Source organism: Gorilla gorilla, chromosome 10 (assembly GCF_029281585.2).
Source record: "Gorilla gorilla gorilla isolate KB3781 chromosome 10, NHGRI_mGorGor1-v2.1_pri, whole genome shotgun sequence".
Classification (NCBI taxonomy): domain Eukaryota; kingdom Metazoa; phylum Chordata; class Mammalia; order Primates; family Hominidae; genus Gorilla; species Gorilla gorilla.
In genome coordinates this window covers 89,064,727-89,208,905 of record NC_073234.2, presented here as the reverse complement: position 1 = coordinate 89,208,905, position 144,179 = coordinate 89,064,727, and the positions used below count along the sequence as shown (strand labels likewise).

Here is a 144,179-nt window from a genome sequence, read left to right as displayed (position 1 = left end):
AGCACTGAAGCAGGCAGATCACTTGAGCCCAGGAGTTTGAGACTAGCCTGGGCATCATGGTGAAAACCCTTTACCAAATAAATACAAAAATTAGCCAGGCATGGTGGCACATGGCTGTGGTTACAGCTACTCGAGAGGCTGAGGTGGGAGGATCACTTGAGCCTGGGAGGCAGAGGTTGAAGTGAGCCATATTCAAGCCACTGCACTCCAGCCTGGGTGACAGAGTGAGACCATGTTTCAAAAAGAGAAAAAAAAAGAAAAATATGAGGATTTAAAAAAAATCTCTCAGGATATCCTCTGTGGGATGATGAAATCTGAGCAAAGTCTTAAGAAAGTAAGTGATTTAATCACATGGATTTCTGGACTTATGCCAGAATAAATAAATAGCAAATGTTTAATCTTTTATGGTAGAACCAAAGAGGCCAGTGCAGCTGGCATATCTTGGTGGAGGTGACAAATAGAAAGCATAGAAAATGAAGTGAAAAATTTAAGGTGAATTTGGGGGAATAAGATTATAGGGCTTTATAGTCTACATGAGACTGACTCTTACTCTGAGTTAAATGAGGAATCCTGGTAGGGTTTGAGTTGAAGGGAGACAAGATCTGATATGGGGTTCCTACCCCTGCCCTTGCCTTGGATGGCTTCTGTAGAAGATTTTATAGTATTGAACTGAGAATAGAAGCAGAGAGGCCAGTTAGGTGGCTATTGCAGTCATCCCAGTAAGAAACAGAAGATATTTATTTAGGGAGGTAGTGAGAAAGTGCTGGATTGCCAGATTCTGTGACAGACAACGTTGTTGGGGTTGGGGGAAGGGAGATAAGAGTGCAGGATGACTCCAAAGATTTAGGGATAAGCAACTGAAAGAATGGATGTGGGTGTAAGCAGATGTAGGAGGGGAAGAACAGTGGTCAATGTTCTATATATTCAGTTTGAGACTTTCAACAAACAGACAAGTAAAGATATTGAGTAAGCAGCCAATAATTGAGTTTGAAGTTCAAAAGGAAGATCAGGCTAAAAATATAAATGGAGGATCACTGGCATGTACATGTATGTAAAATCAGGACACTGCATGAATTCACCAAGGAAAGAAGCTAATTCAAGAATAGAAAAGGACCAAACTGAACCTGGAAATCTTCCACCAATTCGACATTGAGAATATTGGAATAAAACAGCCAAGAAAAAGAAAGAACACCTGTGAAGTAGAAGCAGCTGCAGCAGGAGATAGTGGTATCCTAAATGGCGAGTGAGGAAAGTATATAAAGGAAGTGAAGAGGGAGTGAGCACCTGTGTGAGTGTCACTAAGAGAACCAGTAAAATGAGGACATGAATTCATCATTGGATTTTACAATATGGCAGTCACAGGTGAACTGGGCAAGAGCAGTGATATTGGAATGGTGAAAGAAAAGCCAGATGATAGGAGTCTAAGAGAAAAACAAGGCTCCAGGGATTGAAGAAATTGAAGGAATACAACTTTTCCAAGGAGTTTGACTGCAAAAGACAGTATTCCTTTAAGGTAAAAGCCATTCTCATTTTATAGATTAGAAAAATGACACGGATATAATGCATAAATAGAAACAGGATTCAAATTCAGACCTGCTTAATTCTTTCTGAAAGTCCAAAGAGTTGGAAAGTAATCAATCCATCCTTATTTTATGTGGTTTTGTGAACATTACGTGTTTTATTTATATAAATTACATAGCCCCAAACCTGGCACATTATAGATGAAAAGTACATGTTAGATTTCTTCTTTTTTTGTTTCTTATTCCTCTTTACTGTCTGAAATATATAGGGTCATTGGTAAATGCAAAGCAAGTATTTATTGCATGTGGAACAAATGATAATATCAAACATATTATAGCCTACTAAAAGAACATATGAAATTTATAACTTATATTTGTTCCTATAAAAGAGGTCTATAATAAATGTGTCTTACTTTTTTTTGCTCACATCTTACTCATTGCAAGATAAGAAATATTCTATCCTATCCTGAAGATTTGTATTAAAAATATGTAGATATAATTTTTAAACTTGTATTATTCTAAGAAATAGCTATGTACCTATATAAAGACTTTTTTTAATCTAAACCCTTTTACAACATATTTTTTACACTTTTTCATTTAATGACAGCAAAATGAATAGCATATAGTATAAGACTACTTACATTATTTAGATAATTAGTTTAGCCACCAAACACAAGAAACAAATTGAATCTAAGTGTTTACAAAATGATATTTAGGCTTCAGCAATCACATGTGGATTTTAAATTCCAACTCCCTGGAAAAAAATTACTTTTAAAACATATACATGGGATCAAGGTTTTAGATGTGTTCTGGAAATATTAACAGTAACAATAGTAACTGGTCTTATTTTCCTAGAACTTAAAAAAATAAATAGATTGTTTAGAGAGATTTAGATGTAGATGTAGGTACAGATAAGAAGATAACATATTTTGATATTGGAAGAGGTCCTTAAAACTTTTAACTTTGCAAATCATTTGTATCCCAGAATAGCAAAACATGCAAATAATCTTTTATTCAAAATTAGATACTACCTTGGGAGCGAGAATTCGGAAAAAGCAATAAATATGTAAATTTTAAAACTGCTTATGAGAGTTGGGGATCTGGGAAGCTGGTTGAGCCACAATAATCAGGAAATAAATCTCTGAGGGGGGTCATATCTGATCTGAGAGTAAATGGACAAAAAGACAGTTGTGCAGGTATTTTATGAAAGAGCTTCCCAAATATGGGTGAAGGCAAGTACAGAGGCCTTGAAAAATGACACCACATGATTCTGAATTTAATAATCAAAAAATAAAACTATGTGATTGGAGTTCAGTAAGAAAGTTAGAAAATAATGGGAGAGACAGTTAAAGAGGTTGACCAGACAAATTATGCAGGATCTTGGATGCCAAGGTAAAGAGGGTGAATTCCATTGTAATGGGAATGGAATCCTTTAAAAAACTGTTAAGCAAGGGATTTAGGTGATTTGATGAAGGCTTTGACAAAACCACTCCGGCTGATATGTGTAGAATGGGCCACAGTGGCCAACAGGACTACTTACTAGAAAGCTGTTAAGGTAGTCCAGGTAGCTGACAATAGTGGTGTGGAATATAATCTTAGCAGAGAAGAGGAAAATACAAAAGCTGGATATAGAAGTTATAACAGATGAAATGAATACATATGGAAGTGTATGACGGAGAAGAGTTAAAGATAAGTTGAACTGACTTGGTGAACCTAAATTTGAACAGATTGAGTCTGAGATACTAGTAGTAAAACTGCAGAAATACACTGAAAATAGAAACTTAAAGCTTACTAGGAAGATCAGATCTAGCCAGCCATACAGTTTCAGTGTCATCATCCTAGAGGGCATCATTAAACTATTAAAAAGACTACCCTTTGCCCGGTCACAAGAGTTTGGGGATTTTGGTGAAATACTTCCACTGTATAATGCAAAAGCTTGTAAACTTGAAGAAGTTAGGGTGGGAAAGGGAAGGGCTTCGAATCTAAAAGGAAGAGGTGAGGAAGAAGAGAGACTCAAGTCTCAAGTCTCTTCCTCCATTACCAGTGAATGCTATTGATACAGGAGCTAAAAATGAAATTATTTAGGTATATAGGGTAAAGGAGTCCTCAGCAAGGCTTCCCTTTCAACAAAAAGCAACCCCCAAGTGATTTCCTTTCTAACAAAGAGCAGCCTGTAAAATTTAGCTGCAAACATAGATAAGCAAGCTGGAAGCTTTCATGGGTAAACGTCAGCGCTGTGCCAATAGAAAAGGGCTACCTGGAAGCCAAGTATGTTCAACATGGAGACTCCATCTTCCCTTCCTTTGTCACCACACGTACAGTAGAAAAGCAGGCAACATGGTACCAGCCAGGTAGGGAACCCATCTGTATAATAAAAGATTGGGGTGGGGCATCCACCTTCTTTGGGTGCTATACAAATGGCACATCTAGTCCTAACCAGTTTTTCGTGCACTATGCAGATGACACACCTGGTCCAACTAATCTCTTGTGCCCTATGTAAATTAGACACAGCCTTCTCAAGCTCATCTATAAAACCTCCTGCACTTCATGGTGGACCAGAAGAGCCGCTCGGGATCTCCTCTTCCTGCGGGAGAGAGCTTTTCTCTTTCTTTCGCCTATTAAACCTCCCCCTCTTAACCTCACTCCTTGTGTGTCCAGGTCCTTGATTTCATTGGTGTGGGAAAATGAATCTCGGGTATTACTCCAGACCAAAGACGCTGCCTCTTCACCACCCTCTTCTCTGGGAAGAACCAGGAATAACATTATGTTCTTGTAGTATTAGTGATATAAGGTAAATAAAGTATATTGATAGATACTAGCTATTTATAGATGAACATAAAACTGTGCATTCTGTCCTCAATGAGTTATAATTCAATTGTAAAACAAAAACAATAGCCTTCTTGATTCTATTTAATTATTCACCAAAGCATAATATTTTAGTGGAAAGTTGTACAAATGAATTCGGAGTGGGATTTTCACTGTCTGACTACATAATCTTTCTTAGCAAGTTTCCTTCACTGCCTCTCTCCGTAACTGATTCTTTTCTCTCCATCCACCTCCCTAACCCTAGTGTATAGATGATCATCATCTTTCATTGTTTTCTCTGTTATATTTCTGCCTCCTTATTGTAGATAACTGCAGACTTTTTTGCTTCTTTAAATTTTTCAATCTATATTTTATAAAGATAAATCCATCAAAAGACCGGCAAAAAAGCAGATCGAACAAATGATCTTCCATAGAATGTATAATATGTGTGTGTGTATGTGTGTGTGTGTGAGTGTGTGTGTTGTTGGGAAGAGGAGGGCTGTAAATCCTTCTACACTAATATTTTTTGCCTCTGAGATATGAGCTATCTTTGAGTTAATTTTTATTATATTAAAAATGTGAAGAATCTTCTCACAACAGACACGTTCTCTGAAATCATAAAACAGTTAAATTTTCTATTTGAAGTGGCTTACATTCTAAATCTTAAGTACTCCTAAACTTAGCCAATAATCAGAAACTCACAGTCTTTCAAAAAAGCAGCATATAAAAACAATTAATTTGTCTCCATTTTAATTAAATGAAGCAATTTAACCAACTCAGCTTTTAAATTTAATAATTAGTCTAGATAGGTACAGAATGCTTTACTGCAGTGGCTCAATAAGAGACTGTAGGCAGCTGGCAGGAACGTTTCAACTCTATAGGTTGCTTCATTTATTCAGAAAGTGATAACAGGGCAGAAAATCATTAAAAAGTTTTCTTCTGAGATGACAGTGCATTTTTTCCAAGTTTTTCTCTGGATATACTCTAAAGGACATAAACCTCAGTCACATTTATAGTCTATTTACAAGAGTTCTTAGACCTGACATCAAGAGCACGTGTCATAAAAAAATATGAACCTCATCAAATTAAAATTTGTATTCTTCAAAAGACCTTTGAAAGGATGACATAATTTAAACTATAAAGATTTCTGTATCAAAAAATTTCATATATGCCACTAAACTATATAATTTAATGCAGTCTTATATAGAATATACAGCAGTCCAATATAATTGTGCCATTTCTAAAACAATTTGAAATAAAATATGATGAGCATTCCAGTTGTTTTCTTTCTTTCTCTCTCTTTTTTTTTTTTAGACAGGATCTTGCTGTGTTGGCCAAGATGGTCAATAACTCCTGGCCTCAAGCAATCCACTTGCCTCAGCCTCCCAAAGTGTTGGATTTATAGACATGAGATACTGCAGTTTGCCCATTCTGTTTTCATCAGAATAATTGGCTCTGATGAATTTGTACAGTCTGTTACATATTACTGAAAGCAGAAGTCTTCATGTCAGTCGCCAAAGTTATTTAATCCCCTACCTCCAAAATAGCAATTAGTTTTCTACAAAAGCTATATTGACATGAAGATGAAGAAAGGTTTGTCATGTGCAGATTACTTATTGGTAATTTGGGCAAATAAGAGAAATACATAAAGAGAAAGATATACAGAGACAGAGATTGAGAGATAGAGATGCAAGGACACCTTCTTATAGATATAACATAAGGTCTGAATAAGAGTAAATTAGCTAGCAGTGTGACTGAAAAAGAGGTGATAGATATGAGAAAAGTATAAGAATTCTTATTGTTCTTTATACAGTATTTTGTTTAAAAGTAGCACAAATGCAAAACTTTTGATAATACATTTCCAATCTGTAAGGCAGGTTACAAAAATAGAACAAAAGTTAAAGTATAATAGTAGAAGACTATGTTTGTAAATTTGAACACAATCAACTACAAGTAAAATTATCCAAGCAACATAATTCTTTGTGATTATGTGTTTTAACATATAAAAGAGAAATTATGTCTAATGAATATTCCAAATTACTACATATATTTTCAAAGATGTGGGTGATTTAACACTGGGATTAGTAGAATAGTTTTTAAATATCTACATTTTTCTTTAAAATATAAGCAAACTTAACATTAACTCATGATAGACCTTTGAATTTACTTTCACTAAAAAAATGAATTACCTATAATTACAGATTTCCACAACTAATTTTGGAATCCATAGGCAAAAAACAAAAAAAAGATTTAAAACTACATTTTACAAAAATATATTGAAAGACTAAAAATTTATCCTAGACTTATACGTGAAACATAAAATTAGAAAATATTTGAAAAACATACAAGAAAATCTTCAAGACCTAATACTAAGAAAACATTTTTGAACTTGGTATCAAAGTATGAGTAAAAAAATGATAAACTGTACCTCATCAAAATTAAAAACGTTAGCCATACATAAGACCCTGTGGAGAGGATAAAAAGACAAGCTGTGGACTGGGAAAAAAATCTTTGCAAACCACATATCAAACAGAAGACATATCTAGAGTACATAAGAAACTCAGTAAAGCAACTTATTAGAAAAAGGGCAATAGATGTAAACATATTTCACTGACTAGGACATTCTCGTGGCAATTAGGTATATCAAAATATATTCAACATCGTTAGTCATTAGGGACATGCAATTCAAACCTCTTGACTGTGGTGCTGATCACATGAATTTACAGATATGATAAAATTGTGCAGAACTAAATACACATACACATATACATATGAACAAATGCACATATACAAGTTCATGTAAAACTGGTAAAATCTAGATAATGTAGATGAATTACATCAATTTCAATTTCTTGGTCATGATATTGTATTATATATTTGTAAGATGTTACCATTGGGAGAAACTAGGTGAAAGGTACATAGAGTCTCTCTTTCAACTACATATGAATTTATAATTGTCTCAAATAAAATGTTTTTAAAATTCAGAGATAATTTTAAAAATGTATGTATATATTTTGAGGTTTCTTTAATCACTGTAACTGGTGATCATAAAAACAATGCTCAGGTTTGCTGCTTTATGATGAAAACAATTAGAAGCGAGCTTTTCATATTACATAATTAACAAAGCACATTACTTTGCTAGAATTTCATATTGAGAAAATAATATTTATAAAGTAGATTACTTTGCATATCAAGATATTCTTTAAACTCATAAGAAGTCAGATGAAAGTGAAGGAAAAAATATATGAGCCAAAGTACATCTTTCTACTCCAAAAGTAATAGATTTTTACTTAAGAAGGGTTTATACTTCCAAGGAGATAGTAATTGCTAATGGACACATACTTTTCTCCTTGACAGGCCTTTGCATACTAGTAGTTTCCTATATCATTATCTGTACTAAAAACATGGCTCCCTCAAGCTTAGCAGATAAGCAGTTAGAAGTACTTTTGGTAAAGTATTTCTGTATTTTGGTAAAATAGAGAATTTCTTAGTGAGTAGATGTTTTGCCATAGACCAGCAGATTAGGTTTATTTATACGAGATAGTAAATATTAATTTGTAATTTAAAATGTTTAGTATTTATGTAATTATATCATTTTTAAATCCATAGGCAAAAGTAAATTGATATTAATTTTAGACATATTGAATAAAAACATATTGCCTGGCTAGTTAGAAATATGGTTCTGAAACTCAGAAGAAAGTTGGTGCCAATAGAAGTCATCAGTATGACTTGCCAATAGAAGTCTCAGAACATTATGAGATCTGGTTAATTAGATCTTCCTATATAAAACTCAAGAACTGGTGAATAATAGGCCCTTATATAGTGTGTATTAGTCCATTCTCATGTTGCTATAAAGAACTGCCTGAGACTGGGTAATTTATAAAGGAAAAAGGTTTAATTGACTCACAGTTCCACATGGCTGTGGGAGCCTCAGGAAACATAATCATGGTGGAAGGGGAAGCAGGCAACCTCTTCACAAAGTGGCAAGAGAAAGAAATGTGTGTAGCAAGAGGGGAAGAGCCCCTTATAAAACCATCAGATCTCGTAAGAACTTACCCCCTATCACAAGAAGAGCATGGGGGTAACTGCCCCCATGATTAAGTTTACCCCCCCACTGGGTCCCTCCCAGGACATGTGGGGATTATGGGAACTACAATTCAAGATGAGATTTGGGTGGGGACACAGCCAAACCATATCATAGTGGCTATAATCAAAAGGCTAAAAAGAAAAGTGTGGCTGCGGTGTTTAACAAACACTTGAAAATTTAAATTAAAAGGGAAAGTCAAAGGTTGAGTGTGTAAAAAATAAATGTTGTTTGCCACTAATTGTACTTTCTGTCTTTCTATTCATTATCTTATTGAGTGTACACGTGGAGCCTAAAATACTGACAATATAAAGTAAGGCTGATTCAGTTTTAAAAATCTTTTCTCCTTTATTATTATGTACTTATTTGATTAATACCATGAAGATAAGTTTTAATTTAAGAAGAAAAAAAAGGTTGTGACTATGAAAAAAGTCTATAGCATATCAGTAGTTATAGCATTTCAATAGTGCCATTAAAACTTTATTTTATTTTAAATGGTTTTTAGCTTCAACCATTTGATTTCAAGCTAGATTTCATTAGTTCATTTTTGTTTCAATTTTGAGGGTAATTCGGGAAACTGCTAAAAGTTATGGAATCTTTCCAAAGGGATGTGGCTAAGTGCATGAAGTATTTACACACTGTTATCTACAACTGAACAACAGTATTATAGACTAACCATTAGATGCTATTGATTAAACTCTATTAACCATTTCATGAGCATTGTCTTTATCACATAAAGGGATCTTCGTATTACATATATAAGGGCATAATAAGTCTTATTGTTCTTATAAGTTTTAAAGTAGGTGTATATGAGAAAAATGGTATATAATAAAATTTACCCTTGAATCTTCCTCAAATAACTGTAATTAATAAAATAGCCACATACAGCAATGTGAATTATTATATTACTCTGAGAACTGCAAAATATATAATTCCACTGAGAAATTATATTCAAAAATTAAATTATTCAAGGGTTTGACTGCTTGGAACTTTCAGTAGTTCTCTGAATTGGCACTGATTTATCTAGAATTTATTGTGTGATTTGATTAGGTTTAAAGACATTAATGACTCTATTTGCATTGATAAAGGAGATACTGCTAACTCATTACAAGTAGTGGCAACAGATACTTAAATTATCACCCATAGGCATTTCTAATTAAGTGCTTATAGAAGGTAAGGCTTTGAGGGATCAGGTAAAATACTTGGTAAAAAATGAGTGTAACAGGCTGATTGGTTGCTTCTAAGTACACTGAAGAAGTTGGGGGAAAGAAAATCATATGGTCAGGGCTTTAAATAGTCTGCTTGAATTTCAAGTGAGTGACCAGAAAGTTTTCTCTACTGCCCTAAAATCAACACATTTTCTGTAGTCCCAAGATCAAGATTTTAGAAAATCAAACTTAAAGCCTAATGCTACAGATGGCTGAACTTTCATGCAAAATTTACCTCCCAGCCTCCCAGCATCTCTGATAAAATTAGGGCATTGATTGGTGTATTAGTCTGTTCTCATGCTGCAGTGAAGAAATACATGAGATTAGGTAATTTATAAAGAAAAGAGGTTTGATTGATTCACAGTTCCACATAGCTGGAAAGGGCTAAGGAAACTTACAATCGTAGCAGAAGGCTAAGGGAAAGAAAGCAACCTTCTTCACAGGGCAGTAGGAAAAAGAAGTGTGGAGGAAAGAGGGGAAAATCCCCTTATAAAACCATCAGATCTCATGAGAACTCATTCACTCTCATGAAAATAGCATGGGGGTAACTGCCCCCATGATTCAATTACCTCCCATAGGGTCCCTCCTATGACACATGGGGATTATGGGAACTAAAATTCAAGATGAGATTTGGGTGAGGACAAAGCTAAACAATATCAACTGGTAAGGTAATGGAGCTTGAAAATGGAGATAAAGGGCATATTGACAAAGTATTAATTTGGTGCTAAAGTAAATGCAGTTTTGGCCATTACATTAAGTGGCAAAAACCATAATTACTTTTGCACAAAATAATATTAAACTGGGGAACTTGTATCCCAGGGGACTTCAGTGGAAACTCTCAAAAGCAATTCTATGAGAATTAAATTTATGAGAGGAGTCCTGGCATCCTTAATGAGGACTTTGGCAGCTATTCTCCATAGGCCAAGATGGACAATGGGAACATATCTCCTCATATAAATTTGGGTCATCTCTGCCAGCCATGAAAGGAAAAAAAAACACAGAATGGGTGTTGTCTTAGGCTGCTACGACCAAGCTCATAAACCAAGCTCATAAACAAGAGAATTTTATTTCTCACAGTTTTGGGGGCTGAAAGTCCAAGATCAAGGTGCCAGTATGGTGAAGATTTGATGAGAGCCCTTGGCATGGTGTGGCTGTATACCCACCTAAATCTCATCATGAATTGTAATCCCCATAATCCCCATGAGTTGAGGGAGGGACCCAGAGGGAAGTGATTAGATTAAAGGGGCAATTTCCCTCATGCTGTTCTTGTGATAGTGAGTGAATTCTCAGGAGATTTTATGGTTTTATAAACGGTAGTTTCTCCTGCACTCACATGCGCGCCCTCTCTCTCTCCTGTCACCTTGTGAAGATGCTGCTTTGCTTCCTGTTCAATTTCTGCCATTATTATAAGTTTCCTGAGGCCTCCTCAGCCATGTGGAACTGTGAATCAATTAAACCTCTTTCCCTTATAAATTACCCAGTCTCAGGTATTTCTTTATAGCAGTGTGAAAATGGACTAATGTAACCTGCTTCTGGATCGCAGACTGTCATCTTCTCATTGTGTCCTTACGTGATGGAAAGAGGGCTAGAAAGCTCTCTAGGGTCTCTTTTGTAAGGGCATGCATTTCACTCTTTAAGCGTCTACCCTCATGACCTAATCACTCTCAAAGGTCCTGCCTCCTAATACCATTACCTTGGGAGTTAGGACTTCAACATATGAATTTGGGGAGACACAAACATTCTGTTCATTACACTAGTGTAAAAAGGTAGTTACAAATACCAGCTACTATCACATTATCATTTGCAAAATGAGGACTAGTAGAGTTTGACTGTTTTCCTTTTAATTTATAGAGTTTTGTGTTTGTATCTATTAACTAGTTTTATTTCTTACCCATCTTCCATCCCCCTACCATTTAACATAATATGTGTTCATAATAATAGACCTTATATTTCAGTATGTAAGTTATAAGATATCAAAGGAAGGAGTCTGACACAGTTCAAATGAGGAAGTTATATTAACCAAAGACTAATAAAAAAATTTATATTCTCTTTTAATGACAAGGTTAGCATGTTTTCAAATGTGTAAGGTAAAGATGTATCCCATTAGGCAAAACAATGAATACGTTATTATCATTATTTAGAAGTTATTCTGGTTGAGCAGGGTGCAGTGTCTCATGCCTGTAGTCCTGGCAATTAGGGAGGCTGAGGCGGACGGATTGCCTGAGCTCAGGAGTTCAAGACCACCCTGGGCAACATGGTGAAACCCTGTCTCCACTAAAATACAAAAAAATTAGCCGGGCGTGGAGATGTACACCTGTAGTTCCAGCTACTATGGAGGCTGAAGCAGAAGAATCACTTGAACCCAGGAGGCAGAGGTTGCAGTGAGCTGAGATGGTGCCAGCACCATTGCACTCCAGTCTGGGTAACAGAGTGAGACTCTGTCACACACACAAAAATAATAATTGTTATAATAATATAAATAAAAGTTATTCTTGTTAAGAGAGGTGGGAATGGATGCTAAATTGACAAAGGATAGAGGACGGCTTTGTACTGCCATAACTTAAACTGAAACTACATTTCCCAGAATTATTTCCATATATGGTTCATAACATAAATATGTTTTGTGAGATTTAGATTTAGCAGCCATATTTTTATCTTCTGAAAGTTGATGCAGGTTCACCAGGTACTGTGGCTGTTCACATGAATTATTGTTGGTCTGCTAGCAAACTATTGAGGAGTAGCACCACACCTATAACTCCTCTAGATCCTGCCAAATCTACCTCTTCAGCTTTTCTGAGTCTTCACTTAAGCACATGTGCAGTTCTTTGGGGATGTGCACTAACTTCCCCATGCCCCCACAGGATTCCCATCATTCTCACAGATTTCAGTTTTGTCACATTCTTGTTCACATCCGGTTTTCCTTTCTCACTGCTGCATTGGCTGACATGTAGCAAATTTGGTTAAATAATTGACACAGAAACACTGTCTGTGCACAGTCTCTTCCTCCAACATCACAACTGCCCAAGATCTGATTGCAATACTGTCTGAATCATTAATAGTGCCTCTGTTTTTCCTTAATGAACCCTCAATGAGAAAGAGAGAGAGAGAATATAATGATGGTGAAAAAAGCTGTATCAGAAAATGGTATTTTAATACTGCATTGCTCTGTGTTACCGGAAATAATGTAACTTATTCCACAATTTGGGTACAGGAGCAAGCAAACAAAAAACAAAAATTAGAAAGGCAAAAATAAATAAATAATGAAAATAAAACAGGTCAAACATTTTTCTAGGGTCCCTTTGTTGAACAATTAAAATACAAAAATGCCCTCCCTCAAAGCATCCAGTTTAACAACAACAAAAAACCCTCCATTACTCATTATTTAAATGGTATATTAAAGAATGTTGTCCTAGAGTTATAAATATCTGAAATGATTTAGTCTATATATTTCTGCCTTAATAAAGTACATAGCAGCTTTCCTTAAAAAAATGGATTAGAGAGCAAATTTAAATAATTACTGTATTGCTATACCTTTAACGATATCCTTTTTGGTACATGCAATAGCAATTATTATTTGTGTAATGCTTGTCTTGTGCCAAGAACTACACTAATTACTTTATGTTTATTAATTTTGTCTTCATAGTACTTTATAAAATAGGTACTATTTTTATACCAGTTTACAAATGGAGAAAGTAAAGCCCAAGGAGGTTAATTTGCCTGAGGAAATATACCTAGTAAATAAGAGAACCAGAAATTGAACTTAGGTTTTCTGATCTCAGAGTGCATATGCTTACTTGTTTGATAGCTATTTTTGAAATTCTCATTAAAAATCATTTGAAAAATATCAAAATATGAATCAACTCTAGCAAAATATTGGAGTCATTATTCTAATCTGTGGAATTGTCTTTTATAATTAGATTACCTAAGGAGATGATGAGGAGGAGATGGCAAGAGGAGTAAGATGAAGAAGGGCTATATGTTTACATATATGTAGTATAAACACAAATATATAAACCCAAACCTATACACACATATGTGTGTTTTATGTGTGTATACGTGTATATGTATAAAACGAATAGAATTACATAGTTGATAATAAAACATGAAAGCACTTCAAAGTGTTTTCATTAATTTTAGATGTTTCTTCTATCTGTAACCCTATTCCTAAATGCATAGTTATCCTGCTATATCTTGTTGTTCCATTAATAAATATTGTCTATCAATTTCCTACCACAGAAAATGAAGTTTTAGACCACTCATGCCGCATCAAACAAAAACATTTTCCCTTATCACATTCTTTCAATAAAGTTTAATTAGAGTTATTTAGTAAATATTATGGTTTACATTATCATAATCATGTAAATATTGGTTACATCTGATTTCTATAATGTTCTGAAATGATGTAAATTGATAGGGATTAAATGTTTATGTTGTCCAGAGAGAGCAATTAAAATTTGGGGGCATACTTCCTTTTTTAATTTCTATCATCAAATATTCTCTGAATTTTAATACTGTAATATAGGCAATGAAGTTTAATGTGTGTGTGTATGTATATATATGTGTGTATACTGTATATACATACATATATATACAAAAACTATATATACACATACATATACAAAAACTATAACATAAAAATATATAAAAACTATATATATACATATATACTATATAACTATATATATACAAAAACTATATATACTATATATTTTATATAAATAGTATGTATACTATATATTTATATACAGTATATTTTTTATATAGTATATATACTATATATATATTTATACAACAATGTTGTATATTTTTATACAACAACAATGTTGTTGTTTCTAGGCAGTATTTTTATCTCTGAGCTCAACAGAGCAAATATCACCATAATATAAACATGTTTTTTGTCAGAGTTGGGAGTTGGTAGTTATAGACAGTCACTTAGTGCTGCCCAGTAGTGAAGATCTGTGTCTTACTTGCCCTTCCACAAGTAAGACAAATATATATATATTTTTTATATATATAGCGAGGGAAGAGAGAGACCCTCTCATATTGTTTTATGTTGTTTTATACTCAGTTCCTATTTAAAAAAAAAAAAACAAGGAATTAAAACCAAAGACAGGCAGTCCAGCACCAGGCCCAAAACCAGGCCAGGGCCTGCCTGGCCTAAACCCAGTAGTTAAAAATCAACTCATAACTTAGAAACCGATGTTATTCATAGATTCCAGACATTGTATAGAAGAACATTGTGAAACTCCCTGCCCTGTTCTGTTTCTCTCTGACCACCGGTGCATGCAGCCCCTGTCACATACCCCTTGCTTACTCAAACCAATCACGACCCTTTCATGTGAAATCCTTAGACTGGTGAGCCCTTAAAAGGGACAGGAATTGCTCACTTGGGGAGCTCAGATTTTAAGGCAGTAACTTGCCAATGCTCCCAGCTGAATAAAGCCCTTCCTTCTACAACTTGGTTTCTGAGAGGTTTTGTCTGCGGCTCATCCTGCTACGATAGTATATATACTATATATATAGTATATATATATTAGTATATATAGAGTTTATATATATAAAAATAGTATATATTTTGTACATATAGTACATATGTACTATATATAGTATATAGTATATAAGTATATATTTATACTATATATACATATACAGTATATATACATATAGTATATTTGTATATATACACATATATACGTATATGCTATATATGTATATATACACACAAATGTGTATATATACACAATATATGTATATATAACACATATATACACAAATATATAGTGTGCATATATATAGTATACACACATATATACATACATACACACATTAAACTTCATTACCTATACTAGAGTATTAAAATTCAGAGAATATTTAATGTATAATATATAATATAATGTATAATATATAATGTTATATATAGAATATATAGAATACATATATACACACATATATATGTATGTATTTTCAATTTGAGGCATCCCTCCTGCCACCATGCCTCTGTCTCCTCCAGTCTCAGTAGCTTTATCACTACCATGGAAATTATTTTCCTCATCATGCTGGGATTTCTTTCTCCTTTCTCCTACATGGGATGCCTGTTTCATAGATCCTATGATCTTTCTTTCCTTCTTTAAGCCTCTCAATATCTCATCTTGCAGGAGCATGGTCTTCAGCAGCATCATGATAATGGTCCCACGTGAGGTAAAAACTATTGTAGATATACCAAAAATTCCTAATTTGTCACAGAATTCTGAATCGAAAATCACTCTAAGCATTTTTAGACCAATCCTTCTACATTTCCACTTTGCTTCTCAGAAAGCTCATAACATTCTTCTGTTCATCCTTTGTATTTGACTTTGCTTTATTTATTTAATAATATCTTTGTTCTCTTTCTGGAAACTTTTCAATTTTTTATCTTTAGATCTTAAAATATCAGGATGAGATACCTTGGTGATATAGGTTTTCATTTATTGTGCTGGACTCTCTCTGGATATTTTCAATCTGAAAATGCAAGTACTTACTACCAGGGAATTTTCTTGTATTATTTCTTCCATAATTGCCTATCCTCTGTTTGTTTGTTTGTTTGTTTGTTTGTTTTGTTGTGACTTTTTGGAATTCTCTAATCTCTACTCATTTTCCAATTCCTAAGTGGGATGTAACATCTCCTAAACTAAGTCTGTTGTTTTCTTTTTTATACTCTCCCGTCTTCCATCATATCATATCCTCATTGCAATTTCTGCAATTTTCTTACTTTATTGTATAATATATGCTGTATATATACACACACTTATACATAACCCTCCATATTTATCATTTATTTTGTTTCCCACATTTACTCCATATCTCCTGAGTTCTTTTCTTCTGCTGTTTATTTAGTGTTCCAACTTTTATGTTAAGTGTTCTTCCCTATGTCTGAATCTGGGATATTATTTATATTTAGTGGTGAGACATTTGAAAGCTGATTGGTACATGACAGCTGGCATGCTTTAGTTGCTGATGGTAAAATAATAAGTTGATCTCTGCATTTGAAGTCCCTCAACATTCAGTGAATATTTTCTTTTCAGCATGTCACTTACTTTTACTTAATGTTGTTGTTTCTAGGCAGTATTTTTATCTCTGAGCTCAACAGAGCAAATATCACCATAATATAAACACTTTTTTTTTGTCTGAGTTGGGAGTTGGTAGGTATAGGCAGTTACTTAGTGCTGCACAGTAGTGAAGATCTGTGTCTTACTTGCCCTTCCACAATATGTAACTGTATTAGGCCATTCTTGTATTACTGTAAAGAAATATCTCAGACCGAATAATTTATTTAAAACAGAGGTTTAATTGGCTCACGGTTCTACAGGCTTTACAGAAAGAATGGTGCCAACATCTTCTCAGCTTCTGGGGAGGCTTCAGGAAGCTTCCAATCATGGCAGAAGAAAAGAAGGGAGCGGGCATGTCACCTGGTGAAAGCAGGAGCAGGAGGGAGTGGGGGTGAGGTGTCACACACTTTTAAGTGACTAGATCTTAGGAGAAGTCATTCACTATTGCAAGGACATTACCAAGAGGATGGTGCTAAACCATTCATAAGATATACACCCAAATGATCCATCACCTCCAGGAAGGTCCCACCTCCAACATTGGAGATTACATTCCAACATGAGATTTTGGTGGGGACAACATCCAAACTATATCAGTAACCCACTCATCTGACTCCACTTTAGGAAAACACATCAGTCCCTTCAAAAGCTCCTAGTGCCTTCAATTCCTGAGCTTCTTCAGAGTTCTATTCTGCAAGCATAGCATCAGTTTTCTGTGATTTATTGTATCATTTAGTATTTTCCATACACTTCCTGTTCGACTTTTCTGCTGTTATTTTCTCCTATTGTTCTTTCCTTTTGAGAACTGCTTTTTGAAATTATTTTATTTGTACTATTAAAATAATTTTGTTGAGAGAGAAGACATAGCTATGTGCAATACTTAGTCATGTTAACAAGAATTTTTTTAATTTTAAACTTAGCAGTCAATTTATATTGTCTATATAGTTTAATTGATGTGATTTGTTATAAGAATAATTAGAAATCCAAGCCAGAAAATTTCAACAAGAATCTTGGTTTTAATTTGACTTGATTAAATTATCATGTCAATTTATTATCTCTTGTTACCAAACAATTTACTTAACTAAGGTAATCATATTTTACTGGGTATAGAATTTTATTATAAGAAAAAGACAACCTAAATGACTGAGATGGGAAACACTATGCAAATTAAACTTAGTTTCCATGATAATACAGAGATTGTTTCTATTTTAAGAAACCACATAAAAGCGTAACACAAAGTCCATAATTTTTGTAAATAGCATTAATAATTAAGGTCTATTAATCATTAAATTTAGAGATAATATAATAAAGCCCTAGGAGCAAATTCCAGCTTGGGAAATAAATGATTTGGAATCAGTTGAAAGAATATTACCTAGGATCCTGTCTAGTATTTAGAATTTGATTTCTGTTTTTGAGGTAGGAGTAAGAACATGGAAGTCTCAGCACATATTTCTGAACCCTTTTCTAATTTCTTAACAGCGTAACTCAGCCATACAAATTATCTAATTTCCTTTAGCCTACTAAAAGTATCCTCCCACGTATCTTTCATTTCTCATCAATTCTTCACTGCCCAACAGACTCTGACAGCTTGATCTTCACAGGTGTTGAGGGTTCTCACACCAACTAACGTGAGCAAAAAAAGGAAGGCCCCAAACTTCACATTTCCTGTGTGACATAGAAAAGACCATTCTAAATAAATATAACCACATTAAACAAATACAACTAAAGAAAACTTTAAACAAAATAAATGTGAACCCTTGAGGATATGCAATTAGAGTAATTTCTAAGAGAGTACTGGAGGGGCAAATAGACACCGTAGGGGCACAATGGTCATTAGGCAAATAGGCAGCTCACCGTCAGGGGTAAATGATGAAGCTGAGGCTCAGAACTCTGTGGGTGTGTAAATGGCTAAACCTATTCCCAAGAATGGTAGACATTGTGATGGACAAAAGAGAAGCAGATTCATTTAGACTCCTTTAAGTAATTTAGAGTAAGTCTAATGAAACAGAAAGACTCGAGTCTTCATGAGACTATCCCTATAGGGACAGACACAGCTCCAGATAACACAGGTATAGCTGTAAAACAAGTAGAAGAATGAACAGTACTTGTTGAATGATTAAAAATTATGCATACTGTCATAACTCCATAACAAATGAAAGCTAGCTTGGGTCAATGTTAAACTTCAGTATATACTTCTAAATTATCTCTATCAAATGCTAAAATGTGTTAATATTATTTACAATAAAACCAGAAAAATAAGTATACTTCTGGTACTATATATAATGAAGATCTTATACGAACAATATCTAGTATTGGAATAATAAAAGGGAGTTTCCCAGTATAATGTTTATGGTATTTAATTAGTATTCTATAATTTTGCATGAGATGAAATGGTTATGAGTTAAAGGCTATGAAAGCAAGTGACGAAGAAAAAGAAAAATTTTGTGAGAGCACCAGTACAATCTCTGAAGATGGACATTACAGCAAGTGTTAAGTATATCACTCAGCTTTTTTAAACTCTCAAGAATATCAGGCCTGCATTTTGGGGACATTTGAAAGACTGAAAGTCTGTTTTTTCCTGGCTTTGACAATTTATAAACTCCAGAATTATGTGCAATGGCTGTGCATGATCAAAAGGCAGACACTACAAATGAGGTCGTTAAGTAAGAGAATACTCCAGATAAAGCCAGGAAAATGTAAGAAATATAAACAATGACAACAAAAGTTACAGACACTCTCAGTTCAATAGTAGACAACATTTTGGTGTCTGGACTAATTAGTCAACGAGAGTCAATGCTGAGCAACAGCAATCAGCAGCTCATAAGACAAACATGGAACTTAGGCATTATAGCCGTAAGTTAATCCCCAATAATATTTCTCTTAATTGCACCGAGTTTGCATGTAGTGACATGATATTTTCAAAAGTTGAAAATGGTAAGTAAAAACTAAAGTGGAAAAAAATCTATAGTTTTTGAAAAAGTCACTTTGCAAATAACATTTCAAATTAAAATATTAATACAAGTGAAAAATCTCTACTGCACACAATAGGATCAAATAAATAAGTATACACCTAGGCTACTTTTTGCACAGAATTATGCAGTAAAAATACATTTGACAAGATATTTCAATACTTCATTCTGTCTCCAGGGTAGTAGCAACTGTTCTTATCATTTTCCTGATAATAATAATAGATCTCAACATATATCCTGTTGCCATGTACTATTAGCAATCATTTAGAACAGCAGCCTCTTCAGTTGAGTAGGTAAGACGCAGCAGGATTTAGAGTGAGTAGCCAATAATCAGCAGGTTTATTGGATCTGCCAGCATGTAGATTACTTTAAAACTTGAGCCTGCTGGGATTTTGTTTTCTGAAGAGCCTCTTTGTATTTTTGGTGTTGCTTTTGCTATATTGTTGTACTAGTGAATTTCACAGAAGCACACACACACACTATCAAGAAATTCTGAGACCTAGATCAGAGGGAGTTAATTACTCACCAGTAGTGGTCGTTATCAGTGAGCTTCCCCTTAACATTGGGGAAATAAGGATTGACAGTTGTAATTATGTGGTTTCAAGAAAACCAATTTTGTGAGTACATTTTCAGTATCTCCACTTATATGCATTTATTCATTGCCTCAAAGTTGGTTGGCTTAAGAAAAAACATCTTCAAATACGACAGAGTAATAAGTTGTTGACACTGGAGAATAATGGAAAAAAAAGAACAATTAACTAAATGCTTTTTCTGTCTCCTAAACTTTTTAAACAATAGTGAACCTGACTTTAAAATAGGATTTTGTTATTATGATAGCTAATAGCCATAAATTATTGAGGTTTACTCTGTTCTAGACACTGTGCAAGAAAATAGCATACATTATTTCTAATCCTCACAACAATCTATTAAGATAGTTACATTTTCCACATTTTTGAGCAGGGAAAAAATAAGTCTAATTTAAATAATTGTCCCATAGGACAGCTAGTTAGCATTCAACCAGTTCCTAAAAGCATAGTGGTTTAGAAGGCTAAGAAATCTTAAATGATCCACCACGGAGTCACAGTATTGCTGCCTCCTTTCGGTAAAAACGATTATGAAAACACTGTTGTTATAATAATATCAAAAGGTTTTATGCAAAAAAAAAAAATGAACTACAACTGAAACAATAAGGAATTTGTTGTCTCAATAAACCAAGAGGCAGAGATTGACTTAGAAGGTTAATATAATTATCAAAGACTCAGTTTGTTTTTGTCTCTCCATTGTGCCATCCATAATTGTCTTTGTTCAAGGCTGCTGCAGCAAGTATAAGATAGATGCCAGCAACAACCCAGGTGTACAGCTTAACTTATTATATCCAGTGGGGATAAAGGAAAACCCTGCCACAACCATCACAGAGAAGTGTTGAGCTTTGCACTAACTGGGCCTCTCCAAATAGAAGTGTCAAAGCTGTGTACTAATTGTTAGGACATTTCTGCATATCACTACAACAAACAGGAATAAGACTGAACAGCTTGTGTCTTAGAAAGGACCTGGGCCTGAAATGATAAAAGTCTTGGTGTTTTCAAGGAACTCCTAAAATGCCAGTGAGACTGAACATTGTAAGAAAAAACTGAGTAACCCAGGTAGTAAACGTGTGGAATTATAACAGTATAGTCATCTCCAAAACAAACTATGGTATTTGGGGATAATAGTGACAGTCAATGTGTTTTGTTCTTGTTGTTGTTTGTTTGTTTTGAGACACAGTCTCCCTCTGTCACCCAGACTGGAGTGCAGTGGCATGATCTCAACTCACTGCAACCTCTGCCTCCCAAGTTCAAGCGATTCTCCTGTCTCAGCCTCCAGAGTAGCTGGGACTACAAGCCTGCACAACCATGTCTGGCTAACTTTTGTATTTTTAATAGAGACAGGTTTTCACCATGTTGCCAGACTGATCTCGAACTCCTGACCTCAGATGATCTGCCCACCTCAGCCTCATAGTGCTGGGATTACAGGCGTGAGCCACCACACTGGCCAACAGTCACATTTTAAGTTGCGTTAAAATCATTCTGTGAAAAAATAGGGTTATTAGAACTTAGATAATAAGCATCTTTGACATCTGGCAGCAAATTTGCTATTTGAGAGGTCATCTTTCAAAAGATCATCATTCAAAGATGTATAGGATGAATAGAATTTTGAAGACAAGATAATTCAGATTGGACTTTTGGTTCTTTTTCTTGGGTGAAAGCAGAGGTATTTTTCCATAAGGAGTTAGCCTCCTACCTCAATGACCACTAATACTACCAAAACCCAAGTGAACATTCATGGTGTGGCCCAAGTGGTCTTCTTAACTATGAGGAAATCTCATACGGATATTCACAGTTCTTCTGCATCCTCTCCCACTAGGAACCAGGAGTCTACATCAACAAAATATCTTTGACATCTAACAAGACAACACAAATATTTTCTTAACAATTTAGAGTATGTCCGCTCCTACTCCATATTACAAAACAAAACGCCTAATAACAGTCAAAAACTCCATCTTGATAGCTAACATTTATGGAAGGCTGATTTTAACTTAATAACTTCAACTTTTCATCTAAATTCTGAAATGTATTAATTAGTTAAGGCTCACTATTATAGAACAGAGTGCCTAAACCACAATGTCATTATCCTTTCTGTAATTGGTTATATGATATTTGAGACAGGTACATAAAATCCCCTTGCATTATGAAAATTTATTCAACAAATGGCCCTATTAATCTCAATATTGCCATTTGTCATTTTAGGGACTGTTTTTTTTTTGTTTGTTTGCTCTTCTTTGGTTAGGACTTTGCTCACCTAATCATACTGTGTCCACCAAATCATATTATGCCCTATTATACCCTTTAAAAGGGCTGAAGAGAAGGACGTATCTCTAGATTCAGTTAAACAAATGATGAAATTCTAAGCAAATGATCTTAGTTATAGACACAGTGAACCTTGAATTTACATTATCCTTATTGCTTAGCTCCTAAGAACTCAAAGCCATCTTTCTTTCTCAACTTCTACAGTTGCTAAGGATTTAATGGTATGTTTTGTCATATTATTTCTGGCTTTATTTTAATCTTTATTAATGTGTATTCATTTTTTAAAATTAATTGCAAAATGTAAATCATAAATATTTCTGTATCAGCCACCTCAAATCATTTTTGGCGAAGGAAATTATGTAAAAGTCAATAAACAAAATGACTGAATAAGTATTTCAAAGATTATTATCTGAGCATCAGCCTCAACCTCCTGGGCTCAAGCAATCCTCCTGCCTCAGTCTCCCAGGTAGCTGGGACCGCAGATATGCCACCATGTCCAGCTAATTTTTTTTCTATTTTTTTGTAAAGATGAGGTCTCTCTATGTTGCTCAGGCTGGTCTCAAACTCCTGTACTCAAGGGATCCTCCCACTGTGGCCTCTCAAAGTGCTAGGATTACAGGCATGAGCCACCATGTCCAGCCAAAAATTGATTTCTAAATTAAAGAAAAAAGTTAACTGACATAACATCATCTGTATTTCTTTTCTCATTTTTGTCTCAATGAAATGCTCACTTATAGGCAGTAAAGTTTGTTGCCAAAGTGTTGATTTATTCATAATGAACAGAAATATGAAAAATGTACCTCCTTAAGATAAGTTTCTTTTTTTCTTAAAGACCAGTATGATAGTATGATATAATTTCTTTTTTTTATTATTATACTTTAAGTTTTAGCGTACATGTGCACAACGTGCAGATTAGTTACATATGTATACATGTGCCATGTTAGTGTGCTGCACCCATTAACTCGTCATTTAACATTAGGTATATCTCCTAATGCTATCCCTCCCCCCTCCCCCCACCCCACAACTGGCCCCAGTGTGTGATGTTCCCCTTCCTGTGTCCATGTGTTCTCATTGTTCAATTCCCACCTATGAATGAGAACATGCGGTGTTTGGTTTTTTGTTCTTGCGATAGTTTACTGAGAATGATGATTTCCAGTTTCATCCATGTCCCTACAAAGGACATGAACTCATCCTTTTTTATGGCTGCATAGTATTCCATGGTGTATATGTGCCACATTTTCTTAATCCAGTATATCATTGTTGGACATTTGGGTTGGTTCCAGGTCTTTGATTTTGTGAATAGTGCCGCAATAAACATATGTGTGCGTGTGTCTTTATAGCAGCATGATTTATAATCCTTTGGGTATGTACCCAGTAATGGGATTGCTGGGTCAAATGGTATTTCTAGTTCTAGATCCCTGAGGAACCTCCACACTGACTTCCACAATGCTTGAACTAGTTTACAGTCCCACATGAAAAAAATGCTCATCATCACTGGCCATCAGAGAAATGCAAATCAAAGCCACAATGAGATACCATCTCACACCAGTTAGAATGGCGATCATTAAAAAGTCAGGAAACAACAGGTACTGGAGAGGATGTGGAGAGAGAGTATGATATAATTTCTTTTAAAAAAGCTGAAATGCCACTTTTTCACCATGACTGTATCAAGCATAACTACTAAACAGGTTTAAAATAATATAGAAAAATTACCTCTCTGCAGAGCCCATTTTTTCTTTTCCATACATTTTATAGTGAAGAATAATTTAACAACATTTCAGTGTCCTTAATGGACAGTTTTAACTAACAAAAGTATGCTTCATGTTTTGACCATTACAGAATCATAGTTCCTATTTTACTGGTAAGTTCTTCAGTGCTGTAAAATCAATGAAGTCATGTATACTTTAATTCAAAAATAATTATGAGAAGTTTATATTTAGCATTGTGATGGGTTTGTAAAAGTGGCAGATAAAAATACACCAGATAATTTATGCTCAAGAAAATAGATAATTCTATTGAAAATTATCTTTAATGTAGTTTGGTAAAAATATGACTAAGGGCCAAAAAAAAAAAAAAAAACAGTGCTATAGAAACAAGTGGTAATAAAGAGAAGAAAAAATTTCATCCTATTGTCTCTAAAAATTTGGGGAAGAAATTAGAAAAAAGAATAGAGTATGTTATTAGTCTAGTTAGAAACAGTAAAAGAGCCCATGCTTGCTGCAAATGAGTTTGTCAAAAACATATTTTATCAATAGGAAAATGAAATATGGCAGATTATCTAATATTTTGACAAGTAACGTAATTTTCAAGTCACTATTTCATTTGATGGCCAGTCTATTTGAATAAATAGACTTGTTTGCCCAACAATATAAACACAAAGTCCAAAACTGTTTTTCACACATTTCAGGCTGACATTTATGGAACACCAGCTTAGTGCCAAGGTATGTCTAATTCCATCTCAATAAAAATAATGTATTACAAATAATCACTGAACAAGCCATTCTGTTAGTTTTTCACTTAGTCATCCAACAAACATTTACAAAGCACTTATTGTGTGGGTGGGTACTCTGACAACTACTAAAGATTCAATAATAATTAAAAAAAGAAGTATCCTCTGCTATATTGTTATTAGTGTCATGAAGTAATATGCTATAAAAAGAGAGAGATGGAGCTATAAAAGTTTATAATTGATCATTTGATCTGTAATCAATTAATTAGTAATTAGTATGTGGGAAATTACCTCTTTCAAAGTGATGGTTTCATGAAAAACAGAAGCCTCAGGTAAATGGATGGAAGAGAGGTTGGAATATTATAACCAGGCAGCAGGAATAGTGCATGTAAAAGCATATTTTGAGAGGAGGCATGGTGAATATGAGGAACTAAAAGAAAGCCAGTGTTGCTGTCGTTAGGGAGAATGTGGTGTAAATGAGGTTGGAGAATTAGGTGGGTACCCAGATATGCAGAGCACTTAAGTAATGTTTAGGCATGTTGTCTTCACCCTAATAACAGTAAAAAGCCATTAAACCGCCCTATGTATTGGGGTAATATGACCTTATTTGCTCACTTAAAAGACTGTTCTGGATTTTTAAAAAATTGAAATGGGTAAATATCAATGTTTTTGTACTGGGAAGGAAATGGTGGTAGCTGGGACCAGGGAAGACTGTGAGATTCATAGTATTTCATGTAAGTGTTCAAGCTCATGAGATTTTTTAGTAAGCTAAATCAATAACATTTTCCAGTGATATGGATATTGGGGTAAATGAAAGGCGATGTCATAGATGATTCTTGGGTTTCTGGTTTACATAACCTGACGGATAATAGTTCCATTTGTGAAGAAAAACAGTGGTAAGGGATTATGTATGTGGGTAATGATCATAATTTTAGTTTCTGTCTTTATTATGTAAGAGTGCCTTCGAGATATATAAGAATTAATGTTAATTACACAGTTATATATAAGTATCTGAAGCTAAAAGGCCATTCTTATCAGATAAATGTTTTTGGTTTTTTTTTGACTAATATATATGAAAGTCAGATATAAAGAAGGAATTGCCTAGGAGAATACTCTAGCTTGAGACAACTTGAGACCTTGGGACTGAAACTCAAGAAAATCTACCATTTTGTTGTAGATTGCAAAGGATGAGAAGTATGAGTAAAATCTGGAGAATTTTGAAAATAAAATACAGTATAAATAGAGTGTTCTGAGAAGGTGGGAGTGTTCAGCAGTAATTTATTCATTGACATATAAATAATTATTAACCTTGGTAAGAATTTTATCTATAGAGAGATAGAGGCTGAAAGACAGAATGGTTAGTGAGGGGGAGATTAAAAATAAAATAGAGTGAGGCAGAACATATGGATAAGATGTTTTAGAACTTTGCTCCAGGTAAGAAAACATACTAAATACGATGTGAAAAGCAAGATTTTGTTGCATTCTTTTATTTTTTTTTTCATTTTGAATAGGATATACTTGAATTGATTTAAAAGCCAACATAAATGATGCAACTATGTGAGAAACATGGGAAGTCAGAATTTTATTGTAACATGGGGAAAGAGGAGGGAAGCAAATGCCACTAATAATCATAATGATATAAGCTAATTAACAGCAAGCCAACATTTAGGAGCTGTACATATGAAAGAAATCTGAGGCACAAAACAGTTTTATATTGTACAAGGTCATCTTTTCGGAGTAAATGGGAAGAAACTGAAAGCTGGAAATTGGAAGAGAGTTAGAAACGGGTCAAATAAGAGATGGGGAAGAGAGCCAGAAATGTAGGATTGCAGAACAAATTGGAGACCCTAATTAAGGTTGGTGGTTAAAAATTTATAGTGGAAAAAATTTTGTCCTGTTAGGGGAAAATCTCATGAAGCAATTGGATGATCAGGGTCAGTCTTGGTGAAGATTATTCAGTTCATAGAAGATGAAATTTCCAATATGGATTTGAAAAAAATTCAGAGAGATAATTGAAATTTATATACCTAGATATACTCATGAACAAATGGATCATAAAATCAATAAATGAATAAAGCTGAGTAGGAAAAAATGAGATAGCTAATAAACTTGCAAAATGTGCCAATTTCAAGAAACTGTAAATCTTGATGAAGTAAAAAAATTGATAAAATTAGTTGAACAAGACTGAAGGAAATGAGACATTGGCCATAAAGTGAGATTATTGAATTAGTGATTTTTGAAGATTGAGCAGATTTGGGTTATGAAAAGGCTCAAAGTCTGACCGTGAAAGTAAGTGACAAGTGAGAAGCCATAGAAGCTCATTAAGAAATTGTAAAAACTAAAAAGCTCTGCAGCTGGACACATTGTGTACATGAATGTTAATGTCAATCCATATGAAGTTAGGGCTTGGGATAAAGAAAAATATCTAAACCACATATAAAATATTTGATGAGTGATGGGAACTAACTGAAAGTCACAGATGACAGTGTTAAGAAGAGGAAGAGATTGGTGTAGCTCAATGACTTGATCTTAAAATGATCTGCATTTCTTTCTCTTTTCTTTTTTAAATTTTTTAATTTATTTTACTTTTATTCAACTCAGAGATGGAGATTATTTTCTTCTGAAAATGTGTGCAGGATTAGTAATATGGAATTTCTAATGGAGAATAAAAAGAATGCCAATCTTGTGTGTTACCTTTAAAGCACATGGTTTATAAAAAATAAATAAATAGTCATCAATTAAGCACTCTTCAGTTGAAGTGATATTCTCAGAGAGAAGCCTGATTTCTGTTAAGGAAAGAAAGTTAAAAGAGTGATCTAAAAGGAGAGAAGGAAAGTTACACATTATGAAAGAAAACAAACCTTAAAAAAAATTTAAGGTTAATATTGAGAGACAAATAGAAAGGTGAGATATTTGAAAATTTGATTTTAGAAATCTTTTGCGAGCCAAGGAGGAATCTATCTTGTTTTGTTTGGCCAGAATAATAAAGGCACAATTGTAGAGTAAATACTGAATATGTGAGAATATACATATAAAAATACATATAAAATATAAGTGTATTGTCTATCAAACCACTATATATGATTTGGCACCAAATGTGTGGAAGCATGGTGAATAGAACATCATTTTGTCAAAGGAAGGGATTGCTGAGGCCTTGCAGGAGATAAGAAGTCTTAACTTGGCTTTGTATTGGAAGTTATCAAGTATACATTTTGTCTTAAAGGCAATGGAGAAGTGTAAAAAGGGAGTTTTAAATAAATGTCTGACAATTAGACAATATTGAATAAAACCACTCTGAAAATAAATGGAGGATAGATTAGAAGGTGACATGCTGGAAGATTAAATTCCAGTTACAAGATAGTTGAAATAGCCCACTCATTCACTATCTTTAGCTACCTTTAGTCCTAGGGATCCAAATCAGGGATCCAAATCTGAGTAATATGTAATTCATTTAATTCAGGAGGTCATAGTTTCTTGTTAGGTGGAAGACAGTGGTTGGGGAAGGAAGCTGATAATAAAACAGGGTTATCATATGCTCTCTCTAGGCAGTGTTTGGGCTGTTTAAAAATTCTTGTGTAATACATTGAATTATCGTTCCCAATCTTCGTTACTTCCCTGAAATATATGTAGGATATATTTATCCATTGTCTTATACTTCCATATGACTCACAGGAAGTGAGAAATACATTCCAACTTCCACTGATTTGGGGCTTGCTCATCTGTCATGCTTGCTCATATGTCAGCTAGGAAGATATGACAAAAGACCAATTCTGAGCATAGAATTAATTTAAAAGGCATTATGGGTATACATGTAATCTTCTTGGAAATCTACCCTCTTCCTTGAGAGCTTTATATCTCGAATAGCACTTGCTCCTTCAACCTGAGTCCTCAAATAAGAAGATATGTGAATATATGTGAATAAGACCTGAATGTGACCTGCAGTCCATAGGTAGGCCCAACTGAACTCAACCAAACCCACCCCAGCAGTCACACATAGCTCAGAAGATCCCAGCAGAAGTTCAGCTAAGAAGTGTATGTTTTTTGTAGTAAACCATTGAGTTTTGTGACTATGTTTTATGTAGCATTGTTGCAATAATAAAGAAATATTACACCTTGGCTTTTCTCTTTTGAGAGATATACAGATAGATACACACTCACCCATACACACATATATATGTACATATATGTATAATATATACATGTACATATAGGTATATATGTTTTGAAATTGTTTGTATAACTCTATATATATAGTTTGAAACATGTACCTATTCCCCTTCTACTAAATGTTAAGACTAATTTTTATAGGATATGTGATAGTATATTTATTTACATCTTTCACAATGGAAGATCCAGTGGTTTGTAAAAAATAAATACATACTTTTTAATTAACATTCAAGACATATTTAAACATCTTTTGATTTGCTCTTTTTAATTAAAAAAGTATTATTCTACAAATATAGGTTTTCTCTCTTTTCCTTCATATGTAAACTTTCTCAAAATCCTAAAATCTATAAACAAATTCTTCTTCCACTTTAAATATTCACAGAACTACTCTCTGTTGACAATCTGTGTTAGACAATTGCTGATTAATTAGATACTGCTATCAAGTGTGAAATATCTGGAGTAAAAAAACAAGTGTCCATTTTTTTTTACAATTACAAATTGTCCAAATTATGGGAAGTGAAGGAAAATAATGTACTTTGCACCAGAATCAGTACATTATTGGTTTCCTAAATTACTAAATGACATTGCACTTTAATAACTTTTTTTCTTTTCCAGTGCATTAAATAGAAAATTGTTGCATACTCTAAGTTTAGAGAAGGTATACAATTAGCCTTGCTTTTATATAAAATTATCACATCACTATTTTTTAATGGTATCCAACTAATTAGATAGATATTCATTGTGGTTATCTACTTGTATTGGCTACAATGAGAAATTATTTCTGTTTCATTGGATGAAGTCTAACATTCACTTATTTCTCTAATAAAAGAGTGATTGAAACGGATTAAAAGAAAACTTAAGAGTTTAAGAAATGTTTCATGAATGACCTGAAGACATTGATATATGACCTCTTAGATGAAAGAAATGTCCTATTCTTTCTGCCCATGTACTGGATGCTTTTCTATCTGAAAATATGAGTGGTTAATGTTAGCCTTCTGTAGTTCTGACATGTTATTTGAGGTTAGTGCTGGGCAAAATTTTGGATACTTGTTCTCTAAACTTTCAATTGCCTAACTTTTAAAAAAATCCTACATTCTTATTTCTCTTTCCTTTATAACTGTCTGTATCTTAGCAAAGAAGAGAATATTGTGGACTTTCAATGTATTACAATTATAAAGAAAAAGCCATTGATGAAACTCCCTCTATGAAATTGTGTGGATAAAGAACACTGGCAATATTCTATTTTTTCACTTAAAACACAGCATGTAGAAGAACTATATTTACACAGATACTAAACCTTACATTTAGTATCTCCAGTCCAATGTGAAGAAAAAACTAAGGATCATGTCAGATCAAAATTTTAGTAAGCAGAGTGACAAAATTTGTAGATGGTATCAATCCTTAAAAGAGATTTTCATAGGCTTATGCTTTGCCCAGACAGAAGGAAATGATAGGTTAATTTATGATCATCTCCTAAAGTTAATATTGTACAAAAAGGCAATTATGTCTATGGTATTAATTACCTGAGTTGATCTGCCCAGGTAAGTGAATACAGTCTTCCCTTGGTATCCATGAGAGATTTGTCCCAGCAACCCATTTCCCGCCATCCCCACACCCCAACTCTATGGATAACAAAATCTGTGGAAGCTCAAATCCCTTATATAAAATGGCCTAGTTTTTTCATATAACCTGTGCAGCTTCTCCCATATATTTTAATCTCTGTATTACTTATAAATAGCTAATATAATACCTACATATTATTTCATGTGTGTGAATTCAATGTAGTTCTTACGGCATGGCAAACTCAAGTTTTGCTTTTTCAAACTGTAGAATTTTTTTCTGAATATTTTTCTAACTTACATTCGTCTTATCCAAAGTTAAGCATATGAATTTTAGCAGTTTTATTTGAGGATCTTTTACCACAGAGGACCTTAAAACAAGTTTTAAGATTTGCTTCCTGCAATGCTATACATTATCCGGCAGGAACAATTCTTATAACTATATTTTTGTCACCTAAAGTTACTTACTAGTTTTTGTTTTTGGTTTAACGGCTGTAGCTCCAGGATGGTCTCTGTCTCCTAACCTTGTGATCCACCCACCTTGGCCTCCCAAAGTGCTGGAGTCTCACTTTTTTTTTTTTTTTTTTTAATCACAGACAGCATTCCTTTCTCTTTGTTCTCACATAGTGGAAGGGGCAAGAAATTTATCTGATTCTTCTTTTATAAGGGCACTGATATGGCTTGGCTCTGTGTCCCCATCTGTCATGGGTAATACTGAGTGTCAACTTGATTGGATTGAAGGATACAAAGTATTGACCCTGGGTATGTCTGTGAGGGTTTTGCCAAAGGAGATTAACATTTGAGTCAGTGGGCTGGGGAAGGCGGACCCACCCTTAGTCTGGTGGTCACCATCTAATCAGCTGCCAGCGAATATAAAGCAGGCAGAAAAACATGAAAAGGAGAGATGGACCCAGCCTCCCAGCCTACATCTTTGTCCCATGCTGGATGCTTCCTGTCCTTGAACATCAAACTCCAAGTTCTTCAGTTTTGAGACTTGGACTGGCTCTCCTTGTTCCTCAGGCTTGCAGACAGCCTATTGTGGGACCTTGTGATTGTGTAAACTAATACTTAGTAAACTCCCATATATAAAATAATCTCCCATATATATATATTTGTATCCTATTAGTTCTGTCTCTCTAGAGAACCCTGACTAATACACCATCCAAATCTCAAGTCAAATTAGGAGGGGCCTGGTGGGAGGTGACTGAATCATGGGGGCAGACTTCCTTTTTGCTATTCTCGTGATAGTAAGTGAGTTCTCACAAGATCTGGTAGTTTGAAAGTGTGTAGCGCTTCCCCCTTTACTCTCTCTCTCTCTCTCCTTCCACCATGATTGTAAGTTTTCTGAGGCATCCCAGCCAGGCTTCCTGTAGACCCTGTGGAAACATTAGTCAATCAAACCTCTTTTCTTAATAAATTACCCAGTCTCAGGTAGTTCTTTACAGCAGTATGAGAACATGCTGTTACAGGCACTAATCCTGTTCATTAGTGTTCCAGCCTCATTACTTGATTACCTATCAATGACCATTCCTCCTTATACTATCACATTGGGGGTTAGGATCTCAACATGTGAATTTGGGTCATCATAAACATTCAGTCTACATTATTCTGTCCTACCTCTGTGACATAATCTGCATTGTAAGAATGTTATAGATGAAGAAACTTGAAAATACAGGATTAATTTTTCAAAGTAAAAATGGTACCTAGAGAAAGAGTAAAATCTAATTTGTGTGAATAACCTTGAACTGTTGGCTACATGAATATAAATATGGGTATTTGAGATAGAAAGGAGATTCAGAATATAAGGCTATATATAATAATTCCATATATAAATTAATAAAGTAGTTGCAAACTATTAGGAAAAGAGTGAGCATATACTCTAAGAATTATGAAGCTGGAAATTACTTTAGATGGCATCATTTGTACCCACTTCATTTTATAAATAGTAAAGTATGCATGTATGTATAAAAATTTGCAACTATTGGGCCAGGTGCGGTGGCTCATGCCTGTAATCCCAGCACTTTGGGAGCCTGAGGTGGGTGGATCATGAGGTCAGGAATTCGACACCAGCCTGGCCAACATGATGAAACCCCATCTCTACTAAAAATACAAAAATTAGCTGGGCATGGTCACACACCTGTAATCCCAGCTACTCCGGAGGCTGAGGCAGGTGAATCTCTTGAACCCTGGGAGGTGGAGTTTGCAGTGAGCTGAGATCACACCACTGGACTCCAGCCTGGGTGACAGAGTGAGACTCCATCTCAAAAAAAAAATTTCAACTATCCTATTATGTATAGAATTACTTTTACTGTATTAATCATTAGTCAGCTTACTTATACATAGTGACTGACATACCCTACTATGATCTCATCCTTGTAGGCAGGTGGAATTTATCGATAAATCAGCCAAGCTCAAGGTACATATGCCAATAACACAGCCATATTTTTTATAAATTTGTACTAGAGATGTACATAAAATTTTTTTAATAAGTTGAAGAAATTGGATTAGCTATCTCAAAGATCTATGTACATTTTAAAACTCTGTTATTTTATTTGAAAATATTCCAAGTCTTTCTGGAACCATATCTAACAAAGAAAAAGGAAGAAATATTTTCAAAAATTATTTAAGTGTATTAAATTTAACAATTCTGGTCTCTGGAAATTATTGCATTCTCCCCTGAACATGAGAATCTTTTGTAAACCTGTGAGTGTCAAAATGTGTGACTAGAATAAGTGTTCATTACCTGTGTTATGACACACAATATTTATAGTAAGGTAAGTAAGTACTGTCTTGTTTTATGCTTCCATGTGTAATTTTAAATAACTGAATTTAATATAATAAAAATAATTGAATTTCTAACAAAATTTTAAGTAGATGTTATATTTAAGTGTCTTATATCCTATTAAAAATTTTAAAGTGTTAAATTTTTATATTTTTACTTACACCTGAGCAAATCAATGACAAATAAATCCTTAAGGCAACATTTTATGAAGATAATGAAAATATCAATACAACAGTAATTTAATAACTTGCAAAATAAAATATCTAAACTAGACATGAAGCCTATAACAATGATACAATTACTTATGATACCATTATTCTGGTTATAAAAATCAATCTTTCACTGAAATAAGAAGTTATATCTAGTTTCCTTTTTTCCATAAATGCTTTTGCCTTGGATTTAAGTAGTTTAATATTTTTCTTCATAATTCATACCACAGTGATGGCAAATGGAATTTTTATAAAGCAAATCACCAAGGCAATGTATGAGATTCATGATTTCAATAGTAAAATCATCTTAAAGGATACTGTGGGGGCAGAATCTAATGAATTTTTAAAAAAATAAAAACCTCATGTTGAATTGAACTCTTTATTATTATGTAATGCTCTGTCTTTTTTGATCATTACTAAACTCTGTTTTGTCTCAAATAAGAATAGCAACTCTTGCTCTTTTTTGTTTTCTGCTTGCTTGATTTTTCTTCATCCCAATACTTTCAGCCTATTTTGTCATTTCATGTGAGATGAGTCTCCTGAAGACAGCATACACTTGGGTCTTGATACTTTATCCAACTTCAAATTCTGTTTCTTGTTAAGTGGAGCATTTAGCCCATTTATGTTCAAGATTAATATAGATATGTGTGGATTTGATTCTGTCATCATGCTGTTAGCTGGTTGTTATGCAGACTTGATCGTGTAGTTGTTTTATAGTGTCTGGGGTGTGTGAACTTAAGTGTGGTTTTGTGGTGGCTAGCAACATGTTCAGCATTCTCTTATGGATCTATTCTAAGGCAGGTGTGTTGATAACTAATTCCTTTAGCATTTGCTTGTTTGAAAAGGACATTATTTCTCCTTGGCTTATGTTGCTTACTATGGCTGAATATAACATTCTTTGTTGAAATTTATTTTATTTAAGGATGCTGAATATAGACCCCAATGCTTTGGGCTTTTAAGATTTCTGCTGGAAGTTCCACAACTAACCCAGTGGAATTCCCTTTGTAGGTGACCTGCCCCTTCTTTCTAGCTGTCTTTAATGTTTTTTTCTTTTCATGATGACCTTGGAGAATCTGAGACTTTATTTCTTGACAACGGTTGTCTTATATAGTATTTTTCAGAGGTTCTCTGAGTTTTCTGAATTTGAATTGCAATCTCTTTAGCAAGATTGGGGAAATTTTCATGAACAATATCTTCGAATAGGTTTTCTAAGTTGTTTACTCTCCCTCTCTTTCAGGGGTGCCAGTTAGTTATAGGTTTGTACTCTTTACATAACCCCATATTCCTCAAAGCTTTAATTCATTGTTTTTTATTCTTTTTTTCTTTATTTAGGTCTGCTTAAGTTGATTCAAAAAACTGGGCTTAAACCTCTGAGATTCTTTCCTCAGCTTGCTATATTCTGCTGTTAATACTTCTGACTGTGTTAAGAAATTCTCATAGTGAGTTTTTCAGTTTTATCACATCAGTTTGGTTATTTCTTAAAATGACTATTTCATCTTTGAACTCTTGAATATTTTTATTGGATTCCATAGAATTCTTGGATTGAGTTTTAACTTTCTCCTGAATCTCAAAAATCTTTGCTGCCATCCAGATTTTGAATTCTGTCTGTCATTTCAGCCATTTCACTCTGGTTAATCATTGCTGAAGAGCTAGTGGGATCATTTGGAGGTAAGAAACTCTGGGTTCTAGAGTTGCCAGAGTTCTTGTGCTAGATATTTCTCATTTGTGTGGGCTGATATTCTTTTAACTCTGGTGTAATTTGCATATATTTAGTTGGTTTTATTTCTAGATATTTTCAGAGGTCTGAAGTTTTCTGCAAGGGTCTTAATTTGTGGCTGAATTCTTCCCATTGGTTTTATTGGGGTTATATTAGCAAAGTATTTTTGGTGTTGTAGTTTGGGCTGCAATCCAATAGAAGATGTTATACAACTCAACTTCAAACTACGCTACAAGGCTACAGTAAATAAAACTGCATGGTACTGGTACAAAAACAAACACATAGACCAATGGACAAGGTTAGGGAACCCAGAAATAAAGCCATGCACCTACAACCATCTAATCTTCAACAAAGTTGAGAAAAACAAACAATAGGGAAATTACTTTCTATTCCATAAATGCTGCAGAGATAATTTGCTAGCCACATGCACAAGATTGAAACTGGACCCTTCCTTTACACCATATACAAAAATAAACTCAAGATGGATTAAAAATTTAAATGTAAAACCTAAAATTACATGAACCCTAGAAGAAAACTAGAACATACCACTCTGGACATAGGCCCCGGCAAATATTTTATAATGAAGACTCCAAAAGCAATTCTAACCAAAACAAAAATTGATAAGTGGGACCTAATTGAGCTAAAGAGTTTCTGCACAGCAAAAAAACAAACAAACAAAAAATATATATATACACACATATACATACATATGGAGTAAACATACAACCTACAGAGCAGGAGAAAATATTTGCAAACTATGCATCTGACAAATGTCTAATACCCAGAATCTATAGGGTAAACAACCCCATAAAAATAGGCAAAGAATATGAACAGTCACTTTTAAAAAGCAGACATATATGCAGCTAACAAACATTTGAAAAAATGTTTAACCTCACTAATCTTTAGAGAAGTGCAAATCAAATGCACAATGAGATACCTTCTCACACCAGTCAAAATGGCTATTAAAAAGTCAAAAAAAAAAAAAGATGACAGTGAAGTTGCAAAAACAAAAAAAAAAGAAGAAAGAAAAAACTTATATACTGGTGGTGGGAATGTAAATTATCAGCCACTGTGGAAAGCAGTTTGGAGAATCTCAAAATACTTGAAACAGAACTATTTGACCCAACAATCACATTACTGGGTACATACCTAAAGGAATATAAATTATTCAACCAAAAAGACACATGCACACATATGTTAATCACAGCACTTTTCACAATAACAAAGATGTGGAATCAACTTAGATGCCAATCAACAGTGGACTTGAAAAATAAAATTTGTACATGTACACCATAGAATACTATATGGCCATAAAAAAAGAATTAAATTTTGTCCTTTACAGCAACATGGATGCTGCTGGAGGCCATTATCCTAAAGGAATTAATGCCATAACAGAAAACCAAATACCACATATTCTCACTTATAAGTAGGAGCTATACATTGAGTACACATGGATACAAAAAGAAGAACAAGAGACATCAGGGACTACTTGAGGATGGAGACTGAGAGGAGAGTAAGAATAGAAAAACTATCTATTGGGTACTATGCTCACTACCTGGGTGATAAAATAATTTGCATATAAAACAACCACAACACCCAATTTACACATGTAACAAAATTTTGCATGTATCCCCTGAATTTAAAGTAAAAGCTGGAAGAAAAATTTTAAATAAATGAATAAATAAAAAGATAAAAATCTTAATATTGGTCTTCATCAGTATTCCTAGAAAAATATATTTAATATTAATTTGATATTTATGGAAACATTCTTAAGGAAATTAAAGAAAATCACATTTTATTAATACAATGTAGTGTATCCTTTTAATGCAGAAAAGAGGTATTTTAACATTTATTTATATTTGTTATTTTTAATTGGCTTATAACAATTGCACATATTATACAGTGTGATATTTTAATATATGTGTACAAAATGTAATATATCAAATCAGGATAATTAGCAAATCCGTCTCAAACATTTATAATTCTTTTGTGTTAGGAACATTCATAATCTTCTCTTCAGGCTATTTGGAAATCTACAAAAAATTGTTGTTAACTGTAGTCACTCTACAGTGCTAAATAATTTTACAATGTAATCTTTATCTAGCTGTAATTTCATATCCATTAACCAACCTCTTCTTTTTCCCCCTCTCCATTATCCTCCCCAGCCTTTAAGAAAACCCAATTCTGGCTGGGCGCGGTGGCTCACGCCTGTAATCCCAGCACTTTGGGAGGCCGAGGTGGGCGGATCACGAGGTCAGGAGATCGAGACCATCCTGGCTAACACGGTGAAACCCCATCTCTACTGAAAATACCAAAAAAAAAGCCAGGCGCAGTGGCAGGCACCTGTAGTCCCAGCTAACTCGGGAGGCTGAGGCAGCAGAATGGCGTGAACCCGGTTTGCGGAGCTTGCAGTGAGCTGAAATCGTGCCACTGCACTCCAACCTGGGGACAGAGTGAGACTCTGTCTCAAAAAATAGTAATTAAAATAAAAAACCCAATTCTATTTTGTTTCTTCTTCCTTTGTAAGAAGTCCCTCAAGCTGGGACTTCTTAGTCTTCATACTTGTAATAAGTGTATTTATGTTCTTTATAAATAAGTCGGTTTTAGGTATTCTAAGAACAGAAAATAAAGACAGAAAATTGGTACCAGGAGGGTGGTGTCGCTAATAACAACTGAATACGTGAAAACAGCTGTGAAACTGGGTAATGAGCAGAAGAAGGTAGAATAATTTGAAGGAGCACAATAGAAAAAGTTTAAATTGTTGTGAGAGATTTGAAGAAAAGAAGACTACGGAAAGTTTTGAACTCTTTAGAGATTAGTTAAGTGGTCATTACCCAAATGCTGATAGAAATATGAGAAATAAGACCATTCTGAAGAGGCTTCAGATGAAACAGGTAAACGCGTTATTGGAAACTGCAGTAAAGACCATCCTTGCTATGAACTGACAAAGAATTTGGCTGTGCTTTGAGCTAGATTGGTAACGTTCGAATCTCCACAAGTGTTTATCATATGAGAATAGGCAGGGCTTTTTATCATTTTATGTTTCAGTTTTATCCATCAAATGAGGATAACAAATCACTTTACAAAATTTTTTGCAATGATTAAATGATTTACAATATGTAAACTGATTATAACAATAGCTAGTACATTTTAAGTACTTTATAAATGTTAGGAGCTAGCATTATGATTGGTGTGCTTGAAAAGGGATAGCAAAAATAATATTTCTCGAATATTTTCATTAATCTGTGGCCCTTGTTTTTACATAGGGCACTCTGGTTTCATAAAAAAATAGAGACATGTTACCTTAAAGTATATTCATCATATTTAGGAAACACTTAATTCATGGAAAGATTGCTCTATTCAATGTAGCATTAAATCTCAAAATATTTAAAATACTTTGAAAAGGCAAAAATTGTATTTGGTTAATTTTAATAGCAAATAGAATCATTCTATAAATAGTGGCCACCAGTTTCTCTATACCTTTAAAGAAGAACAAAACTGTAAATATTTAATGTATGGGTAATTATGAAACAATGAGAGAAATAACTTGTTATGTATGAAAGAGAACTTCTTGTAATACAGATAATGTAGCTTATAAAAAATATTGATTTTTTCTCTTCTCTGCGTATAGTAATAGATTCTTAATCAACTGCATATGCAGAGAACAGTTTCTTCTGTTTTCTTCTGTTCTTCTTCTAAAATCACAACTGCTCATGGCAACCATTTAGGCCCCAAACTTAAAAAGAAATTTTAATTATTCTTGATGGGAATATTTCAAAAGTATATTTAAGTTTCACTTCTCATTTAAAAATTATATTTGTCACTCATTACCTTTTTTTAAATAATGAAAGTCAACCTCCTTTATTTGGTATATGCTTCCTAGAATTCTCCAAAGCATCCTTCTTTTCTCTTCGCAAACATTAGGCATTTCTTATTCTATAGTATCTTATATCACAGAACTGTTTCTTCTCATTTTTCAATTTGTAGAGCTGTCTCTAGTGAGTGGTAGATAATTGTACATAATAATCATATGCATAATTACATTTATGAGTATCCATCATTACACTATTATAGTATGATATTAAACTGATTATTACAAAAATAGTTATATATGAGATGATGGGACTATTAGCAAAGTTGAGTGATGAGTGAGTATAGCTCTGTCTTATTTAAAGTTGTGTCTTGAAGGAGCAGTTGGAATTAACCCTACTATAAAAAACGGGAGGGCTGAATATAGAATATTCTAGGCAAATGCACATGTATGAGAAAACCTCAATGCTGTTAACAAGGTTATATATACATGGAATTTTAAAATACTTGACTGCTGTGCAAAACCATGAGAAGGAGGCCTAGTTTTTAGGATGTTAAATGATGTGCCAAAGAACTTGCCCACAGTGTTGTGAAGGAATGTGTTTGTAGCACTGATCATAGGACTTAATCAGGAACATCTTTTTAGAGTTTTATTTTCATCTGTTTACATATTATTTCCCAGAAGTTGTTCTTAAAATGTAAAAGCATTCAGCTCAATCCAAATATGTCCCATAAATATGTTTCAACAGTCAACATAAACACAGAGAGAGAGCCCTTGAAACTATTTAGGCATTTATTACCATTGGAAAATGTCTAGACTTACTGACACAATTGTATTAGCTTATCTTTCATGTAAAATAATAAAAATTTCTAACACTCACAGTCCTCTAAGTAAAAAATATCTACTGAAATGTTGCATCCATGAATGAGCAAAGGAATTAAAAGTGTTATTACAATTTTTAATAAAAACAACGCATTTAATACCAACACATTTTTACTAGGCAAGTGTGTCATTCTGTTTTTGCATCTCTATGAATAAATACCTGAGACTGGGTAATTTATAGAGAAAAGAAGTTTAATTAGTTCACAGTTCTGTAGGCTGTACAGGAAACATGTTGCCAGCATCTGCTTCTGGCTAGGACCTCAGGAAGTTTACAGTCATGGTGAAAGGTAAAGGGGGAGCAAGCACGTCACATGGAGAGAGTGGGAGCCAGAGAGAGAGAGAGAAGGGCAGGGGGTCCTAGATTCTTTTAAACAAGCAGACCTCACATGCACTAATTGTTTGAGAAACTCATTTATCACCAAGGGAATGGTGCTAAACCATTCATGAGGGATCCACCCCCATGATCCAATCACTTGCCACCAAGCCCCACCTCTAAAATTGGGAATCACATTTCCACCTGAAACTTTGAAGAGACAAACATCCAAAACATATCAGCAAGTTTAAATGAAGTAGCTGCACAAATGCATTAAAAAGTACTTTGTCATTATAGGCACACTTTATTCTTCACATCAAGTTTTTAAAATTATAAGTAAAAAATTTAAAAATACTGATATTTCTTATAGAGTTTAGTATACAGGTTAAGTATCAAATTCATATATATATGAATTTATATATATATAAAATATATATATTTTTTTTTTTTAGACAGAATCTCGCTCTGTTGCCCAGTCTGAGGTGCAGTAGCGGGATCTCGGCTCATTGCAAGCTCTGCCTCCTGGGTTCACGGCATTCTCCTGCCTCAGCCTCCCTAGTAGCTGGGACTACAGGTGCCCGCCACTATGCCCAGCTAATTTTTTGTATTTTTAGTAGAGACAAGATTTCACCATGTTAGTCAGGATGGTCTCGAATTCCTGACCTCGTGATCCGCCTGCCTCGGCCTCCCAAAGAGCTGGGATTACAGGCGTGAGCCACCGCTCCTGGCCCATAAATATTTTTAAAGAGTAAATGCCCTAGAAATTATTATACTTCTATACTCACTAAAAATTGTTATTTTCTGCTTCCTCTTTAGCAGGTGTTTATACCTCATCCTTAAAAAATATTATCAGTTAAATTATGTTTCCTCTGACATGATCTGAATAGTGATTTGATATATAAAATATATTGGTAACAAGTTATGTGCAATACTTAACTGTCACACTTAATTACTTAAATTCAGCTTTTCCTGCAAAAATTCTAGGTAAGAGGCAAACTGACTCAGCTAAAGCAATTGCTATTTTAATAACAACATCACATATACAACAAATTTTTAAGTCCCCTAGAAATCACATCATTTTTAGCTTGAAAGTCATTATAAAAATATAGGGTATAAATTAAGTAGTGTTTTGATTTGTGAAAATATGACTCTTAAAATTTTTTTAATTAACAATATTCTCCTTGGAACAAATATATTCTCATTACTCTAGAACTTTGTTTAATGATTGAGAGGCTAGATAAACTGATCTTTGAGTCTCATTTCTTCTAAAAATCATGATTCTATCTTCTGTTTTGTTTTTACATTATTTTTAAAAATGTCTACATTCATGCAATGGTCAAAGGGCTTACCAACAAATGATTTTATTTTTCTTGCCATTTTCTGGGTCCCTATGTGCTTCCCTACATTCATTTTCCTCTTGCAAATACCATCAAGTCTGTAAACTGGTCTATTCTAAAGGAATTCCTTAAGGTCACTAGCAAGGGAGCTAGCTAAGAGCATTCTTAATTTTGTTCCATACAGCACTTTCCAGTGCTAATTGTGGTGCCTGGCTTCATATAAATGCATTACAACTTTCCATCTTCTCTCTGTAGCTCACAATAGTTATCTAACTCACCATTGTTTCATTTAATATTCTTTGCTTCTGGGTGTTTTTTTATCTCAAGGCAGCTAATATATGTTCATATTGCCAAGTAGAAGAATCATTGTGCATTCAATTTCTTTTTTCAGATGCTATTAATTCCAGACACAGATGGAAAACTTCCTTCCATTGCAACCACACAAGAGACCATTTTACTCAATAACAGCCTTTCTTTTTAAGGCTGAAATTCTTTTATATATTTGGCAATGCAAATTCTGTTCTCAAAAGTATTTAGCTTATATTCTTTCATTGTATTGACTTTATTCACTTTGATCTACATTTAAAAGTGTGTACTTTTTTTCCAAAGTGAAATAGAATTTCAACTCTATTTAAATGATTATATTTTGATCTTTGTTTCATAATGAAAAATGAGAAATGAGGCATGGAAGTATCTGGGTAATAAACTGAATATTAGTTTAGTCCTTCAATAGGTAGTGAAATAATAATACATTTCCTATGTATTATTGTACTATCACAGTTTATTAAATTTTATGTCTTGTCACAATTTTTATTTCAGCCCACATTAAGCAAACTATGTGTTTTAAAAGAAATTATGGCTAATTTTAGCTGTAGTAGCTTAGCAAAGAGAGGGGAGGAAACAAGAGTTGAATAGGATAGTTTTTGGTGGAGGAGACAAATTGGCAGCAGGTGTAGTCAGGGCATCAAACGTATTTTAGACAGCAAAGTTAGTCACAAGAGTAAAATATCTGAGACAATGGAATAAACCAACAGGATTCTCAAAACTCAATCACAGGGGCTATCACTATAAACAGTCCTAAGAAAATACCAGGTCCAAGTCAGTAAGTGATAGTGAAGTCAGGCAGCCAATCTAGGATGGGTATGATGAAGGCAAAAAGAATTATCTGTAACTGCTCCTATACTTCTCTACTCTAGGCTTTGGCTTTAGAGAGTGCTACATCTCAAAAGCAGGTTAAAAAATAAATAAACATATGAGAGAACATATGGATGCCTATGTTACTCAGGATCTAATGCTCAAAACTGGCATGAAATCATACATAACCAAAACATCAAGTCTCCTAACACTGTTTTGGCCCCCGAGAAATCTTCTTTCTCGTCTGTTGCAATCATGTCCAAATTAAATATTCGTGAGTTGTTTCATTGCTCTCATAGGAAACAGACATGGTTTAATAAAGAGAAAAGACAATAAAATCAATAAATTTTTCAGATAGCATAAATACAATAAATTCTTGCAAAATAAATTGTTATAAAAAGTTTTAAAAACCTAAAAATATAACTTTTGGCTATTTAATTTTAAGAAAGAAATTGAAGAAAAAAGGTAATCAAAGGTAGTACATGTGAAATATTCAACTAAAGTAGCATTTCAATATTCCAAGAAAATTAGAACAGAAAAACAAAAATTACTTGCATGACTGAGAAAGAATTATATACAAAAAATCCAAATGAATAACCCAATCATTATTTTCAGATTCTTTCCTGGCTACTATCAATCAAGGTAAATTTTCCTTGAAAAAATATAAATAGTAAATTGAGCTATTTTCTGATTTCTTTATAATACTATACCTTAAAAACAATTAAAAATATTTAAGAAGTACTGAATGGATTTATATATTGCTAATAGATAGTAAAAATTGGAATATAAGTAAGAAAGTTGCATATAATAAAAAATTTCAATAGCTTCTATCAATCATTATATATGATTTTTTACAGGCTTTAAGTATGATATCAATGGTTAATATCTGAATTCATATAAGGTCTGAAAAATTATATTGATAATTACTGTTGTTCCTGTTTCAATAGAGCAAAATATATCTAAATTGAAATTACTTAATGACTATCTTAGAATTATAATGACTCAAATATATAATTGGGCGTTATTGTCAACAGAACACAAATGATCACAAATTAGCAATTACAATATTATTATTTTGTGATTTATCTGAAATACAAATGTATATTATATATAATAATTTGCAATTTATGTTTATTTCTTTTTTATATGTATACTTTAAGTTCTGGGATACATGTGCAGAATGTGCAGGTTTGTTACATAGGTATACACGTGCCATGGTGGTTTGCTGCCCCCATCAACCCATCATCTATATTAGGTATTTATCCTAATGCTATCCCTCCCCAAGCCCTCCATCCCCCAACAGGCCCTGGTGTGTGATGTTCCCCTCCATGTGTCCATGTGTTCTCATTGTTCAACTCCCACTTATGAGTAAGAACATGCAGTGTTTGGGTTTCTGTTTCTGTATCAGTTTGCTGAGAGTGATGGTTTCCAGCTTCATCAATGTCCCTGCAAAGGACATGAACTCACCCTTTTTATGGTTGCATAGTATTCCATGGTGGATATGTGCCACATTTTCTTTATCCAGTCTATTATTGATGGGCATTTGGGTTGGTTCCAAGTCTTTGCTATTGTAAACAGTACTGCAATAAACATATGTGTGCATGTGTCTTTATGGTAGAATGATTTATAATATTTCAGGTATATATCCAGTAATGAGATTGCTGGGTCAAATGGTATTTCTGGTTCTAGATCCTTGAGGAATCGCCACACTGTCTTCCACAAGGAGCACATGCTTCTGAAATTACACTCCCACCAACAGTGTAAAAGTGTTTCTATTTCTCCATATCCTCTCTAGCATCTGTTATTTCTTGACTATTTAATGATTGCCATTCTAACTGGCATGAGATAGTATCTCATTGTGGTTTTTATTTGCATTTCTCTGATGACCAGTGATGATGAGCTTTTTTACATATGTTTGTTGGCTGCATAAATGTCTTCTTTTGAGAAGTGTCTGCTCACATCCTTCGCCCACTTTTTGATGGAGTTGTTTGTTTTTCTCTTGTAAATTTGTTTGAGTTCTCTGTAGATTCTGGATATTAGCCCTTTGTCAGATGAGTAGATTGCAAAAATTTTCTCCCATTCTGTAGGTTGCCTGTTCACTCTGATGCTAGTTTCTTTTGCTGTGCAGAAGCTCTTTAGCTTAATTAGATCCAATTCAATTTTGGCTTTTGTTGCCATTGCTTTTGGTGTTTTACTCATGAAGTCTTTGCCCATGCCTATGTCCTGAATGGTATCCCCATAAAGCTACCATTGACTTTCTTCACAGAATTAGAAAAAACTACTTTAAATTTCATATAGAACCAAAAAAGAGCCCACATAGCTGAGACAATACTAAGTAGAAAGAGGCATCATGCTACCTCACTTCAAACTATAGCTGGAGGCATCATGCTACCTGACTTCAAACTATACTAAAAGGCACAGTAATCAAAACAGCATGGTACTGGTACCAAAACAGATATATAGACCAATGGAACAGAACAGAGGCCTCAGAAATAATGCCACACATCTACAACCATCTGATCTTTGACAAACCTGACAAAAACAAGCAATGGGGAAAGGATTCCCTATTTAATAAATGGTGTTGGGAAAACTGGCTAGCCATATGCAGAAAACTGAAACCGGACCCCTTCCTTACATCTTCTACAAAAATTAACTCAAGATGGGATAAAGACTTAAATGTTAAGATCTAAAACTATAAAAACCATAGAAGTAATTTATATTTATTTCTAATAATACAGATATCACTGTTCCAGCAAGGAACACCAAGACATGTACAATATCATTGAAATACAGCTATATTTCATATTTTGTGGACTTTCTGTGACACAAAAAACATATCATTCCACATGTGCTTCAATTCTGTTTTTATAGAGGTATATTTTACATGGTAGAAAATTATATTACGTGTCATGTAACAATTTCTTAGCCTCCTTCATAACTTTCAGGTGAACCTTCATTTGTATTCTTGCCCAAATGTAGATAGACATCACGGCAGACTTGATAATCTGAAAAAGTAACATTTTGGTTAGAATTTCTTTTAATAGATTTTTTCTCCTTGATCACTCTTTTTACATCAACTAATTATGAAAATAAAACCAAAACCAAAGATATTTAGAGATTTAACCATGATTCGTGTTTTGGGGATTATATTCATATATATATTTATTTATTTGAGACTCAGTCTCACTCTGTTGCCCAGGCTGGAGTGCAGTGGTGCGATCTCGGCTCACTGCAATCTCTGCCTCCCAGGCTCAAGCGACTCTCCTAACTCAGCCTCTTGAGTAGCTGGAAGTATGGGGACATGCCATCATGCCCAGCTGATTTTTATATTTTTAGTAGAGACGGGGTTTCACCTTGTTGGCCAGGCTGGTCTTGAACTCCTCACCTCAAGTGATCCACGCACCCCAGCCTCTGAAAGTGCTGAGATTACAGGCACAAGCCACCGCACCTGGCCTATGGTTCATATTTTAATGTTTCTCTGTTATTCACTTTATCAACCCTGGTTTGTATATTAAACTAAGATCCTACAGTGTTAGAACTTGTTCCAGTTTTTTCCCATGTGTCTACTCACTTCATCAGTAAACTAGTCCTATTTTTCCAACCAAATACACATGAATTACAAAGGAAATGCTGTATCTTATTTAAATTAGCTGATGTAAAACTTATATGAATAATAAAAATGTTCTATCATTATATTCCCTCACTAAATATACTTTTCTAAAAATAATAAAATTCTGTGAAATAATTAATGGTCTTTGAAAATTTGAAGAAATTTCACTTTTAAATTAAGACTTTTTCCCAAGTCAAACCAATTATTTAGAGAGTATAGACAGACAAAAGGTTTGAAGAAAAATTTTTATATATTTACAGTAAGCATATCTTTATACATCAACACACATAGACTCTCATGGAGTAAAATATGATACCACAGGGGATATCTATGATAACTTGAACTGTGGCAGTTATATTCTTCTGGTGAGACAAAATAATACTTTCAATAATTGAAAGTAAGAACTAAAATTTTCAAAGCATGGTGCTAATATCCATCTCTGTCCCCAAATGCAAATTTAAGATATGCCAGTTTAAACTGGAAATATACTTTTTTACAACATTTTAAGAGAACACAGTTAAAATAAAACACATACACAATATTTCTAAAGTTTTCAGTTCACTGTTACTCAAAACCTAAAATTTTGTTATTGCATCCAGAAATAAATTTAATTCATATTTCATGTTTCAGTCAATGAAACAACCACTAATCCTTTAAAAACTAAAACAAGAACATTTTTTCTCATTCAGGCATTTAATTAGAACTTCAAAAATAGATTAATTGTAATTGAAAAAGTAATAAAATATAGTTTGGCATTTTTAAGAGGAATCTAAATTAGCATGTTTAATGAAGTTACACTATTTTTTTGCTTTGTGAGTATACTTAGTCCCTTTCCAAGTCACAGAGTTGAAAAACAAATAATCTGTAAAAGCAAATAATTTTCTTTCTTGTAACCATTTGAAATGGTAAGATCTATTAAAGCAGTTTTCATTTATTTATAATAACTATATTTTAAAATAATCATTTCAGAGAACTCTTAAAACATATACTGTTGGTGGGAATGTAAACTAATGCATGTATGATGGAAAACTGTATGTAGGTTTCCCTAAAAATGAAAAGTATAATTACCATATGATCCAGCAATCCAATTACTGAGTATTATATCCAAAGGAAAGGAAATCAGTGTATCAAAGAGATATTTGAACTCCATGCTTTCTGCATCTTTATTCACAATAGCAAAAATATGGCATCAACATCAAAAGATGTATGGACAAAGAAAATGTGGTATGTAGTCACAATGGGATACTGTTCAGCCATAAAAAAAGAAGAAAATCCTTTCATTTGTGGCAACATGCATGATACTGGAGGACATTAGGTTAAGTGAAATAAGTCAGGCACAGAAAGATAAATATCACATGTTCTCACTCATATGTGGGAGCTAAAGGAAAATTGAGCTTACAAAGGTAGAGAGTGGAGTTGTGGTTATTAGCATCTGGAGAAGTAGTGGGAATAGGGGGGACAAAGAGAGTTTGGTCAGTGGATATAAAGCTACACCTGGATGGGAGGAATACATTCTAATGTTCTGTAGCAGTTTAGGATGAATATGGTTAAAAATAATTTAGTGTATATTTACAAACGCTAGAAGAGAGGATTTTTAATGTTCACAACACGAATGATGAATGTTCAAGGTGATAGATATGTTAAATACCCTGATTTGATCATTGCACATTGTATACATGTTTCAAAATATTGCACTGTATCCCAAAAATATATATAATTGTATGTGCCAACTAAGAATAAAAGGAAAATAGAAAAGAAAAATAAAACCTTTGGTATCTTTTATATTTTTATTTATTTTCCTTTGCTCCCAGAGATATTTCATTTTATGTAACATCAGTTTTCCCACCATTTTCTTGTCTGTAAAACCACTAGAGAAAAATTTAAATTAGCATAACTCTTTGAATCTCTAGATAAATACTAAAATTAACTGAATGATCAAATATACATATAAAACATGACCTAAATAACTTCTTGTTTAAAATAACATCTGGCCAGTAGCTGTTAATTCAGCTGCTTCTAAATCTCATTCATTTACAAAATATTTCAGACTTCCAGTAAGCCTTCTTCTAAGTATAGCACATATCAAGACAAACTTTATTAATAAATTCAGGGACATACATTTAATTTAGAAGAAGGTGGGAAGACTATAAACAAGAAAAACAAAATCACACACAAACAAGATAGCATCAGTTAGTGATATACACTTTGGTAAAAATAGAAGAGAGTATTGTGATACTGAGCAATGGAGAATACCTTTAAATTGATTGGCTGAGAAAGATCTGTCAAGGGCCATGGTTTCAGACAAGACATGCATATAAATATTGAGAAGCCAAGGAAGAATATTATAGGCAAAAGGAACAGCAAACACAAATGCTGTGAGCTCTCTGAAAGCCAATGTGACTAGATTGATAACAAGTGTAGAAATATTTCGGGGATTTCTGAGAGAGGAGCAGAAAGCAAATACTTTTACATTACTACAATAATTTTTGATATTATTATAATTATACAAAAAGTCACTAAAAAGTTTTAAATGCTTGCATGATGAGTGATTCAACTATTTAGTGTGACTGATGCTTGGAGAATAGCATAAGAAGGAAGCTTACACAAAGACCAGTGAAGGCTATTAATATAGTCTCATCTAGTTATAAACATGATCCAGCCAAGTATGTTAATGAAGCAGTGGAGGACAAGTGAAAGAATCTGCGATATATTTTGGAAGTAGAGATGAAAATATTTTCTAAAGGAAAGGTTAAAAAGTATGAAAATCAACAAAGATAATCAATTTTTTGGTTTAAGCAACTAAGTTAGTACTGGTGTCATTTACTAAGAAAGGGAAGCATAGGGAAAAGACACATGTAGAAGAGAAAATTATGAGTTCCTTCAGGATGTCTTGAATTGGACAGACCTAATAGTTATCTAAATGGAGATGTCAAGTAAGCTGTTGCAGAAATGAGGCTACATTTTGGATGAAAAGTTAAGGCTGGAGATAGACATTTGAGAGTCTCAGCATATGGGTGTTATTTATAGTCATGGTACTGCATGAGATTGCCTGAGAAAGATGACATATTCAGAAAAGAAAAGTAGGCTTGATGATCGAGTCCTGATCTAAGCTCAAATGACGTAAAAGGAGCATCAGGCACCAGAAAATGAGATGGAGTGAGCAATAAGCTAGAAGAAAATAGAGGGTGACAAGGAAACAGAACATGAATAAATAAACTGATGTAAGAATACAAAGTAGTATTTTTCATTAAATGTTGCTGATACATCAATTAAGCAGTTTATTGCAGTAGCAGGGATGCAGTGAGGAGGGAAGGGTAAATGAGAAAGTACAGGCAGTAAGGATAGACCCTTCTTTCAAAATGTATTCATTCATTTATGTTTATGAAGAGGAATTGTGGAATGAGACAGTATTTGGAAAAGAATGTTACGTTGGAATAGCTAGATAGATAATAGATTAGATAAATTATAAAGAATAGATGACTGATAATAAATGATAGATTAGACAGATATTTTAGACAGGTGAAACTAGAACAAGTTTGTTGATTGAAAACAATAGAGACTATTCATGAAGGTAAAAGAAAAAAAGCAGGAACGAAATAGTTTAGAAAATGACGGAGCAGAGGTGTATGCATATGCATGTGGTTGTTGAAAATACTTAGAAGTGAGACTGAGAATTTAGGAGGGTCTTGATGATACAATGTTATTTTCTTAAATCTCAGTGAAAGACTTTGGGATGCTGGAGAAGGGTGCAAAAAGGGGATAGATTAATCAATGTACAGATTAGGCTTTTTTTTTTTTTTTTGAGATGGAGTCTCGCTCTGTCACGCAGTCTGGAGTGTAGTGGCAGTATCTCAGCTCACTGCAACCTCCACCTCCTGAGTTCAAGAGATTCTCCTGTCTCAGCCTCCCAAGTAGCTGGGACTACAGGCATGAGCCACCACACCCAGCTAATTTTTGTATTTTTAGGACAAGGTTTCATCATGTTGGCCAGGCTGGTCTTAAACTCCTGACCTCGTGTGATCCACTCGCCTCAGCCTCCCAAAGTTCTGGGATTACAGGTGTGAGCCACCACCCGGCTGTACAGACCAGTTCTGAGAGAAAAAGCTGGATGATGGAATAAATGATAGATGACCTGGGAAGACAGGACATAGGCAGCGACTCAGGAAAACAAAGCATAATGGAAGTAGTACTGAATATTTCTTGGACACGACTTCTCAAACTATCTGTGGTGAAAGATTATTTTGCCTGTCTGCATCATAGAAGGATAATTGTTAAAAAAATGGATTTCTAAAAAATTATCACATACTTGTATGTTACAGCAATGGCATTTTCTAGAAATGTTTGTAAATACTCCAATTTCTGTAGTAATTCTTTGTGGGTCAGTAACAAAATTTCTCCAATGGGTATCAGTTTGAGAAACGCCTTCTGTAAGATAGTCTTAAACAAGTGTAATTAAGAAAAGTGTTCTTTTTTTTTTAGTGTGAATCCCATAATAGTAAAATTTAGACAAACTACAGCACAGTTATTCAGTTAGAAATTTTATATATTTTTTGTAAATAATATACACATACTCAGGGCTAGTATGTTATATAATAATAACATTTAAACAGAAAAGGACAGGGCACTCACTTTAAATACACCTGTGGCATCACTGAAGAAAAAATGAAAACTCTTAATGAAAGCTAAGGCTGTCAGAAAATGTAAAGCAAAAAGTAATTTGCACTAATGATAAGGCAGATAAATTTGGATTTTAAAAAATTACTTAGGCTTTATGTCATTCTGATTATGTTAATGTTATCTTTCGTAATACTTGTAAGATCTAACACCTGTCTCAGTACATGTGGAGTCCAAAAACTGAATGATACTCCTCAGTCATGAATACTATTATACTTACCATAGCTCTACATTTAGACAAATGTTTCATATTGTGGAGAATAACTGGTAATGGAATGGTAGGGTTCTAAAGAGAAGCCAGTAGTATTTAGGAGGATTTGTAGGGTGCTGATGAGAATTTATGCTTCATAGAAGTAGTACCTTGACTAAAACTAGTAGGCTATGAAACATTAAAAAACCTAATAGGAACAAAGCCGACTGAGCATTTAATGCATTTTCCTCCATGGACTATTCTGTATTTATTCAGAATTACATACAGCAAATCAACTGAGGAAAAAAAAGAAGATTTTATTTCAGTAGGGAAAACACTCAAAAGCCTAAAATCTATTAAAGATTAGAAATTGGCTTGGAGCTTTGCATGTTACCATGTCAACTAGGAATGTGACTTCCCATTTCTTTGAAAGTAACAGCCGTTAATGTTTCCTACTGTGTGCCCATAAAATACCAAAAAAGACAAACTCTCTCTCCTTGCACTGTATATTTTCAAGTCTAAGTCATGCTGAAGTTGAATAAGAAAAGAATTCTAAATTGGGTGAGTTTATCTTTTGATACTAGCTTAGGCAAGACTTTATTGATTTATTATTTAATACTTAAGGACTGAAATATTTGCTAAGATATGCAAATGTGTAGAAAAACTATGGGCTAGATTTGAGATTTTATGCTTGTTTGAGAAAGGGTGACGTTACCAAGCAGGTTTAAAGGCCAGTGTTGCTAATTAATATTTATTTCTAAAGACACCCTACTCAGTCTACTTCATTCTGGCTTGTATATTGACAGACCATATATTGCCTTGTTTGAAAATTTCTGAGACTGCTAGCTATTAACCAAATCCATTTTCTTCTTCTCTGGCACACAAATGGCCTCATTTCTCAGGCTTATTCAGAGTTAGACATAGCTATAGAACTGAGTTCCCACCAACGGCACATGAGCCATAATGACGTGAGCCATTATGGTCCAGTTCTGGTCCATTAAAACCACTTATGCAGTCTATTTTTTGTTCTTTCTCCTTATGACAGGTGCATACAGAGAATAAGAAATATCTGTGCATTGGTAGAGATATAATAAATCGGAGCCTGGGTCATTGAATGAATTCATGGATAAAAGATCATCTGCCTCCTGTACATTTAACAATTATTGTTTTGGGAGCAAAAAATATATGTAAGTGTCTATTGTGTTAAGCCATTTGTTTGGTCCTATTTCTATTGCATTTAGGCTATACTAAGCAATACGTATTTACAGTAATAGACATAAGAACAAAACGATAACATGGAACAATTTTTCTACATTACACATTATAAGTAAATGTATTAGTACCTGGAAGACACACAAAAAGCACATACTTCTGAAATTATATAATGCAAGAACCAAAATAACAAATTTAGAATGCTGTTCACATTCTTAATGAATTTCAAGGCATTTGTTCTTATAAATGAGAAAACCAAAACATAAGGAATAAATCAGAAGAGATTAAAAGGTAATAACATAAGTCCAAAGTGAAAAATTATTTCTTAAAAAAGACTGCATTTCAGGGAAATAAAATAAAATTTGGTGCTACAGAAAACTGAATCATTAACCTCAAAAACAAATGTGAGAATCTCTCCTAGAATGTGGAGAATAAAGGGTAATGAATTTCAAATGTTGAAAAAAGAAGAGTGACAAATGTAAAGGTTAGATAATGTAGTGAAAGGTACCAATAATTTCTGTATCAGAAGCAAATGACTAAATAGCTAAAGATTTCAAGTGACAGAAAGCTGATAATGATTTCATAGTTTGCTCAGGAATATCAACAAAAATGATTTATTATGATAAAATTTTGAACTAAAAAGATAAGAAAAACATTATTTAAGCCATCACAAATGGAAAATAAGAAAGACAAATAAAGTAATGGATACTACTGAAGAAAGGTCAGTGGTTGTTGTGATATTGCTGCACAAACAAAATGCCAGAATTCACAATGCACAGTTTTCAGAATATTGACTGAAAAAAAATTGTGACCACCAAATGTCAAGCCTTGCTAAGTAGTCACTTGTTTGAACTCAATAAAAAATAAAAATCTTCTCATGTCCATAATGTTAAAAAGTTTTTCTCATTCCTTTCTTTCCAAAATTTAAGATATGTGTCTAATGAAAGGAGATTAAAGGTAGAGAAAAAATGTAAAGGACAATTACAGTGTAAGTGAATAAAGTTAAGTAGTAAAATAAAAGATAAATGGCAAAAAAATTATAGTCATTTTTGTTAACCTGTCAGAAAAAGATGGCAGATGGTAAAAATATCAAATACTGAAAAATTTTATGTATGTAAAATGACAGAGTATTAAGAAAAATCTTTAACTGGTTTGAATAGAGCAAAACAAAAGTGGGCTAAATTTTTTTTGTTGTTATAGGTTTCATGCACGTCCGTGTGAAGAGACCCGTCAATAGGTAAGCCAAAGTTAGTATTTTTCTTAATTTTATCAACTAGAAAAATACAGATTAAAAACAACTTTAAAAAAACTATTAAAAATCACTTTGGAAAAGATTCAAGCAAGTAAGAACAAAACCAAGAAAATTTAAAAATTGAGGCATATAGCAAGCTTGCAAATAAATGCAACACAACTTGTATCAATTAAAACATTAAATTTTAAGGAGTTGTACTTATTAAAATAAAACAAAGTGACAAAAGGTAGAATATAACTACATGAAATAGTTATACCTGAAATTAGGTGACATTAAAAAGTTAAAAATAGGTACATATATGGTAAACAAAGCAAATGGGTGACATTTCATAGTATAACATGTTTTTCCTTGAAGGGCTTAGTATATGATATTAGTAATAGCTGCATTTAGTGAGTTTTTATACTGTACCAGTGACTATTCTATAACTTTATGTTTATTAACTCATATATAGTTCTAAATTATACTTGGTATAATTTTTGTTTCCAAGATAAATAAATAAATAAAGCGAGTTAATTTTTTCAAAGACCATGTAATTGGAAAACAGTGGAGTTCAGACTGATATCCAGGCCAGATAAATTCAGAGCACAAGATTTTTAGTTTTATATTTCTCTAACAAGATAAAATTGCCATAAAACTCCTGTGCCTTAATCATACTGCATTGGCTGTAAATATGCAAGTAAGTTACAAAAGCAGTTGGAAAAAATAATGATACCTCTTTTAGACTTTGATATGTGTGTTTGTAAGATGTACATAATCATAAATAGTAATAATTAAACCAATAATAGCAATAGCAATTACAATTTAATAATTTAATAAAAATTATTTTCTTCTATGCAATATACTAAGTACTTTACAAATTTCGTTTAGCCATCATAGTAGTTTTTGATACAGAAAAATAAAGCTAAAATAATTTAAATAGGATTTATCCTGAGACAGAAAGTGAGTGATTCAAGGTCACATAGCTGTTAAATGAGGCCAACATTTTACCCAGAACTATTCTATGCCAGACCTGTACTTAACATTGTATTATGTTCTAATAAAATAATAAGGTGAAGGAGTGTATTAAACTCTATACCATAAAACAGGTCCTTTTGTCTAGTAACCATTAATGTTTCAAAGCCAGGAATTGCTTATTAGAGTTCAACATGCTTTAAAACACTGAAGCTGTTGAAGTCCTAGTCTTCAACCTCAATGCAAACATCTTGAAGTCACCAAAAATATTTTTAATCTACCCTCTTGTACAAAAGTAAATGTCTTCTTAGAGAAAAGAGATAATTAAACAGTAGTTTTAGACTATTTAAACATTAACAACTACATCCTAAATGTCAAAACTAATGCATCAAATATTTTCAAAAGAAAAATCAGTAAAATGTTAGTTAATTATGAATGAAGAGAACATTAAAATAAATATAATGAGAATTCGATTTAAGAAACTGGAAAAGGAATAACATAAAACTATGTGTCTGAAATTGCATTAAAGCAAAAAATTAAATAAGTTGAAGGTAAAATATATAATTGATAAATACATTCAGGAATTATTTATCTGACTAATCAATGAAATGAAGAAACCTGTGGTAAAATAAGCAAGGAAATAAAAAGACTTAAAAAAGAGAATTAAAATAGGTATTTAACCTCAGAATAATGAATAAATAAGAAAATAATTTTAAAAAATTAAAAAAACAGTAGAAGATAATATTACAGATAATTCTAGCTACAAAAGTAAAAATCTTAATGCAGTGGTCTTTTTTTATAGAAAAACAATATGTTCTCAATTTTATTTAAAAATAAGGTAGATGGGAATGAAAATAGAGAATATATATATATGTATAAGCAAAAATAGTCAGCAAAATGCTGTTAGTTTGTAGTAGAGCCAGAGCCTATCACAGATCATAAAATTTCTTTGTCTCTGAAAGAGGAGAAGAAAACATGGGAAGCTTTTTGATTCATTTCATGAAGAGGTAACAACCTGACACTGAATTCTGATAAAGACATCACTAGCATTCTGTGAAACATAACCCCACCACCACCATTAAGTTTGCATATTTAATAGGATTGAGTTATTACTTTTATTTTGCAATCAGAAGGATAAAGAATTATTGGCATAAATCCTAAAATTAAATAATGGTTCTTATTGGTATATGATAAATGTTGTAACTGGTTCACTGACACACTCCAAATAGAGGCCTATGATGGTTGTTTCAGCTTTATTGAAATATTTTATTTTTCTGGTGAAGGTTAGAAAAACAGAACAATAAAACATCCACTTATTTGGCATTGACTGTGAAATATGGTATGATCTGCAATTTAGGTTCTCAAAATAATAGATTTAAATATTAGATCTAAAATTCAGTATCTACAGTTATAAACAAATTCTTAATTTTCCCCTTTGTGATGCACAAAGACCAAATCACAATCATCTTTAAAGGTCTTCATAAATGATTACTAGCACACAGGGACAAGATATAGTTTACAAATAGAAGAAAGATTTGACCATACTTTAGAAGACTATTCAATGAAAACAGTAGACAACACTTACTTAATAATAATAATATCAAAAGCTCTGTGCTAGGTATTTTTCTTGGTGCTTTGAACATATTACTTTGTCTAATTCTGATAACAACTGAATTGGTAGTGTTTCTCAGATAGGAAACTGAAGCCCAAAGAAGTTTAGTTACTTGTTTGAGAACATATCTAATAAGTGCCTGGGCACACACACATGCTGTCTTGCTTTGTTTGGGTTTGTGCTTGTGAGTATACACCATAAAATATTAATATCAACAGTAGAAAGTTAAAGCAGAAATTGCCATTATTAGTGGGATTTCAACGTGGAAAACCATTCAAAGGTGCAAATGCTCTATGTACTACTGCTTCTTTTCTGGCCCTAATTCATCCTATTATAATACTTAAGAGATACACAAAGCTCTGTTTTTCCCATTACTATTTCCCTTAGTGGGGCCACTGCCAAACAAGATTTACAGAGATCCGTAGAGCAACTGATGTTCTTGGTAAGACTGCCCCTCCCTTGGCCTATATGCTGCCTGCTTACAAACTGTTAAACAGATTAATCCTAAAAAGGAAGCTATAATTAGAACTGATTACCCAATTTTCCCTAAGAAACCATCAGTACTAATGTAATCATTTTATAGTCCTGTTTATTTTGGAAACAACTAAAATCCCCAAACTTCCACAATCACCCATATGTCTCTATAGATCCCCTAATTGGACCCAATGTCCTAACATTCCCTAACTCCCAAACACAGTCACTGTAACTACCCTCTGTTAACAGCAAATCTCTATATCTTTACTAAGTCTTCTCTCAGTGTCTGAATCTGACTGTTACTCAAGGAGTCTACATCTCCTTAGTGTTCACCAAGACCATTACTCCTATCTTAAAACCTCAATTCTTTCTGCTTGGTTTATACTTCCCACCACCTGTCTTTCAATGCAAAGTCTATGCACATTGCTACTTCACTTCCCTGTCTTTTACACCGGAAACTGCAATATCCATATAGGTAAACTTTCAAATGCCATGGCTTGTCACTCCAATGACTGGCATTTCCAATGACTTTTCTTCTAAACTATTTTAGTTTCCCATTCTTACTGGCAATTAGTGCCATTGAAAATTACTGCCATTTAAAACAAACATAAAAAATGTCTTTATCAATGCTCATTCTTTGCCATCTACTTCAACTTTTCCATCTGAGTCTACTATCCCTTTGTCAACTAAGCTTTGGACAGTCTAGGACCTCATTACATTGGAACCTTTTGGTATTCATGACCCAATACCTTGCTTTTCCTTATTTAACTTGTTTTATAACTTAGATTCCATGAAACATTATTAGAACAACTCTTTTAAATATACCATCCATTGAACTGATTTAATTTTCCTCTATCATGCTCATCTGATATACAAGATACTAGTGACCCTCACCAATATTTCTGGCCTTCTTGCATCCTGCATCTAAGAGAATACTCCACTGCTTTGTACTGACCAGCTTTGACCAATAGGACATAAATGTGTCATATGCCACATTTTAGTACAAATATTATAGAACCAGTGTGTGATTCCCTATCTTTCCTCCTTTTTGCTGAGCAATCACTAAAACATGTGTTGGTTGAAGGTGCCAAAATATCAAAGCAATTCCAAATACTGAGCTCACACAGGGAGGAATGTTTCCCTGGAGAGGATCTGGATTCACATCAGACTTTATGCAAATTACATATTTTTTATAGAAAGTCGGTGTATAAGCGACTCACACTGCTGTAAAGATACTACCCGACACTGGGTAGTTTATAAACAAAGGAGGTTTAATTGACTCACAGTTCTACACCTCTGGGGAGGCCTCAGGCAACGTACAATCATGATAGAAGGGGAAGAAGGCAACTTCTTCACAAGGAGGCAGGAGAGAGAAGTGTGTGGAGCAAAGGGAGAAGAACCCCTTATTAAACCAACATATCTCATGAGAACTCACTCACTACCATGAGAACAGCATGGGGGAACCACCCCCATGATCCACACACCTTTCACCAGGTCTCTCCCTAGACATATGGGGGTTACAGGGATTACAATTCAAGATGAGATTTGAGTGAGTACAGAGCCAAACCATATCATTATGCCCCTGGCCCCTCCCAAATCTCATGTCCTCATATATCAAAACACAATCATGCCTTTCCAACAGTTTCCCAAATTCTTAACTCATTCTAGCATTAACCCAAAAGTCCAAGTCCAAACCATCTTTGTGAATGCATATAACTTAGTGCTTTTAAGAGCACTGTATTAGCCAGGTTTCTCTAGAGAGACAGAACTAGTAGGATATATATATAATAGGATATATATATATAAAATAGGATATCAAGTTGACATTAGGTGGACTTTTGATGGTTAATACTGATTGTCAACTTGATTGCATTGAAGCATTGATCCTGGGTGTGTCTGTGGAGGGTGTTGTCAAAGGAGACTAACATTTGAGTCAGCGGACTGATATATATATATATGACATATATGTATATAATATATATACATATATGTCATATATATACTGATATATACTGATATATATATGTATATATATATATCAGTCCTAGTGATCCACTAGCAAAATTTTTGCTTCCTGTTTCCATGACATAACATTCTTCTGGCCTAGAGATCCATCACTCCTAGTGACCCACTAGCAAAATTTTGCTTCCTGTAGAAGATATACATATATCTCCCTAAGAATATCTATATGTATATCTCCATAGGAGAATATATATATCAATGTATCCTCCACAAGAGAATATATATATATATAAATATATCCTCCACAGGAGAATATATATATATATAAAAATATATCCTCCACAGGAGAATATATATATATATAAAAATATATCCTCCACAGGAGAATATATATATATAAAAATATATCCTCCACAGTAGAATATATATATATAAAAATATATCCTCCACATGAGAATATATATATAAATATATCCTCCATAGGAGATATATATATACATATATATATATTTTATATATATGCATATATATTTATATATATATGCATATATATATTTTTTATATATATATTATATATATATATATATTTATCATTCCACTGAGTCAAATGTTAGTCTCCTTTGACAACACCCTCACAGACACACCCAGGATCAATGCTTTGTAGCCTTCAATTCAATCAAGGTGACAATCAGTATTAACCATGAAAAGTCCATCCAGTGTCAGCTTGAACCCATAAACATCTCCTGAGATTATACATAATTTTCAAATAAAGACAATAATAAGATCATAATTATGCCTAATACCACTGTCCTTCGTACAACAGGAAATGCACCAATCCCCAACCCAAATACTATTACATAAAGTTAAAAATACTTAAATGCTGTGAAGTCAATAAATCTTATATGATAAAGGAAAAATAAACTGAAGATATTTTCTTAGTACACGTGTCTACATGCACAAACATATTTTTAACAAGGGAAGAAGGAAATACCATGACAATTACAGTCTCCATTTCTGCAGCTGGTCATGTAGTCATGGCTGGTATTTATAACTATCTTCTTCTACTATCCATTCTGTATTCCCTTTGCTTTTAGCAAGCACCTCAGCAGTTTGTGTTTTTTTTTTCCTGGTAGAGTGACCCAAACCTTCATTACTGAAGGGTCTGGGCCATTTGTAGTCCTGCCTGGTTTGGGCCGTTTTAGTTTCCCACTGACCTTAATCACAGGGCATGGTAATACTAAGAGACGCCCTAATGGATCTCCTGTATTCCATGCATACTCTTCCTTGCCTCTGTTGTGTAGTAGTAGACTGATTTCACCTTGATAGTCTGGTCAGTCACCATAGCCAACACTGTAACGTCCTTCTTAGCCTGTTGATTTAAAGGTAGGAGGACACCACAAAGTGTCCAGGTGGCAATCTTAACTTCCAGTTTAATGGAATCGTTGTTGTGTCTCCTAGTGTCAGCATTCCTCCTTCTGGAGCTAGGACCTCTATGCCAGCAGAACGTTATGTCATGGGAACAGGAAGCAAAAATTTTGTTAGTGGATCATTAGGAATGATGGTGGGTGGTGCCACTTCTACTTCCACCCCGTGATTCCTGGATCCATAAGTCCTGGCTATGGAAGAAACTACCATATATTGGATGCTGATTCAGAACATACAAGGACTTCTGGAAAACTTTGCCCCAGCCCTGCAAAGTATTCTCACCTAGTTTGTATTGTAATTGTGACTTCAAAAGGCCATTCCACTGTTTTATCAATCCAGCTGCTTCGGATGATGGGGAACATGGTAAGACTAGTAAATTCCATGAGCATGAACCCACTGCCACACTTCTTTCGCTGTAAAGTAAGTGCCTTGTTCAGGGCCAATGCTGTATGGAATACCAGGTTGGTGGATAAGGCATTCCATTAGTCCATGGATGGTAGTCTTGGGATAAGCATTTTGTGTAGGATAGGCTAACCCATATCTGGAGTAAGTGTCTTTTCCAGCGAGGACAAACCTCTGCCCTTTCCATGATGGAAGAGGTCCAATATAATCAACTGCCACCAGGTAGCTGGCTGATCACCCTGAGGAATGGTGCCATATCGAGGGATCAGTGTTAGTCTCTGCTGCTGGCAAATTGGGCACTCAGCAGTGGCCATTGCCACATCAGCCTTGGTGAGTAGAAGTCCATATTGCTGAGTCCTTGTGTAGCCTCCATCCCTGCCACCGTGGCCACTTTGTTCATGGGCCCATTTTGCGATTACAAGGGTGGCTGGGGAAAGAGGCTAAGTGGTGTCCACAGAAAAGGTCATCCTTTCCACTTTATTAAAATCCTCTTCTGTTGAGGCCACTCATTGGGGAGCACTCACATGGGATACAAATATCTTCAGTTTTTGACCACTCAGAGAGGTCCAGCCACATACCTCTTCCCCAAATTTCTTTGTCACCAATTTTCCAATCATGCTACTTCCAAGTCCCTGATCATCCAACCAAACCATTGGCTACAGCCCAGGAATTAGTATATAATTGCACATCTGGCCATTTCTCCTTCCATGCAAAGAGCACAACCAGGTGCACCACTTGAAGTTCTGCCCACTGGGAAGTTTTCCCTTCACCACTGTCCTTCAGGGATGTTGTAGAAAGGGGCTAGGGTGCTACAGCTGTCCACTTTTGGGTGGTGCCTGCGTATTGTGCAGAACCATTTGTGAACCAGGCTGTAGTTTTCTCTTCCTCTGTTAACTGATCCTAGGGAACTCCCCGCGAGGCCATCAGTGCAGACTGAGGGAGAGAAGGGAGGGTGGCATGAGTGGAGAGCATGGGCATTTGAGCCACTTCCTCATGTAACTTGTGCCTTCAGGACCTGCTTGAGCCCGATCATATATATATATACCACTTCCATTTGATGACAAAATGCTGCTGTGCATGACCCACTTTATGGCTAGATGGGTCAGAAAGTATCCATGTCATGATAGGCAGTTCAGGCATGGTGACTTGATGACCAATAGTCAAATGTTCAGTTTCCACCAAAGCCCAGTAACGGGCCAAGAGCTGTCTCTCAAAAGGAGAGTAGTTATCTGCAAAAGATGGCAAGGTCTCAGTCCAAAATCCTACAGGCTGCCGCTGTGATTCGCCTATGGGGGTCTGCCAAAGGCTCCAAACAGCATCCGTATCTGCTACTGACACCTCAAGCACTATTGGATCTGCTGGGTCATATGGCCCAAGTGGCAGAGCAGCTTGCACAGCAGCCTGGACCTGTTGCAGAGCCTTCTCCTTTTCTGGACCCCACTCAAAACTGGCAGACTTTTGAGTCACTCAATAAATGGATCAGAGTAACACACCCAAATGAGAAATGTGTTGCCTCCAAAATCCAAATAGGCCCATTAGGGGTTGTGCCTCTTTCTTGGTTGTACAAGGGACCAAATGCAGCAACTTATTCTTCACCTTAGAAAGAATATCTCGGCAGACCCCCACCACTGGACCCTAGAAATTTTACTAAGGTAGAAGGTCTCTGAATTTTTGTAGGATTTATTTCCCACCTTCTGGCATGCAAATGTCTCACCAACAAGTCCAGTGTGTTTGCTACTTATTGCTCATTGGATCAATCAGAATAATGTCATCAATGTAATGTACCAGTGTAATATCTTATGGAAGCAAAAGGCGATCAAGATCTCTCCAAATAAGATTATGACACAAAGCTGGAGAGTCGATATACCCCTGAGGTAGGACAGTAAAGGTATATTGCTGGCCTTGCCAGCTAAAGGTAAATTGCTTCTGGTGGGCCTTATGGACAGGAATGGAGAAAAAGGCATTTACCAAGTAAATGGCTGCATACCAGGTACCAGGAGTTGTGTTAATTTGCTCAAGCAATGAAACCACATCTGGTACAGCAGCTGCAATTGGAGTCGCCACTTGGTTAAGCTTACAATAATCCACTGTCATTCTCCAAGATCCACCTGTCTTCTGCACCTGCCAAATGGCAGAGTTGAACAGGGATGTGGTGGGAATCACCACTCCTGCATCATTCAAGTCCTTGATGGTGGCACTAATCTCTACAATCCCTCCAGGGATGTATTTTTTTTTATTTACTATTTTTCTATGTAGAGGCAGCTCTAATGGCTTCCATTTAGCCTTTCCCACCATAGTAGCCCTCACTCTACTAGTCAGGGAGCCAATGTGGGGGTTCTGCCAGCTGCTAAGTATGTCTATGCCAATTATGCATTATGGCACTGGGGAAATGACCATAGGATGAATCCGTGAACCCACTAGACTCACTGTAAGTCAGACCTGAGCTAAAACTTCATTAATTACATAACCTCCACAAACCCCTGTTTTAACTGGGGGACCATAATGACATTTTGGGTCTTCTGGAATCAATGTCTGCTCAGAGCCAGTGTCCAGTAGTCCCTGAAATGTCTAATCATTTCCCTTTGCCCAATGTACAGTTACCTTGGTAAAAGGCCAGAGGTATTCTTAAGGAAGGATAGGAAAAAAGTCACTGCATAAATTGTCAGTAATGTAGTGGGGTTCTTCATCAAAGGGATCCAGCCTCCCCTTCATTCAGGGGGTTTGGGGTCTGTAAACTGGCTCAAGTCTGAAAATTGATTTAGAGGCCATGATTCTCTGTGTTTATAATTCAAATTAGTCCATTCTCCATTCGACCTAGAAGCTTTCTGCTTGTATAAATTAAGTAGGAATGCAGTAAGCTTCCTATCAATTTCATTTCTTGGAACACTGTGATTGATTAGTCAATGTCAGCAGTCCACATGAGTTAAACTATTCTGATTGCTGCTTTGCCTCTGCTGTTCATTACGGTAGCTACGTCCACCTTGCCTTTGATCACTGAGTGTGGCCAATTGGCCCCTGCCACCTTGGGATCCAGTTATTCCCATTGTATTTAAATTTTGTAGTCGAGTGACTGTGGTTCCCACTGTTAGATCTGTCATACAGAGAAGAGAGCAATTACAGGGCTCTTCAAAACTTCAGGTGCTGCCTTCACAAATCTATTTCACAAGGCATTGGTCAAAGATATATCTACAAGGCACTGGTCAAGAGTATATCTTCTGGGCACTCCCAGCTGGGATGAGTAGGTCTAAAATGACTAATCCATTCCACCATCCCAATCTCCCTAAGCCTTTGCACCCCTTCCTGTACATTAAACCAAGAGATCAGGCATTTGCAGCTTGCTCATTTTGGGCCATCTTTTAATCCATATTTCAGCTAACCAAGCAAATAAACTATTAGAACTTTTTTTTTTTTAGGTGGAGTTTCGCTCTTGTTGCCCAAGCTAAAGTGCAATGGCATGATCTTGGCATGCCACAACCTCCACCTCCCAGGTTCAACTGATTCTCCTGCCTCAGCCTCCCGAGTAGCTGGGATTACAGGCAAGCATGCACCACCATGCCTGGCTAATTTTGTTTTGTTTTGTTTTTTAGTAGAGATAGGGTTTCTCCATGTTGGTCAGGTTGGTCTTGAACTCCGACCTCAGGTTGGTCTTGAACTCCCGACCTCAGGTGATCCACCTGCCTCAGCCTCCCAAAGTGCTGTGATTATAGGTGTGAGTCACTGTGCCTGGCCTAGAACATTTTTTAACTCCCCTAGCTGCAACATTAAAAGCAGAGTCTCTACTTAGTAGGCCCAAATCAATAAATCCAGCCTGATTCAACTCTGCTCCTTCCACCATTACCCCGTACCCTTAATATCCATTCCCATGCCTGTTCTCCAGATTTCTGTTCATATAGAGAACTCAAATAGTTCTTTTTGAGTGTACCACACCTCCTCATGGGTCACACTCTCAACCTCACCTCAAGGATCCTACCATGACTTTAGGCCTAGAAGTAAAGTTTAGATCTAGAAGCAAACAGGGGTGTTGGGGATGGCTCCTGAAGAGAATCAACATTATTTGGCCTGGCAACTGCCTCAGGGGAGGCCATCACTATTGTCTCAGGAAGCACAGGGCTTATCTCCTCAGACAAATGTGGAAAGGCTGATGGCAGCATGGGTAGGGGAGGGAAAGTTGCCACTACTGGGGATGAGGTAGCTGTTCCTTTTGTCAAAAAAACGTTCATCAGAGTTTACAAGCTCAGTGTCTCCAACTTCATCAGGGTCCTCTCACACATCCCTATTCCAAGTTGCAGGGTCCTATTCTTTTCTAATCAATGCCCTCACTTTAACAGGAGACATCTGGCAAGGCTGTGCATGCCCATTTCATTGCAGGTCAGCCATTCGCGTGATAAGACCTTGTATCTGTTTTTCCATACTTTTAGCTCTTTCTCTACAGGAGATAAGTCTCACTCAGGGCAATCTTAGCAGATTTGAGGCTCAGTATCTGCTTCTGAAGCTAAGAGACAGAATGCCTGAGTTCATCATTTTCTTTCATTACTTTGTTCCCTGAACTTTAGGAGCAACCAACCAGCTTCTTTATGTTCCTTGGTTCTCCACATATGGTCAAAGGTGTTATGTATAGAGTCACTCAACTCCTTGCCTCTCATGAGTGGTGAATCAGGAGTGTCAAATGCACTTATTTTGCATAACTTTCTAAACAGTTTATGCCAAGAACTATTGGCGTTCTCCACACTGTTAGAAGTAGAATCCTTAGCATTTTGAAGTCTAATCATATTAAGCAGCCAACTCCAGAAACCCCAAAACCAACAAAAGAACTCCATTCTTAATATTCTGTTCCTCTAGAACCACTCCTGGTACCAAAACCTCTTTTAGTAAGGGTTCTCTAGAGAGACAAAACTATTTTATATATTCATATATATTTATATATATATATATATAAAATAGGATATATGTATATAAAATAGGATATATATATAAAATAGGATATATATATAATAGGATATATATATATATATAAAAGGGAAGTTAATTAGATATCGACTTACATGATCACAGGATCTCACAATAGGTTGTCTGCAAGCTTGAGGAGCAAGTAGAGCCAGTCTGAGTCTCAAAACTGAACTCGCAGTGTGAGGTTCGAGGGCAGGAAGTGTCCAGCACAGGAGAAAGGTGTCAGCTGAGAGACTAGGCCAGTCTCTCCTTTTCACATTTTTCTGCCTGCTTTATATTCTCTGGCAGCTGATTAGATGGTGCCCACCCAATTAAAGTTGGGTCTGCCTTTCCCCATTCACTGACTCAAATGTTAATCTCCTTTAGCAACACCCTCACAGACACACCTAGGGTCAATACTTTGTATCCTTCAATCCAATCAAGTTGACACTTAGTATTAACCATCACAAGCACCCAGGTCACTTCTTGAATGCTTTGCTGCTTAGAAATTTCTTATGCCAAATACCCTAAATCATTCTTCTGAAGTTCAAAGTTACACAGATGTCTAGGGCAGGGGCAATATGCCACCAGTGTCTTTGCTAAAGCATAACAAGAGTGAACTTTGCCCCATTTCCCAGTGAGTTTCTTATCTTCATTGCAGACCACCTCAGCCTGGACTTCATTGTCTATATCATTATCAGCATTATGGTCAAAACCATTCAACAAGTCTCTAGGAAGTTTCAAACTTTCCCACGTCTTCCTGTCTTCTTCTGATTCCTCCAATCTATTCCAACCTCTGCATGTTACCCAGTTCCAAAGTCACTTCCACATTTTCTGGCATCTTTATAACAGTACCAAACTCTACTGGCACCAATTTACTGTGTTCGTCCATTCTCACACTGCTGTAAAGATACTACCCCAGACTGGAGAAAGAGGGAAAGAGCCCCTTATAAAACCATCAGATCCTGTGGGAACTCACTCACTATCATGAGAACAACATGGGGGAAACCACTCCCATGATGCAATCACCTCCCACCAGGTCTCTCCCGAGACATGTAGGGGTTGTGGGGATTATAGTTCAAAATGACATTTGAGTGGGAACCCATCCAAACCATATTAGTCAGTAATATATTGAAATCAACCATACTACTACCTAGAAAATCTCTATTCCTGGTTAATTTTAACTGTCGGTTTATTTTCCTTCTAGTTGAGTTAGGACATGACAGGAAAAAATTTATAATTTTGTTGACTGGTTTCACATTAAATTTATGACCATAAATCTCAGTGGCTTTTTCTATATTTTTACTACTTTATTGCTACAACTCTTCAAGATGACCATTTCACAGTTCCGGCTCTCCCTCCAGTCATCCAATTTTACCCTATTATCAGTTTGCATCCCTTATTTTATTTTATTTTATTATATTATTTATTTGATTTTATTTTACTGAAGATCTAGACGCCATGATGAAGTAAATGCCAAATCTTCCACTCTCAATATACAAAGTCTACCAATCAATCTAAATTTATACTCACATGTTCTGCTTTTCTTATTAAAGTAGAATAGCTATTCTTGCTCCTCTCTAAGCAAACCACCAAATTTTACCTGTATAATGGAATCTCATCTCTTCTAATAATAATAATAATAATAATAATAATAACATTGTTTCTAGAATTATCTTTTCTGTTTGCATTAATGCATTTTTCCTTTTCTTGGATCACTTTCAAGAACATACAGACATGTATTACGTATTCTTTTTAACATTTTAAAAAACATTTTGACCTTTTTAACCCCTTCTCTGCTCCTCTTTTCAGTAAAATTTCTAAAAATAATTGACATCTTCAACCCACTGAAACAATTCTAGTCAACATCACTAAGAAATTTAATTTTACCAAAACGAATGATTAGTTCAGTCATCAACTCTCCTAACCAGCTAAGTTCTTAATTTGATTTTGCATGTGTGCTCATTTTCTCCTATTCTCCTGAAACACTTTTTGAGTTTATCTTCAGGGACACCATTATCTTAGCCTTACTATTAAATTGCCATCCTTCCTTAGTCTCTTTCATTGGCTCCTCTTTCTTTGCTTAAATTCTAAATATTAAGAGTACCACAGGGCTTAGTCAAAGATCTTGTTTTCACTCACATTCACTCTCTAGATCTAATCAAGTCCTGTACTTTTAATATGTCTAAAAATAGATGAGTGCCAAATTTGCATTTCTATTCTAAACATTTCCAATGAGCTTGCAAGCCAGATATGTAAATTCCTGTTTGATGTCTTCACTTGGGTGCCTGATAGGCATCTGAAATATAACGTGTCCAAAACACTTTCTTATCAAATGCAAACATTTCTGAATTTTACCCATTTCTATAAATAAAGCCACTGCCTAGCCTATTGCTGAAAAACCTAGACATTATGTTTAATTCTCTAACTTTCCTTAGGCCAGCAGGCAAGTTATAGCCTGGTCTTCTTATGATGATAACAGTGGTGGAAGAGAAAAAGTGAAAATCTGTGATGTTTCTTTAAAGCCAGACTTGAAATCAGCACTCTGTTACTTCTGCCAACATATCATTAACCAAAAGCAGCTTAAAAGAGAAGACTACATCAAAGAGTAAGACTTTGAGCCAACAGTTTTATCCATCACACAATATGTCTGTCAATCACTAGTAAAACTCTACGTTATTGTTAGAGTTCTAAGAAATAACAAATGATGCTTTTTTAGTAGAGGTTTTTAAGTGTGTAAAACATTTTCACATGCATTTTATAGTTATTGATAAAATTTGGATGTGTATACCTGCCAAAATCTGATATTGAAATGTAATCTCCAATGTTGGAGATGGGGAGTGGTGGGAGGTGATTGGATTATGGAGGTGTTTTTCTCATTAATGGTTTAGCTTCATCCCCTTTGGTACTGTTCTTGCAATGGTGAGTGAGTTCTCAGGTCATTTAAAAGTCTGTGTTACCTTCTGCCTCACCGTTTTGTTCCTGCTTTCACTATGTGATATGCCTGCTCCTCCTTCATCTTCTGTGATGATTGTAAATTTCCTTTTTTTTTTTTTTTTTTTTTGAGACAGAGTCTCACTCTGTCACCCAGATTGGCATGCGGTGGCACGATCTTGGCTCACTATAAGCTCCGCCTCATAGGTTCATGCCATTCTCCTGCCTCAGCCTCCCGAGTTAGCTGGGACCACAGGCACCCACCACCACACCCAGCTAATTTTTTTGTGTTTTTAGTAGAGACGGGGTTTCACCGTGTTAGCCAGGATGGTCTCGATCTCCTGACCTCGTGATCCGCCCGCCTTGGCCTCCCAAAGTGCTGGGATTACAGGCGTGAGCCACCGTGCCCAGCCTGATTGTAAATTTCCTGAGGTCTCTCTAGAAGCTGAGCAGATGCCAGAGTCATACTTCCTGTACAGCCTGCAGAACCATGAGCCAATTATACCTTTTTAAAAAATAAGTTACCCAGTCTCAAGTATTTCTTTATAGCAACGCAAGAACAACTAATATGATTTGGCTTTGTGTCCCCACCTGATCTCATCTTGCAGTGTAATCCCCATGTGCTGAGGGAGGGACCTGGTGGGAAGTGATTGGATCATGGGAGAGGTTTCCTCCATGCTGTTCTCATGATAGCCAGGGAGATCTCATGAGATATGATGGTTTAAAACGGGCACCTCTCCCTGCACTCTCTCTCTCTCCTGCCACCAAGTAAGATGTGCCTTTTTTCCCCTTCACCTTCCATCATGATTGTAAGTTTCTTGAGGCTTCCCCAGTCATTCAGAACTGTAAGCAAATTAAAGCTATTTTTTTTATAGGTTACCCAGTCTCAGGTGGTATCTTTATAGCAGTGTGAAAAGGAACTAATACAAAGAACTGGTACCAGTAGGGTGGGGTACTGATGTAAAGATAACCTAAAACTGTGGAAGCAACTTTCGTACTGGGTAACAGGCAGAGGCTGGAACAGTTTGGAGTGCTCAGAAGACAGGAAGATGTGGGAAAGTTTGGAGCTTCCTAGAGACTTGTTTAATGGGTTTGGCCAAAATACTGATAGTAATATGGACAATGAAGTCCAGGCTGTGGTGGTCTCAAATGAAGATGATAAACTTATTGAGAACTGGAGCAAAGGCTATACTTGCTATGCTTTAGCAAAGAGACTGGCAGGATTTTGCCCCGCCCTAGAGATCAGTGGAACTTTGAATTTTAGAGAGATGATTTAGGGTATGTGGCAGGAGAAATTTCTAAGCAGCAAAGCATTCAAGAGGTGACCTGGATTTTTCTGAAAGTGTACAGTCACGTGTTCACAAAGAGAAGATTTGAAATTAGAACTTACGTTTAAAAGGGAAGCAGAGCATAAATGTTTGCAAAATTTGTAGCCTGACCATTCAGTAGAAAAGAAAAACCCATTTTCTGGGGAAAAAAAAATCTAAGCCTGCTGCAGAAGTTTACATTAGTAATGAGGAACCAAATATTAATTGCCAAGACAATGGGAAAAATGTCTCCAGGACTTGTCAGAGATCTCTGTGGCAGCTCCTCCTATCACAGGCCTCAAGGCCTAGAAGGGAAAAATGGTTTTGTGAGACAAAGTGCAACTCAGGCCATGGCTTCACAGGGTGCAACCCCCAAGCTTTGGCAGCTTCCACATGGTGTTGGCCCTGTGGGTATGCAGAAGACAAAAGTTGAGCTTTGGGAACCTCCACCTAGATTTCAGAGGACGTATAGAAATGCCTGGATATCCAAACAGAAGTCAGCTGTAGGAGTGGAGCCCTCATGGAGAACCACTACGAGGGCAAGAGGGGAAATGTGGGGTTGGAGCCCCAACACAGATTCCTCACTGAAGCACTGCCTAGTGGAGCTGTGAGAAGAGGGCCACCATCTTCCGGATCCCAGAATGGTAGATCCACCAACAGCTTGTACCATGTACCTGGGAAAGTCACAGACACTCGATGCCAGCTCATGAAAGCAGCTGTATGGGCTGTACCCTGCAGAACCACAGGGGCAGAGCTGCTCAAGGCCTTGGGAGCCAATCCCTTGCATCATTGTGCCCTGGATGTCAGACATGCAGTCAAAAGAGATCATTTTGGAGCTGAAGATTTAATTACTGCTCTGCTGGATTTCAGACTCACATGGGGCCTGTAGCCTCTTTATTTTGGCCAATTTCTGTCATTTGCATCAGGAACATTTACTGAATGCATGTGTCCCCACTGTATTTTTGAAGTAACTAATTTGTTTTTTTTATTTTATAGACTCTTAGGTGGAAGGGACTTGCCTTGTGTTAGATGAGACTTTGGACTTGAATTTTTAAGTAAATTCTTAAATGAGGTAAGACTTTGGGGGATTGTTGGTGAAGGCATGATTGTGTTTTGAAATGTGAGAAGAACATGTGATTTAGGAGGGGCCAGGGGATGGATGACATGATTTGGCTCTGTGTCCCCATCGAAATTTAACGTCAAATTGTAATCCTCATGTGTTGAAGGAGGGGCCTGGTGGGAGGTGATTGAATCATGGGGGCAAACTTCCCCCTTGCTGTTTTTGGGATAGTGAGCGAGTTCTCATGAGATCTGATGGTTTAAAAGTGGTACTTTCCCTTATGCTCTCTCTCTCCTGCCACCATGTAAGATGTACCTTGTTTCCCCTTCACCTTGTACCATGATTTGTAAATTTCTTGAAGCCTCCCAAGCCATGTGGAACTGTGAGTCAATTAAACCATTTTTTTGTTTGTAAGTTACCTAGTCTCAGGTAGTATCTTTATAGCAGTGTGAAAATGGGCTAATACAACAGCCCAATATAGTTATCTGTATTATCCCGTTTGATCCTCAAGGGAACATTGTATAACGTGCATATTTTTATCATTTTACAAATCAAGAGTTAATGGATCGAAATGTAAAATATCTTTTCCTAAATTACTCAATTATATTTGAAAAGTTCCTGGAATTTACTACTCTTCTTTACATTCTAACCATGTCCTCCTCCCTTTTGCTTTCTTTACTGTATCATATTTTCTCCATAACTGATTAAAACAAAACAAAACAAACTTTGGAATACAATATTTTATAAATTGTCTATGTGTAAACTAACAGTTTTATACTTAGTGACAAATACGTATCTATGTTACCAATAAAACTTCACTTAATAAATGTCAGGGTGATTCTTATAGTCAGCTGTGATAGATGATGCTGCTACTATTGCATGCAAATTATTTAGTGAGATCACTGCCAAATCAACGTTCTTTCCTATGTATCATTTAAGAAGTCTGAAACAGATTACAAAATAAAGTATCCATGCTTTTAGAGTGTTATCATTATGATACTTGTGTCTAGAAGTTAGATAGTATAATGGGATTAAAAAAAAATTGTAGTCAAAATAGTGAAAAAAAGATTAGGCTTTTGCTCAGAAAACAGAATTCTGTCCTTGTTCTGTTTCTTAGCTATTGATGAGCAAAATGTACTGGGCTTCTTTTAGTAAACAGATTTTGGCTGTCTGAGGAAGGTATAGAATTTTTAAATAAAGAACATTATTTTTACATGTAGTAAGAAAATAGGAAGATTTGTTATTTTAAATCACAAAAAAATAGCCTTATTCATCCTTAAATCTGTAGCATTATGAAGAGAGGAGGCATACACACACTAAGTGCCCCAATCATTTTTCTTCCTGCTTTTCACCTGAGCTTTTAATCTCAGTCCAGCTACAAAGGCTACTAAAAGGGTCAACCAGGACCTAGGAGTAGCTAGCAACTGTGGCTAGAGACACACAATCAGAGGTTTAAAACGTTTCTCTCCGTAGTGTTGAAGGCAAAATTCAAGTCACCATGCCATAGCCATAGCTCTGCTCCAGGGTGCAATTAATAAGCAAAAGTCACTTGAAAACTCTAACTGTAGGGAAATCCATCATTTGAAGATCAGTTGTGTTCTGTTTTGCATTATTTTCACAATACCTAGTTAGTAAGTGTTTGAAACCTGGTAACCAATCATAAATATTTAATGAATTAAATCAATTAACTTGTGTGAAGTTTTCACAAGGAATAAGGAATGAAAACAAATTTAGTGGAAATTATCAGTTATATATTTTGTGAAATAAAAAATAAAGAGGAAAATAATATTTTAATATAAAGTTTCAAAATTTTTGTAAGTTATTATCTTAGTCTATCTGGGCTGCTATAACTCATTCTTCTGGAGGCTGAGAAGTTCAAAATTAAGGCACCAGTAAATTCGTTGTTTGATGAGAGCCAGTGTCCTGGTTCATAGATGGCACCATCTAACCGTGTCCTCACATCCTGGACTAAGCAATTTGTCTCTCTCAGGCCTCTTTTATGAGGGTGCTAATCCTATTCACTGGGACTGTACCCTCATGACTAAATCAACTTTCAAAGGCCCCACCTCCTAAAGTCATATTATCACTTCAGGGGCAAAAATTTTAACATATGAATTCAGGAGGAGCACAGATAATCAGACCTTAGCAGTTATCATGGATTACTTAGAAAGTGAAAAGAAAAATAAAATTCTTAAATAAACAAAATAAATGGTTTACATGTAAGGGAAAACATGATTACTTGTGGACTTGGGAAAAGATACAAAATATAAAGCTCAGAGAGCAGGGCTGTATAAAATGACTCTAGCTGGAAAAAAAAAGAAAACCTAGAAGAAAAAAACCAGATATGTTTTATAACAAAATCAAAAATAAAGAAAAATGTCTGCAAAGCAAACAATTTTGAGAGTTGAGTCAATCCATAAAAAAATGGGAAGAAGTTGAAAGAAACATCAGCTTTTCAAATGAAGATATATTTGGGTTCCTATGATTCACATTTTACACAGATAAAATATGTAGTTGATAAAAAGAGCTGAGTTCTTAGTGTCTGAAAACCTAGGTTCAGATACTATCTTTGACATTGCCTGATTTAATAATTTATGACACATAATTTAAAAATCAAGAGCTAGATTTTTCTCATATATAAAATAAGTATAAAAAATTATATGACTTTTACACAAGAATACATAAATATAAATTTTTACATGACTACAAATACCTTCAAATCCATTATCTCATTTGCAAATTACTTAAGATTGTAATCTTCAAGTATATATTAACTTCCACATTTTCAAAGAATGAACATGAGGGCTATTTAAATAAGTAGTACTGGAATTGGAAGAAAATTCCAATTTCAATTCATTGTCAGTGGTTTCTGAATATATTTGCAATACCATCTAAGCTCCTTACCTAGCTTACAAATACGTATAATATCAGATCACAGTCTTCTCTATTTTTCAATTTATAATGTTTTTCCTTCTTACTTACTATCCTCTAGGAAAGATAGTCTTCTCTATGGATCCAAATTTTGCCAATTTTGTTCCTGCCTGCAATTTCTTCTAACTTTGCATGGTTAATTCCTGGTCATTTAGATTTGATTTCTTCCTTAAGTACGTGATATAAAGTAGCATCTACGAAGTCTATCAAATCCCCTTACTTTAATCCTTTGTAGAATACTCATCACCATCTGATAATTCCTTGGGTCTTCATTTCTTTCTTATGTGTTGTTAACCTCACTCTAGAAATAATCTCCATGACTGCAACAAACTTGACTTTGTTGTTCATCCCTGTTCTCAGCATCTAGAATGGTGTCTGGCAAAGAGTTGGTTTTCAACATATGCTTGTTAAATAACCATATAAAACTTACAATGTGAACACACTTTTTTTGGTATTGGGAAATAGAGTTTCAGACAGGTATACTACCTTACGCAATAATACACAGCCAGTATCCTGGGTCTGAGTTCCATTGATTCTCTACTTTCCCATGCTAATTAGCACTACTTTATCTTTCTCACTAGTTTTATGACCACAATTCACAATTCTATGTTTGAGCTTACTGCAAGTAGCATAAATCTATTCTATTTCTATAAAGTTGAGAAATATTTTGAGAGTTCTAGAACAAGAGCAGGCATCCTGCCAACCAAATAAAAGGAAATGTTGGCAAGTTGATGAGGATCAATTGTTCCCTCAAGTAATAGAAGCAAAAAAACAAAAAGTATACATATAAAAGAAATATTTTTAGTCAGAAGAATCATAAAGGTACCTAAAACTCCAGATGGGAAAGTGACATTAGAAGGAGTTAGATCAAAAGGCTTATTGATTTTTACAATTCCAAAGTGCTGTTTCTAGTAGTTTCAACACAAGCATGAAAAAGTGAACCAAGAATGGTCACAGTTTCTGATGGATATTTAAAAGCAAGATATTGACTAAAAAGGTTAAGAAAAACAGTCATTTCTCATGTTAGAAAGAACCAAAAATATTACTTAATCCACTCACTTTGATTATGAAGAGGAAAGAAAGGTTTCTAATTGTAAAAACATTTTAAGTTAAATATGATAAGAGTATCTAACATTTTCGTAATATTTAATAGCTTATAAAACCAATTAATACTCATTCTCACAATTAATACTAAACCTTTTGCAATGTGTATTTTTAGTTCTTTTTTTAAAAGATAATAGTACTGGTTTCAGATCTAACATATTAAGAATTTGGAAGTCATTACTCCTGTCTTCAAAACAAAAAAAGCTGGACAAATAAAATGTCAATAACTTTTTTTGAACCCATCAGAGAACTGAGGTCACAAAGCAAATGGCTACCATAAAATCTGGAGAGACAGACACATCCAGAGAGATGAAAGGTCCATGATTTGCTCACTTAAAGTAGAAGCTGCTGAATACCATAAGATGGTAGGAAGAGTAAAATTACTTAATTAGTAATATTGACTAGTTCTTAGAGGGTGAGTGGGGGCTAGCATGGGATTAAGCAAATACTCTGGCAATAATCATAGTGGGGACCCACATTCTTATTAACTTTCCTCCAGGAACTTCACAAGGTTTTCATGTCCATAATTCAAAAATTATACTCCTTGTGGCTATAACAGTGGGAGGAAAAGAGTAATCACTATGAAACCCTCATAGATCCTTCTCCCTAACAAAAGCCTAGTCTCTAGGGAAAAAGATGTCACTAGTGGGCAGTACTGAAACCTTATCCCAGCTAGAGTAAGGGAACATTGTCTCACTCTAGCCTGCCACGGTCTTCCTGTCTCACCCAAGGGGGAAAATAAAAATCCATAGTCAACATGAAAGATGGATTTAAATAACTAGACTGGGAATACTGCAACTAAGGATGGAGAGAATGTGAAGGAAAACAAAAAAGAGAGAGAGAGATCCCTTTAGAAAACAAAAAACAGAAATACTCGCAAAAGCCACACTCTTGAGAAGCAGGCCTATAAGAGACTTGATGTAATCAGAAGATTATAGAACACTCCTTCCCATACTTTAGCATCATGCTGAGACAGAGTAGAGATGTACTCACGTCCCCCACAACAGCATTTTTTCATAAATTTCCACTGATCACAAAACCCACTCCACTACCCCACTGCTAATAATCCTTTTACTTAAAGAATTCCAGGAACTGGAATTTAGGAGATAACCAAGGTTGTGGAGTCCCCCACCTCAGGAAGGAATGCTACACAATTCATTTACAGCCTTGTTGCCCCCGTCAGACCACCAGATGGCCCATTACTCAAGATAAGCATTGAAACCAGATAATGCAGCTCTGCATACCCTACCCCTCATAGCCCAGCCAGGCTGCCCAGCCCAGTTTGCATACCATACTCTTGATGTCAGTTCCCAGACTTTGTCTAATAAAAAAGCTCTACAAGCTCTTTTTGGAAAGTCAGTCAAGGGATTATCCTCTTTCATGTGCTTCCTCCCTTATGCCTGGGCATAAACTCCAATGAAAACTGTTTTGGCCTTATGTCAATTTCTATTGCATTGAGAACTCAGGAACTCAGGAACCTGTGGTGGGTAACAACACTGCGTAATAGCAGTAGATTACAGAGGAAATGGCTGTAAGACACAGACGCTCTCAGAGAAGCAGTACAAAGCAAAGCCCAAAACCAAGAAGGGAGACAAAAATAAGGACACTAGAGGAACTTGAAATATTTGTTACATATAACTATAATAAACGTTAGATTCATCCCCAACTCCTAACCAGATTAACATAAACCCTCACACTATAGATCTATTACCCAGTTCCTACTACCAATACAACTTTCACCCCCAAAAAATTGTAAAAGATGTAAAAAGGCAAGAAAAAACACAGTCTGAGGAGACAAAGCAATCATCAGAACCAGATTTACATATGACACATAGGTTGTAATTATCAGACATGGAATTAAAAATAATTATGGTTTATATTCTAATCTCTAATAAAAAAGTATACAGAATGCAATATTATTAAGATAATATAAGCAGAAAGATGGAAGCTAAGATAACTAAGGAAAATTTTGTAAACCAAAAACAACAATGGCAAAGAAAAATGCTTTTGACAGGTTCATCAGTAAACTTAACACAGTTGAGAAGGAATCAGAAAGCTTGAAGATAGGTTAATAGAAACTTTACAAACCAAGCCAGGTGCAGTAGCTCATGCCTGTAGATGCCTATAATTCCAGTACTTTGGGAGGCCAAGGCAGGAAGATGGCTTGAGCCCAGGAGTTTGAGACCAGCCTGGGCAACATAGCAGGACCCTGACTCTATAAAAAATACAAAAAATAGTGGGACGTGGAGGCATGCACCAGCAGTCCCAGCTACTCTGGAGGGTAAGGCAGGAGGATCACCTGAGCTTGAAGAGGTTGAGGCTGCAGTGAGTCATGATCGTGCCACTGCACTCCAGCCTGCATGACAGAGTGAGACCCTGTCTCAAAAATAAGAAAAAGGAAGAAACTTTTCTAAGTGAAACACAAAGGAAAAAAATATGTATCTTTAGGGAAGTTAAGTAACCTTAATATTCTCATCTGGCTAGATGCAGTTGCTCCTGCCTGTAATCATAACATTTTGGGAGGCCAAGGTGGGGGATCTTTTGAGCCCATGAGTCTGAGACTAGCCTGGGTCACACAGTGAGATCCCGTCTTTACAAAAAAAAAAAGCTAGTATTAAAACTCAGTATCTCAGCATCCAAATTTTACCACCTACTTCTACCTTTAGTTATCTTATTCTATTGTGGTAGGGATATCATTATCTATCAAAAATAAGCATAATGGAACGTGAGTTTTTAAAATAATTTTCCTGAAAATTTAGTAATAATCCATAATGTAAAGATAAATATACTTATTTAGGGGAGGAGAAGAAAGGAGAGAAAGTAAATACATACCATTAAATACATAACAAGCAAAAAAAATTTATAGCAGTTGAAATTCTCATTTCTGTAACATGTCACAAAGTCATAGTTTATATTTACCTTTTTCTTCTTCTATTATTCATGACCTCAGTCCAAACTTCACCTGTTCTGGGTCTTAATGGAGTGATTTATGTCTTCATTTTTATTGTGTTGAATACTGAGTCATCTTAAGTTTTTATCCCACTTTCAATACTTGATATAGAAGTAGTAAGAGATGCCAAAAAAAAACACATGAATTTCAAACCTTGTTTATCTCTTTCCCACTTTGTAGCAGCAAGCCCAATATTCTTTTGATAGTTAGAAGCAGTTATCCCAGCCAGTAGCCTAACCTCCCTATGTGTTTGGTCAATGTCATGGGGCATCTACCATGTCCAGGAGGCAGTTTAAACTTCCAATTAAATGTAATCATTGTATATCCATAGGCAAAATCATATTTCCTTTGAAAACTAAAATCTTCAAACCCACATAGCTTAAAATTTTTTGAATCTTAAGGAAGAATCGTTTGAGTGGATTATTAGCTTTAGAATAGCAAAAGTATTCCCACTAGCATGCCTTGGTTTCCAGAGTTGATAGTCTCACTATGGAAGAAATATCCCTATATGTTGAACACTGATTCAAATAAAAGTATGATGCCCTTTCTTGAAGGATAAGATTCCATCCAATCTGAATGTTGTCTCCTACATGATATCATAGTTGATTATTCAGAGTATGATTCTAAAATTCTTCAAGATGAGCTGCTCTGTAAGAAATATTGTATCAGTGAATTTCATGGAATGAGTCCATTGTATATTTTATTTTGCTATGAAATGAATTATTTGACCAGAAACAATGTTACAAAGAATACCATAATGGTAAATAAGGCATTCTAACTCTACAGATGGTAGTACTAGAAGGAGAAATATGAGCTGTAAAATTAAATCCATACTCAAAAACTATTTATTCCAATGAGAACAAATTATTGCTTCTTCCATTGTGGAAGGATTCCAATGTAATCAGTGTGCCAGTGAGTGGAAGCCTAGTTCCTTCAGAGAATGAAGCCATATCAGGAGCTCAGAATGAGACTATGGTGCCTTTTTAAAAGGAAACCTACGTTCTTGAGCCCATGCATAACCTCCATCTGTGTCATTATTAACATTTTGTATATAAGACTACAGAGCAAGCACTAAGATGTCCAGGAGTAAGATGATTAACTGATATACACAGAATGTATCATATTGTCTATCTAATCAGTGAGAGTCTAGTCTGCAATGGATGGCTTTTGGTGGGCACTCTGGATCCAAAATGTAAATATCTATCCCTTTTGTTTCTATTCTGAGAGGTTCTTCCACATATCTCTTCCCATGACCATTTTGACACTAAATTTCCAACCCTGCTGGTTTCAAACCTCTAGCCAGTAGGAAACCCATTAGCTGTTGTTCATAAATCAATGTATATTCACATTTCTAGTCATCTCTAAAATAACAAATTGGGCAATAAAATGCACTGTTTGAAGATATGTTTAGTAGAAAGAGTTCTTTCATCTCTTTCTTTCAAAAATACTTCTTAATGGAATTGTACTGCTGCAGAAGTACACTTCCAGTTGGTATCATGTGGATCCATCTGAAAACTAGCAGTCATAATGATCTTCCTATCAGACTGTAAATATGAATTGAGGAGAGAATGAAATGTAATAATAGCAGATGAAAAAGGAACATAATCTAGTTACTCATGTAACTTATTTGTGTTCAGACCGGCTTCAGCCCAGTCTCTTAACCACTGTGTACACTTGAAAAAATATAGATGCTACACATGCCTAACATTATGGTTTGAAGGGAGAGGGATACGCAATTCATGAAGGGCAACACACGTGGTATGGTCATTGGAGGCCCCATGACATTCTGTCTCTACCACAGTCTCTAAGTAGCCAGAAGCCATTTTCCAAAAGTGAAATAATTATCTCCAGAGGAATGAATGGATTCATACTAGAATCTTAGATGTCTGAACTGTGATTCCTCTATGGAGGCTCTCCAGAGGCTTCATAAACATCTTTATCAATAAGCACAACTCAAACTGCTGTTTGTACTAAACTGTAAACCAATTTGCTGCTTAATTGAGAAACATATATATTAAACAATGCTCTTAGTGATGTGGTTATTTACCTAATGTTGCATGTTCCTATCTTACTATTGAGACTGTGAGAGGTTATGAATAATACTTGGTGCGGCACTATCATAGAGAATTTTAACATCAAATCCTCCGGCTTGTAAAAGCCCAAGCAGTAGAATCAGACTGTAGTCTGAGATACCTGCAGAGATTCCCTTGATCTGCATCTGGTACCTACACAAAACCAGCAGCTTTATGGTTTTCTGAGTTAGTGAGTTAGCATAGTGCACTCATATGTAGTATATGCTGTCATTACAATACCAAATATCCTAGGAGTTTCATGTCTCTCTTTTAGTGGTGGACAGTAAACAGTAAAGTAACTTCTTTTTTTATTTTACTTTAAGTCCTGGGATACATGTGCTGAATGTGCAAGTTTGTTACATAGGTATACATGTGCCATGGTGGTTTGCTGCACTTATCAACCCACCATCTAGGTTTTAAGCCCAGTATACGTTAGGTATTTGTCCTAATCCTCTCCCAACTTTAACGTAGCTTCTTCTTTACCTTGGAGAGAATGTACAGACATGCTTACATCATTGATGTATACCTCTCTCCCCTTCAATACAGCAGGCTCCCGAGATTCTCTGGGCATTTAATCCAAACTCTTAGCTTACCTGAGTCTTATAAAGCTAACTTAAGTACTTGTTATTTCCTTGTCATCAGATTCAAAATTAATTTAATGTCATTCATTTAGGGCTCAGTATGAGTTCTGTTATATGAAAACAATAAGGTATTTGAGGAATATATTAGGGAAGAAAGAAAGATAGTTGCTATATCCCTAAGACAAAGTTTTGAATGTGTTGTTTTATCCCTACTAGGCAAAAACAAAAAACTTCTCATTATCCTTGAAAATTGGTATAAAGAAGATAGAGTTGTCAAGTCAATAGTTGCTTGCCAGGTGTCAGGAACTGTCTCGAATGTTTCAAGAAAGATGCTAAACTTAATGAGGTTAACTAACCTCCTGATTATATTTAATATAATCCAGAGTCAATTACGAAGATCCCTCAGCCTGCTCCAAAGACCAAACAGGGACTGTAATAGGGAGGTGATGTCCACAATGCTGTATCTTCAAAGTCTTTGATAGAGGCACTCATCTCTCCCCCACCACTGCCAAGGGTGTGTTAATGTTTTATTGTTTCAGGTTTACTATACTCCTAGAGAAAGAGCTTCCATTTGCCCTTACTAACAAAAACACCCTGTAGCCACATATCAGAGAGCAAGTTTTATGGGTTTTATCAATTGCTGAACAACTCCACAGAAATACCTGGGCTCTGCAATATGAACTTGAGACAAAAATTATATTTGTCACTTGACAAGCATAATCGTCTCCTTTAGCTAGTGGAACAAAGTGGTCTTTTAAGTCCTAAGGAATTCAGTTCAATGCCGGTGTACCAAGTTTGTAAATTGGCTGAGGTCTGGAAACCTAACATTTGACTAAAATTTGAACTCAATGGTGAAAATATATAACTTCATTTTTCTAATTTTAGTCAGTTTTCTGGTCACCAGGTCTGGAGATATTCCTAGTATCTAGATCAAGTAACATTGTAATAGGCTGTTAAACAGTTTTATCCTAGGTACACATTACTCAGCAAGCCATTGCCAGTTATCCCTGAAGATCAGAACATTCTGATTACACATTATCTCTATCATCCTCTTTAGTAAATGGGCCTACCGTGTCTCTGATATTTGCATCATGCCTCTTGGCATCTGCTACACCAGGATCCCATGATTTCCTTTGAAATCAGAGAACCTGTCTCAATTACATCACGTATGGAAGACATCTATCACAGATATTTCTGGGGAAACTAGCACTGCCGTCTACAATGTATCTCTCAATATCTTGCTGAATAAAGTTTTTTTTTTAAATACCTTTGAGGAATGGGTACTGGTAACACATTATAAAGCTGATCTAACATCCATATGTCCCTAATACTTTGGATTCCTTATTTTGCTTTAGACAAGAACAATTTTGTCATTGCAAATCACTGAATACACTGACCACCATTTAGTCCAAATTTTTGTCAATCAAAGAGTAATATATGAAAGCTACTTTAAGCTAAGTTAAACACACTAAATCCAGCATGAAAGTTAAACTCACTTTTGTGTATAAATTTGTCCTGGTCCTCTGAGGTACTCTGTTATCTTTATATTGAGAAACTTAGAATCCATTTGCATGCATATTTCTTAGGTTTCTGCTAAAATAATAAATAAAATTATAAATTAGAAAAACTTTACAGTTTTTTTGAAGTGAAAGCTGTTTCCTCCCATGTATATTTTACTTCTATCCTGGAGTATGTTAAGATATAACCATAGTTATATACTTGGAGGCAACAACAGTGTGTTGGGGTTTGTTTGCTGTTTTTGAGGATAGTAAGCATGACCTCACAAGACCTTTGTCACCAGATGAGGATATTATGGAGTTTTTAAGCAAGGGACATTTGCCTCCTCAGACTTGAGAGAGAACAAGTTGCTTCTGCTTACAAAGAAGGCTCAGTGCAACTAAAGTTTTCAACATTCTCAGCTTCATTTTAGTCCACACAAATGTTATCATTCTATGTCTCAAGGTCATAATTCCTCCCAATTAATTACCCCTGAGTTTCACATGAGAGAATTGACAAGGTTTGGAATTCAACTTATATTGTAATTCTGCAACCCACACAATTGAAGTTTACGTATGTGATTAAGTAATATCAGCTCTATGAATACGAGACAGAAATTACAGAAAGCAACTAGCGCCCCAAAGACTGGAGAAAAATAAGGAAAGAAGTTGTAACTATTAAAAACTAGAGTAGATAGTGGTTCCTTGGAGATGGGATCCAGTTTTCTAAAGAAAAGATGCTATGTAGATGATGCCTCAGGAGTTTAGGGGAGGATTCTTTGATTCTGGTTCTTGAAAAAGAAAAGAGAAATTATAAAATTCTTAGAGTCAAATGGCAATAAAAAAACCTCTATAAAAATATATCAAATGTACCTAAAGTGGTGTTTTGTTAAGAATGTGTAGTTTTACATGTTTTGTCAGAAAACAAGATCTGTATGAGCTAAACTTTGAAGCCAAGAAGCTAGTAAAACAATAACAGAACAATCCAAAAGAAGAAAGGATTAAGAAAAGAATCAAGTCAAGGGAAGAAATTAATTATATAAAGATACTGAAAGAAAGGAATATATTTTTAACAGAAATTTAAGAGACAACCCTAATTTAAAAAGAAAGAGTAAAACCAAGATGGAGAGAAAAGAGAGAATTAAATAGTAGTCAAAAATAATCTTTGGGAAAGCAAAGAAATTCTCCAGTTAAATTAATTGTACAGTGAATATATAGGACTTATCAAGAATCACAATAAGACATGCAACCTACTGAATTTTAAAATATTTCTACAATGGATTTTAAATTTTTATACTTTTAATGATCAATGAGAGCTAATTGAATGGATTTAAATACATATATTAAAGTATTATAGAATAAAAAGTAGGTCTTCTCAAGAGTAATGAAATTATGAAGTAAGGATGAATGGGCCAAAAACGCACAAAGATAAAATGTATAAAATGACCAATGCAGATAAAAGTTACAAATTGAAGAATGTGATAGATGATATTATTCAATTCAGCATTGTGTTAGTCCAATTTGGAAAAAAAAAAACTAAGACACAAAAGTCATTACACTTTTCAACATACCAGAGGTAGCAGACACGTATAATAAAATTGTGAGAATAGCAAATTAGAATAGCTAACTTTTATTCATTGTTATGTGCATGAGACTGTCCTATTCACTTCCTTTCTAGTCATTTGCTTAACCTCTCGAGGCAGATATTATTATCTAAGTTTTCAGAGAAGAAAATTTGAACAGAATGATTAAGTAACCTGTTACATATTATACATCAGAGAAGTGTCAAAAGTACATGTCAAGCCTGGGAAATTTGATTTGAGATCTTAAGTTTTGAGCATTTCTGCTATAGCTTTGGTGGTTATGAGGGTATGCCTGTTCAGTTAGATGAAACTTTTTAATAGAAAAAAAAATGAACTTGGTTTTTCATTGTCTCCATTCTTACTTCTTTTATAATTATAGAGTTAGGCTTAGAGAAAACCAAAAAAGTGTCTTTAAACATATTAATAACAGGTTATATAAAAGGAAAAAATCAAGTGGAGATCTTTCCTCTTTGTCATCAAACACAGCAGCTTGTTTTTTTCATGCTGATTGAATTGGTGCTTGTTTACATAAAGTGTGACCATTTTACACATTTTCAACTTCTATTTCAGAGAAGTGAGCATAAAAATGCTGACATAATCTTTTCATTTTTATTATTTTTTAAATTTTAAAATATACTATTTTGTGACAGGTCAACACTAGAGGTTATAGAACAAGATTCAACAAAATAATAAAATGAACTAGATACAATTTCAGTGGCCTTGTGAGGCTTTTCAGAATAGAGGTTAACCACCAAATCCCATTTATACTCATTACCTTCATCATCTTCTGTTAAGACAAGCCCACAATCTGCTTTCTTCCCTTCTTCACTGCCCTAAAGTTATTGCTAGTACTAAATTTTCTATTTCTTTTCTCCTCTCATCGTTATGACTTTAAGGTACAGAAAGGGGTTGATCTACCTCTTTCAACACTCTAGAAAATTATAATAACAGGCTTCAACAACCCGTGATACCAAGCAGAAGAAAGAATACCTGGACTTGAAGACAGGTCTTTTGAAATAAAACAGGCAGATAAAAATTTAAAAAGGAAAAACAAAATAAATGAAGAAAGCTACGAAAATTGTGGGACACCATTAAACAAATATTTGTATTATGGACATTCTAGAAGAGAAGAGAAGGGAAAAGGTATAGAAAATATTTAATAAAATAATAACTGGCTGGGCATAGTGGCTCATGCCTGTAATCCCTGCACTTTGGGTAGCCGAGGTGGGTGCATCACCTGAGGTCAAGAGTTTGAGACCAGCCTGGCCATCATGGTGAAACCTTGTCTCTACTAAAAACACAAAAATTAGCCAGGTATGGTGGCTGGTGCCTGTAATCCCTGCTATTCGCGAGGTTGAGGCAGGAGAATCACTTGAACCCAGGAGGTGGAGGCTGCAATTAGCCAACATCATGCCATTTTGCTCCAGCCTGGGCAACAGAGCAAAAATTCCATCTCAAATAATAATAATAATTATAATAATAATAACTGAGTAGTTTCCAAGTTTTATGAGGGAGATGGGCATCTTTGTCCAGGAAGCACAAAGAACTCCCAGTAGCTTCAACAAAACAATTCCTTTCCAAGGCACATTATAGTCAGGTTGTCAAAAGTCAAAGACAAAAACAGAATTTTGAAAGCAGCAAGAGGAAAGCATCAAGTCACATATAAAGAAATCCCCATTATATTAACAGCAGATTTCTCAGCAGAAACCTTACATGCCAGGTGAAAAATGGGATGATATACAAAGTACTGAAAGAAAAATAAAAAAAAAATACTGTCAGCCAAGAATATTATACTCAGCAAAGTTATCTTTCAGAAATGAAACAGAAATAATACCATTCACAGGCAAAAAAAGCACTAAGGGAATTCATTCCCACTAGAACAGACTTCCAAGTTATGCTCAAGGGAGTCCTACATCAGAAAGTGAAAACACAATAACTTCCATCATGAAAACATTTAAAACTATAAAACTCACTGTTAGAGCTGATGCACTAGGGAGAAAGAGAAAGAAATTGAGCTTATTACTACAGAAAACCACCCAACTTCAAAAACAAATAACAAAAGAGAAAGTAGCAAAAAAGGATCAAAACAACCAAAAAGTGATTAATAAAATGACAGTCATAAGTCCTCATCTATCAATAATAATCTTGAATATATGAAGGTTAAATTTTCTATTTAAAATTTATAGACTGTCCAAATAGATTAAAACAAGACCCAACTATATACTGGCTATAAGCAACTCATCTCATCTATAAAGACACACATACACTAAAAATGAAGGAATAGATAAATATATTTCATGAAAACAGGAACCAACAATGATCAGGAGTATCCACACTTCTATCAGACAAAACAGACTTCAAGTCAAAGTTGGTAAAACGAGACAAAGAAGAACATTATATATTACTAAAATGAACAACTATATGCCAATATATTTAAAAAACCTAGAGGAAATGGATAAATTCCTGGAAAGATAAAACTTACCAATATTGAACCAAGAAGAAATAGAAAAACCTGAATAGACCAGTAACTGGTAATGAGACTGATGTCTTCACTGCTAAATTCTACCAAACATTTAAAGAATAATTGTTACCAATTATTCTCAAACTATGTCAAAAAACTGAAGCAGAGGGACTTCTTCCTAACTCAATACACATGACTAGGATAACCCTGATATCAAAACCAAACAAGGATACAACTGAAAAAGAAAATTACACGCCAATATTTCTGATGAACATAGATGCAAAAATCAATTACATACTAACAAACTTTGTCCAAAAGCACATACAAGGATAATGCATCATGAACAAGTGGGTTTTATCCCAGGAATTCAAGAATGTTTCAACACAAACACATATCAATAAGTATCATACATCACATCAAAAAATGAAGGAGAAAAACCCATATAATAATCTCAATAGACAGAAAAAGCATGTGATAAAATTCAACATTCTTTCATAATAAAAGCTCTCAATAACTTAGGAACGTACCTCAATACAATAAAGGCCATATATGGAAATCTACTGCAAATATCATTCTGAATGGGTAAAAGCTGAAAGTATCTCATTTAAGAACTAGAATAAGGCAAGGATTCCCACTCTCTCCACTCTTATTCAACGAAGTACTGAAATTCCTACTGAGAGCATTAGCCAAAAGAGAGAAATAAAAGGCATCCAAATAGGAAAGAAGAAAGTCAAATTGTCCCTGTTTGTAGATGATGGGAGAGATAGAGTCTAAAGACTATAAAAATTTCATAGAAATAATGACAAATTCAGTGAAATTTGTTACAAAATTTGGACACAAAATCAACATGCAAAATTCAGTAGCATTTCTAAACAACAACAATGAGTTAGCTGGAAAAGAAATGAAGAAAGCATTCCTACTTACACTTGGTACAAGGATAAAAATACCTAGTAATAAATTTAATAAAGGGATTGAAAGATCTCTACCAGACGAACTACATTACACTGATGGAAATAATTGAAAAGGATACAAACAGATGAATATGATTTCATGTTCATGGGTTGAAATTAATATTATTAAAATGACCTTACTATTCAAAGCAATCTGTAGGTTCAATAGTTTCTATAAAAATAGCAATGACATTTCTCAATATGGAACCACAAAAGTCCTCAAATAGCCAAAGCAATTCTGAGAAAAATGAACCAAGCTGAAGGCATTACACTACCAGACTTCAAAGTATACTACATATTGTTTTGGCTAACGTTTTGTAAAAGTATTTATTTAGTTTATTTGTATGCCATCATCAAAACAGTATGGTAATGGCATAAAAATAAACACATAGGCCAATGGAACAGAATAAAATATCCAGAAACTAATCCAAATATCTATAGCCAATTGATTTCTGACAATGACACCAAGAACACTCATTGGATAAAAGACAGTGTCTTCAATAAATGGTGCTATAAAAAAACTGGATATACTTATGCAGAAGAATAAAACTAGACCTCTATCTCTCTCCCTATACAAAAAATCAACTCAAAATGAATCAAAGACCTAACTGTAAGACATGGAAATATAAAACAACTAGAAGCAAACAGAACAAATCCTTAGGACATTGGTTTGAAAAAGTATTTTATGAATAAGACCTCAAAAGCAGAGGCAAAAAAGCAAAGATGAGCAAATATAATTGTATCAAACTCCAAAGCTTCTGCCCAGGAAAGATAACAGTCAACAGAGTGAAGAGACAACCTACAGAGTGCAGAGACAACCTACAGAATGGGATAAAAATATTTTCAAACATTCATCTGAGAGGGAATGAATATCCAGAATATACAAGGAACTCAAACATCTCAACAAAACAAAAAACAATCAACTCAATTAAAAATTAGGCAAATGATCTGAACAGATCTTTCTCAAAAGAAGATATACAAATGACCAACAATTATATAAAAAATGCTCAACGTCACTAATCACTGGGGAAATGAAAATCAAAACTACAATCAAATATCATCTCTCTCAAGTTAGGATGGCTACTATAAAAAAGACAAAAAGTACAAATGTTGGTAAGAACAGGGAATAGGGAGCACTTATACATTGCTGGAGGTAATGTTAACTATGGTAGCCACTATGGTGACTAGCATAGATGTTCCTCAAAAACTACAAATAAAGCTACCATATGATTCAGCAATTCCACTACTGGGTATATATCCTAAGGAAAATAAATTATTATATTGATGCGACATCTGTACCTGCATGTTTATTGCAGCACTATTTGCAATAGCCAATAATATGGAATCAACCTAGGTGTGCAACAACCTGATTAATGGATAAAGAAAACATGATGTATACACACACACACACACACATATATATGTACCTTGTAATATATACATGGTAGTATATATATATTACCATGTAATACTATATATATATATAACCATGTAATACTATATATATAACCATGTAATACTATATATATAACCATGTAATACTATATATATATAAAACCATGTAATACTATATATATAACCATGTAATACTATATATATATATCGTATATATATATATATATATATATCGTATATATATATATATATATATATACACCATGTAATACTATTCAACCAAAAGGAAGAATAAAATCCTGTCATTTGTAACAACACAGATGGAACTTGGAACAGGAGAACGTTATGTTATGTGAACTAAGCCATGAACAGAAAGTTAAACACCTTATCTTTTCATGCATATGTGAAAGCTAAAAAATATTAATCTCATAGAAGTAGAAAGTAGACAGAGGTTACTAGAAGCTGAGAAGAGTCAGGGGAAGGGCAGCATAGGGAGATACTTGTTAAAGGATACAAAATTACAGCTAGATAGGAGAAATAAGTTATAATGTTTAATAACATGGTAGGATGAGTTTTATGGTCATAAACAGCTAGAAAGAAAATATTGAATATGTCTAACATGAAAAAATGAAACGTTTAAGATAACAGATATTTTAGTTACCCTGATCTGATCAGTATGCATTATATATCACTATACATTATGTATATGTATTGAATCATTACTGTGTACACCATAAATTGTACAATTATTATGTGTCTTTTTTAACTCTTTAGGTTAAAAAAATCATTTACTAAAAAAAAATTTTAAAGAATGTGTCCTTTTTGTCTCTGCTTATGTATGAGTCTGTTCTCATGCTGCTATGAAGAAATACCCTAGACAGGGTAATTTATAAAAAAAAGAGGTTTAGTTAACTCAGTTCCACATAACTGGGGAGGCCTCAGGAAACTTACAATTTTGGTTGAAGGCAACTCTTCACAGGGTGGCAGGAGATAACGAGTGCCAAGCAAAGGTGGAATTCCCTTATAAAACCATCAGATCTCATGAGAACTCACTCACCATAGAGAACAGCATGGGAGAAACTGCCTCCAAATTACCTCCATCTGGCCCCACCTTTGACACTGGGTATTATTACAATTCAAGGCAAGATTTGGGTGAGGAGACAGAGCCAAACCATATCATTCCATCCTTGGACCCTCCCAAATCTCATGTCCTCAAATTCCAAAACACAATCATGCCCTTCCAACAGTCCCCCAAAATCTTAACTCATTACAGCATTAACCCAAAATTCCAAATCCAAAGTCTCATCTAAGACAAGGCAAGTCCTTCCGCCTATAAGCCTGTAAAATCAAAAGCAAGTTAGTTACTTCCTAGATACAATGGGGATACAGGCATTGGAAAAGTACACCCATTGCAAATGAGAGATTGGACAAAACACAGGTGCTACAGGCCCCATGCAAGTCTGAAATCCACTAAGGTAGTCATTAAACCTTAAAGTTCCAAAATAATCTCTTTTGATTCCATGTCTCACATCCAGGTCACGCTGATGCAAGAGGTGGGCTCCCACAGCCTTGGGCAGCTACACTGCTGTGTTTTTGCAGGATATAGCCCCCATCTTGGCTGCTTTCATGGGCTGGTTTTCAGTGTCTGTGGCTTTTCCAGGCTCACGATGCAAGTTGTTGGTAGAATACTATTCTGCACTCTGGAAGATGGCAGCCCTCTTCTCACAGCTCTACTAGGCAGTGTCCCACTGGGGACTCTGTGTGGGGGCTCCATCCCCATATTTCCCTTCTCCACTGCCTTAGCAGAGGTTCTCCAAGAGGGCTGCACCCCTGCAGCAAACTTCTGCCTGGACATCCGTCATTTCCATATGTCTTCTGAAATCTATGTGGAGGTTCCCAAACCTCAGTTCTTAACTTCTGTGCACCTGAAGGCCAAACACCATGTGGAAGCCACCAAGGCTTAGGACTTATACTCTCTGAAGCAATGACTAGAGCTGTACTTTGGCCCCTTTTAGCCACAGCTAGAGCTGAAGCAGCTGGGATGCAGGACACCAGGTCCTGAGGCTGCATAGAACAGGCAGAACATGGGCTTAGTCCACAATGCTATTTTTTCCCTCCTAGGCCTCTGAGCCTGTGATGGGAGGGGATGACGTGAAGGTCTCTGACATGCACTTGAGACATTTTCTCCATTGTCTTGGTGATTAACATCCAGTTCCTCATTACTTATGCAAATTTCTGCAGCAGGCTTGAATTTCTCCCCAGAAAATGGGCTTTTATCTTCTATTGCATCATTAGGCTGCAAATTTTCCAAACTTTTATGTTCTGCTTCCTCTTTAATCCTTTTCTGCTTAGGAATTTCTTCCGCCAGATACTCTAAATCATCTATCTCAAGTTCAAAGTTCCACAGACTTCTAAGGCAGAGGCAAAATGCCGTCAGTCCCTTTGCATAGCAAGAGTGACCTTCACTCCAGTTCCCAACAAATACCTATCTGCATCTGAGACCATCCCAGCCTGGACTTCATTGTTTATATCACTATCATCATTTTGGTCAAAGCCAATCAACAAGTCTCTAGGAAGTCCAAACTTTCCCACATCTTTCTATCTTCTTCTGAGTGTTCGAAACTGTTCCAGTCTCTGCCTGTTACCCATTTCCAAAGTTGCTTCCACATTTTTGGTATCTTTATAGCAGCCGCCTACTCTCTGCAGTACCAGTATATTTTACTAGTCTGTTCTCATGCTGCTGTGAAGAAATATCTGAGACTGGGTAATTTATAAAGAAAAGAGGTTTAGTTGACTCATTTCCATATAGCTGGGGAGGCCCCAGGAAACATACTCTTGTGGTAGAAGGCACCTCTTCACAGGGTGACAGGAGAGAGAAGGAGATGAATGAGAGAGAGAGAATGAGTGTTGAGTGAAGGAGGATGCTCCTTATAAAACTATAAAACTATCAGATCTTATGAGAACTCACTCACTATCATGAGAACAGCAGCATGGAGGAGACTGCCCCCTTGATTCAATTACCTCCACCTGGTCTCACCCTTGACATGTGGATATTATTACAATTCAAGGCAAGATTTGGGTGGGGACACAGAGCCAAACCATATCAAAAAAAAAAGTGTCCTTTTTGACTATGCTTGCATTTTCACCATTATTTTACATAAAAATTATATCCAGTGGTATCTCCTTAGGTTCACAGTGAAGAAAACATTCGGGTGTCTCTAAATATTTTGATATTTTAAAATGGAAATTAGTAATCATATATAAAGTGAGAATTCACATATTCTTTATAAAGTATTCAAATTGAAAATTTGTGGTTGATTGTCTTAAGAATAAAGAAGCTTAGAAAGCACATCACTTGCTTGCTGTTTATTCTTTCTTAAGTAACCTGACTGAAGACTCTCTTTAATACATTTACTCTAGTTAGTGGAAGAAAAAGTACACATTACTGATGTATCTAGAGAGCCACTTCTTTTGTTTTTCTCTGGGGAACTTATTAGATAAAATTGTGAATTTGTGCTCATAATGTATCTATAGCAAAATCAATTCCATGCCTGCTTAGTTAGGTGTTTTCTTTAATCTCCAGGTATAAATATTTATCTGTCTGCTTGTTGAATTCTCCACAAACATTCAATAAGGTGACATTTTTAAAAAAATATCAATTTTGTTCATAATTTTGAGCAGTAGTTATTTATACTTCTTACCAAACATTTCTAGTCTCCTTCTGGGCCAATGGTAGGGTTGTATTTTCCTCTCCCCATATAATTATGGGCAAACATAGTAAAGCCAAAATGACTTGTGTCACTCCTGGGTAAGGGCTTTAAGAACTAATGCATAAGTACATGATGCTGCACTTTCATTTCCTAGATGCAGCCTCTTTTCACTTAGGGCCTTTGGTATGTATACAGAATAGAACTTCCTGCCAACCTGTTTTGGGAACATAACATTAGCAGATAACAAATTTTGATTGTGTTTAGCCATGGAAACATGGATGCTATTTTTTTAATGCATAACCTATAATATAATCTATCCTAACAGACACATGTAAAAATCTACTTTTCTTGTTTATTTGCAAAATGTTGATGTAAAATATATAGTTACCTTTCCTGTATTATATATTCTAGGCTTGGTTGAAGGGTTACATACTTTTTGTCATAAATACATTTGGTTATAAACAAATTAAGTAAATATATATGTGAATAAATAAAATTAGAAATTAGAGTGAAATGAGAGCAGAGAGAGATAGTAGAGACAATGCAGAAATGATATATTGTTTAACATATACAGTAAGGTTAGTAAGAGCTTATTGGATCTACAATAATTTTGAGAAGTGAAAAAATCTAATGTAATATTCAACCAGCAAATCTTGCCTCCCCTCAGCAAACAGTGCTTTATTCTTACACAACATTCCCACTGTGGATGATTTTTGAATATTTGTAAATCTTTCCATCTTAATCACTGTGAGAAATTAGATTCAGAAACACCTTATTTTGTAATATACATCTCAGGCCCCCAAACTAAATACAGTATTTATAAGGTTACTAGACATAGAGAATGCAATGTCTTCTTAGGAGAAATGACTCATGTTTATTTTGGTTAACTCATGTTTATTTTGGTTGCTTACACCAGCTTTCATTCTCCTGCAGGAAGAGAGAAAGAGAATTTGCTAGATTATAACACATATTAAAGCAATGCCCAATAGGAGAATAAAAGTCAAGTTTAAAAGAGACCTTTGCTGAAGCTGAATTCAGCATAGATTTGATGGACTTAAGAAACAGAGTTAGCAATAAAATAACCCAAGGATTACAGAGTACTCTTCATAGCATATGTTCCACTTTACCACAGTGAGACTCCACCAACATCCTTCATCTCCTACTCCATTAGATTTCTGTATCTCAGGTCTGCCACTGCTAGAATACCACAGCAATGCTGTTCTTACTAGGCCTTCCCACCTCCTAAATTTAATTATTGCTATTGTCCACATTTGTCTTGCAAGTATATCTAGTTTTAAATTATTTTCATTAATATACTCTTTTAGTTTTCTAATTCATTGAGTAAATATGAAAGAATTGTTTTTATGCTGAAAGGCAATAAATTTACAATTTACTATCAAAACAGCTGCCTCTTTTAACTGCATTAAAGTTGTATTTGAACACTTGCCTTCACTTAAAAAATCTACGCTACAAACAATGGCAAACAATTTTTAAGTTACAGTTAAATAATCTTTGAGATGACAATGAAAATGATGATATTAATAGTATTTTCCTTGTTTTTGTCAGTAGCAAATAAGATAATACATACATAATTAAGTTGCCAGATAAAATACAGTTAATTCCTATTTAATTTGATTTTCAAATAAATAAGAAAACATTTTAGTACGAGTACATCCCAAGTATTTGAATAAACCATACTAAAAAAATTGGAACATATAAATACAAAAATATTATTTTTATTTATATAAAATTCAAATTTAATGAGGTAACATCTATTTTTATTTGCTAAATATGAGAACTATATACATAATACTCAACACAGTACAGGATGTCTTAGCTAAGTGATAGCCACTATTATTACTATTAACATTTCTTGAGATGTTACTATAATTTTATTTTTTGACATAAGTATGATTCAGCATTATTAGAAACATAAGCCACTATATTCTTCTAAGATATATGTATAAATTATTTCTTCCCACCTTTTTCTCTACTTACCTATTTGCTGCATGCACTTCACCTAGATATTATCTTCTTCATTTAATACTACCTATGGCAGACTGACTTTTAAGTTCCCCCATGTCCCTGCTTCCTGGTATTCATGACCTTGTATAGTTCTCTACAATGTGTTGGAAGCTATGGATTACTTCTAGTAAATAGAATGTGGCAAAGATGACAGTTGGTGATGTTCACCTGTGTACGTGACTGGGTGATTACATTACATAATACTATAGTGCCCACCTTGCTGGAATCTCTCTCCCTAGCTAGCTTTGAGGAAGCAAAAGATCAAGTTGAGGATACCCAAATGGCAAGGGACTCTGGGTAGCTTCTGGGAGCTGGGGTGGTTTCTAATTAACAGAGAGTCACCAACTAGAGACCTCAGTCTTAAGTCTACAAGGAGCTGAATTCTATCATGAATCTGGGTGAATTCATAAAGGTATTGTTCCCTGATTTTTCATCGTTTGAGTATCAGATGAGCTGCAGCCCTGGTGAACATATTGAATGCAGCTTTGTAAATCCTAAGTAGAAGATGCAGCTAAGCCATGGACAGATTTCTGATACACAGAAACTGTGAGATAATAAATGTATTTTTAAATCACCAAATTTGTGATAATTATTACTCAGCAGCAATAGATAAATAATATCATATCTTCCATTTAGCTTACTCTTTGCCTCATCTGAAAGACTGACTTAAATTCCACACTTGAAAGTCTTGGTAATTCTTTGTGCTAAACAATGAATTAACTCTTGCTCTGGCCTCATATAACATTTGGAATATATTTCTCTAGGATTTATTCAATTGATTTACATTTATTTTCACACATTTTAATCTCATCTATAAAACTAGGATGCTAGCAGCTATTTTGTTAAGTGTTGTTAGATGTGGCTACTTGAGACATTGCCTAGCAGTCAATAAATAATGATGTCTTTCTGTCCCTGAGTTTGGTTTCCTTGAGAATACAGATTTCTGATATATTTGTCTTTATAGCCTCAGCTCATGGCATGTATTAGGTACTTAATAAGAATTAGATCTCATTAATAACCTACTTAGTAAGTTTTTAAAAATGTGTTTAGATCTTTTCCCAAAGATTTTCACAATTGTCCTAGCCAAAAATCTCCTAACCATGTATCTGTGAGAAATATGAATTTTTATGGGGGAGGGAGGATGTGGAACACATTGCAAACTTCAGATCTTTAGCTATCTTATAAATATAGTTAACTAATGTTTATATTAAATAGCACAAAACTATGTATGACCTTATGTATTATGCCAAGAAAACTTTCCTTATGATTCATATAAAGAGTAAAATACATAAGCATCTTTTGACTTTTCACTGAACATCATTTTAGTTGCAAGCTTGAATACAAAGCTCAAAATACAAAAGTAGAAATGAAGTGGTTTTAAAGTAGCTTTCTTACCAGACTCTTTATTTCTTGACTTACTTTTTTCATCTATCAAATTTCTTAGTAGCTGATTACGAAGAAGTATTAGTTTTTCATTGGCAGCTAATTGGGAATTGATGATTTGTAGGCATGGGGGAAAAGTCAAGAAAAAATTTTAGTATAGAATGTAGGGTCTTATGATAATTAAACAGCAAGTATTGCAACACATAAAACATATAAAAGTTGCAAAGGCTCCAACTACAAGTTTCAAGTCATCAAATAAATTTCAATGTGATATAAATCACCATTATTAAGTATATTATTAGTAAGTATATTATAAGTAAGATCATGTTTTTAGATCTCTAGTTAAAAGTCCAGTTCCTGGTGCCTAGAAATATTATCAACTTTAATATCCAGGTCTTTGACTATGATAAATGCAGTGATGACAGCATATTTGAACAGGTGCTTTGGGATAGTAATCCTTGGGTTGAAGAAGTAGTTTACTACTCTTTTTCTTATCATTTGTTCCTTTTCAAAATGAGCTAGCGTATTCATAGCCATTCTGATTAGCCTCTTTTTTTTCCTTCAGTGCAATCAGCAAATAGATTATGTGTACTGCCATTCCAATTTTATTAGGTTCATTTTGTATGACTCTGGATTTTTGGTTTAAATTCCTTTATTGAAATCAGCAGCCTTATCATTTCATTTCATTCAAGAATAGAAAGACCATCATTTTACAAAGTTGGCAGCTTTTCTGCTTCAGAGATTCTGTAATTTAGTTGGCTACTCGAATAGGGTTATATTTCATGTATGCTGAATATACCCTTTATGCTTGTGTTACTCCTTAGAGAACTCTCAGACAAAATAAAGTAGTTTATTGCATAAGAGATGGCAATTGCATTGACCATTAACCTCAATAACTTGCAAAGGCTATAGAGAAGCTTATAAAACACTTTGTAGTCAAGTTTAAAGTGGTACAAGATGTTTGTTCAAGCTGAAGCACTGACATATAAAAAAAGTCTTATATTCTCTCTTCTAGTGAGCAGACCTATCATTTCAAACTCAAATGTATTTTGTATGTCTGTATAGGAAAGTGAAAAAGTTTGCCTAGGATAACCTGAGGGATTTTGGCTTGTGCATTTAGCTGTTGTGTACATGGAAAATATTTATTCATATACTACAATATTGTTTCAGATTTTCAGAGTTCTAATTAAGATGCAGATAAACTTTATACAAATAGTAAATAGCCTCTGTTAAGTTTTAATGCAATGACCATATTAAAAATGCACAGATAGGTGCATTCTTTACGTAACTGAAAAATCAGATAATTATTACCAAATAAATATAATATTTATACTTGTTCAGCATAAATAAAATAAGAAATCACTTAAACTATAATTTTCTTTAGGCCACTAATGTTCATTTAATTTCTGCTTTGCAAGCAAAAGCACATATTATTTTCCAATTGCTTTAGAATAACACTTAATTGAATTTATAATTTCTAAAAATTACACTATTTTTCTAGGTACAGTATATGTGAATATTAGTATTTCATTTTAGAGCTAAGTTAAAATAGCTTCAAAACAAAATAAATACAACTTTAAACATTGATTAATAAAATAAACTATTAGTAAAGGTAGGTTTAATATCAAATAAGTAGTTTGCAAATAAAAGCTATTAGCAAAAAAGAAAACAAGAAAACTGTGTACTTTCAAATGTGCATTATATAGCATCACTATTTTTGAACTTATAAGTCAGGTTATGTTCAATTAAATAGACACTGGGTAAACTGATAGCTTTTTTACCAGCATTTTAAATTATATTTGGAAAGCATCAAATTACTTATATAATATAAACATTATACTGTTCTTTAGAAGAGAAATTGGAATTTGGCAATAAGCAAGTATATAAAGGTATAGAAGGGGACAGAAATAAATAAATCTTAAATATTTCTCTAGCATATGTAATCTAAACTACTTCATAAATCTGGACAAAATGAGATATATAACAAAGAGGGAGCTAGAAACCAAAATGTAAAAGTAATGTTATAGCTGCTTTTTAGACATTTACCAATCTTTGTAACCAATGGCTTTGACTTTTAAAGGCTGCTTTGTGAACAGAGGACAAGGCTTCAAAACCAAGAAAAGTTTCAAATTGTAATTGGGAAGCTAGCATAAAGTCAATTCATTCAGTGTTCTACCCTAGGTGAATGAGTAGACTATAAGATCCACTCAATTCTCAGTAAGGAGATAAAAATGGATCTTATTTACTTTGCAGCTATTGGAAATGAAATTGTTTTCCTAATTTTTTCAGATAGTTTACTATTCATGTGTAGAAACAATATTGATTTTTGCATGTTTATTTTGTATCCTACAACTGTACTGAATTTGTATATTCTAACTTTTTTTAGTGATGACTTTAGGGTTTTCTATGGATATAAGATAATGTTACCTGCAAATGGGACAGTTTAACTTTCTTCTTTCCTATTTGGATAGCTTTTATGACTTTATCTTGGTTAATTACTCTGGCTAGGACTTCTAGTATTATGTTGAATAGAAGTGGAGAAAGTGGGTCCCATTTACAATAGCTACAAATAATAAAATACCTGGGAATAAGTTTAACCAAGCTTGTTGTATTAGTCTGTTCTCATGCTACTGATAAAGAGATACCCGAGACTGGGTAATTTGTAAGGAAAAGAGGTTTAATGGGCTCACAGTTCCATGTGGCTGGGGAGGCCTTACAATCATGGTGGAAGGTGAAAGGCATGTCACATGGCAGCAGACAAGAGAAAGAATGAGGACCAAATGAAAGGGGTTTCCCCTTATAAAACCATCATATCTCAAGACACTTATTTACTACCATGCGAACAGTATTGGAGAAACTTTCCCCAAGATTCAATTATCTCCCACCAGGTTCCCCCTACAACATGTGGGAATTATGGGAGCTACAATTCAAGGTGAGATTTGGGTGGGGACACATCCAAACCATATCACATGTGAACACTGAAAACTATAAAACATAAATGAAGTAAATTGAAGAGGACACAAATTAATGAAAAGCAATCCCATATTCATGGATTGGAAGAGATAGTATTGTTAAAATGTCCATTCTAACCAAAGCCATCTACATATTACTATAGCTTTGTAGTATATTTTGAAGTCAGCTAGTGTAATGCTTTGTTCCTTTTGCTTAGCATTGCTTTGCCTATTTGGGATCTTGTGTGGTTTCATATAAAAGTTAGGATTTTTTTTCTATTTCTGTAAATAATGGCACTGATGTTTTGAACCTATCAAATCTACAAAGCTATAGTAATCAAAACAGCATGGCACTGGCAGAAAAGCAGACACATATATCAATATAATAAATCAGAGAATACAGCAATAAATCCACATATTTGCAGCCAACTGATTTTTAACAAAGACAACAAGAACACATATGGGGAAAGTATGGTCTTTTCAATGAATGATCCTGGGGAAATTGGATATCCACATGGAGAAAAATGATACTAGACCACAGTCTTTCATCATATGCAAAAATCAACTCAAAATAGATTAAAGACTTAACTATAAGACCCAAAACTATGTATCACTAGAAGAAAACAGGAGAAAACTTTCAAGACAGTGGTCTGGGTAAGAATGTAATTGATAAGAAAACCCAAAGAACAAAACAAATAAACAACATGTTTTGTTTAAACAAAAAGACAAATGGAATTACATCAAACCAAAAAACTTCACACAGCAAAGAAAACAAAAATCAACAGAGTGAAGAAGGAACCTACAAAACAAGAGAAAATACTTGCAAACTATACATCTAACAACAGGTTAATATCCAGAATATGTAAGGAACTAAAATAACTCAATAGCAGGCAAATAATCCAATTTAAAATTCAACAAAATATCTTATAGATATTTCTCAAAAGAAGACATTCAAATGGGAAACAGGTATACGAAAAAATGTTCAACATCACTAATCATCAGGGAAATGCAAATGAAAACCACAATAAGCTATCACTTCACTCTAGTTAGAATGGCTATTATCAAAAAGACAAAAGGAAACAAGTGTTAGTGAGAATGTGGAGGAAAGAGAACTCTTACACAGTGTTGATAAGAATGTAAATAAGTATAGCCATTAGGAAAAATAGTATGGAAGTTCCTCAAAAAAATTAAAAATAGAACTACTATGTGGGCCAGGCATGGTGGCTAATGCCTGTAATCCTAGTATTTTGGGAGGCCAAGGTGAGTTGATCACTTGAGGTCAGGAGTTCAAGACCAGCCTGGTCAACATGGTGAAACCCCATCTTTACTAAAAATACAAAAATTAGCCAGGCATGGTGGCACACACCTGTAACCCCAACTCCATGGGAGGTTGAGGCAGGAGACTCACTTGAACCTAGGAGACAGAGGTTGCAGTGAGCTGAGATCATGCCACTGCAGCCTGTGTGACAGAGTGAGACTCCGTCCTAAAAAAAAAAAAAGAACTATTATGTGATCTAACAATCCCAATCCCACTACTGGGTACATATGTAAAGGAAAGGAAATTCATATGTTCAAGAGATATCTGCAGTCCTGTATTTGTTGCAGCATTATTCACAAGAGATATCTACACTCCTGTGTTTGTTGCAGCATTATTCACAATAGCTCAGACATGAAATCAATGTGTTTATTAGTAGATGAATGGATTAAAAAATGTGATCTATATACACAGTGGAATACTATTTAGCCATAACAAAGAAAGAAATCCTATCATTTACAACAATATCAATGAACCTGGAACACATTATATTAAATAAAATAAGCCAGACAAAGAAAGACAAATACCACATGATCTCACTCAAATGTGGAATCTAAAAGAGTTGATCTCATAAATCTCATAAAAGTAGAAAGCAGAAAAGTAGTTACCAGAGGCTTGGGAGAGGAGAAGGGAAGGGAAATGAGGAAAGGGTGATCAATGAATACAAAGTTACAGTTAGCAAGAATAAATGCTGGTGTTCCATTGCACAGTAGGGTGACTATAGTTAAAAATAATGTATATTTCAAAATAGCTAGAAGATAAAATTTAGAATGTTTTCATAACAAAGAAATGATAAATGTTTGAGGTGATGGATTTGCTAATTACCCTGATTTGATCATTACCAAAGTTTACATGTATAAAACATAAGTTTGTCTTCCATAAATACATACAGTTATTGCATATCAATTAAAGAGAAAGTAAAACATAGAAACATAGATGATGAGAAAAAAAAACCTATCTGCTTCAGCCTTATAGGAAAAAATATATATGAGATATTTTCTATTATTAAATCTCTAAGATGTAATGTATACTATTATAGAAAGAGAAATTCCTTATAGAAGAAATAAGTTAATGTACATTAATGCTTATTGAAGGATAAGCTTTATGCTGGTAAGAATTTTTGATGTTGTTAATGATGTTTAACACACAGAAGAAAACAGTCCCTGCCACATTACACTTGATTAATAAATATTTGATGAATACATGAATAAATTTAGCTCTTCTGGGAAGGCAGAGACTAGAAAGCTGAATATATTTTTAGAAGAACACAATTTCAACAAAACCTATTGTGGTTATCATGGATAATGCATTACCAAATCTAAGTTTAAATCCAAAAATTAAAAAAAATTGATAATCTTCTAGTCTTCAGAAGAAAAAAGAAAATGGAGAGAAACAGTTAACGTTTTGGAAGAGAGTAACCACTAGCCAACAAGTCTATATTCAGCACCATTTTCCTTCAAAAATGAAGTAGAAATAAAGCTTTCTCAAACAAACAAAAATTGGGGGAACTGAGCATAAGCAGACCATGCAAGGAATGTTAAAAGTTCTTCAGAGAGAAGGAAAGTGATATAGGTAAGAGAGTGGAATCTAGATAAAGAACAGAAGACAATATATTAGAGAAAGAATAAGTCAAAGTAACATAAAATATTTCATTTATACTATTCTTAATTGCTCCAAAAGGTGATTGTTAAAAATAATAATAGTTACAATGTATTCTGTCATCTTATAGCATATGTATAAGCAAAATAAACAAAAGCAATGTTATAAAGGATGAAAGCAAGAAATTCAGCAGACTTAGACTCTGTCATAAGGCACCTGCACTACCCGTGAAGATCTACAGTATTTTTTGAAAATGGGCATAGATTATTTTAAAAATGTACAATACAAACATCAGGACACCAAGTACTTTTAAAAAGAGGTATAACTGATATGCAAAGAGAGAGGATAAAATGGAATTATATAAAGTGCTCAACTTAAACCATAGAAAGCAGAAAAAGATTGAAAAAATGAAGACAAAGAAAAGCAAACACCCAGAACAAAAAGCCACTACAAATATGGTGTCAATCCACATATAACAATAATCACTTTAAATAATAGTGGTTTAAATACAGTTAAAAGATAGACCTTTTCAAAGTGGATTGAAAAAATGCATAATTTTATCTTGTCTATAGAACACCTGCTTCATATATCAAGACTCACATGTGTTAAAAGTAAAGGACTTGAAAAGCATATACTATTATAACATTAATACATCAATCAAAAGAAAGTTAAATTAGCTATATTAATTTTAAACAATTCAAACTTTAAACTGGGAATATTATGCCTAAATGGAGCATTTTGTAATGATAAAAGGCTCTATTCAACAACAAACATAAAAATCCTAAACACGTCTGCTGTCTGCACCTACCAACAGAAATTCAAAATATGTGCTTATAAATTGATAGAACTGCAAAGAGAGATACAAATCTCCTCATATAGTTGGAGACTTCAACACACCTCTACTAGCAATTGACAGATCCAGCAAGAAGAATATCAGTAAGAATATACTGACTTAACTAACTCTATCAATCAAATTGACCTAATTGACATTTATAGATGACTCCATCCAGCAACAGCAGAAAGTACATTCTTCGCAAGCTCACATGAAACATTCACCAAGATAGACCCATTCTAAGCCATAAAATACAAGTTATCAAATGTAAAAGAACAGAAATAATATGAAGAATGTTCTCAGACCACAATGGAATTAAACTAAATTTTTTAAAACGTTAGATAATCATAATATTTGGAGACTAAACACTTTTAAATAGTACATGAACCAAAGAAGTCTTAAGGAAAAATTTTAAAATACTTTCTTCTAAGTAAAAATAAAAATAAATTATCAAAACATGTAAAAGTCAGTAAAAGGAATGCTTACAGGGAAATTTAGACTATTAATTGCTTATATTAGAAAAAAGAATCTAAAATCAATTATCTATGTTTACCCTTTAGGAAATTAGAGAAAGAATATTTTAAGCCAAAAGAAAGAATAAAAAATGAAAATGGAGCAGAAATCAATGAAACTATAAATAGAAAAACAACAGAAAAATAATCAATGAAATCAAAAGCAATTTTATTTAAGAAACCAAAAAAAAATGATAACCCTCTGGGCAGGAAAACCAAGGAAATAGAAGACACAAACAACCAACATCTGAAATATAAGACAGGTATCTACTACTGATACCACAGTCATTAAAAAGATTATAATGGAATACCATTAACAATTATATGCTCACAAACTTGAAAAATTCAACTAAATAGACCAATTTCTTGAAAGGTGCAAACTATCAAATTTCACACAGGGAGAAATAGATAATGCGGATCAGCCTAAATTCAAGTAATAGATTTAGTAGTCAATAAGCTTCCAAAAAAAGAGAGAAATAACCAGCTCAGATATTTCAATAGTGAGATATACCAAATATTAAAGAAAAAAATTTCACTTCTCCACAATTTTTTTAAGAAAATAATAGTACAGAAAACACTTTTTAACTCAGTCTAGGAGGTCAGCATTGCTCTAATACAAAAACATAAATAAATGAAATACAGATTCTATCTTTCACAATTATTTAGGCAAAAATCCTTAAGAAATAATAGTGTATCAAGCCCAATAATGTGTGTGTATATGTATATATACATACATATATCATAGATAGATATAAATATATGTAGATATACCATGAATAAGTGGGGATTTTTTCAGGTATGCAAAACTGGATAAAAATTCAAAAACCAATCTATGTATTTTGTCACATAAGTAGAATAAAGAGTAAAAACCATATTGTAACATCCATTGATACATAAAGTGCATCTAGAAAAAAACATTTTATACCCCTTCATGACAAAAACTGCCAGTCAACTAGAAATAGGGGAGATTTCCTACTTCATAAAAAACACCTACAAAAATCTACAAGTAATATTAGGTTTAACTAGTGAGAGAATGAATACTTTGCTCCTAAGACCAGAAATAAAGCAAGAATGTTTTCTCTCATCATTTCTATTCAACTCCTTGCTGGGAGTCTTAGGGAAAAAAAAAAAAAAAGAAATACATAATTGGAAGAAAAATAAATTAGTTTTAGATTATATGATTGTCTATTTTGAAAATCCCCGAGAATCAACAAAAGAACTCTTGGTGGTACCTGAAAACTACCAAGATTTATTGGTGTAAATGTATATTAAGCTGGTGTCCTGCGAGCTTCATATACATTTACAAGAGTAACTGTTGGTAACTTTTGGTAATGACCAAGGGTAAATGTATATCAAGCTTGCAGGACACAAGATTAATATACAGAGTCGATTGTTTTGCTATACGCCAGCAATAGAAATTTGAAATTAAAGAATAATAGCCTCAAAAAGTTAAGCAGGTATACACGTATGAAAATATGTACAGTATATCTATATGAAAAACTCAAAAAAGGCTAATGAAAGAAATCAAAGATCTTAATCTAAAATACAAGTAAACCCCCATTTTATTGTGTATCACTTTATTATACTTTACAGATAATGTGGGTTTTTTGTTTGTTTATTTGTTTTTTACAAATTGAAGGTTTATGGTAACGCTGGGTCCAGCGAATCTATAGGCACCGTTTTTCCAACTGTGCCTGTTCACTTGATGTTTCTGTGTCACAGTTTTGTAATTCTCACAATCTTTCAAACATTTTCATTATTATTATATCTGTTAGGTTGTTCTGTGATGAGTGTTACAAATAGTGCTTAGTGTTACTATTGTAATTGTTTTGGGACACTACAAACCATGCCTGTAGAAGACAGCAAACTTAATTGATTAAATGTTGGTGTGTGTTCTGACTGCACAACTGACCAACTATTTCCCTACCTTCCCCTTCTCAGCTTCTGTAGTCCCTAAGCACAATATTGAAATTAGGATCCCAGGTGTTTCAGTGAAAGAAACAATTACACATCTCTCACCTTAAATAAAAAAATAAAATTATTAAGCCTAAGGGGGAAGGTTGAAAACTGAGACAGGCCAAAAGCTAGGCCTCCTGCACCAATTAGCCAAGTTGTGAATGCAAAATTAAACAAAACAAAAATGTTCTTGAAGGGAATTAAAAGTGCTACTCCAGTGAACACATGAATCGTGGAAAGTGGAACAGCTTTATTACTGATATGGAGAAAGGTTTAGTGGTCTGGATAAAGGATCAAACCAGCTACAATATTCCCTTAAGCCAAAGCCTAATCCAGAACAATACCCTAACTCTCCTCAATTCTGTGAAGGCTGACAGAGGTGAGGAAGCTGCAGAATAAAAGTTGGAAGCTAGCTAAAGTTGGTTCATGAAGTTGAAAGAAAGAAGCTGTTTCTGTAACAGAAAAGTGCAAGGTGAAGCAGCAAGTGCTGATGTGGACGCTATAGCAAGTTATTCAGATCTACATTAATTGATGAAGATGACTACACTAAACAAAAAATTTTCAATGTAGTTGAAGCAGCCTTCTATTGAAGGAAGATGCCATCTAGAACTTTTACAGGTGAGAGAAGAAGTCAATACCCGGCTTCAAAGATTCAAAGGACATGGTGACTTTCTTGTTATAAGCTAATGTAGCTGATGGCTTTAAATTGAAGCCAGTGCTCATTAACCATTTTTTAAATTCTAGGGTCCTTAAAATGTATGCAAAATATACTCAGCTTGTGCTCTATAAATGGATCAACAAAGCCTGAATGACAGCACATGAAATTATTGTATGGTTTCCTGAATATTGTAGGCCTATCATTGAGACCTACTGCTCAGAGTAAAAGATTTATTTCAAAATATGACTGCTCATTGACAATGTACCTGGTGATGCAAGAGCACTAATGGAGGGGTCCAAGAAGATAAATGTTGTATTAATGCCTGCTAACATAATGTCCATTTTGTAGCACATGGATAGAGAAGTAATTTTCACTTTCAAATTTTATTAAGAAATACATTTTGTAAGCTTATAATTGCCACAGATAGTGATTCTTTTGATAGATCTGGGTGAAGTAAATTGAAAACCTTCTGGAAAAGATTCACCATTCTATTTGCCATTAAGAACCTTCATGATTCATGGTAGGAGGTCAAAATATCAACATTAACAGAAGTTTGAAGGAAGTCAGTTTCAACCTTCAAGGAGGATTGAAGCACCATTCATTGCTGTTGGGAATGCAAAATAGAATCCAACATTCATGAATGACTTTGAGGGGTTCAAGACTTCAGTAGAGAAGTAAATTCAGATACAGTGAAATGCCAAGAGAAGTAGAATTAGTGTGGCTGCCTGAAGATGTGACTGAATTGTTACAATCTCATGATAAAACATTAACACATGAGGAGTTGAGTCTTGTAAATGAACTAAGAATGTGGTTTCATAAAGTGGAATCTACTCCTGATGAAGAACATGTGAATGTTATTGGAATTATAACAAGGAATTTAAAATATTAAATAAACTTAGTCGATAAAACAGCAGCAGAGTTTTAGTGAATTGACTCAAATTTTGAAAGAAGTTCTGCTGTAGGTAAAATGCTATCAAACAGCATCACATGCTACAGAGAAATCTTCATGAAAAAAAAAGTCAACCAACACAGCAAACTTTAATGTTGTTTTATTATAAGAAATTTCCACAGCCACTCCAACTGTATTTTCCAATTGTATTTTTAATATAGACATGGTTTCATCATGTTGGCCAGGCTGGTCTTGAATTCTTAACCTTAAGTGATCCGTCTGCCTTGACCTCCCAAAGTGCTAGGATTACTGCACCCTGCCAATATAGCAATTATTAATATATGCACCCACTGGGCCCGGCCTAAAGTAGTTTCTAAAATCAACTCCTTATGTATTTTATTTTTAACTAAAATGTTCTGACAGAAATAAATTCCACCAATAAGCACTAAATATTTATTTTATTAGAAAAGTATAATGAATTTACATGTCCAAATATTCAAAACAATTTAAATAACTTGGTCAATAAAAAATGAAAGTCATTATTTTTTATACTTTTAATGTAAAACCTATTTTTAAGTAAAAATCTATTCAATTATTTTGAACATAGGTTTCTAGTTCTGTTTTCCTGATGAGACGATTAATGTTCAATACATTTCTAAGTATGCATAATTTAAAAATATTGTAATGTATGCAAGAAAGCCAATAATAAATGTTAGTGTTTTTAAATAAAGCAAAGATTATAGGGAAAAAAATAATGACTATCAGACTACTATAACAAGATGATATCTATGATTCAAATCAATCTATCTCAGTCATTTGCAAGAACTTTAGAATTATTTTAAAGAACTTCTAGTATTTAAGAAAAAATAACTTTGGTAATAAGATATATATTTCTGGAAATTAAAGAAAATTATACTGCTGCCTCATATCTTATTAAAACAATTTTGTGTAAATGATAAGCTTAGTAACAATGTAATTGTATGTATTACTTTCTCCTACTAAAATTAATGTTTTGAAATATCTAAATTATCTAAAGTTTAAAACCAATTTTTTAAAATACTAAGTTTTAAATCAACACAAATTAAGTTTAATAATAGGCTGAAAGCTTACTGTCTTTTATTTGTTGAGTAGTAACTCCGTGCTGATGAGAGCTTTATGCGATCCTATACATAATAAATTACCTTGAGGCTATTAATGTGGTCTTAGGCATTCTTTAGTGGAGATGCATTGCACATCGTTGCTTCCACAATTGGCACATCTCAAGATACTAAATGAGGATTCTCTCTAAACAAATCCTTAGAGGATATTTGCTTCTACTATGATGTATTTTTCTTTGAAATAACAGAAATTGAACTATTCTTGGTAATTGAGTTTAAAATGGCTTAAGTTGAAACCTAATTTGCATTCACCTAACAAAGAGAACACTCTCCATGAGTTATATTACTCAGATTAACACAATGTAAAATGGTATGTTCTCAATAAATGTATGCCCACCTATTGAATATGTAGGTTCAAATGAGATATGACTGGGTAATTGCTTTGAACACTGTAAAACTAAGTATGAGGCAATTTTCTTCTTACATGCTTCCAAAATGTGCACTGATTTTCACACAGTACCTTGTTATTTTATTCTTTTGCCGTATTGATATAAAGGAGCTCTTTTCATCTCTTGAATGTGTGTCTATTACTTTCTACCTCAAAGTCTGAGTGTATTTTCCTTATTTTTCCCTTGGTTCATGCCTGCTGATTATTCAAGTCATATATAGATACAGCTTTTTCAGGGAAGCTTTCTTTCAATCTTAAGGTCAAGTTAACATACTCATTGTACACTCTTATGCACCCATCTATGACACTAGCCATAACTGTGGAAATATTAATATGTTTATTTCACTACATAATTACACATTCTGTACAAAGCACCTAGCTTATTACTTGGCACATAGAGACTTCACAATAAAGTGATAACAGATAAATTAATAAAATGATTACTCAAAAATACCATAAAGCAGGTATGTATAATAACTAAAATTACTGTAGAAAAATGAAAGAAAACCTGCACTTCGTCTATCCTGGTCCATCAAGTACAAACTGTTTTTAAATATTTTTCTCATTTATTTATTTGTTTGTTTATTTTGAGTTCCAGGTTGCATGTATATGATGTGCAGGTTTGTTACACAGGTAAATATGTGCCATGGTGATTTGCCTCACCTATAAAACCATCACCTAGGTGTGAAGCCCAGCTCGCATAAGCTATATACACCATGGAATACTATGCAGCCAGCAAAAGGAACGAGATCATGTCCTTTGCAAGGACATGGATGAAACTGGAAGCCATTATCCTCAGCAAACTAACACAGAAACAGAAAACCAATGCCACAGGTTCTCACTTATAAGTTGGAGCTGAACAATGTGAACACATAGACATAGGGAGGGGAACAACACACACTGTTTTAAAATGTTTTTACAGTCTATTTTCTTTTAAAAATTTGAGACTCTTTGTTAGGTTTTTTCCAAGTATTACAAAATTGCAAAGGAAATCCAAAGATTGAAATTTCTTGTCCCAGCAAGTAATTGTAGTGATCAAAAATTATTTTTAATAGAGACAGGGCCTCACTCTGTCACCCAGGCTGGAGTGCATTGGCACAAAAATTTTTTTTTATACAAACATTGCACCAGAACCATATACACTGCCCTTGAGGTCAACAGTGACTTAAGTTTTGGTTTTTCAGTTTACCTTAATGCATACAAATGGTAGACTAAAGAAAATGTTGAATTAGGAATAGTGACTATGAGCACAGGGGAAATGAAATTTATTGAAGGGTAAGAAAATATCTGTATATAAAGCTGGTGGATAAAAGTTTTATGATATTATAAAAATATGTGTTCATAATATTTATTCCAAGTTCTCAAAATTGTGTGATGTTATGTGTGTATTGTCTTTAAACAGTGACCCGAGTAATATATTTTAGAAACTGTTTATCAAAATTGTTTAAAAAACAAAATATGTAAAAGATCTTATTAAAAATAGCCTCTACATATTATGAAATTGTTCTGTATTTTAGCTGTGATGATGGTGGTCATATGAATCTACATATGTTCTAAAATTGCATAGAAGTAAATACACACACATACTCACACGTTGCATGTAAAACTGGTGAAATCTCAGGTAAAGTCAATTTCCTAATTTGATATTGTACTATAGTTATATAAGACATTACAATTGAATGAACGTATATGAAATCCCTCTATTATTTCTTACAACTGCAAGTGAACTTACAATTATCTCAAAATTTAAGAATTTCCTTTAAAATCCCACATGCACGCTATAAATTAGTTGAGAACCATGGACTCGATTTGATTCACTAAGTACAACACTTCGTACAACACTAAGTACTAGTACACTTAGTACAACACTAAGATTGTAATGTTTTTATACAACTTAACATAAACTGTTGCATTTTGCTAGAGCAGAGCTTATGTTTCAATGGTGGGACAAAATATTTGTAATGACTCTATGCAGATTAAAATAAGAAACCCTTAGCCATCTTTCTGTTATTTTTAATTTTTATTATCATTATTATGTTTCCTCATGTAAAAACTTCCCTCACGTATATTGCAGCAATTTACTTTATCAGCACAGTAATTTCGGCATTTTATACATTGAGATTATTAATAATAGTGCTTATTAGTATCATTAGGCATCAATTTTCTGGACCTTAATATTGAAAATTAGATCACAACCTCTGGTGTAAAGCATTTTTTCTGTTACCTCTTTATCTTTTGGAAACAATGATTGTCTAAGTTTGTTCACTGTTCCAATTTTATGTAAATCAGGAGTGTTTAAACTTTTTACATCCCTGGGCCACATTGGAAGAATTGTCTTAGGCCACACATAAAATACACTAATTAACGATAGCTGATGAACTAAAAAAAAAAAAAAAAAACAAACAAACTCGTAATGTTTTAAGACATTTTACGAATTTGTGTCTGGCCTTATTCAAAGTTATCCTGGGATGCATGTGGCTCATGGGCTGTGGGTGGACAAGCTCGATGTGAATAATCAAAATGATACTATAGTACTAGGAGTCATTTTTCAAAGCTTTATTTTCTTGTAACATCCTTCATTAAAAAAATTATAAACTCTACAACGAAACCATAACAAAAAATATAAAATTATTCAGTAGGTTCCTGTTTATCATATCCTCACTGTAAGGATTCTTGTATCATGTTGATTTCTTTATTTATAAGAATCTTTTCTGCTAACCTAAAGATGGTACAGATTTGCTCACATCTCTGCACTGATGTTACCTTATTGAAAAATTATATAATAATTATTCAAGAATATAGATGTTAGATAAACATTATGAAATATTCCTAATAAATATTTGAGTATTATTTAAAATGAACATTAACAGGCCCTTGAAATTTTTAATTTTGAATATATTTTTCAAAATGAGTCAGAAAAAAAGAGTAATAATGTGATCGTATCTCCCTATTGAGTGAGCTAAAAGGGGGAAATGGGGAGCTATTTCTATGTAATGGAATAAGGGTAGATAAGATTTCATATTTTCCTCCATATAACTAATTTATAATCCACACATGCATGCATATATGATAGTTAGAGATTGTGCAATATGTATTTTACATACCTAATACATATTTTACTTATAAATGTTTTATACATTTTAATATATTTATGTTTGTATGTGTGCATATGATACAGAGAAAATAAAAATTGATAACTTCTTATAATCACATATCAGAATTCCAGTAATGTAAATTATATTTTTAACGTGTTAAAAATTCAAACACTTAATAAAATCAGAATCCTCTTATTAGACATTTCAATTATGAAGTCAATTTAAAATGTTATCATTGCAAATATTCCTGGCATGTGATGGATAATTTTAGTAATATTCATATATTTAATTAGAGTAAGAATATTGGTATTTTCTTCAACTGCCTAGCAGTATTACACATAGACTTACACAAAGAAATTAAAGTTGCCACTCATTGAGAATGGTCACTGAGTGTATCTAAATAAGGTTAGATCTGTATTACCTCGCTTACTAATCAACACCCCTATTGGAAATGGAGGACTAATAAAGATTAATCTTTGATTATGTCTGGTGCCTAGAAGAAGACAAATTGTGTTTAGATTTTGAAACAATACATACTTTGGTTATCATGAAAACTTTAAAATATTACTTAAAGAAAACCAAAGTGACAAAACAATTTATTTGACTAGGTCAACAGCTGCACCACTTTGATAAGCCCTGAAAAAGGGAAATTACAACACAGACATCTTGCTGTTTTTGCCTTGATATTCCAAATGGAGAAATTCATTTTATGCCAATAGGCACTGTTGAAACCTTACTCAGTTTCTCTGCCAATATGATAATTTGCATAACATTACCCACAATGCCTCACATTGTGATTTTGCTTTGAAACAGATTTAATTGAGGCTTGCTGAGCTGCATTAATGTGTCTGTTTAAATTGAGCAAACCTAATTATCTCACATGAAAGTTATGCCACCTCTGGTGCGACAAAGCTAATGCAATTAAAGTCTGCCAGATGTATTAATTGAGTATTGTAAACATGCATTCTATCTGGTAGAGAACAGTTTATTATACACCAGGGACTGGACAGTTTGTAACCAACTACAATATAGCTTTCCATGTCAAAATTATCTTTGGTACAAAGATCTATAAAACCCAGAATCAAAGGGCCACCATATGTCTTAGGGGTTAATATCTGTGTGGATTTAACATGTTATATCTTTAACATTTTGGTTCTATATTTTGAAAACCCAATTGTCTGAAGCATTCATAAATATGAACTTTAGCTCTTCATGGTCTCCTAAAAAGCATTAAAATCAAAAGGGGCCATCACAAATCTTTACTATTCTACTTTTACACAATCGTTCATTTTTGTTTTAAAGATGGAATTGGAGACAGTTTTCTTTAAAAAATAGTAGTTCAAAAATAATGAGGCAAAGTATAAACTGGAAAGAAAAAAATCTTACTTAGACCTCTCCATACATAATAAAAAAGAAACAGAAGACAGGTCTAAACATTATTAAACTACATTATAAAATAATATAAAAAGGTCAAGTAATCTTTGAGATGACTGGCAGTTCACAATTTTAAGTTCAATTTTGTTTGCTATCAAATCAGTCACATTTATTGTGAAATGTTGAACAAACATATCAAAACATTGATCTTGTAGAACTTTGTGAATACAAATTTAATGCAGGCTGACAATAGGAAGAAAGATGACAGCAAATATGTGAGGTTTACTTTTATGTATTTCCTTTTCTTAAACCTTCAATTAAAATATATTTTATATAAATAGAATGATGTTTTCCTTAAATAGTCAGAAGCCTTCTACTCTAACAGAAATTAATATTTTTAAAAATGTCAGGATAAACGTATATTAAAAATATTTATATAGGCCGGGCGCTGTGCCTCACGCCTGTAATCCCAGCACTTTGGGAGGCTGAGGGGGGTGGATCACGAAGTCAGGAGATTGAGACCATCCTGGCAAATACCGTGAAACCCCATCTCCACTAAAAATACAAAAAAGGAGCTGGGCGTGGTGGCAGGCGCCTGTAGTCCCAGCTACTTGGGAGGCTGAGGCAGGAGAATGGCGTGAACCTGGGAGGCAGAGCTTACAGTGAGCCGAGATCATGCCACTGCACTCCAGCCTGGGCAACAGAGTGAGACTCTGTCTCAAAAAAAAAAAAAAATTATATATAGCAAACTGGCCATTTTTAAAGTTCATGGTTCCAGAAATTAAAGGAACATAAATAAAACAAAGATTAAGGTTTCATTTTGGTATTTGTTTTGGGTTTCAGTGTTTCATTTTCATTAATTTAAATCAATTACAAAGATTAGAAATACAGACTGAAAGAAAATTATTCTTCTTTTAATTAGACATGTTAAAATTTATTTTATTAATCTAAGGACCAAAGCAGTGGGACATGTAATTACTTTATAAGCATAAAATTTTAAGTAGTAATAAAGACATTGGAATAATTTTTTTATAGTCACTTATATCATGTCTCAGAGATACAGGCTTTAAAATATCTTTGTTGATGAATTTAGTAGAACACATAAACATAGAAAAATAGGAAATCTTTCAAGAGCCATTCACAAAAAGTATAATATGCATCATTTATTTAAAGGATAATCATATCTCCAAATAAATATGCCATGAATTCCATAAATATGAAGATTGTAAACAGAGTATGGTGTTTTAATGTAACTCCTTAGGGTCATAAAATATATGACCAGTGACATTCTTAAAATAAAATATTTGTTCACCATACCCAATTGTGTGACCAAGTGTAAAGACTCAATGAGGACTAAGTAGGAATATACCCTTTTTATAATAAACTGAGTACAAACAATTTGTAAAATCATTGCTGTAAATTTTGTATTTTTAGAATATAACCAATTGCCTTTCTCTTAATAGAACTTTCATTTCTTCCATCTGCAGATTGCATTTGCTCCCTCTGCACCTAAATACTATGAACCATTCAAGACAGAGCCTAGTGGTTACATATTATGCGCAGTTTCCTGGATTAACCCAAACTAACATAGTGCTATAGACTGGACTGAATGCTCTCCTTTGTGTTATCAGAGCACCCTGTGTGTTTTTATTTATTACAGCACTGAACATATATATGTAATATATATTACATATTTTATAATACCTCTACTCTGCGTGTTATGCTAAAACTGAGCACCATGGTGGCAGAAGCCACATTCCTCATCTCTGTATTTCAAGTTTGTATAACAAATTTCAGCAAATATTTTGCATTTACTGATTTGCTGTAAAATACAGGAGTTTACAGAAACTCAGTCCTCCCCTTTCAATGGACAGTTATGCTATAACACACAAAAAAAATTGCAAAATTCGGTTTTACTGTGTTGCAAGCATGTAGTCACTCCTTAGAAATCCTTTATTGTGAAAAATCCCTGTCACAGGAATAGTTCTGTCACTATGTAGACAAACAACAACAACAACAACAACAAACTCTTTGAAATATTTAAAGAGGATTATTCTGAGCCAATATGAGTGACCCTGCCCCAGGAAATGTCTCAAGAGGTCCTGAAAAATTGTACCAGAGGCAGTCCAGTTACAGATTAGTTTTATACATTTTAGAGAGATGAGAATTGTAGGTAAAATTGTAAATTAATACATGAAAGGTATACATCGTTTTGGCCCAAAGAAGTGAGATATCTTGAAGAAGAAGGGTTTACAGGTCACAGATACATTCAAAGATTTTCTGATTGCCAATTGGTTGAAAGAGTTAAGCTTTCTCTAAAGACTTGAAGTCAGTAGAAAGAAATGCAAGAGTTAAGATAGGGGTTGTTGTGGAGGCCAAGGTTTTTGTTATGAAGATGAAGCCTCCAGGTAACAGGCTACAGAGAGAATAGATACTAAATGCCTCCTTTCGAAAGGTATCAGACTCTTAGTATCTCCTAGATCCAGGAAAGGCCTGACTATATTAATGGAGATTCCCTACAGATGGAAATTTCTCCCATAAAATATTGCTTTGCAGAGCCATTCAAAATATATCAAACATATTTTGGGGTAAAATATTTTGACTTCCTTCAGGGTCAGCTATCTGGCATGTGATGCTATACTGGAGTCATGTTTGAATTTAGTATTTTATTGCCAGAGAGTCTTTTCTGTCAGTCTTATAATATCTCTTTTAAAGTTAATGCTGGTCATTTGTGCTTAAACTGCAAAAAGGGAAGGAGTATAGCAAGGTGTATTCGACCCCCCTTCCATCATGGCTGGGCATTCAGTTTTTCAGTTTCTCTTTGGTTCCTTTGGTCCAGAGATCCAGTCAGTTGGGAGGCTTAGGATTTTATTTTTGGCTTACAAACTCATCTCTACAAACCCCATCTCTGCATCCCATCTCATACAACTTCCCAAGTGTGGGTCCAGAAATCTTTATAAATGTTAACATTCTTAGCTCCAGGTGCACTAATCCCCTATATCAAGTCTCTAATTCTGCAGCTAAAATAAAATCTGGATCTTCTTATTTGACTTTCTCTTCCAACTTGAGTTTTATCACCAATGGAGGATGACAGCCTGCCCTTTCACTTAACAAGGTTGTTTTAGAGATAGTGTAGAGTGTTCAATCAGTATTAAGAAAAGGCTGTCAGATTATAGAGGTATCTTTCCTGCTCTTTAACTAATGACTCCTCCTTTCTGTGCTAAGGCGATCCCTTTCTCTACCAAGGGGACTATTCTTGTTAAGAATCATTATCAGTTACTTCTTTATGTCTCCAGGGGAACAAGTGCCAATCTCAATCAAATGTCCTGTTTTAGTCATCCTCTGACAGAAGAGAAAGTAGGAGAGCAGAGAATATGTTGAAATTTCTTTCATCAGACTTGCTTATTTCTCTTTTAAAAGAAGGACCTCAGATAAGTTAAATTTAGTAGAGTTTAATTGAACAAAGAACAATTCATGAATTAGGCAGCCTCCTGAGACAGAGCAGGCTCAGAGTCTGGTGCAATCATGTGGGAGAAGATTTATGGACATAAAAAAGAAAAGTGATTTATGGAAAATGGAAGTGAGGTACAGAAACAGCCAGACTGGTTACAGTTTAGCCTTATTTGAACACGGTTTGAAAAGTATGTCACCCTCAATTGGCTGATATGTTGTGATTAATACAATTATAGGTTACACTCTCTTTATGCTTCCAATTAGGTGGCAGTTTACTATATACAGAGAAATCTTTAGGCTGAACTTAAAATATGTAAGGATGCAGCTTTAGGATAAACTTAATTTTACAATTACCCTTTTGGTCATCTTCTCAATTTTAAGAGATAGACCAAAACTTTAGGTATTGATGTCACTCTGTTACCATCATCAGTGTACTTATTTGGTGTCAAATTCCACTGGGAAATAACAGGACAATGGTTTTTGTAATGTGGGAAAAAGATGGTTTGATATGGTTTGACTTTGTGTCTCCACCCAAATCTCATCTTGTAGCTCCCATAATTCCCATATGTAGTGGGAGGGACCCAGTGGGAGATGATTGAATCATGGGGGTAGGTCTTTCCCATGCTGCTTTCATGATTGTGAATGGGTCTCATGAGATATGATTATTTTAAAAATAGGAGTTTTTCTTCACAAGCTCTCTTTTTGCCTGCTGCCATCCATGTAAGACGTGATTGCTCCTCCTTGCCTTCCTCCATGATTGTGAGGGTTCTCCACCATGTGGAACTGTAAGTCCATTAAACCTCTTTCTTTTGTAAATTGCCCAGTCTTGGATATGTCTTTATCAGCAGCATGAAAACGGACTAATACAGACTTCAAGTTATTTTTTGTAAGAGTTAGAGTAGACGGGTTCTTCCTGTGCTAGAATCAACTGTTTTTTGGAGAGAAAAAAAAGCTGGTTTGTTTTAGGATCTATCTTTTGCCTTAAAGTTTCAGTTTAATTATGTCACATTTAGCATGGATGACTTGACTTTGGTTTGGTCTTGTCTGTTTGGGCCTAGCACATGAGCTCAGTTCAAAACAACGGCATCCCATAATTTTATTAAAAAATTCCCACCTTTTGGTCAGGTTATCTCTTAGATGACAGTGTAATAAAAACTTAGGGCATAGTGCCACCCTCAGTTACCATTATTTGGGGTTTCTAGTCTCAGTATGTCATTCAGAAGTTACTGTATCCTCGTGGTCACACGTTTATTTGAGTTTTTGTCATTCCAGTCAAAGACATACCATTTGTCATCCTAGAGATGGCCACATGCAAATATTTAAAACTTTTGCAAGAATATAGCCCACCAGGGAGACTACTATTATGATTTTCTAGAGGATAATACCAAGAGTTTGGAGTATGCTCCTTAGCAAAAGTCCCTGTGAATAAAACCAACTAAAATCAAATGGATCAAAGAATGAGCTAAAGAGTCAACTCATTTTAAACAAGCAGCTTGTTCATTATCTCTTTACAGCTGAATCTCTATAATACCTGATGTATTTCTCTATGTGCAACTAAAAGCGTCAGTAACTACACAGCTACTTCAGTTTAGGCAGCAAGTAATCTACAGGAATTCTATTATATAGCACAACTTTAGCAAGAGAACTTAAAATACATTGTGCTACCACAGCCTTTTCAGTAGAATCTTCTATAGAGCCTATTATGAGGGATAAATTTCTAATCACTGCCACAATTATTCCAAACCATAAAGAAAGAGACCTAAAAAATGATGCCCATCCAGAAGAGTGAAGGCCTCCTGGCAATGTTCTTTTTAACCTATGATGTAGGTTAACAGGAGTGGATCAATGTTCTTTTTCTGACTGATTATAAAGCAGCAAAGGTACTATTAAAATTTCTTGTCCACATTGGCCTTTCCTCTTCCATCTGTCAAGGTGTAAGTTTATCCATGTATAAAATTGGTTGTGAAATCCTCCAAAAATAAAAGTATACCCCATGAGTGCACACAAGAGACCCCTTATTCAGTTCTACATTCATAGAGGCCTAGGCAATGGAAAAATTGAGAGATAAGAGTTTCATTATAGCAGAGAAGTTAAGACTTGTGATCTTAGGGAAAGGCTGTTCACATCTGGGATGTCATCTACTTCTAGGGAGAAATGTTCCTGGCTAGCTTTATCTTAAGGTCTCTGATAGGGATATAATTTCAAGAGTCTGGAGGAGCTGTTCTGAGTTGTGAGATTATAAACCCAAGGTCCAATGTCCAGGACATTTTGCTGCAGTATAGATGGCAAGGGTGGTCTTTCTCTAATGTCATTCTCAGAAGACCCAATCTCCAGGTCCTGGATTGTGAAAAGTTTGATTATCTTCAGCTAGTGGACCACAAAAAGCTTTCTTTCACTGGTTAAAATACACTTTGGCATGATGCATTAAAGCCTTTAGCTATATTAGAGTTTAAGAGTGGAAGATGAGTTTCTGTTATTTGGTGCGTAGATCTTCCAGTGACTATTTCATTTGAGATCAACTTATATCTTCCCCTGGAAGTGGATCTGATTACCATTAATCTACAATACTTTTTACCAAGGCAATACAGTCAACGCAGCTAGCTTTGCCTAATGCTATTGTATTTATAATATCCTACTTAACTGTTTTACAACTTGTCTAGTGAAACAAGTACTTTTATCACTGGAGATTTCTCCAGGAATGTCCCATGAGGAAAACATATTTCCTAATAACCTTGTAGCTACTGTTATAACATCAGCTCTCTTGTGTCGGAAAACTTTTATAAAAACAGAAATATTCATTGAAATGACAACTGAATACAATTCCTTTGTAAATATTTAAATGAGCCATCAGGTAGCAAAAATATGCCTAAAGTTTTGATCGTTGGCCCAGTATTACGGGATTGTAAAACCAAACATTGGTCATAAATTATTTTAGCAATTTAAAATAGTCACCACAAATATATATTTACATACATTTTGGACTATTTTATCCCTTCCATGATGAGTCATGAAATTCAGAGCTTTTAGTAATGGAAGATTTAAGGACTCAGGAACGACCAGGTGGCCATAAAGGCTCTCCAAGGATCCATGCTTAACCCTGGGCATACATCCTAAATATCAATTTTGTTTTTTCTAATTTAGGTGCATAGCATTGGTTTTTTAGATGGGTTATCATAGATAATTTGACTTGGAACATTGAATTCATTAAAATTGCCCATCTTAACAATTTTGGTACTAGCTGATTTAACATGAAAATGTGACAAAGTATTTTCTTGGCATTCAATTAATTCTTATACCACTTGGGTTACCAGTTTTATAAACCAGTCTATCCTTTTATTGGAGTTCTGGGAATCCTTACCAAGTCTAAATGATATGATCCTAAAGTTATCAAAAACTTTACACAAGAGTGCTTTCCAGAATCTTTTCCATCCTTTCATGAACCTCCTTAAAGATACAATATTCTAGGATTTTGCTTGCTTGTGAAGTTTTCAGAAATTGCATCAAAATTAAGCAATTAACTGTGGAAATGACTTTAAATGGGCATAGTTAAAGGTACAATTCATAAGAAAATTTAGTTATTTCTATGGCCTTATAATAATTAACATAATAACCATAATTGTGACTGATAGTGCATATACAAACATATCAAAATTTTAGGAATCCCATATAATTTTTGAACATATATGAATAACATGTTTAATAAAATATAATTCAAAGAAGATTAAACATCACTTATTTGGCAATGCATTTCATATAATTTAACATATCAAATAATACTTTTTATCTCTCTTTTGGATGCTTCAGGGGCCCTCTGTAGCATTCCACAGTTAGAGTTGAAAAAAAGACCTACTTTTTAGGTTGAAATTTGATTTTTGGAAGCCTCTCAAATATGTCAAAGTGAGAGCGGCAGGAGGAAGCCAAATGCCCAAGCAGATAGGGAAGGATCCCTAGTGAAACCCCACCTCCAAGCTGAAGACAGTTTAAAGCCTAGCTAAAACTTAAACCCTCAGACTGAATTAAGAACTTCTCTTACTGTTTGGTGTGCTTTCCTCTGATTGATACCCGTCCTTCATTTACTTAAAATATACCTACCCTTTCCTAATTGGTTTTCTATACTGTTGTGCCCACCTTTAAGTGGTATCTTTGCTTTAACCTTTTTTTGAATACTCACAAACCAATCAGCAACTCCCTATTCAGAGTACATAAAAGGCCCTGGACCCAGCCATGCAGGAGACTTTCTCACCTTTGGGTAGGGGAACCACACCCCACACTCCCTCTTTGCTGAGAGCTTCCATCTTGCTTAATAATTTTTACTCCACTCACTCTCCAGGGTCTGTGCACCTAAGTCTTCCTGGTTGTGAGATAAGAACTCAGACCTAGCTGAGCTAAGGAGCAGAAAGACCACAACAAAAGGTTTAAACACTTAATCAAAGTGGAATCACAGGTCACTATAAAATAATAGTGATTCATTTTGCCAAAGTGTTAAAAGATTTTTAAAAACAAAAATCTTCATGCTTTAATAGGTGACTCAGTTTTCTCAATATTCTAAAAAACTGAGAGCTAAAATGAGACATAATCTGCCTCTTTTTCTATTTTTACTCTTTTTTTATTGTTTACAATTTACTCAAAAGGTGAACAGAAGTATTTTACTGACACTTGTTAACACTACATGTAATTTTTGTTCAACAGAGAAAAATACATGTTACTTTTGTATTTATATATAATCAATAAAGTCAATTTTAGTAAAACTGTATAAGTAAATTAATTAAATCTCTATTACTTTTGGCCATACCAGATTATCTTACGATAATACAAAAGGTTTATACCTTTTGTAATATCTTATAATTTAAAATTTTTCAACTTTTCATGTTTTGGTTTTATTTAAATACTTTTTATTTTTTCCATCTGAAACAACCTTTAAGTAACTTCAAATTAGATAAAAATTTTTAACAAACACAGATTTTTAGGCCTTTACAACTTTTCTAATCAAAAGTATATCTTGTTTTTGTTTGCATACTCTCTATAAAGATTTTTTTTTATATCTAATAGTTTTAATTATACATATTAACTACATTAACTCTTAGTAACCTTAATTTTAAAAAAAAATCCCTAGGAAGTAATTTTGAATGGTTATATATCAGGATTTGTAGAACAAACCATTTTATAATTTTATAGAAAAATGTTTCATAAAATTTTGTTTATTAACAGATCTAAATATAATTAGCTTTTCTATGCCATATAAAAATAATTTGCCAAGATATTAAATTTTAACTTGTTTTAAATAATTGATGATTTAGTATTTTACAAATGACTCAGATATTTTTATTATTTACCATAACAGATATTTTATTATTTACCATGACTTTAAGATTTTGAATTACTAAAAATAACTTTGAAACTATGACACAAGTACCTTTCCCAATGTCATTTTCAGTACTCCTGGGTCTCAGGTGGCCATGTGACATCCCAGATACCAATGAAGGTCAGGGCCTATATGAGTCCTGAATTTACATATCAGTTGTAGAGCTCAGGACCTCAAAGACAGAGCTGTGAAGACTATGCCTGGAAGATTCAACCCCTCCTAAAATAGCCAGGAGGCAACGCTGAGGCATGGAAGAAGGGGCCATACTTGGCTTGATTCTGCATTGCAGCTGCTTGTCTAGGCACTGAGGACATTGTAACAGCCCAAGTGGTTCATCTTGCCCACTGACTAGACAGAGCCAATTCATCAAGGCAGAGTAATTGCAACAGAGAAAGGGTAATTCACACAGCTGGCTGTGTGGGAGACCAGAGCTTTATTGTTACTCGAATCAGTCTCCTCAGGCATTCAGGGAGCAGAGTTTTTAAGGATAACCTGGTGGATGGGGGGAAGCCAGTGAGTCAGGAATGCTGATTTGTCAGGGATGAAATCATAGGGAGTCAAAGCTGTCTTCTCAAGCTGAGTCAGTTCCTGGGTGGGGGCCAGAAGATCAGACGAGCCAGCTTATTGATCTGGGTGGTACCAGCTGATCTAACAAGTGCAGGGGCTGCAAAATATCTCAAGCACTAATCTTAGGAGCAGTTTAGGGAGAGTCAGAATCTTCTAGCCTCCAGCTATATGACTCCTAAATCATAATTTCTAATCTTGTGGCTACTGTTAGTCCTATAAAGGCAATCTAGTTTCCAGGCAAGAAGGAGGAGGTCTGCTTTGTGAAACAGCTGTTACTGTCTTTGTTTAAAATATAAACTATAAACTGCCAGGTCTGACCTACAGACCCTGACCAAGCGGCAGATGAAAGACATACATTGACACAGATATTTTGCCTGTCAGCACAGCTAACGGGCTCTGCTGCCAGAGTCCGCAGTGGCCTCGATAAGCTGGCAAAGTTCGCATTTATTTAGTACAGGTTAAATGACAAATGTGTAGAGTAAACACCCTAGAGGGTAATTAACATTGCCCCGAGTAGAGAGCAGTCATGTGCCTGCTGATGATCAAAGGTCGGTCTTAGGACCACATGAGTAAATAAGCTATTTAGATAAACTCCCCTACATTCCCTTGTTATTTGCTTTTTACTATTAGCTCAAGGTAAGAGGGTCAGACTGCCTTCAGCCATAGCCCTTTCACAAAGCTTTTGTAAAACCTTCCAGCCTTCCAAGAAGGTTTGCATCGTTCTACAATTTTTCCCATCACCCTCACCGAATTCCTATAAGAAGCTAAGTTTCTCCTAAAGTTAACTCAGCCTATACCTAGGAATCAACAAGGATAGCTTGGAGATTAGAAGCAAGATGGAGTTGATTAAGTTAGATCTCTTTAACTGTTTCAGTCATAATTTTGCAAAGATGGTTTCAACATGTCTCCATGTCTCACAATGGCCACTAAATATTTTCACATACACATAACAGATAAACATATAGACGTAACAGACACACAGACAGAAGCAGATCTTATAGATTTGTTACAAGATTCTTCATTTGCCAGTTTCCAAAGTTTCTCCCCCACTATCAATTTCTTCATTACTTGTTTCATGCCATCAACAATTTTTAGAGACAGCTGAAAATTTGCATCTACAAAGAAGGGACTCAGGTGAAACTCTAGAAAATTTACTCCTCTAAGTAACAGAACTTAGATTTAAACAAAGGCAAAGTTTGTTATGTAAACTTTAAGCCATTGTCTTCCTCATAAAGTTCCTAGTGGTTTAAGTGTATAAACAGAGATGCCCATACAAATGCTGATTTCCTTTAAAGTTGCACATTTCTGTTGCAAAAGTATTTTCAAGATAGCCAGTTAAATGCCAGAAGGATGCATTTTAATTTTTTAGGTATTTTAATTTAGCTGAAATTATTGGGTTTAGGGTAGAGTCAATTTTAAAGAACAAGGCAAAGATAGCATTCTCCATACCTAAAATCAGCATGGATAGATCAGAAAAGGAAGCAAGCCTACTTTACCTGAGGGCGTATCTTCTATAAACACTTCAGGGTAGGATTCTTTCACATTCAGGGCTAGATTGTAACTAAGCCATAGGTTAGCAGATTTAATTTTTCTTATCAATTAGTCATGTAAGCTTTTTATTTTCTTTTTATAAAGAGTCTTTTTAAAAAAGCAATGAAAGTATTGAAATCTTTTTAGAAGCTTCTGCATATCTATCTGCACTCATTCCTGGATGAGTCTAATTTGAGAGTCCTCATTTTCCAGTGCACTTCTTAAAGTGCAGTGTTATTCATTTGGAATGTTTCACTGTAATTTTAAATTATCTTCAGTAAGATTTTGCTATTTCGCTAAGTGTGTACCACTTCCCGAGCCTAACGTTTATATATGTAAATTTAGGCATAGCTGGAAGCAGATTACTCAGTTCTTTAGAAATTAAGGATCCCATTTTTTGCCTTGAATCTCGGCTTTGGCTCTCAGATCCCCTTGATCAACCTAGGAAATGACCTTTCCCTAGCTAAGCACACAAGAAAAATAAACAAAGGGGGTAGAACACAAAAATCCCTGCGAATTTTCAAAAGCTGAAGTTTACGGCCCCTGCAATATTGCCATTTATTACTAGTTTCTATCTGACCCAGTCAGACATAAGAGGCCTCAAACTGAATCTAAGCCAGTTAATTACCAGAACCGATCCAATTCTGGAAACAGTCCAGTCTGTCATGACTTCCAAACCCAGGTTAGATCAGAAATTTGCTCAAACTTGGAGAGCTCAAAACACAAATCTGCAGAGCTTTGGAATCCACTAGAGAACTTACCATGATGCCCAGTTGATGCAAGAGAGAAATAGATGCAATGGGCCTCTGAGAATCTCCCTTGGTCACTTGGCACCTCCAAAGCCAGAGTAGGCTCAGTGAGACTCCAGTGGAGCTGAGGCAGTAGAATAGGGTCTGGAGACAGGCAACATGTGGCCAGTTAATGCTGACTTCCTCGAACTGAATCAAAAGGAAAACCCCAACTCTCCATACCCAAGGAACAAAAATATCAGAAGCTACTGTCTTTGCAACCCCCACCCCTTTCCACTGCCTCTCAGATGAAAAATGGAAAGTACGTCTGATTGGTCCATTCCTACAACCAGTCTTCATGTGCATAGGGTGTAACTTTGTAACTTTACTTCAGCCTCTGATTGGTCACCTCCTGCAACCAATCAGACTGGTCATTGGCCACTCCTTCATTTACTTAGGGTATAACCAAGTAACCAATGGGAAACTTCTAGAAGGTATTTAAACCCCAGAAAATTCTGTAACCAGTGCTCTTGAGCAGTTCACTCAAGCCCACTCCCACTCTGTGGAGTGTACTTTTATTTCAATAAATCTGTGCTTTTGTTGCTTCATCTTTTGTTGCTTTCTTCATGCATTTTGTCCAATTCTTCGTTAAAAACACTGAAAACCTGGACAACTCCTAATCAAGACCCTCCACCAGTAACAGAGCTGTGTGGTGGAAGATTTATGGACAGAAAAAAGAAAGTGACATACAAAAAATGGAAGGGAGGTACAGAAACTGCCAGATATAGTTTGGTATTTGCCTTATTTGAACATGGTTTGAACAGTTGGCCACCTTTAGTTGGCTGAAACTCGGTGATTGACACGAGAGTAGGTTATAGTCTGTTTATGCATCCAGTTAGGTTGCAGTTTATTATGTACAGAGAAACCTTTAGGCTGAAATTAAAATATGTAAGGAGTCAACTTCAGGCTGAACTGAATGTAACACCCTAGTGAGGCATCACTAAAGATATTTCTATTTCATGTGTGTGTCTCTTTCAGTACCTAACACATGTCATGCCCATAATAAAAATCAAAAGGTTATTTGTTGAATAATAAACAGAAAATGTGGATACTTATTTTTGATAAAGTGATGTGACATTTATAAAATGACATTTAATGAAGTTATCTGATTGGAGTTCAAGTTTAATGTTTAAAAGTCAGAAGAATTTCTATATAGGATTGGTAATTAGAAAATGAAATAAGAAAACAGCAAACAATCTCCGGGTGCTTAGGAGTAAATTAAACATAATAACAAATGTATACGAGACCTTTATTGACCAAAACATAAATTATTATTGAAAGACATTAATGAATATTTGACTAAATTGATAAATAATGAGTGATTTCCTGTTTCTGTAGGTAAAACATCAGTATTACAAATATGTTAAAGTCTCTCAAATTTATCTCTAACTTCAGGCAATCTATAAAATAACTATGATATTCATTGAACTTAAAGAATGAATTACTATATAAAATTCCCATGAAATTATAAAGACTCAATAATGGTATTTGTTTTCAAAAAATAAAATAAAATCGGCAGTTAAGTGAATGATACTTATTAGTTATTAAGACATATTTAAATGTATGTTAATTATAACTGTTCTTTGTAAGGTATTAGGCAAATAAAGTGAGAGAACAAAATACTGTGGTAAACATATTAGTCATTTATGTATGGTGTATGTTGGTTCAGATCCATTGGAAATAAATAAAATTTAAAATTAATTGTATAGAGAAAGGTAAGTATCAGTATATTTTTTGGAAAAGAAGTTTAATCATTATTGCTTAGTTTATTCTAAAATATAATCTTATTGTTTAAGATGTATAATTGAAAAACCAATATTTTACATATATATTTATATATATATATATATTTTGTTGTTGTTGTTGTTTTGTTTTTGTTTTTTGAGACAGAATCTTGTTCTGTTGCCCAGGCTGGAGTGCAGTGGTGCACTCTCAACTCACTGCAACCACCCCCTCCCAGGCTCAAGCAATTCTTGTGTCTTAGCCTCCCAAGTCTTAGCCTCCCAAGTAACTTGGATTACAGGTGCATTCCACCACAGTGGGCTAATTTTTGTATTTTTAGTAGAGATGGGGTTTCAACATGTTGACCAGGCTGGTCTCCACCTCCTTACCTCAAGTGATCCACCTGCCACAACCTCCCAAAGTGCTGGGATTACAGGCATGGGCCACTGGCACCCAGCCTGAAAAACATACTTTTAAAAATATATAGGGGCCTCACATGTAAGTCACTTGGTAATTGCCACTCTATCCTAACAAGTAGGAAGCTAAATAAACAGAAAACAATCCATAATTTTTCTTGCATCTATAAGACAAGTGAGGTTATGGGACAAACTGCTGCTCCCAAAACTGGAGAGAACAACAGGCAAATACAGAGATTCACAACCTATCAGGGCAAAAACCCACTAGCAGAAACTTCTTCTGGAAACCTGCTCAGTTTGTGGGCTGAAAAACCTGAACCATACTTGACAAATTGTTGGAGGTGGTATAAAACAGCCAGGATAGACAAAATGATGATCGTAACTTCTTATCTATAAAAAATTAATTTTAATAGTGAAATGTTGAGTTAAGCAATTTAATCAAAACATTAGATTTTGTAGAACTTTGTAAATATAAATTTAACGTAGACTTTGAAAATGGGAAGTAAGAAGATGACAAGAAATATGTGAGTAGGTTTACTTTTATGTATTTTCTTTTCTGTCATTTTGGATTAAACCATATTTTATATGAACACAATGGTGTTTTCTTAAATTGCCAGGAGGCTTCAAACTTTTTTTTTTTTTGAGATGGAGTTTCACTCTTGTCACCCAGTCTGGAGTGCAGTGGCGCAATCTTGGCTCACTACAACCTCCATCTCCGGGGTTCAAGCAATTCTCCTGCCTCAGCTTCCCAAATAGCTGGGATTACAGGCACATGCCACCACGCCTGGCTAATTTTTTTGTATTTTTAGTAGAGATGGGGTTTCACCATGTTGGCCAGGCTGGTCTCGAACTCCTGACCTCAGGTGATCCACTCGCCTTGGCCTCCCAAAGTGCTGGGATTACAGGCGTGAGCCCCCATGCCTGGCCAAGGCTTCTAACTTTAACAGAAATTTTTATTATAAAAAGTAGAGAGGCCGAATGTGTAAAAATGATAAGCCCTAACTATGCATTACCTACAAAAGTCTCATTTCAACTTTAAGGAAGCACATAGGCTGAAAATGAAGGAATAGAAAAATACGTTTCATGCAAATGGAAACCAAAAGATAGCAGGATAGCTATGTTTATTTTAGACAAAATATACTTTAAGTAAAAAATTTTAACAGAAATTAATGATCATCAGGTGGGATAATCTTTTCCTGTTCTTCCTTTTGGAGGACAGATTATAACATGATTATTGGAGATGCACGAAACATGATCAACATCTATACATAATCACGACTTGAAACATCCTGATTGCTCCTATCTCATTCTTTCTGATGATTTTGATATAATAAAAAGAAGACAATGAAAGTCACTATATAATGATAAAGTGGCCAATTTCTTAAGAGGATTTAACAATTGTAAATATATATACATCCAACATTAGCACACAAAAATAAATTGAAGGAAGAAATAGACAACCATATAATAATAGTAGGGGACTTCAATACACTACTTTCAATAATGGATAAATCATCAAGGCAGAAAATCAATAAGGAAACTTTGGACTTGACTAAATTTTACACCAAAGAGACCTAACAAATATGTAGAGAATATTGCATTCAACAGCAACAGAATATACATTCTTCTCAAATATACATGGAACATTCTCTAAGATAGATAATATGTTAGGCCATAAAACAAGTCTTAACACATTTCAATCAAGATTGAAATTATGTCAAGCATTTTTTCTGACCATAATGACATGAAACTGGAAATCAACAATAGGAGGAATACTGGAAAATTTAAAATATGTGGAAATTTAAAAACCTGCTCTTGAACAACCAAAGGGTCAAGGAAGAAATCAAAAGAAAAATTTTAAAAATATTTTGAGACACATGAAATTGAAAACACAAAATACTAAAACTTATGGGGCTATTAATACATAAAACAAGAATACAAAGGATCATTAGCGACTACTATAAACAATTATATGCCAATATATCAGATAACTGAGAGGAAATAAATGAATTCCTCAAGACATACAACCTACCAAGACTGAATCATGAAGAAATACAAAATCTGAGCAGACCAATAATGAATAAAGAGATGAATCGGTGAATAATAATCTCTCACCAAATAAAAATGTTCAGGATCTGTTGACTTGCTTCAATGATGTATTCTACAAAGCATTTAAATAATAATTAATATGAATTCTTCTGAAACACTTCCAAAAATACAACTAATCTAAAGTCTATATGGAGACGCAAAAGACCCAAAAACCAGCACAATATTGAAGAAGATCAAAATTAGAGGACTTATGCTATCTACCTTTAAGACTTACTAGACAGCTACAGTAATCAAGACATTGTGATATTGGTAAAAGAATAAAAAAAAGATCAGTGGAACATAATAGAGCCACAGAAATAGATACACACATATAGCTTACTGGTCTTTGACAATGAACACAGTACAATGGAAAAAAGATAGTCTTTTTCAACAAATGTTGCTGTAAACAACTGGGCATACATACTGTTAGAAATACTTGTTCCCTGGTGCCATAAAGAAATAGCATTTGAACATAAATTTAATTTCCTCAGCAAGGCCATTTTTACTTTCTGCAGAAAGGTTACACTCACCAGCAGTTTTGCCACGAGAGTACACTGAACAAAGGAGACAGGGTCATTTATAACCTGACGCATCCACCTTACTGCTGTGTCTGGTTTCCATTGGCAGGAACGGGACCTCACATTCTGTATTTGTGCTGATTGGCTAGCAACTTAGAACTTTTTAAAAGAGGCAAAGGCATAGAAGAACAAAGGAAGGAGGAAGTAACTTGTTGAATGCTGAGAAAGGTAAAAACACCTTCAAATAAGGAATAGGAACAGGTTGTGACCTAATGCTTGCTTGAACCAGTATAAGCATGCCAGGGCAAATATTTAGGCTAAATTGTGGGAGCTAAGAACATAAAGTACATTGGTTTCTTTATGACAGCTAGCAGATATTTAAGAATGTTAGCGCATGTCTTTGAATAAATTTTGCTTCTAAGAGAAGCTACTGTTTATTCCCAATTAGACCGGGAGGAAAGTCTTTGAAGAGGAACCTCTACTTTCCCTTTTACAATACCAAAAAAAAAAAAAGATGATACAGACCTTACACCTTTCACAAAAGTTAACTCATAATATATCACAAACCTAGATGTAAAATGCAGGATTATAAAACTCCTGCAAGATAACATAAGAAAATCTAGATGGACTTGAATTTGGCAATGATGTTTTAAATAATGACACAAAAGGAACAATCCATGATAGATGATAAACTGGACTTCATTAAAATTAAAATTTTCTGTTCTATAAAAGACACAGTGAAGAGAATGAGAAGACAAGCCACAAACTGGGAGGAAACACAAACACATTGCAAACACATATATAATAAAGGGCTATTATCAAAAAGAACACTTAAACGCAACATAAGAAAGTAAGCCACCTGATTTTAAAAAATGAGCCAAGACCTTAACAGACAACTCAGCAAAGAAATCTACAGATGACAAACAGACATAGGAAATATGCTTAGTATTATGGAAATATAAATTAAAACAACAATGAGATATAACTACACATCCATTAGAGGGCAAAAATTGAGAACAGTGACAAACACAATGCTGGCAAGGATGTGAAGAACAAACAACTCTCATTTATGGTGGAAATGTAAAATGGTACAGCCATTTTGGAATAAAATTTGACAATTTCTTAACAAACTCTTACCATATAATCCAGAAGTTATATTCATTTATATTTACCCAAAGGAGTTTAAAACTTATAAGCACACAACAATGTATGTACAAAAATGAATATGTTGCACCTAGAGTGAACCCTAATGTAAACATGTAAACTGTGGACTTTGGGTGATAATGATGTTTTAAAGTAGATCCATCAATTGTAATAAACGCGCTACTCTGTTAGGGGATGTTAATAATAGGAGAGGCAATGTTTACATTTAGAATCAGAGGGCATATGTGGAAAATCTCTGTGCCGTGTGCTCATTTTTGCTGTAAGCGTAAAATTGCTCTAATAATTTTTTTCTTTTTTCAAAAAAAGTTAAAAATATGTAAAGTATTGTCAACTTGGAGTAGTTTGATTTTCTTAAAAGATGGAAATATCAAGCCTTTGATAAATTTGCTTGCTAGAAAATGAAAAATACATTGTATCAGAAAGGCATCATCAACAAAATTAGCATTTTAGTAATAGTCTTGCAAAGGGTGCCCAATATATATAACTATAAGAAGTAAGCAAAAAATTAAATGTTCAAATCAGTAAGACAGATACACAAATAATTGGTAAAGAAACAAACAACATATTCACAGTAAAATATAAACATTATAGGCCAGGCACAGTGGTTTATGTCTGTAATTTCAATGCTTTTTGAGGCCAAGGTGGGAATTTTGCTTTAGGCTAAAAGTTGTAGACAAGCCTGGGCAACATAGCAAGAACTCCTCTCTACAAAAAAATAAATAAATAAAAATAGTTGGGCATTGTGATGCATGTCTGCAGTACCAGCTACTAGGTGGGAGGCTGAGGCAGGAGGAAAGCTTGAGCCCAGTAGTTTGAAGCCATAGTGAGCAGCTATGATTGTGCCACTGCCTTCCAGCCTGGACAACAGAATGAGACTCTGTCGAAAAAAAAGAAAAAAGAAGAAAAAAGGAAAAAAGAAAAAAAATGAAATAATAGTAAAACATCTTTTTAGTGAACAAGACAATGTAATTTTGTTAGTGACCTGAGAAAATACAGAAGTATAAATGAAAATAACAATGTATGTTTTCTTTACCCATTACCTGCTATTAGACGTAATATGTCCAACAGTAGCAAATGTTTCCATGCAGCAGGAAAATGATTAGAAACTCTGTTCTTCAAATAGTACTTGGATAAAACACATGATATTATATTTCATTATAGTTCAGCTGTATGTAATTTAATAAAAAATTTGTCTGCCTTATAATCCAGGATCTTAATTTCTAGGAAAGTATAAAAAATCCTTTGGATCAAGAATCTGAACAACTGTGTTTATTAAGCATAGTTTGAAACTACAAAAGTTAGTAATAACTCAAAATTTCCATTAGTAAAGGAATGGTATACATGTACTATTGAGAATAAAACAAATAAATTAAATATATTAACATGGTTACGTCTCTAAAAAATAAAGTAGCATTAAAATATAAACCAGAGAGTGTTTCCCTATACCAATGAAAAACCATATTAAACATTAAATATTAACATAAATTAATAGATGTGAGGCAGTGTATTACTTGGGCTTGAAGAATTCAGCACAAACTCGTGAATGAGGTGGCTTTTATGAAACACACCAGAGTGGGTGTGTTGAGAAATCTGACTGTATGTGTATATGAATAGGTTTTCAAACAGTACTTTGTTTTCATACATAAGAAAGATAGCATGTATGGGCTCATTTATACAACAGACTGTTAATAAGAAAATGACTAGAAGAATGGACAGTAACTATTAAAAATAATAATAGTGGTAGTGAAAATTTGTGATTATAACTTATTTTTATAATTCTAAATTTTAAATTTTACATACTTTTTGAAATAAATGTATCTAAATCACTTCTAGAAAGTTGCAAACTTCACTTTTTAATACTTAAAAAACAAGGATTAATTAATAACAAAAATATTTGAATGTAACATACTTAGATATTTTGAAAGAAAATTGGAGTGTGGGGTAAATGGAAGTTTTCCTCTTTCAAACATACACCTTTCTATTCTCTTTACAATGAAAATGGACTTTTATGTAACCTGTATAATTAAAAATGCAATCGGCTGGGCACGGTGGCTCACGCCTGTAATCCCAGCACTTTGGGAGGCCGACATGGGCGGATCATGAGGTCAGGAGATCAAGACCATCCTGGCTAACACAGTGAAACCCCATCTCTACTAAAAAAAAATACAAAAAAAAAAAATTAGCTGGGCATGGTGACAGGAGCCTGTAGTCCCAGCTACTCGGGAGGCCAAGGCAGGAGAATGGCATGAACCCGGGAGGCAGAGCTTGCAGTGAGCTGAGATTGCGCCACTGCACTCCAGCCTGGGCGACAGAGCAAGACTCCTTCTCAAAAAAAGAAAAAGCAATCAAAGTATAATTAAAAAATAACACAATGCATGTCCCAAAAGTACAGCAATAAAATAAATATCAAGTAGTTTCAGAAACGAAGATAGTATTGCATTCCATAATTTTATACCTATTTGCTACTGAGAAGCCCCATTTCTGGTGATGTGAACTTTAAAAATATAAAGAGATCAACCACATGACTAAATACGCCCGATATGCTAAAATTAAATCCAACTGCTCATAAAGCCATATTTTTGTTATTGTTCCAAAAAAAGTGAGATGAAAATTATCTTGCAGTTATTCTCATAAAGAGGACTATGCATTTTGTACCCAACCTAAAAATCTGCATTTAACAAACATCTTAACACTTTTACATATTGAAATTTTAAGATAATTAGTGTTATATACCTGAAAGTTAATGGATAGCATATCTTTTACAAATTCTTATGTGAATGCTAAAACAGGTGTAATTGATTCTAATCAAATAACTTCAAAATATAAAATATATGTAAATAAATCAATTATATGGTACTACATATGTTCAATGCTTCTTTTTATAGCTTTTAAGATAAATTGACATACCCTTCATAAACAATGTAATTAATTTATTAATTAAATATAGTAGTATCACGTCTACCAAAAATAATCAATTTTGTCTTAGGAATGATGATATACCTGTATAGGCTTTCAGGTGAACAATGATTACATGTGAAGTCCACTTGCCTATTCAATCTACTCTTAATATGAATGAAAATGATAACACTTACATATAAAATTTACTTGTCTTCCTCTGTACTATGGGAAGATTAGCATCAATTTATGACAAGTAGTAACTTCTTAGAAGTTTGTCGCATTCTGGAATGTGAAGTCATAACAATGAACTCTTCATGCTCTATTCCATTACATTTTGTACTTTGAATGGGGCAGATACACAGGCATGGTTTTGTTCCTTGAGGTTTTGTTCATTGGGAAAATATTGGTATACTGAGTTATGCAGATATTCCAAAGATTGACACATTTCTTATCAAACACAGTAAGATACTTTCTTTTAAATGAAACTCTTGTTGTTCACTTTAGAGAAAATGTCTGCCAAATACCCAGCCTCAATAACCGCAGTTTGTCTGTGAGTCTTTCTAGTAAAGCAGCATTGCACGAATAAAGCAGGTAGTCAGCTTGCAGCTCAAGTAATTGTACTAGTGCTTTTCTTCAAGACAAACATGATAGGGTGGTATGCTTCAGAGCTGCTTTCTACATATTTCCCATTTTATTACAAAGACTATTACATGCACAAGCAAGAGACAAGTTTTAATAAAATTAGCATTTTAATGCCTTATCAAGGACATTTTAAAGTGAAACCATATGTATTTTTAAATTATGAGTGTGTAGCAATGAAGAAGAGAACTACTAGTACAGTTTGGGCCACTGCTTTGATGACTCCTTACAGGACAGAAGTTTTACTCATTATTGCTGTTGTTCCATAAATGGAAACGTCAACTCAGGGAAAAAGGTGAATGACATCTTAGTATAACTATGAGAATAGTTTTGACCCCATGAACATGTTGAAAGGGTATCAGAGACCCAGTGTTCTGCAGACTGTACTTTTAGAGGTCACTCCAGTCAAAGATGACAGTCACAACTCAGCTCCAAATGCTTGTTGCCTTGAGGTAATGAAGACTGAAAATTGCCAAATCTTCAACTTATAGGAAAATTGAGAATATTTTATAACAACACCTTAAAATATTAACTAGTTGAACTTTTTCTTTTTTAAAAACATTGGCATGGCATGTAAAACTCGTTAGGCCTTTCAGTGTTTCTACCTATTTTCAACTCCATCAATGTTTCATTTGCGTCCACATTCCCATCATCAAGCACTCCTCCCTCCCTCCCCTACTCCCTTCCTTCCTTCCTTCATAACTCACTCTTGCTATTCAGTCCCACTGGGCTAACCAAGGTATGCAGAATATTTTAACTTTTGATGGAGAATAGTCATTTGTCCTTGAAACTGAGATTTTTACCTCATTAAATAAGGAATATTATTGCACCTTGCATGCACAATGAGACTTAGGACAATATAAGAAATAGACTAATCCCAACTTATGTGACTTTGTAAAATGAAAGGACTGAATTGGGCTCCTCAAGTCCAAGTAAGTGTTGTTTGTGAATACTATAGCCTTGGTAGAAGCAATCTCAATTTTCATTGAGAAAAGTAAAAATAAAAATAAAAATATTATGGCAAGTTGTTAAATACTGGAATTTGAATTTTTTCATTGAAAACAAGCAGACGATAACTGTTGGAGTTGATCTGAGTACACTCCTGAAACAGCCATTAGGAGACCTTTCTAGTCATATAATTTTATGATTCTTAAATTCAACAAAAAGTACCTTTTAATTTTATTTTACTTTTGTAATCAGAATAGCTTATATTTGTGCAGTTCTTTTCACTTCACAAATAAAGTGGAGTGTTGTAAAACAGCTCAGGGCATTTGAACTAATAAGTGTGCTGGCACCTATTACTGGTGCTTGTATTATCTTAGGCAAGTTGCTATTCTTTAATGCCTTGATTGCCCTATCTATGTAATACAAAGTGGCCATGGAAAAAGCTAAATATTTTGTTGAACTCCAGTTTTTGTTTAAGTCTTCCAGAATTCTTATGAGATTTGCATTATTTTTATGAATTCACAGGTTGGAAAATTGGCAAATTAGAATTTGCCTAGAATTGTATAATTTAAAAGAAGCAACAGATACTAAGAACCATCATATAGTGTCTTTCCTCTGCTGTGTATTTTCACCTAAGGTATGCATGTATTCCTGAGTATTTATTTCCTAGTTGGATGTTTTTTGGACTAAACTTAATATTCAAAGTTACTCAGAAAACATCTCTCCTCTTAGCTAGAGTTACTGTCCTTGAAATATGCTCTTTGCTATGTTCATAAGCAGAGCTGTCTTTGATCACAAAAGACAGCTATACCATATATTCACTTTCAAACTACTTTATTATCGTTAATTATTTCATGGAGAGATTTTGCAGAGAAAAAGATGTCTGAAAAAATAGCAATCTCTTTGCTCCATTGCCTTTATGATCATTTAGTGAGTCAAAACAATACAAACTGTACTACACTAAAAATAATTTTCTCTTTTCTATTTTCATGTTTCTGTAATCATCAGAAAGTTTCATTGTAACATTCACGCATCATAATATATGAAAAAGAGGATTTTCTTACAGTACAATTTATATTCATCTTCCAGCCACAGTATATGAAATAGAAAGGTGACACACTCTTATACTATCTATTGCAACCATTCATTTGTTTCTTTATTAGCCAATTTTCACAGTTTTCAGATATTTTGCTTTCAGAGTAACTTTACATTTTTAAAAACATTGAAGACACCAAAGAGCTTTTGTTTATGTAAATAACATCTTTACATATTTACTGCATTAGAAATGAATACTCAGAACATTTAACAAATATTTATTAATTCATTTAAACATAATAAACTTACATATATGTTAACAAAAAGTAATACATTTTTATGAAAAATAAATATATTTTTCAAGACATTGCTTTACATTTTCTAAAGCACTATTTTATCCTTTTGCAAATCTCTTTATTATTTGGTTTAGAAGGAGACATTAGAATTTTTATATCTGACCTTATATTAATCTGCAGTGATATCTCATGTAGCCTCTGGAAATATCCACTGTACTCTTGTTAAGAGATAAAAAAAAAAGTCAAATGACACCTTAATATTATCTTAGCTTTATTGAGATATAATTTACGTACCACATTTACCTGTTTAAAGTATGAAATTCAGTGCTTTTTTAGTATATTTACTAAATTATACAATAATTACCATAATCTAATTTCAGAACATTCTCATCAATGTAAATAGAAGCTCTATACCCATTATCTGTCATTCCCCATTTCCCTCCCACAGCAACTTGCAAAGACTAAGTTTCTTTCTGTCTGTATAGATTTGCCTATTCTGGACATTTTATATAAATAGTACCATACAACATGTGGCCTTTTATGACATGCTTCTTTTATTTATCATACTGTTTTAGAGGTTCCTCCACATTGTGGCATGTGCCAGTCCTTTTTTTTTTTTTGCCAAACTTTTTATCATGTGAATAGATGACATCTGTCTATTAGTTGATGGACTAATGTTGGTTGATGGGTTTTTCTACTTTTGTCTATTGTGAATAACTCTGCAGGTCATGAGGTCAGAGATTTGAGATGAGCCTGGCCAACATGGTGAAATTCCATCTCTACTAAAAATACAAAAATCAGCTGGGTGTGGCGGTGGGCACCTGTAATTCAAGCTACTTGGGAGGCTGAGGCCACAGAATTGCTTGAACCCGGGAGGCGGAGGTTGCAGTGAGCTGAGATCATGCCACTGCACTCCAGCCTGGGCAACAGAGCAAGACTGTGTCTCAAAAAAAAATTTTTTTTGTTTGTACACAATATTTTCATTTCTCTAAGATATCCAGGAGTGGAATTATCAGGTCAGTGGTAATCTATGTTTAATATTTTCAGGAATTGCCAAACTGATTTCCTCAGCAAATATACTATTTTATATTCCTACCAGAGAATGTATAAAGGTTCCAATTTATCCATGTTTTCACCAACACTTCTTATTGTTTGTCTTTTTTATTTTAGACAGTGTATGAAGTGGTATCTTATGATTTTGATTTGTGTTTCCATAATTCCTAAAGATATTGAGCATTATTTCATGTACTTGTTATCTATTCATATATCTTCTCTAGAGAAATGACTATTCAAACTCTGTGTCTTTTTAAGCTGGGTTATTTACCTTTTTATTTTTGAGTTGTAAGGGTTATTTATACACTCTGGGTATATGTAATGATTGTTAATTTTATGTATTAACTTGGCTGGACCAACATTTTTTTTTCTGTCTCTGTGTAGTCTTTTTACTTTTATAATGATGTCCTTTGAAGTATAACTTTCAAAAATTTTCAGTTCAACTTAAAAATCTTCTGTATTATTATTTATGCTTTTGGTTTACAGCTAAGATATCATGCTCTAACCCAAGTTTATTCAGGTTGACTACTTTATTTTCTTCTAAGAATTTTACAGTTTTGGCTCTTGCCTTTAGCATTATGCTCTAAGTTGAGCTTAATGTACAGTATGAGGTAAGTGCCCAAATTTATATTTTTGCATGTAAGCATCTGGCTGACAGCAGTATTTGTTGTACCTACTACTATTTTGAAAATATCTTTTACTCCAAAGACTCCTGGAATCTGACCATGAACTGCCTTTGAGAACTGCTGTCCTACTGCCAAGTATTATAACACTGTGACAGTCACTTCAATTAAAACTCTTAGCTTTTCTAATCTACTTTAGTGTATTGTTGTTCATACCTCAAATAGGCAATATATATATGTGTATATATATATATTATACATATACATATATATACACATACATATGTGTATATATATTATACATATACATATACATACACATATATATGTGTATGTATATATGTGTATGCATATATATGTGTATGTATATATTGTGTGTATATGTATGTATATATATTATACATACATATACACACAATATATACATACACATATATATGCATACACATATATACATACATGATATATACATACATATATGCATACACATATATACACAATATACATACACAATATATATACACAATATATATACATATGCATATGTACATACACATATATATACACATATATACACAATATATACATGCACATATATATACACAATATATATACATACACATATATACATACACATATATATACCCAATATATATACATATACATACACATATATACATACACTATATATACATATATATACATACACATATATATACACAATATATAATACACATATATACATATATGTGTATGTACATACACATATATACATATATGTGTATGTATATACACACATATACATATATACACATATATATACATATATACATATATATATATCTTGTGTTACCTTGGATCACACGAATTTAGAATAATGGCCATGTGTAATGTCATTTGGCAACAACAACAACAACAACAAAAAACTTTAACCCTTAACAGTTTCTCAAGTACAAGTACGATCATTTCAATCTTTTCTCAGGATTTCAGTCCTGAAACTAGAAATATAATCAACTGACATTTTTGTGTGTAGAATAGTATTACTTGTAAGAAATCCCTTCCATCATGAACCTCCAATATTGTTGTCCTACAGTTATGCTAACATTGTAGCTTATTGCCTATTGTACTTCACCTCCTATAAAATCATGTGCATAAAAAATATTTCCTCAGAGATATTCTTACGGCCACATGAATTGGAAACTCATTTCAGGCTTATCAAAAAGCAAACAAACAAACACATGACATGAATACAAGCTGCCAATTATGAGTACTTAAGTGATACCCCAAGCACTCAGATAACTACTAAGGTATACATTGTTTTAATTAAACCTAAAAATACCTTCTGCAGTCAGTATTATCTCCCTTTTAAAAAGAACAAAAGTAAGGCTTTAAGCATTCATTTCTAAAAAAGCTATTGAACAAAGACTAAAATATTGACTAGAGGATATCTAGCTTAAGACAACCCAAAATTGTAAGAACAAAACTGAGAAAGAAATTAGAAGAGTGAGAGAGAAGAGATAAGACCCATTAATATCCTATGTTTCAAACGAGATATGGCTATGATTCTGTTAAATGAACTAAACTTTCTCATTGGAAACACTTCTCATCAGAAAACATTTTTTGAGGTAGGCGCTTAGGGAAAGTTGGAACACTTATAATCTTAAGTGTTTTAGATTCTCATACATTTTCTTTCCTATCACTGCTGATTACAAAGATATTTGCATGTAAATAGCAATGTTCTTCTGTGTAATCAGCAGGCTGTTCTTTCAGTTTGATATGCATGCTCTCACCATAGATTTTTTTCCTCAGTAATCAATGCAGAAATCACAGACACTGGGCTATTACATCATCAAATAATTCCAGATTACGGGCAGTCAAGAGATCAAAAAGGGAAAAAACACTTTTTTGTACAAATGTCTTTACACTGCAGTAATGGTCACGCTGAAGTATATATTTTGACAATTTTATGAGGCTTAATTAGCCATAGGATGTGCAATCAGTATACGATATTAACATTAATTTGTAGACCTGATGCCTTGCCAAGCTAATACCTGCCAATGAATGTTGGTTTAACAAAATGTAGCCTTTCTCTTCAGACCCATTAGAGAACTTAACTATTCTCTCCATCAAATTTATTTTTTTGTGGGGTTGTGTACACACACACATATATTTCAGTTTATTTAAATATATGTGAAATATTTTATATATCTATATCTATATCTATATCTATATATATGTCAGTCTTTCTAATAGACTAGGGAGAGGGAGATAACTAGTATAATTTAGGATTATTTTTTAATTCCCCAAAGCACCTGAATGTCTAGTCCATTGTCTCGTCCATAACAACTGGTAAATCATTACTTGGAGATTAACGTAAGTATGTAATCTCAAATTGCTCAGTGACTCAGTACAATTTAATCTGATATCTTTTTTTCTCACATGGAACAATGTATAACTTACTGAAAGCTAATTATTCCATAAACATAAAAGGTGTGTTCCGGAACCAAGAGAAAAAGTAACTTGAGGGCTAAACTCTGACTTTTTATTTTTCTTGCCCAAATTCCTAAGGGGCTTGGGGAGTCATGCTCTACAAACCATAAAATCTCATCAAATGGGTTTTATTTAACACTATATAATGTGGCTTACTTTTCAGTGTGACTCTGGCATAACATCACATGACAGATAAAAAAGGAAATTAAAATATTTTACCCCAAAGTATTTTTCTTTGCCATATTTTGAAATGATTCTGCACAGCCATCTTTTGTGGGGGAAAATTTGCATCTGTAAAAATTCTCTATTAATACAACTAGATCTTTATTTTTCCAGGCCCTCCAAATCCTAAAGAGATAACTGAGAGTCTAGCAACTTTTAAAGTTCTGAATAAGAAACACTTCCCATCTATTATCTCTAAAGGCAGCCGCCTATGAGACTTCATCTCTGTAATAAGAACCTTGGTCTCCTCAACTCCTTATCTTAACCCAGACATTCCTTTCTACTAATCCCAAGTTTTTGTATAATAACTCTTTCAACCAATTACCAATCAGAAAATGTTTGACTCCACCCATGACCTGTAAGCCCCTGCTTCAAGTTTTCCTGCCTTTCCAGAATGAACCAATGTATTTCTCATATGTATTGATGTCTTATATCTCCCTAAAATGTACAAAACCAAGCTGTAATCTGGACTTCTTAACACTGTGCTTCAGGTCATAGTCACTCACATTTGGTTCATAATATCTCTCTTCAAAGATTTTACAAAGTTTGGTCCTTTTTGTCAACAAATCTCTTCTGGCAAAATCAGCTACATGTGACTGTCTTGAATATATACGCACTTCTTTTTTTTTTTAATATCTAAACTAGAATTTTTCAGAAACGCCAGAATGAGGGAATTAGCATTCAAAGTAACCATCCATTTTATTTTTTTTTAAGTTTTTAGAGCTATAAAATAAGAATTGTAAGGTGAAAATGCTACCAAAAAACAACTGAATAAATAATAGTCTTCGCTTACTTATTTATTTGAGACTGCATATCACTCTGTCCCTAGGCTGGAGTGCAGTGGCATGGCCATAGCTCACTGTAACCTGAAATTCCTGGACTCAAGGAATCCTCCCTCCTCAGACTCCCAAAGTGCTGGCATTACAGGTGTGAGCTACTGTGCCCAGCCCTCTGTTTTCTTAAGAAACCAAATTCTGAAATTTGAACAGCTTCACATACAAAATATTGTTTCAAATCCACTTCCCCCAATTTTAACTGACAAGCCTTGATTCTTTTACCTTTAAGTGTTAACTCACATATCTAACTGCTTACTTCACCAATGGACTTGAATGTATAATATGCAACTCAAATATAAGATACTCTATTGCAAAAAGACAAAGCTCTGGATATGTCCTCAAATCTGTTCCTGTTTCTAAAAAGGAACAACCACTGTAAACTCAGGGCTATTGCTATGGATGAATGTTTGTGTTCCCTCAAATTCCTAAATTCCAGCCCTAACTCCTAATGCAGTGATACTTGTACATAGGGTCTTTGGAAGATAATTTGGTTTAGATGGAGTCATGAGAGTGGGTCCTTATGATGGGATTAGCGTCTTTGTAAGAAAAGGAAAGATTAGAGCTCTCTCTCTCTCTCTCTCTCTCTCTCTCTCTCTCTCTCTCTCGGACATAGTGATAAGGCAACAAACTGCAAACCAGGAAGAGGGCCTCACCAGAAATTGAATATGCCAGCACCTTGAACTTAGACATTTTAGGTTCCAAAACTGTGAGAAATAAATGACTATTGTTTAAGCTACCCAGTCTATGGAATTTTATTATCAAAGATTAAAACATCCATCTTTGATTCTTATCCTACCGTTCATTTGTAATACATTATAATATGCTAGCAATATATGAAAATGATAAATTTGCAGGCAACAGCATTCTATTTTTCTGTGTCTCTATTGCCAGCACTTTAGTCACTGCAACAGAATCTTGACTAAGATTCTCTGTTGAATATTTAGACTGGTTTAGTTTTCTTTTTGTTCATTTGTATGTTGTAAATTTTATAAAATAATTCTGTGATTTTTCAGTGAAAATTTGTATTAAAATAAATATAAAAGAACACATGAATGGGATAACAAGAAAAGAGAGAGTTTGCAAGTCCATTTGTGAGTAGGTAATTGTGTTTGCCCTAGCATGTATCACCGGCTAAAGAGAAGTATTCTTAGCTTTAAAAATAAAACACTTTGAATGGTATATGCATATTGAGGGATGTAGGAGGAACAGCTTCTTTGGATTTTTAAAACATCTTCCTTATACATCTTTTATTCAACCTATTTATGCTGATTGCTGTGTAATTTACATGGAAAAAGGAAATGATAGTCTTCAAGAGTGTTAGCATTTATATTTGTGTGTGTGTGTCTGTGTGTGTTTCTTAATTTTTGTCAGAACTGGGTTTTCTCTGCAGCTGGTTCTTGGTCCTGTGATGGGAGACGCTGTAACCTAAAAAAAAGATCATTACTTTGGAATCAGATAAACATGGGGATAAATCTGATTACGATGGGGTCATCTCTCTCTCTCTCTCTCTCTCTCCCTCCTTTTTTGCCTCTCCCATTTCTTCTTTCCTCCCTTTTTTCTTTCTTTTGTTCTAATAAGTATTACCAAGCACCCAGTTGATAAAAAGTTCTAAACCAGGCAACAAGGACAAAGAGACAAATAAGATCATTGTCCATGACCTCAAGAATTTCTAGTTTAGTAGGGAAGTCAGATAGTTAGAGATAAATTTAGTATTCCAAGAGATAAGTTTAACTCTGGCTATAAAATGTCAGGGATAGCTTCAAGAGAAGAGGGAGAATTTGAGCTCATTTGTGACCCATTAAAGAAGGTTATCTCCCTGAGACACATGACAAGATTTCATGAATATTCTCTTCTCAGTTATTACTTTTCCTCTACAAGTTACTTATTATCTTGGGAGAATTTTCAGTATTTCTTTTATGAGAATCAGGTTTTAAATTAAATCAAATAAATTCATGTTGCAGCAATTTAATTCCACATATATTTCTGTGTCTACTGCTTTAGCTAATGAAGATGATACAAAGACTAATAACACAGATGCCCTGCAATCTAAAAACTTACAGTCTCTACTGTAAAAGCTTGAGGAAGCACACAGATAGCTCTGATAGTTGGCAGGCTATAATAAATTATATTACAAGATTGCAAACAATGCTATGAAACACAGGAAAAAAGGCAAATTCCTACTGAAGGATCATAGAAAGTTTTCCAAAAATGATGGTGAAATCAGTTCTTGAGGTATTGGTTGTACTTTGGTGAGTGAATTTGTAAAGAAAATATTGTCAAGCCTTGAGTTCATGTTGAATGAAGGCAGGGTGTTGAGGATAAACTGATACATTTTTAGATACTTGAGATTAGGGTGGAAAGCAAGAGGAAAGATGAATCCAGTTTTGTGGAATTTGGAGCTTATAAAACTGGATTAGTGATCCTTAACAAAAAACAAAATTAAACTTATAAATACAAATTAGATATAGAGGTGAATATTTATTTAGAAAGAGAAGAAAAAGTCAATAAATTACACATTATTGGAAAACTAATAAACACCACTGTTAAAGAAAAATTACACTGGACATGTTACAAGTGGAAAGAAAGACTTTACTCAAGGTTATTTCACTAGGAGTCAAGAATATTGCAATAAGGAATAGAGACTGAACTCAACTGTGCTGAAACAAAAGGCAGGAGGACTTTTAAATGCTGAGCTGAACTAGTGGAAAAGTACTGCAGAACATTGATGGAGGCTGGTCAATATGATTGGCCATCTGTGTTTGTGTATTAGTCTGTTCTCATAATGGCAATAATGACATACTTGAGACTAGGTAATTTATAAAGGGAAGAGGTTTAATGGGCTCAGAGTTCCACATGACTGGGAAGGCCTCACAATCATGGCAGAAGATGAAGGAAGAGCAAAGGGATGTCTTTCATGGAGCAGGCAAGAGGGCATGTGCAGGGGAACTCCCATTTTTAAAACTATCAGATCTTGTGAGACTTATTCACTACCATGAGAACTGTTAGGGGAAACTGCCCCCATGATTCGATTATCTCTACCTGGTCTTGCCCTTGACACATGGGAATTATTATAATTCAAGGTAAGATTTGGGTAGGAACACAGCCAAACCTTATCAGTTTGTTAATTGTTACTTAATGAAGTTAGGCTCTTATTCTCCCATGGAGACTGGAAGAGAGAGCCATATTTTTTTTTTTTTTTAAATAATTGCCTTTCAAAGAAATTTCTCCCAGATCCTTGAGAAAGACATTCCTAGGTATAGAAAGTTTGCATTTCAAAGGGGCAGAGAAAGAATTTACAACTC

At 34.2% G+C, this 144,179-nt stretch overlaps 1 long non-coding RNA gene and 1 other non-coding gene across 3 annotated transcripts; one reads left to right on the top strand and one right to left on the bottom strand.

The window, feature by feature from the left end:
- Positions 1-31,963: 31,963 nt before the first annotated feature.
- Positions 31,964-132,987, bottom strand: LOC109029113 (uncharacterized). 2 transcript variants are annotated; one of them, XR_008670072.1, is made up of 6 exons: positions 132,841-132,945; positions 130,881-130,965; positions 82,000-82,096; positions 77,820-77,951; positions 45,779-45,879; positions 31,964-32,065 (listed from the first exon to the last, which is right to left on the bottom strand). It is a non-coding gene; the product is annotated as an uncharacterized lncRNA (long non-coding RNA). The 2 variants fall into 2 exon arrangements; XR_008670073.2 differs by lacking the exons at positions 31,964-32,065; positions 130,881-130,965 and adding an exon at positions 95,543-95,605 and having other exon boundaries at positions 45,733-45,879; positions 132,933-132,987.
- LOC115930317 (U8 small nucleolar RNA) lies at positions 127,244-127,378 on the top strand. The gene has a single exon (XR_004066957.1). It is a non-coding gene; the product is annotated as a U8 small nucleolar RNA (small nucleolar RNA).
- Positions 132,988-144,179: the final 11,192 nt, after the last annotated feature.